This window comes from Cherax quadricarinatus, chromosome 89 (assembly GCF_038502225.1).
Source record: "Cherax quadricarinatus isolate ZL_2023a chromosome 89, ASM3850222v1, whole genome shotgun sequence".
In the NCBI taxonomy this organism is placed as follows: domain Eukaryota; kingdom Metazoa; phylum Arthropoda; class Malacostraca; order Decapoda; family Parastacidae; genus Cherax; species Cherax quadricarinatus.
In genome coordinates, this window is record NC_091380.1 from 10647586 (window position 1) to 10772492 (window position 124907).

The 124907-nt window shown below is 40.6% G+C and overlaps 2 protein-coding genes across 3 annotated transcripts in view; one reads left to right on the forward strand and one right to left on the reverse strand.

Annotated features, from left to right (window-relative positions):
- LOC128697247 (zinc finger protein 706) overlaps window positions 1-16666 on the forward strand; it is a 48156-nt gene extending 31490 nt beyond the window's left edge. For both annotated transcript variants that reach the window (XM_070104179.1, XM_070104178.1), the window contains exons 3-4: window positions 2726-2874; window positions 14394-16666. In XM_070104179.1, the coding sequence (XP_069960280.1) occupies window positions 2734-2874; window positions 14394-14483 (231 nt within the window). In that variant the 5' untranslated portion in view covers window positions 2726-2733 and the 3' untranslated portion in view covers window positions 14484-16666. The remainder of the gene's footprint in view (window positions 1-2725; window positions 2875-14393) is intronic.
- A 28950-nt stretch (window positions 16667-45616) lies between these two features.
- On the reverse strand, window positions 45617-98899 carry LOC138855325 (uncharacterized). Its single transcript, XM_070104180.1, has 2 exons — window positions 96857-98899; window positions 45617-45683 (listed from the first exon to the last, which is right to left on the reverse strand). The coding sequence occupies exon 1, from the start codon at window positions 98781-98783 to the stop codon at window positions 96903-96905; it is 1881 nt and encodes a 626-aa protein (XP_069960281.1). The 5' UTR covers window positions 98784-98899; the 3' UTR covers window positions 45617-45683; window positions 96857-96902.
- Window positions 98900-124907: the final 26008 nt, after the last annotated feature.

Genomic DNA, 124907 nt, shown 5'->3' on the forward strand with positions numbered 1-124907 from the left:
AAGCTGATAGGCCCACATGTGAGAGAATGGGTCTGTGTGGTCAGTGTGCACCATATAAAAAAAAATCCTGGAGCACGCAGTGCATAATGAGAAAGAAAAAACTCCGACCGTTTTTTTTTTTAATTAAAATGCCGACTTTGTGGTCTATTTTTGTATAGTATTTATGGTTGTATTCTCGTTTTCTTGGTCTCATTTGATAGAATGGAAAATATTTTATAGTAAAATCAATCAAAATCATCTCTATTTCTATAATATGTTTTCCATTCTATCAAATGAGACCAAGAAAACGAGACCTGGAAGTGGAGCTCAAAGTAGGGGAAATGTTTGATTTTTGCCCATGTTCAAAAGTAAACAAATGATGTCATTGTCCAATAAATGTCCAACTAGCCATTCTAATATGCTGTCATGAATGGGTTGATGTTATTTATACAATTATTACAGTATTGCAGTAGTCTGCATAATAGTAAGTCTTCTATTTTTTGTTTGAATAAAAATTCAAAATAGAAAGCAAGAGTAATATCAGAGGGGCCTGGAGACGTGACTGATGAACAAAGAAAATTTTATTTTAGAGCCAGGAATGTCTGCATTGTTCATTCTGGACCTTATTTTGAAATTGTCATATTTTTTAGTTTTTGTGAAATTGGCCAAATTGCAAATTTTTGACCTCATTATTAGGTAGTTGAAATCAGTAAATGGGCAGTTTCTTGTACTCAATCGATAGAAAAAAATAGAGTTCTAAAGAAATAGCTATGAGTTTGGGCGACTGGAACAATGGAATTAGCCGAAAATAGGGATCAAAGTGGGCGAAATCGCCGATTTGTAAACAGCGCCGAGGTCGCTAACTTCGCGAGAGCATGATTCCGTCAGTTTTCCATCAAATTTCGTTTTTTGGTGTCATTACAATTGGGAAAAGATTCTCTATCATTTCATAAGAAAAAATAATTTTTTTTTTTTAAATTTTGCGACACCAGGAGACACCTCAGGATTGGGGGTTGCGACAGTCAAAGGGTTAAAGTACTAACATCGCTGTGTCAACTTTTGCCAAAGTCATTTTGTTATTGGCATGTATTATTACCAAGGTCTTCTTGTCTGTGTATTTACAGTACACCTCTCCTCACTTAGCTACATAGTCGTTTACCGACACCTCGGACTTATGACCAGTATGCATACCTAAATAATGTATATTAGAGCTGATTTCCTCTATTCTGTTTATTACAATATACAGTAAAGTACAGTGGACCCCCGCATAACGATCACCTCCGAATGCAACCAATTATGTAAGTGTATTTATGTAAGTGCGTTTGTACGTGTATGTTTGGGGGTCTGAAATGGACTAATGTACTTCACAATATTCCTTATGGGAACAAATTCGGTCAGTACTGGTACCTGAACATACTTCTGGAGTGAAAAAATATCGTTAACCGGGAGTCCACTGTACTGTATAAACATTTAAGAATATATTAAAAATGTTATAAATGGTGCAAATGTGACATTAAAACAATATCAAAGATAGTCGACACAAACCCACTGTCATCATACTATGCTCCTCACTTACCGACGAATCCATTTACCAACGTGGTCTTAGGAACAGAATTCCATTGTTAAGTGAGGAGAGGCTGTATTCGCAAGGTCTACTTGTGTGTGTATTTACGGTACTTGATACAGAAGCAAGCAGAGGCAGGTGTTATTTTACGTATCGGTCAATCTTGCACCGCATACATTCCACTATCATCTCTGTTCAGAATAAAAATTTACAGTATCTTGGCCGAGGAGTCCACCAAATAGGAGAGGCACCTTATGATGATATTTTTTGTCTATTATGAACCACTGGCAAGTTACAGTGATCCAGGATGGACTGGAACATTTTCATAAGTTCCTCTCTAAGTGAGAGGTTTTTAGTGGGCTCTCTCTAAGCATTAAAGAGGAGAAGTACAGGTGATCGTTGACTTAAAATGGGGTTACATGCTGACAAACCCATCGTAAGTCCAGAACATATTTAGTTGACTATGTATGTGATATGCTAAGTAAATAACTTCACTCGATAAGTAAATAAATAATTACTGTAACTATGTAAATATTTCTTTTTAAAAGTAAATAAATATAAATTATGGACTTGCTGGGTAATTATCTTAAGTTTTAGTCTCCAAAGTAATTGCTTTTGTACCATCATAAGTCGAAATACTGTAAGTTGGACCATTGTAATGTTGAAAAGCACCTGTGTAAGTACAGTGGAACCTCAAAAATCGAACTGCTCCCAACACAACCAATTATGTAAGTGTATTTTTATAAGTGCTTTTATAAGTGTATTTTGAGGGTCTGAAATGGACTAATCTAATTTACATTATTCCTGATGGGAATAAATTCATTCAGTAAAGGCATTCGAACAGCCTTCTGGACCGAAAAAAGTTCGATATTTGAGGTTCCACTGTACCATATTTTGTGGCTTATAAGATGCGGCTTATAAGACTTGTTTTAGTTTCAATGGCTCGGCATCAGATGTAACTGGGAGAGCTACAGCCCATCCCACATCCCGAACTTATAGCTCCCGTCACTGACCTCCAGAGTATAGGACGCAGGCTGGTTTTTGAGGACTTTTAGGGGAAAAATGCGTCTAATAAGGCACGAAATACAGTATGTGACCTCCATCATATTGCCTTTATGGTCATGAATTGTTTTGGACATTCAAAAAATAGAAGGTGTATTTATTTTGTCATTTTCTCCACAGATTGAACCATGGCTCGGGGACATCAGAAAGCACAATCCCAAGAAAAGAATAAGCAGAGGCAAGCAGCAATGAAAAAGGCTGGACACAATGCCAATGAACAGAAAAAGGCTGCCATGAAGGCCCTGACATTTCAATGCCCTATATGTAGGGTAAGGGACCAGTTAGAACTGTAAGAGTAGAAGTAGTATATGGTACTAGTTAAGATGTGGGAGGTAATGTGGAAGTCACTGTACTGATAGTGTGGATAAGGTCAGGGGTCACACTGTCATCAGCTGGGTGTGGGAGGTAATGTGGAAGTCACTGTACTGATAGTGTGGATAAGGTCAGGGGTCACACTGTCATCAGCCGGGTGTGGCAGGTAATGTGGAAGATATTCCTGCACTGTTACAGTTTAAGTAAGGTTTGGTGTTGTTATTAAATATCTGCCATCCTCTTGTCCTCTACAGTACAGGCAGGCTCCACTTTACAGTGCTCCACTTTACAGTGCTCCACTTTACAGTGCTCCACTTTACAGTGCTCCACTTTACAGTGCTCCACTTTACAGTGCTCCACTTTACAGTGCTTCACTTTACAGTGCTCCACTTTACAGTGCTTCACTTTACAGTGCTCCACTTTACAGTGCTCCACTTTACAGTGCTCCACTTTACAGTGCTCCACTTTACAGTGCTCCACTTTACAGTGCTCCACTTTACAGTGCTTCACTTTACAGTGCTCCACTTTACAGTGCTCCACTTTACAGTGCTCCACTTTACAGTGCTCCACTTTACAGTGCTTCACTTTACAGTGCTTCACTTTACAGTGCTTCACTTTACAGTGCTCCACTTTACAGTGCTTCACTTTACAGTGCTCCACTTTACAGTGCTCCACTTTACAGTGCTCCACTTTACAGTGCTCCACTTTACAGTGCTCCACTTTACAGTGCTCCACTTTACAGTGCTTCACTTTACAGTGCTCCACTTTACAGCATTTTGCTAATACAGTGATTTTCAGTTATAACCATTCTTCATTTATTCAGACTTCCTACAATGAATATATTCACCAGTCACTATAAGCTAAGTATGAAAATATTTTAAGGTAAGTAATTTATGTTTATATACATTTTTTAGGTCTACCTCTATTGCTTATTTAATATGATAGTGTAAACTTGTTATCAGGCTTTTTTTTTTTTTTTTTTTTTTTTTTTTTTTCTCAGCAAGTTGGCCGTCTCCCACCGAGGCAGGGTGACCCAAAAAAGAAAGAAAATCCCCAAAAAGAAAATACTTTCATCATCATTCAACACTTTCACCACACTCACACATTATCACTGCTTTTGCAGAGGTGCTCAGAATACAACAGTTTAGAAGCATATACGTATAAAGATACACAACATATCAGGCTTTTATAATAATTTATAAAATACTGTTTCACTTTACAGCCATTTTTACTTTACAGCTGTAGCCCAGCTGTATAAGCAGGACCCGCCTGGATGATTAATTGCTTGTGTAGAGTTGGTAAATGATTGGTCTTTAATTGTCCATTTTTCTTGTGGGGGCAAGTGTTTGGATAAGTATCTTTACTAGGTGACAGATCAGCCAGGCTGTTATGTGGATTGGCAGACCACCAGCAGCAACAGCCTAGTTGACCAGACAAGCCTGGCCTATGGCCCAACTTGGACTGAAACAGTCATAAGCTTCTCACTCCTATGTGTGGGTTATTTGTGTCTAGTATAGTTTTTGGTAGAGGGGGCACTGTCGTGCTTCAGTCACCTCTGCTGATTTACACTTGTTGGCTACATTGGAGGTGACTGCTCCAACTTGTATTAAGCTATGCAATAAACTCATGATTTATATCAGGGAAACCGGTTATTTTCATATAGTCTGACTTGAGTCCTGGAAATGGGAAGTACAATGCCTGCACTTTAAAGGAGGGGTTTGGGATATTGGCAGTTTGGAGGGATATGTTGTGTATCTTTATATGTATATGCTTCTAAACTGTTGTATTCTGAGCACCTCTGCAAAAACAGTGATAATGTGTGAGTGAGGTGAAAGTGTTGAATGATGATGAAAGTATTTTCTTTTTGAGGATTTTCTTTCTGTTTTGGGTCACCCTGCCTCGGTGGGAGACGGCCAACTTGCTGAAAAAAAAAAAAATGAAGAACAATGTCTTTCCCTACACTGGGAAGAATGTGGAGAGCCTACAAGAGCCTTGGTATGTACCAGCATTTTGGGGAAATCTTTCACTGTCCGTCTTGTAGTACTGGAGCTTTGAGCTTGGGGTCCGACACGTTATGACCTTGGCTCACTTAGGTAAGCTGTGAGCAGAAAATTTTGGCCTAGATACGAGAGAATGGGTCTGTTCGGTGAGTGTGCCATACAAAAAAAAAAAAAAATCCTGCCCAATTCTGTCCAAGATGGGACAAACAGAATGTCACATTACTTGCACTTGTGTCCTTTTACCTAACATATTGTTGATAATTCCACCAATATTAATACAAAATGTGACCATTTGTATGGTTTAAAATACAGATTTTGTAGTGTATGTTTGAATGTTTTTTATGGTTTTATTGACAGTTTCTTGGAATCATTTGACAGAATGGAAGACATGTTACAGTAATAGAGATGATTTTAATTGGCTTCAAGACTGGAAGTAGCTTGAAATCGAACTCCAAGTTGTAGAAATATTAAATTTTTTGTCAGTATTTCAGAGGATGGGTAAGGCTCCCCCCCTGTGACCCCCCAGTCTGTTTTATAGGTTTTTAATAGATCTGATTCAGTTGGGATGCTGTAAACCATAAATAATCTTTACTTTTTTTTATTATTAACACATCAGCCATATCCCACCAAGGCAGGGTGACTTAAAAAGAAGAAACACTTTAACCCTTTCAGGGTCCGTGCCGTAGATCTATGGCTTTACGTCCAAACCGTAAATCTACGCCATGAGCTCAGCTCACTCTGATAAACTGAGAGTGGTAAATTTGGGCCTAGATATGAGAGAGTACATATATGTGGTATGTGTGCACCACATAAAACAAATCCTGCAGCACACAGTGTATAATAAGAGAAAAAAACTGAGACCGTGATTACCGATTAAAACAGCGACTTTGCAGTGTTTTTCGTATGTTTTTATAGTTGTATTTATGATTTCTTGGTCTCATTTGATAGAATGGAAGACATGTTATAGAAATAGAGATGATTATGATTGGTTTTAGTACTGGAAATGGCTTGAAACGGAGCTCAAAGTAGCGGAAATGTTAAATTTTTGCCAGTGTTCAAGAGTAAACAAACGACCTCACACGTCTAATACACGTCAGCTGGTGGGTCTAATATACATTCACAAATGTGGTGGTGATACTTATACAATTACATATTACAATATTGCATAACAGTAAATCTTCTATTTTTTGGTGTGATCGTGGGTTCTATACCCGCCCGTGGTATGGTTTGTTTAGCTCTGATATACATTCGTACTGCACCACAAACCTGAAACAAAAAAGCTATTTTCTGTATATAGATCATCACACATAGCAGCATGTGTGTAGAGAACCTAGGATAACCCAAAAAAGTCAGACAACGTGGCTTATTTTTAGTACCTGGCTTGGGTTAGCCATATATTATTTTTGGTAAATATTCGATTCCCAGCCAGGGTAGAAACATTGGGTGTGTTTCTTTACACCTGTTGTCTATGTTCACCCATCAGTAAATGGGTACCTGGGTGTTAGCCGACTAGTGTGGGTGTTATCCTGGGACACTGACCTAATTTGCTTGAAATACTCTGCATAACAAGCGGTTTTCTATATAGCCGTTTTTTTTTCTTTCTTTCTTTCTTTTTTTTTTATTCGCTGGTACTCTCCTGGCCCGGGTCTTTTCCAAATAATGGTGACCCAGCCTTGGCTCCCTACCTGGGGAGTGTCTCGAGACATAAGTCTCCCATGGGAGGAGGTACAAGTACCCCCTCGTCTTTGGGACCAAGTGTCCCCAGGCCTAGCCACAGTCCCTGCCCTCACGGGGCTCTTAGGGAGAAGCTAGGCCTCTGGTCTGTTATTATTATTATTATTTTCTCAATTATTTGTTGGGTTATCTTATTGAAACTTGGGCAATGTATGACGGAAAGATACTTCTTAATGTACACCAAAAATGAAAGAAATCAGACCATAAATAGCGGAGTTCACTTCTCAGCCATTAGTGGCCGCTTAGCGGTATATTCTTGTATGGTTTTTATGGTTATATTCTCATTTTCTCAGTCTCATTTGATAGAATGGAAGATACATTACAGAAATAGATGTGATTTTTTATTGCTTTCATGACGAAAAATACCTTGAAATTGTGCTCACAGTATCGGAAATGTTCTATTCTTTAGCGAAGCTCAAGAGTAAACAGATGACGTCACCGTCCAATACCTGTCCGCCTGCCAGTCTAAATTTCAATACGGCATCGAGAATGGGTTGACATTACAGTGGACCCCCGCATACCGTTGGCATCACATAACGTTAAATCCGCATACCGCTACATTTTATCGCCAAGATTTTGCCTCGCATACTGCTAAAAAACCCGCTCAACGCTGTTCGTCCAAGACTGGCCCTTAGCCAGCCTCACATGTTCCACCGGTGGCATTGTTTACCAGCCAGCCTCCGCGGTAACATCCAAGCATACAATCGGAACATTTCGTATTATTACAGTGTTTCTGGTGATTTTATCTGCAAAATAAGTGACCATGGGCCCCAAGAAAGCTTCTAGTGCCAACCCTACAGCAATAAGGGTGAGAATTACTATAGAGATGAAGAAAGAGATCATTGATAAGTATGAAAGTGGAGTGCGTGTCTCCGAGCTGGCCAGGTTGTATAGTAAACCCCAATCAACCATCGCTACTATTGTGGGCAACAAAAAGGCAATCAAGGAAGCTGTTCTTGCCAAAGGTTTAACTGTATTTTCGAAACAGAGATCGCAAGTGATGGAAGATGTTGAGAGAGACTTATTGGTGTGGATAAATGAGAAACAGATAGCAGGAGATAGCATCTCTCAAGTGATCATAAGTGAAAAGGCTAGGAAGTTGCATCAGGATTTAATTAAAAAAATGCCTGCAACTAGTGATGATGTGAGTGAATTTAAGGCCAGCAAAGGTTGGTTTGAGAGATTTAAAAGCGTAGTGGCATACATAGTGTGATAAGGCATGGTGAGGCTGCCAGTTCGGACCACAAAGCAGCTGAAAAATATGTGCAGGAATTCAAGGAGTACATAGACAGTGAAGGACTGAAACCTGAACAAGTGTTTAATTGTGATGAAACAGGCCTGTTTTGGAAGAAAATGCCAAGCAGGACCTACATTACTCAGGAGGAAAAGGCACTCCCAGGACATAAGCCTATGAAAGACAGGCTTACTCTGTTGATGTGTTCCAATGCTACTGGTGATTGCAAAGTGAAGCCTTTATTAGTGTATCACTCTGAAACTCCCAGACCGTTCAGGCAAAAGAATGTCCTCAAGGAAAATTTGTGTGTGCTGTGGAGGGCAAACAGTAAGGCATGGGTCACTAGGGACTTTTTCTATGACTGGTTACACCATGCATTTGCCCCCAATGTGAAAGATTACCTAACTGAAAAGAAATTAGAACTTAAGTGCCTCCTGGTGTTAGACAATGCCGCTGGTCATCCTACAGACGTGGCAGAGCGACTTTATGGGGACATGAAATTCATTAAGGTGAAGTTTTGCCTCCTAATACCACTCCTCTCCTGCAGCCCATGGACCAGCAGGTTATTGCAAACTTCAAAAAACTGTACACAAAAGCTCTATTTGAAAGGTGCTTTGTAGTGACCTCAGAAACTCAACTGACTCTAAGAGAGTTTTGGAGAGATCACTTCAATATCCTCAATTGTGTAAACCTTATAGGTAAGGCTTGGGAGGGAGTGACTAAGAGGACCTTGAACTCTGCTTGGAAGAAACCGTGGACAGAATGTGTAGACCAAAGGGATTTTGAAGGGTTTCAGGCTAATGCTGAGAATCCTATGCCAGTTGAGGAATCCATTATGGCATTGGGAAAGTCCTTGGGGTTGGAGGTTAGTGGGGATGATGTGGAAGAGTTGGTGGAGGAGGACAATGAAGAACTAACCACTGATGAGCTGATAGATCATCTTCATCAGCATGAGGCCACACCTGAGGAAACTTCTTCGGAGGAGGGGAGAGAGAAATTGAAGAAATTGCCTACTACAAAGATTAAGGAAATCTGTGCAAAGTGGCTTGAAGTGCAAACCTTCATGGATGAAAATCACCCTCACACAGCTATTGCAAGCCGTGCTGGTGACTATTACACTGACAATGTTGTGAAACACTTTAGGGAAGTCATAAAGGAACGAGAGGTACAGGCCACTATGGACAGATATGTTGTGCGACAGAACTCCAGTGACTCTGAAGCTGGTCCTAGTGGCATTAAAAGAAGAAGGGAAGTAACCCCAGAAAAGGACTTGACACCTCAAGTCTTAATGGAAGGGGATTCCCCTTCTAAACATTAAGACTCTCTCCTCCTCCCATCCCATCAATCATCACCAGATCTTCAATAAAAGTAAGTGTCATGTAATTGTGCATGCCTTTTTCAGTTTGTGTGTATTAAAATTAATATTTCATGTGGTAAAAATTTTTTTTTTCATACTTCGGGGTGTCTTGCACGGATTAATTTGATTTCCATTATTTCTTATGGGGAAAATTCATTCGCATAACGATAATTTCGCATAACAATGAGCTCTCTTGCACGGATTAATATCGCTATGCGGGGGTCCACTGTATTTGTACAATTATTACAATAATGCAGCAGTCTGCATAACAGTAAATCTTCTATTTTTTTGTGTGAATAAAAATTCCAAATGGTAAGCAAGAGTAATATAAGAGGGGCCTGGAGCCATGACTAATGAACAGAGAAAATGTTATTTTAGTGCCAGGAATGTCTGCATTGTTTATTCTGGACACTATTTTGAAATTGGCATCTATTAAAAATTTGTGTGAAATTGGTCAAATTGCCAATTTCTGACCACTTTATTGGGTAGTTGAAATAGGTGAATGGGCAGTTTCTTGTACTCAATTGACAGACTGAACATAAATAAGTTTATTCAGGTATACACAAATACAGTTACATAGATTATCATACATAGCAGTGTATGTATAGAGAACCTAGGATAACTCAGCAAAGTCAAAATGACTTATTTCCAGTACCTGGCTTGGGCTTGCCATATATGATTTTTGGTAAATATTTTTTTCTCAGTTGTTTGTTGGGCTGTCTTATTGAAACTTGGGCAATGTATGATGGAAAGATGCTTCTTAACGTACATCAAAAATAAAAAAGGCGGACAATAAATAAGGGAGTTCACTTTTCAGCCATTAGCCGCCTCTTTGCTGTATACAGTATTTTTGTGTGGTTTTTATGGTGGTATTCTCGTTTTTTTGGTTTCATTTGATAGAATGGAAGATATATTACAGAAATAGACATGACTTTGATTGCTTTCATGACGAAAAGTCCCTTGAAACTGAGCTCAAAGCAGCGGAAATGTTCGATTTTTTCCAATGTTCAATGAACTTTGTGTAAGTCAAGTTGGTTAATTTTATTAAGTGTATTCTAACCTAACCACTCTTTAATCCGGCAAACTCAGTAATCCGACACACTACAGGTCCCAATGATGCTGGATTTGTGATGGAGGACCTGTATATACACTCCTGTTACTGTGCCTGCTATATATGTATAGAACATTAAACTCCAATATAAACCACCCTCTCAAATTTTTCCTAGATAGCTACAACATAACACAGGCACAACACAAGGCACAAAATACTCTTCAACATTCCTTGTGTGTGTCACACTATGCAAAAAATGCAATGCACATAAAGGGCCTGAAGATCTGGAATTCACTACCTAACCATACCACGGACGGGGATAGAACCCGCGATCAGAGAGAGTCAAAACTCCAGACCATCGCGTTAGCCACTACCTAAACCAGCAAAAGGTCCCCTGTCTACCAGTCAATTTAGGGCTATACTTAAAAATCATCTCATCTCCCAAACTTAGCTAAACAAATACTATACTATGCCTAAAATCATAGTACCAGTTTGAAACTACTTAAATCCCAGTTAACTTGAGATTACTAAATCACTTTAAAATATTGATACTTAAAATTGCACTATTGTTAATTATACAAATTTTTTTTTTGCATCTCTCTGCTATAAATTTCATTAATTGTGATATTCTTGCCACCCCTCTTTTTGTAATAATGTATAATTAAAATTCACTACTCCATAACCTGCGTCTAGTTTTAAGTAGTGTGTCAGCATCAGTATTAGTCTGGCCAAAATGCTCAGGCATTTTAGTGACTTACTTTTATAACATGTAAACTACATGTTGTAAACTACATGTTGTAAACTACATGTTGTAAACTACATGTTGTAAACTACATGTTGTAAACTACATGTTGTAAACTACATGTTGTAAACTACATGTTGTAAACTACATGTTGTAAACTACATGTTGTAAACTACATGTTGTAAACTACATGTTGTAAACTACATGTTGTAAACTACATGTTGTAAACTATGCAAAGAAATAAGATTTTGAATTTGAAGAGTTTGGTCAGCTACAATGGAACTGGCCTAAAATAGGACTCAAAATGGGCGAAATTGCTGATTTTTGCACCAGTGTAATTCCGTAAGTTTTCCATGAAAGTTTGTATTTTTGTTGCCATTCTGAAGATTCTCTACATTTTTTTTTTTTTTTTGTGGGGGGGTTAACACAGAAAACAAACTGCAGGTCGGAGGTTTTAACCATGAAAAAGTTAAACATAACATTTCACATGGTAGGCGAAATGTCATATTTAATAAAATCTCTGCTTCTGCTATACTTTTTTCCCAACACTTCTCTGTGCACTGCCTCGTTCTAGCTACCTGGGGCTGGGTAGTACATACTGTCTCATACTTGTAAATGTTTGCAAAAGTAAAGTACCGTGTTTCGCGGCTTATTAGACGCATTTTTTTTTTCCATGGAATGTCTCCAAAAAACCAGCCTGCATCATATAAAGTGAAGTGAGTGACAGGAGCTATAAGTTTGGGGTGTGGGGTGGGCTGTAGCTCTCCTAGTTACATCCGATGCTGAGCCATTAAAACTAAAGTCTTAGAAGCCACAAAATACGGCACCCACCAGCGTATACCCTGTCCATTTGTCAGCTGGTCTGAAGGTTTGACTTCCCATAATCATCTCATCTACCATACTTCAGTCATACATATAGTTGCCTGTCACATTGCTACTTAATGTTTATAATCATAACCATGATATTTGAAGAGGTGGACTGGTAAGCCAGCATAAGTTCTCGATTAGATGACCAAAAGCTCCAGCGATGGGTCATCATATGACTGAAACCTGAGTCAGGAAGCACTTGTTCTGTTTCCTGCAAACCTTACCAAACCATAGTTGCCTATAAAAAATGTACAATGCAAAGAATTCTCTTTTTTTTTCTCTCTCTCTCCACCAAGGCAGGGTGATGCTGCCCCCCCCACCAAAAAAAAAAAAAAAACCCCAGTCATCTACTTAACAGCTGCCTTGCCAGAAGCACTTAAACATATTTCAGATAGTGCCCTGAGTTACAACATTCCCACCCACAATAAGGTAGCATTGTATCAACATTCATGACCCAAGATTATTGAAGATTATTCAACATCTTAACAGAAGACGTCATAAATTGAGGAGCATCTGTATACTCCTCGCACTCGAATGCATCCACGTATCTAAGGTTGACACTTCAATTGTAGCTGATTCTGTGTCATCCATAAATGCTCTCAACTCGTTAAGCATAAATTGTGGCATGCTTGTGTCAGAAGCCAGACACAGGTATGGTAAGATTGTGGACAGTGGAGTCAGAGTGCACATGCTGTGGATTCCATCTCACATTGGTCTTCAGATGCATGATAGAACTGATAAATTGGCTAAGTTACATCCTTTCAAAGAGTTTGAGAACAGTAATAAGAAAAGAACTTCTACTGAATTTTATTGACTTAAGACTCAGGGAGATTGGCACCAGTCAGTCTATCTATCATCATTCTATCATGTAAGAGGAGACATATCTATGGTGCATCTAACAAAATAAGCAGTCTTGGATGTCACTACCACCCAGCACCAGCTGGGTTACAGGTATCTTTGGCAGGTTAAATCACCACCACCAGAAGCAGACCAGATGAAATGTAAACTTTGGCAGATGGACTGTTGTCACACCCTGCATCATTATGTACTGGAGTGCGTCACACCCTGCGTCATTATGTACTGGGGTGCGTCACACCCTGCATCATTGTGTACTGGAGTGCGTCACACCCTGTCATTATGTACTGGAGTGCGTCACACCCTGTATCAAAACAAGGGAAACAATGCCGATGGTGACACTTCAAATCGCTAGTGCTCCCTCACTTAGAATATTGCTCAGTGCTGACAGCCCCGTTCAGGGCAGGAGAAATATCGGAGCTGAAACAAATACAGAGATCGTTTACGGCTTACATTGAGCCAGTAAAGCACCTAAACTACTAGGAACACCTCCAAGTCTTGAACATGTACTCATTGGAGCGGAGGAGAGAAAGGTACATGATAATATATACCTGGAAGGTACTCGAGGGCTTGGTCCTAAATCTGCACACTGCCATAACATGCTGGAGTGAGAGATATGGGAGGAAGTGTAAAATAAACCCAGTGAGGAGCAGGGGTGCGGTGGGGACAATAAGGGAACACTATCAACATCTGGGGTTCCAGACTTTTCAACATCTTACCAGAAGATACCAGAAACACTGCTGGAACAAGTGTTGAAGCCTTCAAGAGGAAACTAGACAAGTATCTTCACCAGGTGCCAGATCAACCAGGCTGTGATGGCTATGTGGGGCAGCAGGTCTCCAGCAGCAACAGCCTGGTTGACCAGGCGAGCACCAGACGAGCCTGGCCCATGGCCGGGCTCAGAGAGTAGATATACTCTCGAAATTCTTCAAAGGTACATCAAAGGTATTATGTACTGGAGTGCGTCACACCCTCCGTCATTATGTACTGGAGTGCGTCACACCCTCTCATTATGTACTGGAGTGCGTCACACCCTGCGTCATTATGTACTGGAGTGCAATAAAATGAATAAATTCAGAGACAACTCGCTCAGAAATGTTCAAGAAATGGTAAAGTATTTTATCCATAGTGGTATATTACAGACTATTCTGGAGAAATACCCTGACTTTGCTTACTATAAATGTGTGTGCTTGTGTGTGTGTGTGTGTGCTTGTGTGAGTGTGTGTGTGTTTGAGACCCGATTAATATTTGTACTTATAACTCGTTACAATTGTGACCGGGTGTGGACGTGTCAGTGGCTCATTACTTTGTAATTTGTTCATGATTGTAACCATGTATAGAAGTGTAGATGATTCATTACCTTTGTAACTTGCCATGATTGTGACCAAATCTGCCTGGAGTTCATTACCTTTGTAACTTGTTCAGCTATCAAAACTTTGGAGTCCAGTCCCTGGACCAATTATGTACCTCTGTAATCTTTTGACTACTGCCCACAGGATGGGTATGGGGTGCATAATAAACATATTAAACTAAAAACTAACGAACTCAATTTAGGTGGTTGGGTTTGTTACTGGGCTGCTGAGGGTGGAGGAGTGATTCCCAGAACCATTAACAGATATCAATTTTTATTTTCCAGGGGATGATGCCCGACCCTAAGACTTACAAACAACATTACGAGAACAAGCACCCGAAGGAAGAGCTGCCCGAGGAGCTGAAGGACATGTGATGTCACTACGACCCTACAAGCCGAGGCTGAAGCCGTGTGCGACCGTAGGGCACCCATGTACCCAGGCGTACACCACGTCCTGCACATGATCGAAAGAACGCAGTTTTTTCTACTTTTAATAGACCTCTGTTTATTTTGCAAGATGACCCCCACTGACTTTCTGGTTAAGAATGACGTGGCGGCCAGTGGCGATTCAGAGTTAAGTTGTAAAAATTTTGTTAAAATTAACAAGGTGATGCATTCATATGAAGTGACTTTGTTTGATAAATATACGTGTACTCAGGGTGAGGGTTTCTTCTTTCTGATTTGTCTTCATTGTGTTTTTAGATTTTTAGGGAATTTTTGTTTGTTTGTCATAGACTTTAGCATAAAAAAATCACATTTTGAATGTGATTGTGTGTTGAGGTAACGAATGCAGGACCAGAGTGGGTGAGGAGTTAGTAACTGATAGACACCAAACTTAACTAACTAGAAAACTAGCCCAAGACCAGAAGGCAGTTTTAATGATAAGTCTGTGATAAAGAAGCCAAAAGATGAATATTTATTACACCTGGTTACCTGGCTGCCCCACTATGGTGCCATGATCAGCCTGGCTAGCTCTTACCTTCCCTCCCTACCTACCTCCCTCTTGTAGCTTGTGCTTCTCTATTTCAACTTCTTGTCACTATATTATGTTCGTTCACTTGGATTCTCTTGGGGCTTTTAACTATAATTCTTCATAATTCTCCTAGTTAGTATAATTTTTTTTATATTAATGTATCTTCAAAGGGAGTCACCATTAACTATAGTGCACCTTGTTGGAAATATCTACTGTAGGGTCCTGACTTACGATGATCTGAACTTATGATATTGGCACTTTGGAACCAGTTATTTATAAATACACTTGCTTCTTCAAACAGAGGGACTAATATGTGTGGAAATATCACTACCAGTGACACAGGCAGTATCAGTATTTGATGTGAATACTGTATTGTATTTAAGCTTAATTTACATATATACAATAATACAATGTCTGATACTGTATGCAATTGAGAGGGAACAACATGGACTGTAAAATATTGGGTAGATATTCTTAGGTGATAAATGTATATATATAAAATTAGGTACAGAATATTACAGTTGAAGGTTGCATCTCCAGCTATGACATGGGCATCACTGGGTAACTACCTTCTCAATACCCAAGTTAAGAAAAATTTTCAGGAACATTAATGTCGTAAGTTGGGACCCTACTGGATATGTATATTAGAGCTGATCTTCATGTGTGACATTTTCAACCAATGTTTGAAGCCAAACATCTTCAGGTAATCTATGTTTCTTTGTTTTGGGAACATGGCAAGGTTTACTCTGACGTAACCTTGCAAGGACGTACCGTATTTTCTGGCATATAAGATGCACTTTTTTCCCCCCCACGGCCTTTGAAAATCACCCTGTGCCTTGTATACTCAAGGTCAGGGTCAAATGTAGGCTTTGGGTTACGCTTTAGCAGTTGTTTGCTGACGTTGTTACAACTGCTTGGAACCATCGTCTCATATGTCTCGTATGATCGTGCACCTTATATGCCGGGAAATACAGCAACTGTGGAGCTAAAGAAGTGAATCTTGACAACTGTGCTCTTAGCATTTGTACTGGTGTTGCCCATTCCACTGGTTAGCCAGTGTCGAGGGACAGTCTGCTGGTAATGCCAGGCCAAAGTGCTTACTGGGTTGTGTGCAAAATATTAACATGCTTCATTTTTTTTTTTCATAAGTTTGACAGTAATTTTATACCCCCTCGTGGTGCATCATTCATTCTGGTTCTTTGAGAAATTTTACACGATTGAATTTGCTTTGGCATCTTTGGTGTTATCAGTGGGTTCCTCAACCTGGAACTTACTTGAGGGCCCATCAATGCCTCTTTTTAGGTTAAGTAATAGTCATTCAGAATAGTTAAAGGCTTATTTTCCATTGAGTTGCAATAACTTAGGGGCCTCACTTGTAGGCACACACTACTTTGGGTGTTAGCGCTTTCATATATGCACTTGAGATATTTGTTTAGAGGGAGTCCCAATTAGTCTGGAGATCTTGCTATCATTGCCATTATCAGTGTCATCCCATACACCAGGAAAGACCATTATCAGCTCAAGGTTTTATTATATTTTATATACATACCATGGAAATCATGGGATAATAAAAAGTGCTACCACTGCCTATTCTTTTATTATAGTTTACCCCAAAAATACTGACATTTAATCCATTCCTCATCCCTCTTAAGGGTAAGGGAAGGGGGGTTTGGCCCAAGGAATTAGTTACACTTCCCTTGGAACAAATTGCTTGCATCCCATTCCCCACCCCATGTGGTAGTTCCTCTACTCACCTGGTGGGTGGGGGATTCTGATCTTCGTTATTATGGTGCTTCACCTCCCTCTGGGTGGCCATGACAGAGGCCTTGCACCAGACCAGCCTGGCCCAAGGCTTGTAATTTATACAGGAGAAGGGGTTACTAGCCCCTTGCTTCCAGCATTTCGGTCACCTCTTACGACACCCATTACTTAAGGAGGAACAGTTCTTTTCCACATTCCCATGGAGATTATTATTATTCATACCTCGCCTATGGCATTATTACTTGTGGTTCTACCTCGGTGATCCATCACTAGCCAATTATCATAAAAACCTCTTGAAGCTATCACAAACTCTTAAGTTTTAGATGCCGAACACTGACATTAAAATTCCTAAACTTAGTATAAATGACTACTCCATTCACACACATCCCCGTCCACCAGTGCTTCTGCCCTCCAGTGTAGCTTGTGATGTGTCACTGACTGTGGGCCACATTTGAACTGTTTGTCCACAGCTTAGGCATAGTCTCCCTAGTCACAGATTTCATAATTACCAAGATGCTTATAGGGACATTGGGGAACTTTCAGAAGTCTTTTGACATTAACCCCTTCAGGGTCCAAGGCCAAAATCTGAAGTGGTGCTCCAGTGTCCAAGAAATTTTGAAAAAAAAAAAAAAAAAAAAATTTCTTACAGAATTAAAGAGCATATTTTTGTGAAGGTAATAAGACAAAAAAAAAAAATTCTGATCAGTACTTACCGAGATACAGTGCCAAGAAGTTTGTCAAAAATGATGTGGTGGCGGCAACATCGACGAATTCCACATACGCGCATTACATTATTTTGTGGTTTTTACATTTTTTTCTTTTCTTTTCCAATTTTTTTCTATTCCTACTAACATTTGGGGTCTGAGAGACCAATACTGTATATAATGTATATATATAAACTCACTGTATTGAACACAATAACCGCACTAAAGTTATTATCATATTATTGTTTACCACTGTTGTTTATTACAATAAACATGCACAAATATTGTATAATACTAATGTTCTATCATATATTTACATATTTACAATCACTGGACATGGTTTTAGAACTGCTGGAGCTTGTGGAACTCCTTGAAACAAGGCACCATGCACAGAGGCACCTTACATTCCTCACACATAAACAGAGTGTCTTTGCGTCTTTGTTGCCGTCGTTTTGTTTGTGCACAGACGATGCATCTCTTCTGAGCAAATTTCTTCTGAATTGAAGGAAGTTGTATTATGAAATGATCACCTTCCCTCCTCAAACGCTTGGGTATATTCTGAGGAATTCAAGGACCTTGTTGTATAGCAGGTGTTGCTACCTGGTACTTCATTATGAGTTGTCTGACAACAAACAAAATTCACCATACGGTGGTCTGTTGCCAGTCTTTATTTGGTACATATTATATGCATTGAGCATTGAAATGTCCATGAGATGGAAGAAAAGTTTCATGTACCACTTGTAACTCTTACGAACACAGTCAACAAAACCAATCTGCATATCACATTTGTCAACCAAGGGCATGTTTTGTGTGTAATCAATCACTGTCACTGGTTTTCGAATACGTTCATTAGTCACTCGATCAACTTTGCCACTGTCTTGCATTTCATTACGGTGAATGGTTGTCAACAATGTGACATCTCGTTTGTCATGCCACCGTAATGCCATGATGTCATTGGCAGTAAACACCTGCACGTCATCACCACGAGCACCTGCGTTGAGCCTGGGCATATGTTTACGATTAGAACGCACTGTGCCACACACATCTGTCTTGTTCACTCGCATGAAATCACTGAGTAATGGGCTTGTGTACCAGTTATCGGTATATAATGTATGCCCCTTACCAAGATAAGGTGCCATCATGTTTCTCACTACGTCACCTGAGATACCCAATAACATCTTGGTATCTTTCAATGTTTTACTACCCGTGTATACAACAATATCCAACACCAGGCCACTGTCACAATCACAGAGTACAAACAGTTTTATACCAAAGCGGTTCCTCTTGCTCGGTATGTACTGCTTGAATGACAGTCTACCTTTGAACAAAATCAAAGACTCGTCAATTACAAGATTCTTGAATGGATAAAAGTATATGCTGAACTTTTGTTTGAGATACATGAAAACATTTCTAATCTTGTATAACCTGTCACTTCTGTCAGGCCTGGTTTTGTCAGAGAAGTGCAACATACGTAAGAGTAAGATAAACCTGTTCACTGGGATGATTTCACTGAAGACCGGGGTAGAAATTAGCCGATCTGTGGACCAGTATTCTTTTATATTATGCTTATAGACATGAGGCATAAGCATTATTGTTGCAAAAAGCAAATACATTTCTGCAACAGTCGTCTCTTTCCACCGGTGTAGTCTTGACTGTGGTGATATGATCGTATTTGCCATGGTGTACTCAAAATACTTATTACTTTCCCTGACAATAGTTTCCATCAATGGCTGGTCAAAGAATAATTCAAAGAATTCCAGTTCATTGGCCGTGGTTCCAAGGGGACAGGTAGGTAGAATTCCACTTTGAGAGTCATCAAAGTGGTGGGGCTTGGGAACAAAATTGGGATTTTGCTGCCAATCCCACATACGGTTTGCTGGTGGATACTGGACATCATAGGCTGGTTGTGCGGGTGGTTGTGGTTGTGGTGGGCTGTTGGCTGACGCTCCGCTTTGTTCTTGAACTGACGAGTCAGCAGCGTGGGTCCCAGCGTGGGCTGGCGAGTCACTCATAGCGGTGCCACTACCATCACCACTAACACCATCCACTGATGCCTGTGGTCTATCCATGCCAAGTGTAGCCACATCATCCTCACTATCACTACCTAAAACTGGTGTAGGGCCACGAGATGTACTCCGTCCCCTGGGCACAGCATAGGGTACACTACTCGAGCGCATACGGTGGCGAACATACCGACGCTTCACTGGTGAATATGATTCCTCACTATCACTACTCGAATGATCGTCGAGCGCAATAAAATCACAATCCACGTCACTATCATCATCATTACTGAAGTCAGAGGCCTGGCCACGCGAAAATATTAGTTTTCTCTTGCGTTGAGGAACAACCGACCGTGAGTCACGAGTGCCCACACCAGAGGTAGAAGGTTGAGGATCGTCAGGGTTTTCTGCACTATTATCAATATCCTGGTCATTCTTTTCGGTCACTAACTGATCAAAGCCGTAGAATTCGTCTTCATTTCCACTTCCATCACTGTCAGAACTATCAGATAGGAAGAGGAGAGTCCCAATTTTCCGGGGAGTGAGAGCTGACTTGCGACAAGGCATGGTGAACAAGGGTAACTGAGCCGGCGTTCCCACAATGCTATGCGGGCGCCTAGATTTTTTGTTTATGGCGCACACCCACCACGCAGACCCGTTCTCTCACATGTAGGCCTATGAGCGTTTTTGCGTTAAATTTGACGGCGCTAGAATTTTGGCATAGATCTACGGTTTGGACACTCAACGTGAAGCCGTAGATCTACGGGATGGACCCTGAAAGGGTTAATAGTCTAATGGGTTTGTTTTATTTGATACTGATTATTTTAACTGTGTAATAATGTTAGTGTTGTGAGTTTACTGCCTTTTTATTTTTTCCACCAATTTTACAGGCTAAGAGTTATCCTATCTCAGCTCTTATCAAAGCCCAGCCTTATCTAGGATACCACCCGCACTAGTCAACTAACACCCAGGTACCTATTTACTGCTAGGTGAACAGTGGTAACAGGTGTAAGGTAACATGGCCCAATATTTCCATCCGTGCTGGAGATTGAAACACGGACACTCGGCGTGTGAGTTGAGTGTGTTACCAACTGAGCCACAGGACTTGTCTGTGGATTTTAACCTTGTTTTTGTGTTTTATTTTTTCATGGCTGCAAGAGATGAATGACCTATGCAGTCAGTGCTCAGTAAATGTTACTACAGGTTGGCCATCATTAATCTGGCACTAATTTCGGCTAGTGTAATTTCAAATTTCCAGAGTCGCCACACCAATCTGCTGCTGCTGTTTGGTGGTGCTACTTGCTGCATAAGTCATTCCAATTTCTTTTTCTCCATTTATTGTTATAACCTGCTTGCTAGCCATGGCTCCAATGAATAAAACAAATGCTTCTCATTGTGTAAAGCACATACACCGTACATTGTCCATAAAAGAGAAGGTGGCTTCGAAGCCACTGTCGGTCACCATGAGCTCCGCTCACTCAGATAAGCCGTGACCTGTAAATTTGGGCTTGCATATGAGAAAATAGGTCTGTGGTAAATGTGCACTACATAAAAAATCCTGCAGCACGCAGTGTATAATGAAAAAAAAAAGGCAACTCTGCCTTTGGTGTAAAACAGACTTTTGCGGTGTATTTTCGTAGGGTTTGTGTGGTTGTATTCTCATTTTTTGTTTCATTTGATAGAATGGAAGATATATTACAGAAATAGATATAATTTTGATTGGTTTCACATTGGAAAATACTTTAAAATTGAGCTCAGAGTAACGTAAATGTTCAATTTGTGCCAGTGTTCAAGAGTAAACAAATGACATCACCGTCCAATACATGTCCAACTGGCCAGTCGAATACATGTCCAACCGGCCAGTCCAATACATGTCCTTCAGGCCAGTCTAATACACAGTTACGAATGGGTTGCCATTATTTATACAATTATTACAATAATGCAGTAGTCTGCATAGCAGTAAATCTATTTTTGGCATGAATAAAAATTCAACCAGGAAAGCAAGCATAATATAAGAGGAGTCTGGAGATGTGAATAATGAACAGAGAAAATTTTATTTTAGTACTAGTAATGTTTGCATTGTTTATTCTGGTCCCTATTTTGAAACTGGCATCTTTTGAAATTTGTGTGAAATTGGCCAAATTACCGATTTCTGACCATTTTTTTGGGTAGTTGAAATAGGTGAATGGGCATTTTTTTGTACTCGGTAGACAGAATAGAAGGAATACTAGTGAAATAGCTATGAGTTTGGTAGACTGGAACAGTGGAATGCGCCATAAATTGGGTGAAATCACCGCTGCATAAATATCGCAGTTGGGTTAAGTGCATTCTAACCTAGCCAGTCTGTAATCCGGCAAAATCACTAATCTGGCACCCTACAGGTCCTGAAGATGCCGGGTTAGTGATGGCCCACCTGTACTACTATTACGACCACCGCCACTACCACCAACTACGTACATAAATGTATACGTATGTTGGAGCCTGTAATATCCAGAGCATTTTGGTCAACTTAGACTAGGATCACAGCTTCTATACTTAATACTAAAAGCAAAACACACTTGTGTGATGCTTTAAGCTTGTGTCTAGTAGAGGATATCGACAGGTGGTGAAATTAATATTTAAAAAGCTTAATTATAAGAATACATTACAAATATACTTGTAAGTTAAGGAATCTGATAAGTACAATGTCTGCACCTTAAAAGAGAAGTTTGGATATTGGCTGTTTGGAGTGACATCTAAACTGTCATATCTGAGTGCCTCTGCAAAGACAGTGATTATGTGAATGATGGTGAAAGTGTTTCTTTTTTGGATCACTTTGCCTCTATGGCAGATGGCCAGCGTGCTGAAAAAAAAAGGCAAGGTGAGAACAGGGAAAGCAAATTTTTGTTATTTTTATTAACACATCGGCCAACTCCCACCAAGGCAGGGTGACCCGGAAAAGAAAAACTTTAATCATCATTCACTCCATCACTGTCTTGCCAGAGGCATGCTTATACTACAGTTATTAAACTCTAACATTAACACCCCTCCTTCAGAGTGCCGGCACTGTACTTCCCATCTCCAGGATTCAAGTCCAGCCTGCCGGTTTCCCTGAATCCCTTCATAAATGTTACCTTGCTTACACTCCAACAGCATGTCAAGTCCTAATCAAACACATATATGTTTGCTGGAAGTCGAAGCCCCAAAACCTCCTTTACCCCCTCCCTCCACCCTTTCCTAGGCCGACCCCTACCCCACCTTCCATCCAATGCAGATTTATACACACTCGAAGTCATTTTGTTTCATTCCACCCTCTCTACATGTCCAAACCATCTCAATAAGCCCTCCTCAGCCCTCTGGATAATAGTTTTGGTAATCCCGCACCTCCTAATCTCCAAACTACGACAGTAAATGTGTTCAGATACAGTGGACCCCCGCCTTATGATATTAATCCGTTCCTGAGAGCTCATCGTGAGCCGAAATTATCGTAAGGCGAATTAATTTTCCCCATAAGAAATGATGGAAATCAAATTATTTCGTGCAAGACATCCAAAAGTCTGAAAAAAAAAATATTTCCACATGAAATATTAATTTTAATACACACAAACTTAAAAAGACATGCACAATTAATACTCTACTAAGAATAGAATACATGACACTTACCTTTATTGAAGATCTGGTGATGATTGATGGGATGGGAGGAGGGGAGTGTGGAAGTTATTGTTTAGGACTTGAGGTATCAAGTCCTTTTCCGGGGTTGCTTCCTTAGGACCAGCTTGAGAGTCACTGGACCTCTGTTGCACAACAAATCTGTCCATAGAGGTCTGTACCTCCCATTCCTTTAAGGTTTGCCTAAAATGGGCCACAACATTGTCATTGTAATAGTCACCAGCACAGCTTGCAATAGCTGTGTTAGGGTGATTTTCATCCATAAAGGTTTGCAGTTCAGCCTACTTTGCACACACTTCCTTAATCTTAGAAGTAGGCACAATGGATTCCACAACTGGCATAGGACACACACATACATACATACATACATACATACATACATACATACATACATACATACACACATACACACATACACACACACACACACACACACACACACACACACACACACACACACACACACACACACACACACACACCGCAAGATACTGCGGGGAATAGACAAGGTGGACAGAGATAGGATGTTCCAGAGGGGACACAGGAACAAGGGGTCACAACTGGAAGTTGAAGACTCAGACGAGTCACAGGGACGTTAGGAAGTATTTCTTCAGTCATAGAGTCGTCAGGAAGTGGAATAGCCTAGCAAGTGAAGTAGTGGAGGCAGGAACCATACATAGCTTTAAGAAGAGGTATGATAAAGCTCAGGAAGCAGAGAGAGAGAGGACCTAGTAGTAATCAGTGAAGAGGCAGGGCCAGGAGCTGAGTCTCAACCCCTGCAACCACAATTAGGTGAGTACACACACACACACACACAAAAGAGAGGGGTGGGTTGATTGCATCTTCTGCGAGAAGGCCTTTGACACAGTTCCTCACAAGAGATTAGTGCAGAAGCTAGAGGATCAGGCTCATATAACAGGAAGGGCACGGCAATGGATCAGAGAATACCTGACGGGGAGGCAACAACGAGTCATGGTACGTAATGATGTATCACAATGGGCACCTGTGACGAGCGGGGTCCCATAGGGGTCGGTCCTAGGACCAGTGCTATTTTTGGTATATGTGAATGACATGATGGAAGGGTTAGATTCAGAAGTGTCCCTGTTCGCAGACGATGTGAAGTTAATGAGGAGAATTAAATCAGATGAGGACCAGGCAGGAGTTCAGAGAGACCTGGACAGACTGGACACCTGGTCCAGCAACTGGCTTCTCGAATTTAATCCCGCCAAATGCAAAGTCTTGAAGATAGGGGAAGGGCACAGAAGACCGCAGACAGAGTATAGGCTAGGTGGCCAAAGACTGCAAACCTCGCTCAAGGAGAAAGATCTTGGAGCGAGTATAACACCAAGCATGTCTCCAGAAGCACACATCAACCAGGTAACTGCTGCAGCATATGGGTGCCTAGCAAACCTGAGAACAGCATTCCGATACCTTAATAAGGAATCGTTCAAGACACTGTACACCATGTACGTCAGGCCCATACTGGAGTATGCAGCCCCTGTTTGGAACCTGCACTTGATAAAGCACATCAAGAAACTAGAGAAAGTGCAAAGGTTTGTGACAAGGTTAGTTCCAGAGCTAAGGGGAATGTCTTACGAAGAAAGGTTAAGGGAAATTGGCCTGACGACACTGGAGGACAGGAGGGTCAGGGGAGACATGATAACGACATATAAAATACTGCGCGGAATAGACAAGGTGGACAAAGACAGGAAGTTCCAGGGAGGGGACACAGAAACAAGAGGTCACAATTGGAAGTTGAAGACACAGATGAGTCAGAGAGATATTAGGAAGTATTTCTTCAGTCATAGAGTTGTCAGGCAGTGGAATAGCCTAGAAAGTGATGTAGTGGAGGCAGGAACCATACATAGTTTTAAGACGAGGTATGATAAAGCTCATGGAGCGGGAAGAGAGAGGACCCAGTAGCAACCGGTGAAGAGGTGGGGCCAGGAGCTAGGACTTGACCCCTGCAGCCACAAGTAGGCGAGTACAAATAGGTGAGTACGTACACACACACACACAAACAGGAAACTCACACACACACACACACACACACACACACACATGGACATGTAATATACACGCGATTCGTCCGGGACGTGTCCCGACAAATCGCGTGAGGTGTTTTTTAGCATGAGGCGAGGCAAAATTTTTGCGTTCAAATGTATCATATGGCGGATTTAACATAACACGATGCTGTCGTAAAGCGGGGCTCCACTGTATTTGGAAATGAACTTGTTGGCAGATGAGTATGAAAGTTGAGGTGAACCACAGAATAGATAAGGGGGGAAAAGTTGTTTTGTGCTGAGGCATCTGTGGAGACAATGTTTATCAGTGGAGGCAAAGAGGGGAGCGTACCAGAGTAGAGCAGTACCAACACTGTTATATAACATGCTTGAGGGGATGTGTGTTGTGAATAATACATAGAGAATTTGTGGTGTAGAGATTAGGTGTGGACTTACTAAAAATATAATTGAGGGTTTTTTGAGGTGATTTTAGCATTTAGAGAGAATGAAATAGAATTACCAGTAGGTTATATACTGTAAATTGGGGATAAAAGGAAGGAGGAATAAGAGTTATTCCCTTGAAGATTGGAGGGACCAAGGTTTTGAATGTTAGGGGCTTGAACGTCAAATAGGTTTGTGAATATGCGCGTTAAAGCGGACTAAATTGAGCCAAGTGGTTTTTATGAATTGACATGATGTTAGAGAGTGAGAGTGTGTTAGCATTTAAGAAGGGATTCAGGGGAGACTAGTTAGCTGGAGTTAGGAAATCCAATGCCTGCACTCCAAAGGAAGACTGAGGCTGTTGCAATACACAAATAACTCGCACATAGGAGAGAGGAGCTATGACGATGTTGCAGTCCAACTTGGACCATTTACAAAGTAATACTAACAAAAAGGAGAGGAGGGAGTATATATAGGCCAGCAGACAGGGACAGGACAAGAGAGGTAGTAGGAAAGGAAAAAAAGTAGTGGTAGTAGTAGTGATGGAGTCAGACTAAGAAAGGAGCACTGCAAGGAAGCAAGGGGCCCAGAAAGGGTAGGAACAAGAACACAGAGGGGAAAAAAATAATAGACCAAATACCCAAGGCAGAAGAAACAAAACATAAAGGAGACAGAGGAAAGGGGAAGCGGGAGAAGGGGAAAAAAGAAGAAAGAATCAGGTTAAGTCACGGGTGTTCTGAGCATTTTACAATGTAATGGGAAAGGAAGGCATCTACAAAGACAGGTCTAGACTTCATACAAGGAAAGTTGTGCATAAGGGAAGATTCAACCAGACAGCGACTGAAAGTTAGAAGTAGGGTAGACAGTTTTAGCAGAAGACCAATTACCGCTTTCCCATAGCCAGGTTGTGCATGTGGACTCCTTGCCTCGTTTTGTTGGGATCTCCAGTGTCGTAAAAACAGCCTTGTGGTCAATATCTTACATACCCGAGGGGTTGACAAGTGACTATACTGTCTGCCAGATCACTCGCTACAAGGTCAAGGGAGGAGCCAGAGATGCGAGTAGGGAAATCATCAAAGTTTCTCATGTCAAACACTGCAAGAAGGTCATCAAAGTCCCTCTGTATATTATGTTGGTTGAGGTCACCAACAATTATATGTTGACAGTTGTGTTGTAGCAGAAGGGAGTCCACATTTTCCATTAGGAAGTTGACGGGGTCTGAATGTTGCTACTGAGGTCTGTACATTGCACATACTAGTACAGAGGTACTAATGTTTGTGCATAGCTTGAACATTATTTCAAGATGAGAAGGGATGGCAACATCAATGTGCTGTGGGCATGCACAGTTTTAGAGAAGCACACAGCAACACCTCCTCCTTGCCCTTGCCTGTCTCTTCTCATCCATGAGGTGTAGCCAGCAAGTCTTGCAAAATTTTATGGAGTCCTGTCATCCAAAAATGTTTCAACAACAGCTATCATGTCGGGACGTTGAGTGTTTGCAAAACTGTGTGAGAGCTCTCCAACATTAGTAATGAAACCTCTAATGTTGACCAACAGATGTTGATAGACTGGCTCCTCATGATGTGTTCACCTTGATGTAGTGGGTGTGTAAGGTGTGTAAGATGCCTGCCCTTGAGACAGGTAGGGCACTGAAGCAGCTGCTGGGATGTATGTCTGTGGTCTTGCAAAAGGCACAAAACCACCTGCTGGGCTGAGATAGGAGTAGCTGAGTGGGTGACATGTGAGTGTGTTCACCAATTCAGAGATTCTACTGGTTTATTCTGGGAACAGGTTTGTATCACATACAGTATTTTGTATGCTCTGATTGCACTTGCCGAAGGCTTTCACAAAATCTGTGTATACCGTGAACCCCGAGTTTCATGAGCCCCGCGCTTCGTGAATTTCGACCTTCGGCAACTTTTTTTTTTGTCAAAGGCTCGCGGTTCATGATTTACCTCTCAATTCGTCTGTCATATGGAATGCGCCCATGCGGCAGGGAGCAGCCAGGCATACACAAAGGCTCCCACAAAACAATCAGAGCGTCAGTGTGGATTGTCTCTGCATGAGTGACCATCACCCCAGGCATTCATACAATACATTTCGTAGTAGGCCATTGTTTTTGGTGTTTGAAACTGCTAAATAAGCCACCATGGGCCCAAAGCAAGCTTCTAGTGCCAGCCCTTTGGTAAAGAAGGTGAGGAACCCAATAGAACTCAAGAAAAAACTCATAGCAAAGTACCAAAGTGGAGGAGGAAGAGAGAGGGGAGATTGTGCCTTCTTCAGTAATTCTACAATATGTACGATACTAAAAAACAGGAGTTGATAAAGGCTATAGCGCCAGCCAGTGATAAAGTGTAGCATTAACAGTGTAGCAAATAAGTTCAGCGATAGAAAAAGGACGACACGAAACTGACTCCTCCATTGTTGTTTGAGGTACGTATATAGGGCACTGGCAAACATATGCCGCCATGCCTATCTTCCACCACCCTAAACCAATGCCAGCATCTCCAAGGTACAGTAAGTGTAATTTTTTTTTTTTTCAACAAGTTGGCCGTCTCCCACCGAGGCAGATCCCACCCAAAAAAGAAAGAAAATCCCCAAAAAGAAAATGCTTTCATCATCATTCAACACTTTCACCACACTCACACATAATCACTGTTTTTGCAGAGGTGCTCAGAATACAACAGTTTAGAAGCGTATACGCATAAAGATACACAACATATTCCTCCAAACTGCCAATATCCCAAACCCCTCCTTTAAAGTGCAGGCATTGTACTTCCCATTTCCAGGACTCAAGTCCGACTATATGAAAATAACCGGTTTCCCTGAATCCCTTCACTAAATATTACCCTGCTCACACTCCAACAGATTGTCAGGTCCCAAGTACCATTCGTTTCCATTCACTCATATCTAACACGCTCACGCACGTTTGCTGGAAGTCCAAGCCCCTTGCCCACAAAACCTCCTTTACCCCCTCTCTCCAACCCTTTCGAGGACGACCCCTACCTCGCCTTTCTTCCCCTATAGATTTATATGCTTTCCATGTCATTCTACTTTGATCCATTCTCTCTAAATGACCAAACCACCTCAACAACCCCTCTTCTGCCCTCTGACTAATACTTTTATTAACTCCACACCTTTTCCTAATTTTCACACTCCGAATTTTCTGCATAATATTTACACCACACATTGCCCTTAGACAGGACATCTCCACTGCCTCCAACCGTCTCCTCGCTGCTGCATTTACCACCCAAGCTTCACACCCATATAAGAGTGTTGGTACTACTATACTTTCATACATTCCCTTCTTTGCCTCCATAGATAACATTTTTTGACTCCACATATACCTCAATGCACCACTCACCTTTTTTCCCTCATCAATTCTATGATTAACCTCATCCTTCATAAATCCATCCGCCGACACGTCAACTCCCAAGTATCTGAAAACATTTACTTCTTCCATACTCCTCCTCCCCAATTTGATATCCAATTTTTCTTTATCTAAATCATTTGATACCCTCATCACCTTACTCTTTTCTATGTTCACTTTCAACTTTCTACCTTTACATACATTCCCAAACTCATCCACTAACCTTTGCAATTTTTCTTTAGAATCTCCCATTAGCACAGTATCATCAGCAAAAAGTAACTGTGTTAATTCCCATTTTGAATTTGATTCCCATAATTTAATCCCACCCCTCTCCCAAACACCCTAGCATTTACTTCTTTTACAACCCCATCTATAAATATATGTATTAAACAACCATGGTGACATTACACATCCCTGTCTAAGACCTACTTTTACCGGGAAGTAGTCTCCCTCTCTTCTACACACCCTAACCTGAGCCTCACTATCCTCATAAAAACTCTTTACAGCATTTAGTAACTTACCACCTATTCCATATACTTGCAACATCTGCCACATTGCTCCCCTATCCACTCTATCATATGCCTTTTCTAAATCCATAAATGCAATAAAAACTTCCCTACCTTTATCTAAATACTGTTCACATATATGCTTCAATGTAAACACTTGATCTACACATCCCCTACCCACTCTCAAACCTCCTTGCTCATCCGCAATCCTACATTCTGTCTTACCTCTAATTCTTTCAATTATAACCCTACCATACACTTTTCCTGGTATACTCAATAAACTTATTCCTCTATAATTTTTACAATCTCTTTTGTCCCCTTTCCCTTTATATAAAGGGACTATACATGCTCTCCGCCAATCCCTAGGTACCTTCCCCTCTTTCATACATTTATTAAACAAAAGTACCAACCACTCCAACACTATATCCCCCCCTGCTTTTAACATTTCTGTCATGATCCCATCAGTTCCAGCTGCTTTACCCCCTTTCATTCTACGTAATGCCTCACGTACCTCCCCCACACTTACATTCTGCTCTTATTCACTCCTAAAAGATGGTATACCTCCCTGGCCAGTGCATGAAATTACCACCTCCCTTTCTTCCTCAACATTTAAAAGTTCCTCAAAATATTCCCGCCATCTACCTAATACCTCCCTCTCCCCATCTACTAACTCCCCTACTCTGTTTTTAACTGACAAATCCATACTTTCCCTAGGCTTTCTTAACTTGTTTAACTCACTCCAAATTTTTTTCTTATTTTCATTAAAATTTCTTGACAGTGCCTCTCCCACTCTATCATCTGCTCTCCTTTTGCACTCTCTCACCACTCTCTTCACCTTTCTTTTACTGTCCATATACTCTGCTTTTCTTATAACACTTCTGCTTTGTAAAAACCTCTCATAAGCTAACTTTTTCTCTTTTATCACACCCTTTACTTCATCATTCCACCAATCACTCCTCTTTCCACCTGCCCCCACCCTCCTATAACCATTCTTATTTATAAATTATGTACATTGTGTGAACCACCAATACCACCAGTCCGATGACATTCTTCTTTGCAAATATACAGGGTCTAAAGCCAGCAACGAACAACAAAATACCTTTCATCCGTGGACTGCTTGCAGAGGCAAATGCAATGTTCGCGGCTTTCACAGAGACCCATATAAAGGATCACTTGGACAATGAAATGTGGATCCCAGGTTACAACCTATACAGATATGACAGTGAACAGGCAAAAGGGGGGGGGGGGGTTGGCCTGTATATCAGTCACTTGTTTGCACAGAACTGCTTAATGCCTCAAACAATGTAGTGGAAGTTTTAGCAGTAAAGATCGAAAACCAAAACCTAGTCATTGTGGTAGTTTGGAAATATAAACACATATGCAGTATAATGTGATCCTTTACTGACTACGTTTCGCCCACACAGTGGGCTTTTTCAAGTCACAAACAGATCTACCTGGGGTGGAAGGGACGCAAACAGATCTACCCCAGGTAGATCTGTTTGTGACTTGAAAAAGGCCACTGTGTGGGCGAAACGTAGTCAATAAAGGATCACATTATACTGCATATGTGTTTATATTTCCATTGTGTCAGTATTTTATGCCATTTATTTCCATTGTAGTCTACAAGTCTCCGGATGCAACGTCCCAGCAATTCCAGGAACAACTGTTAAAAATTGACCACTGTCTGGAAAATCTGCCAGCTCCTGCCCCCAACATTTTGCTCGTGGGGGATTTCAACTTAAGGCACCTAAAATGGAGGAATATAGCAAATAATGTTGTTGCAGTGATAACACCAGGTGGCAGCTCTGACGAGAACTCAAACACACGAGCTTTTAAATCTCTGCACAAAATTCAACTTAAACCAGCAAATAATAGAGCCTACTAGACTGGAGAATACACTAGACCTCATCTTCACTAACAATGATGATCTGATAAGAAATGTCACCATATCAAAAACAATATACTCAGATCACAACATAATCGAGGTTCAGACATGTATGCGCAGAGCCCCAGATTGACAAAATGAGATTAGTCACGAGGGAGCCTTCACCAAATTCAATTTCAATAACTAGAACAAAGTGGGATCAAGTAAACCAAATCCGAAACGATATAAGCTGGGAAGATAGACTAAGCAACACAGACCCCAACTTATGCCTAGAACAGATTAACTCGGTGGCACTCGATGTATGCTCAAGGCTTATTCCTCTAAGAAAAAGGAGGAGTAGATGTAAAATAGAAAGAGACAGGCGAAGGAAAAGAATAACAGGGCGGCTAAAAGAGGCCAATATATATGAAATGCGTAGGGAGTCACTGGTCACAGAAATAGCAAACATCGAACGTAAGCTAAAGGAATCTTATAGGAGTCAGGAATCGCTGGAAGAACTAAAAGCCATAAATGAAATCGAAAGAAACCCAAAGCATTTCTTTTTTTATGAAAAATCAAAGTCGAGAACAACATCCAGTATTGGGCCCCTACTTAAACAAGATGGGTCCTACACAGATGACAGCAAGGAAATGAGTGAGCTACTCAAGTCCCAATATGACTCAGTTTTTAGCAAGCCGCTAACCAGACTGAGAGTCGAAGATCAAAATGAATTTTTTATGAGAAAGCCACAGAATTTGGTTAACACAAGCCTATTTGATATTATCCTGACGCCAAATGACTTCAAACAGGCGATAAATGACATGCCCATGCACTCTGCCCCAGGGCCAGACTCGTGGAACTCCGTGTTAATCAAGAACTGCAAGAAGCCCCTATCACGAGCTTTTACCATCCTATGGAGAGGGAGCATGGACACGGGGGTCGTCCCACAGTTATTAAAAACAACAGACATAGCCCCACTCCACAAAGGAGGCAGTAAAGCAATAGCAAAGAACTACAGACCGATAGCACTAACATCCCATATCATAAAAATCTTTGAAAGAGTCCTGCTGTATAGCCCTTGTGGCTTAGCGCTTCTTTTTGATTATAATAATAATAATTGAAAGAGTCCTAAGAAGCAAGATCGCCACCCATCTAGATACCCATCAATTACACAACCCAGGGCAACATGGGTTTAGAGCAGGTCGCTCATGTCTGTCTCAGCTACTGGATTACCACGACAAGGTCCTAGATGCACTAGAAGACAAAAAGAATGCAGATGTAATATATACAGACTTTGCAAAAGCCTTTGACAAGTGTGACCATGGCGTAATAGCGCACAAAATGCATGCTAAAGGAATAACAGGAAAAGTTGGTAGATGGATCTATAATTTCCTCACAAACAGAACACAAAGAGTAGTAGTCAACAGAGTAAAGTCTGAGGCGGCTACGGTGAAAAGTTCTGTTCCACAAGGCACAGTACTCGCTCCCATCTTGTTTCTCATCCTCATAACTGACATAGACTAGGATGTCAGCCACAGCACCGTGTCTTCCTTTGCAGATGACACCCGAATCTGCATGACAGTGTCTTCCATTGCAGACATTGCAAGGCTCCAGGCGGACATCAACCAAATCTTTCAATGGGCTGCAGAAAACAATATGAAGTTCAACGATGAGAAATTTCAATTACTGATATGGTAAACATGAGGAAATTAAAACTTCATCAGAGTACAAAACAAATTCCTTCCACAAAATAGAACGAAAAACCAACGTCAAAGACCTGGGAGTGATCATGTCGGAGGAACTCACCTTCAAGGACCATAACATTGTATCAATCGCATCTGCTAGAAAAATGACAGGATGGATAATGAGAACCTTCAAAACTAGGGATGCCAAGCCCATGATGACACTCTTCAGGTTGCTTGTTCTATCTAGGCTGGAATATTGCTGCACACTAACAGCACCATTCAAGGCAGGTGAAATTGCTGACCTAGAAAATGCACAGAGAACCTTCATGGCACGCATAACGGAGATAAAACACCTCAATTACTGGGAGCGCTTGAAGTTCCTGAACCTGTACTCCCTGGAATGCAGGCGGGAGATACATGATTATATACACCTGGAAAATCCTAGAGGGACTAGTACCGAACTTGCACACAAAAATCACTCACAATGAGAGCAAAAGACTCGGCAGACGATGCAACATCCCCCCAGTGAAAAGCAGGGGTGTCACTAGCACGTTAAGAGACAATACAATAAGTGTCAGGGGCCCGAGACTGTTCAACTTCCTCCCAGCATACATAAAGGGGATTACCAATAGACCCCTGGCTGTCTTCAAGCAGGCACTAGACAAGCACCTGAAGTCGGTACCTGACTAGCCAGGAGGTCACGTCCTAACGACTACATTCTTACCTCTACTAGTGGTCTACATCTCGCCTCCTTGCGGTACATAAGGCTCCATCCTGTCACTTCATCTCTATATTGTTTCAGACTATGGAACAATACTCTTCTCCAGACTGAGGGACTGACCACCTCAAAACTTCAAGAGTGATGGACTGATTACATCATCTTCACGTCTCTTCTATCAACTTTTCTGTACTCAACTGAAGAAGCCTACTGTGTAGGCGAAACGTTTCGAAATAAAGATACCTAACTGTTGCATATGTGTCTTACCTAACAATACGTAGGTACCTGAGTGTTAGTTACCTTACACTGCCTGTCTGTTCACCTAGCAATAAGCAGGTACCTGGGTGTTAGTTACCTTACACCTGCTCTGTTCACCTAGCAGTAAGTAGGTACCTGGGTGTTATTGGACTGGTGTGGGTGGCATTCTGGGAACAATATTAACCCAAATTGTCAGAAATGTTCTGCATAACCAGGGCCTTTCTATATAGTATGTCATTGATGTCAGCTATGATCTGGATAAGTTGCATCATGTACTTGTTGAAATAAAGATTATTATTATTACTATCATTATTTTATTTTTATTATCACACTGGCCGATTCCCACCAAGGCAGGGTGGCCCGAAAAAGAAAAACTTTCACCATCATTCACTCCATCACTGTCTTGCCAGAAGGGTGCTTTACACTACAGTTTTTAAACTGCAACATTAACACCCCTCCTTCAGAGTGCAGGCACTGTACTTCCCATCTCCAGGACTCAAGTCCGGCCTGCCGGTTTCCCTGAATCCCTTCATAAATGTTACTTTTCTCACACTCCAACAGCACGTCAAGTATTAAAAACCATTTGTCTCCATTCACTCCTATCAAACACGCTCACGCATGCCTGCTGGAAGTCCAAGCCCCTCGCACACAAAACCTCCTTTACCCCCTCCCTCCAACCCTTCCTAGGCCGACCCCTACCCCGCCTTCCTTCCACTACAGACTGATACACTCTTGAAGTTATTCTGTTTCGCTCCATTCTCTCTACATGTCCGAACCACCTCAACAACCCTTCCTCAGCCCTCTGGACAACAGTTTTGGTAATCCCGCACCTCCTCCTAACTTCCAAACTACGAATTCTCTGCATTATATTCACACCACACATTGCCCTCAGACATGACATCTCCACTGCCTCCAGCCTTCTCCTCGCTGCAACATTCATCACCCAAGCTTCACACCCATATAAGAGCGTTGGTAAAACTATACTCTCATACATTCCCCTCTTTGCCTCCAAGGACAAAGTTCTCTGTCTCCACAGACTCCTAAGTGCACCACTCACTCTTTTTCCCTCATCAATTCTATGATTCACCTCATCTTTCATAGACCCATCCGCTGACACGTCCACTCCCAAATATCTGAATACGTTCACCTCCTCCATACTCTCTCCCTCCAATCTGATATTCAATCTTTCATCACCTAATCTTTTTGTTATCCTCATAACCTTACTCTTTCCTGTATTCACCTTTAATTTTCTTCTTTTGCACACCCTACCAAATTCATCCACCAATCTCTGCAGCTTCTCTTCAGAATCTCCCAAGAGCACAGTGTCATCAGCAAAGAGCAGCTGTGACAACTCCCACCCTGTGTGTGATTCTTTATCTTTTAACTCCACTATCATTATTATTATTATTAATCCTTTGACTGTCGCAGGCCCCTTTCTGAAACTGTCATTCTATGTCGATAATTATTTTGAAAAAAAAAAATTATGAAATGATAGAGAATCTTTTCTTGGTGGTAATGACACCAAAAGTACGAAATTTGGTCGAAAACTCGTGGAATTACGCTCCCGCGAAGTTATTGGTCTCGGCGACATATACGCATCGGTGATTTTGCCGACTTTGAGTCCGGTTTTTGGCCAATTCAGTTGTTCCAGTTGACCAAACTCAGCTATTTCTTTAGAACTCCATTTTTTCTATCAGTTGAGTACAAGAAACTGCCCATTTACTAATTTGAACTACCCAATCAAGTGGTCAGAAATTGGTAATTTGGCCAATTTCAAACAAATTAAAAAGATGCCAATTTCAAAATAGGGTCCAGAATAAACAATGTAGACATTCTTGGCACTAAAATAACATATCCCCTGTTCATTAGTCACGTCTCTAGGCCCCTCTTCCCCTCAAGGAAGGCTCCTTGACGCTGGTGAGGGGCTCTTGATCTAGGGAATTGGATCTGTGCTCCAGTTGGATCTGTGCTCCAGTTCCCTGAATTAAGCCTGAATGCCTTCCATCCCCCCATAGGCGCTGTATAATCCTACGGGTTTAGTGCTTCCCCCTTGATTATAATAATAATCTAGGCCCCTCTTACATTACTATTGCTTTCTATTTTGATTTTTTATTCATACAAAAAATACAAAATTTACTGCTATGCAGACTACTGCATTATTGTAAAAATGGTATAAATAATATCAGTGCACTAGTGAAAGAATATTAGACTCCTCAGTTGACGTGTATTGGACGTGTGGTGTGATCTGTTTACTCTTGAACATTGGTAAAAATTGAACATTTCCGCTACTTTGAGCTCAATTTCAAGGTTGTTTTCATCGTGAAAGTAATCAAAATCATCTCTATTTCTGTAATATGTTTTCCATTTTATCGTGTGAGACCATGAAAACAGGAATACAACGATAAATGCTGTATGAAAATACACCTGAAAGTCAGCATTTTAATCCAAAAAACGGTTAGCTTTTTTTTTCTCATTACGCACTGCGTGCTGCAGGATATTTTTTGTGGTGCACAGTGACCACACACACCCATTCTCTCACATGTGGGTCTACCAGCTTTCTCCTGCTTGATTTGAAGATGCTAGAATTTATGTGTATAAATACATCAGGTGATGAAAGATTGGATATCAGATTGGAGGGAGAGAGTATGGAGGAGGTGAATGTATTCAGATATTTGGGAGTTGACGTGTCAGCGGATGGGTCTATGAAAGATGAGGTGAATCATAGAATTGATGAGGGGAAAAGGGTGAGTGGTGCACTTAGGAGTCTGTGGAGACAAAGAACTTTGTCCTTGGAGGCAAAGAGGGGAATGTATGAGAGTATAGTTTTACCAACGCTCTTATATGGGTGTGAAGCATGGGTGATGAATGTTGCAGCGAGGAGAAGGCTGGAGGCAGTGGAGATGTCATGTCTGAGGGCAATGTGTGGTGTGAATATATAATGCAGAGAATTCGTAGTTTGGAAGTTAGGAGGAGGTGCGGGATTACCAAAACTGTTGTCCAGAGGGCTGAGGAAGGGTTGTTGAGGTGGTTCGGACATGTAGAGAGAATGGAGCGAAACAGAGTGACTTGAGAGAATGGAGCGAAACAGAGTGACTTCAAGAGTGTATCAGTCTGTAGTGGAAGGAAGGCGGGGTAGGGGTCGGCCTAGGAAAGGTTGGAGGGAGGGGGTAAAGGAGGTTTTGTGTGCATGGGGCTTGGACTTCTAGCAGGCATGCGTGAGCGTGTTTGATAGGAGTGAATGGAGACAAATGGTTTTTAATACTTGAGGTGCTGTTGGAGTGTGAGCAAAGTAACATTTATGAAGGGATTCAGGGAAACCAGCAGGCCGGACTTGAGTCCTGGAGATGGGAAGTACAGTGCCTGCACTCTGAAGGAGGGGTGTTAATGTTACAGTTTAAAAACTGTAGTGTAAAGCACCCTTCTGGCAAGACAGTGATGGAGTGAATGATGGTGAAAGTTTTTCTTTTTCGGGCCACCCTGCCTTGGTGGGAATTGGCCAGTGTGATAATAAAAAAAAAAATAATAAATACATCAGAAACAGTGGCGCGTAAGACGTATATATATGACCGAAACAGTCAGAGGGTTAAAGAATCCATAAGTAGCTTTGAAAGCAAGCTAAACACTAGCATTTTTTTTTTTTTTGAAAGCTAGTCATTAATTTTTTTTTTTTTTTGATCTGGACATCAGCATTTTGGGCAGACCGAACAATCTATCCTTGTCCTTTTTAGTCTACCTCAGATTTGTTCAGTTTTTCTAATTGTAGATCTAGTTTATTCACAAAAATTGTAAAGATATTTTTTCTACATTGAATAAGTTTATTGACGAAGCTCAGCACTCGACCAAATAAATACGAGCTGCCAGAACTTCACTGTAAACTATTTTGTGTTTTTTTTGCATTTTTTTTTTGTGTATTGTATAAATAAGTCACCATGAAGCCTATGGAGATTAGTGATAACAGCCAATCAAACATAAAACTGATTGGGAAGAACTTGTTCGATACTCAAACGGAGCGGCACTAACAGCCTTCTGGAAAGAATTAAGTTCGCATACCTAGGTTCCATTGTATATTGCTTTATAAGGTCAATGAGTACCATGAGGTCAAGCTCAGAGAAATGCCACATTAGATCATGAAACTGCTATAGTGTACTGGTGAGTAGGGGGTGGGTAAGGGGACAGAGTTGTACTGGTGAGTAGGGGAAAGGGTATGGTAACAAAGTTATATAGGTGAGGTCATGTATTGGTGAGTAGTGGGTGAGTAACAAGGTGACAAAGTTTATCAGAAGAATCACAAAATTGTGGGCAATAAATTCAGCCAACCTAGAGAGTATACAAAGAACTTTTATGGCACACACAAGTATGGTAAGGCACCTAAATTACTGGGAACAGTTAAGGTCCTTAATGTGTACTCCCTGGAATGCAGGCGAGAGAGATGCATGATAATATGCACTTGGAAAATCCTAGAGGGATTAGTACCAAACTTACACACGAAAAATCACTCCCTATGAAAGCAAAAGACTCGGCAGGAGATGCAACATTCCCCCAATGAAAAGCAGGGGCGCCATGAGTACACAGAGAAAACACAATAAGCATCAGGGGCCCACAACTGTTTAACTGCCTCCCAGCATACTTAAGGGGATTACCAATAGACCCCTGGCTGTCTTCAAGAAGGCACTGGGCAGGCACTTAAAGTCAATACCTGACCAGCTGGGCTGTGGTTCATACATCAGTGTGCATGCAGCCAGCAATAACAGCCTGGTTGATCAGACCCTGATCCACCACGAGGCCTGGTCTCAGGCCGCTGGGGCGTTGACCCCGAAACCCTTTCCAGGTATACTCCAGGTAACAATTGCAGTCACCTAAGTAACTGTATGTACAAAATTACTCATATTGTTATTGCCTTGTTAGTCTTAAGTTTGCCTGAAATGCTCTACATATAAAGACGAAGAGAGAGGTGAAGGTTTATAAACTAAAAGAGGAGGCAGTTAGGGTAAGATATAAACAGCTATTGGAGGATAGATGGGCTAATGAGAGCATAGGCAATGGGGTCGAAGAGGTATGGGGTAGGTTTAAAAATGTAGTGTTAGAGTGTTCAGCAGAAGTTTGTGGTTACAGGAAAGTGGGTGCAGGAGGGAAGAGGAGCGATTGGTGGAATGATGATGTAAAGAGAGTAGTAAGGGAGAAAAAGTTAGCATATGAGAAGTTTTTACAAAGTAGAAGTGATGCAAGGAGGGAAGAGTATATGGAGAAAAAGAGAGAGGTTAAGAGAGTGGTGAAGCAATGTAAAAAGAGAGCAAATGAGAGAGTGGGTGAGATGTTATCAACAAATTTTGTTGAAAATAAGAAAAAGTTTTGGAGTGAGATTAACAAGTTAAGAAAGCCTAGAGAACAAATGGATTTGTCAGTTAAAAATAGGAGAGGAGAGTTATTAAATGGAGAGTTAGAGGTATTGGGAAGATGGAAGGAATATTTTGAGGAATTGTTAAATGTTGATGAAGATAGGGAAGCTGTGATTTCGTGTATAGGGCAAGGAGGAATAACATCTTGTAGGAGTGAGGAAGAGCCAGTTGTGAGTGTGGGGGAAGTTCGTGAGGCAGTAGGTAAAATGAAAGGGGGTAAGGCAGCCGGGATTGATGGGATAAAGATAGAAATGTTAAAAGCAGGTGGGGATATAGTTTTGGAGTGGTTGGTGCAATTGTTTAATAAATGTATGGAAGAGGGTAAGGTACCTAGGGATTGGCAGAGAGCATGCATAGTTCCTTTGTATAAAGGCAAAGGGGATAAAAGAGAGTGCAAAAATTATAGGGGGATAAGTCTGTTGAGTGTACCTGGTAAAGTGTATGGTAGAGTTATAATTGAAAGAATTAAGAGTAAGACGGAGAATAGGATAGCAGATGAACAAGGAGGCTTTAGGAAAGGTAGGGGGTGTGTGGACCAGGTGTTTACAGTGAAACATATAAGTGAACAGTATTTAGATAAGGCTAAAGAGGTCTTTGTGGCATTTATGGATTTGGAAAAGGCGTATGACAGGGTGGATAGGGGGGCAATGTGGCAGATGTTGCAAGTGTATGGTGTAGGAGGTAGGTTACTGAAAGCAGTGAAGAGTTTTTACGAGGATAGTGAGGCTCAAGTTAGAGTATGTAGGAAAGAGGGAAATTTTTTCCCAGTAAAAGTAGGCCTTAGACAAGGATGTGTGATGTCACCGTGGTTGTTTAATATATTTATAGATGGGGTTGTAAGAGAAGTAAATGCGAGGGTCTTGGCAAGAGGCGTGGAGTTAAAAGATAAAGAATCACACACAAAGTGGGAGTTGTCACAGCTGCTCTTTGCTGATGACACTGTGCTCTTGGGAGATTCTGAAGAGAAGTTTGCAGAGATTGGTGGATGAATTTGGTAGGGTGTGCAAAAGAAGAAAATTAAAGGTGAATACAGGAAAGAGTAAGGTTATGAGGATAACAAAAAGATTAGGTGATGAAAGATTGAATATCAGATTGGAGGGAGAGAGTATGGAGGAGGTGAACGTATTCAGATATTTGGGAGTGGACGTGTCAGCGGATGGGTCTATGAAAGATGAGGTGAATCATAGAATTGATGAGGGAAAAAGAGTGAGTGGTGCACTTAGGAGTCTGTGGAGACAAAGAACTTTGTCCTTGGAGGCAAAGAGGGGAATGTATGAGAGTATAGTTTTACCAACGCTCTTATATGGGTGTGAAGCGTGGGTGATGAATGTTGCAGCGAGGAGAAGGCTGGAGGCAGTGGAGATGTCATGTCTGAGGGCAATGTGTGGTGTGAATATAATGCAGAGAATTCGTAGTTTGGAAGTTAGGAGGAGGTGCGGGATTACCAAAACTGTTGTCCAGAGGGCTGAGGAAGGGTTGTTGAGGTGGTTCGGACATGTAGAGAGAATGGAGCGAAACAGAATGACTTCAAGAGTGTATCAGTCTGTAGTGGAAGGAAGGCGGGGTAGGGGTCGGCCTAGGAAGGGTTGGAGGGAGGGGGTAAAGGAGGTTTTGTGTGCGAGGGGCTTGGACTTCCAGCAGGCATGCTTGAGCGTGTTTGATAGGAGTGAATGGAGACAAATGGTTTTTAATACTTGACGTGCTGTTGGAGTGTGAGCAAAGTAACATTTATGAAGGGATTCAGGGAAACCGGCAGGCCGGACTTGAGTCCTGGAGATGGGAAGTACAGTGCCTGCACTCTGAAGGAGGGGTGTTAATGTTGCAGTTTAAAAACTGTAGTGTAAAGCACCCTTCTGGCAAGACAGTGATGGAGTGAATGATGGTGAAAGTTTTTCTTTTTCGGGCCACCCTGCCTTGGTGGGAATCGGCCGGTGTGATAATAAAAAAATAATAATAAAGACTTTCTGCATGTATACCCAAATATCATTCTCCTTTGTACAAACATTGTAACATTTTTTATTATTATCACACTGGCTGATTCCCACCAAGGCAGGGTGGCCCGAAAAAGAAAAACCCTCTGACTGTTTCGGTCGTATATATACGTCTTACGCGCCACTGTTTCTGATGTATTTATTATTATTTTTTTTTTATTATCACACTGGCCGATTCCCACCAAGGCAGGGTGGCCCGAAAAAGAAAAACTTTCACCATCATTCACTCCATCACTGTCTTGCCAGAAGGGTGCTTTACACTACAGTTTTTAAACTGCAACATTAACACCCCTCCTTCAGAGTGCAGGCACTGTACTTCCCATCTCCAGGACTCAAGTCCGGCCTGCCGGTTTCCCTGAATCCCTTCATAAATGTTACTTTGCTCACACTCCAACAGCACGTCAAGTATTAAAAACCATTTGTATCCATTCACTCCTATCAAACATGCTCAACGCATGCCTGCTGGAAGTCCAAGCCCCTCGCACACAAAACCTCCTTTACCCCCTCCCTCCAACCTTTCCTAGGCCGACCCCTACCCCGCCTTCCTTCCACTACAGACTGATACACTCTTGAAGTCACTCTGTTTCGCTCCATTCTCTCTACATGTCTGAACCACCTCAACAACCCTTCCTTGTAACATGTTGAGATAAAGTGATCATTATCATTGTGTTCAGTGGTGCTGGTGAGGATCAGCACTGCTACTTCTATTATTATTACAATCAAAGCTAAGTACTAAACCCACAAGGGAGTACTGCTTCTAAAATTTCATACCTGAGCTCTGTTGTTTTCAGTGTACCAGTTAAAGTAAATGGTATGACGATACCAGCAAGATGTGCAAAAAGACATTTTTGTATAGTTTGGGACATTTATTGTTTTGGTACTCGGCAAAGCTGTATATTAGTGTGTTTCTACAACACTGTTTCTTGTTATAACAATAATAAAAAATTTACTTCTTTACTAAGGTTACAATGTGTGTTTAGGTATCATAATCTGATTGGATTATTAGTCAGAGGGCTGAAGAGGGGTTGTTGAGGTGGTTTGGTCATTTAGAAAGAATGGATCAAAGTAGAATGACTTGGAGAGCGTATAAATCTGTAGGGGTAAGAACGCAGGGTAGGGGTCATCCTTGAAAAGGTTGGAGGGAGCAGGGAAGGGGGGGGTTAAAGGAGGTTTTGCGGGTGAAGGGCTTGGAATTCCAGCAAACATGTGTGAGCGTGTTAAATAGGAGTGAATGGAGACGGTTTTTGGGACCTGACGAGTTGTTGGAGTGTGAGCAGGGTAATATTTAATGAAGGGATTCAGGGAAACCGGTTATTTTTATATAGACGGACTTGAGTACTGGAAATGGGAAGTACAATGCCTGCACTTTAAAGGAGGGGTTTGGGATATTGGCAGTTTGGAGGGATATGTTATATATCTTTATATATGGTTCTAAACTGTTATATCTAGGTGCCCCTGCAAAGACAGTGATTATGTACAAGTGAGGTGAAAGTGATGAATGGTGATGAAAGTATGTTCTCTCTGGGGATTTTTTCTTTCTTTTTGGGTCACCCTGCCTTGGTGGGAGACGGCCAACTTGTTGGAAAAAAAAAGTCACATTAGTAGCATCTGTGGCCATTTATCTAAAATTTTGTCATTAAATATACCATTATTGCCACTTGTTCTCTTCTCCAGTCCATGACTTCTTTACAGTGGTCAACATTCAAGTCAAGGGAAGAAGTATAATGAATCTTGTTCATGACCGACTGTGTACGATGACCATGACACAGCCTCATATATCAGAGCCGTGACACAGCCTCATATCTCAGAGCCGTGACACAGCCTCATATATCAGAGCCGTGACACAGCCTCATATATCAGAGCCGTGACACAGCCTCATATATCAGAGCCGTGACACAGCCTCATATATCAGAGCCGTGACACAGCCTCATATATCAGAGCCGTGACACAGCCTCATATATCAGAGCCGTGACACAGCCTCATATATCAGAGCCGTGACACAGCCTCATATATCAGAGCCGTGACACAGCCTCATATATCAGAGCCGTGACACAGCCTCATATCTCAGAGCCGTGACACAGTCTCATATCTCAGAGCCGTGACACAGCCTCATATATCAGAGCCGTGACACAGCCTCATATATCAGAGCCGTGACACAGCCTCATATATCAGAGCCGTGACACAGCCTCATATATCAGAGCCGTGACACAGCCTCATATCTCAGAGCCGTGACACAGCCTCATATCTCAGAGCCGTGACACAGCCTCATATCTCAGAGCTGTGACACAGCCTCATATATCAGAGCCGTGACACAGCCTCATATATCAGAGCCGTGACACAGCCTCATATATCAGAGCCGTGACACAGCCTCATATATCAGAGCCGTGACACAGCCTCATATCTCAGAGCCGTGACACAGCCTCATATATCAGAGCCGTGACACAGCCTCATATCTCAGAGCCGTGACACAGCCTCATATATCAGAGCCGTGACACAGCCTCATATCTCAGAGCCGTGAAACAGCCTCATATATCAGAGCCGTGACACAGCCTCATATCTCAGAGCCGTGACACAGCCTCATATCTCAGAGCCGTGACACAGCCTCATATCTCAGAGCCGTGACACAGCCTCATATATCAGAGCCGTGACACAGCCTCATATCTCAGAGCCGTGACACAGCCTCATATCTCAGAGCCGTGACACAGCCTCATATCTCAGAGCCGTGACACAGCCTCATATATCAGAGCCGTGACACAGCCTCATATATCAGAGCCGTGACACAGCCTCATATCTCAGAGCTGTGACACAGCCTCATATATCAGAGCCGTGACACAGCCTCATATCTCAGAGCCGTGAAACAGCCTCATATCTCAGAGCCGTGACACAGCCTCATATCTCAGAGCCGTGACACAGCCTCATATATCAGAGCCGTGACAGCCTCATATCTCAGAGCCGTGACACAGCCTCATATCTCAGAGCCGTGACACAGCCTCATATCTCAGAGCCGTGACACAGCCTCATATATCAGAGCCGTGACACAGCCTCATATATCAGAGCCGTGACACAGCCTCATATATCAGAGCCGTGACACAGCCTCATATCTCAGAGCCGTGACACAGCTTGTGATGGACTACATTTTGCTGGCACTTTATTTACTTATACCTGTATACTTTATAAAGCTCAGTCTTGGGTAAAACATATTAAAAGGCTTCTCCATTAAAGGTAATTTTATTTCCACTCAGTGGCTTTTACTACCTAGTCTTTTTTTTTTTTTTAGGTGTTGACCTTAGTTTATTAACAATGGTTCTTCTTCCAGACTTCCTTCAACTCCGAAAGAAAATTGGTATCACATCTTGTCCCATTGTATTTCTATTGTAACTAAGTAACTTGTATCTTTTCTATTCACTCACTCCACAACACTGAAGTTCATTGAATCAGTTTGAAATAAGTCATTATTTTCTAATTGTACCATTTGTTCATTAGATAACTTTCTTATTGTACATGTGATAGTAGTTAACTGCATAAGAAATCCTACTAATAGTCTGTCTAATTCTAATTGACTTTGTCAATGGTCCAAGTCGGACCGAAACGTCGTCGTAAGCTTCTCTCTTTTATGTGCGGGTTATTTATGTATCGTTCCAGTCACGGTATTGTGCCTTTTTGTTATTTATTTATTTATTTAACATTTAAGATTCAGGTTTGATCCAAAGAAGGGAAGGGTCAGTTCAGTTCATAGGATTAGGAGCTCTTATCTGTTTATTATGTTCTGATCTTGGGTCAAAACATGATGCTGTATGTAGATTATACAGCCTCTCCTCACTTAGCGGCGTTTACCGACGCCTCGGACTTACGACAGGCTCTCTGACTAGTATTTATACCTAAATAATGTATATTAGAGCTGATTTCCTCAATTCTATTTATTACAATATACAGTACACTGCAGTATAAATATTTAAAAATATACCAGAAATGTTAAAAATGGTGTAAAGGCGACATTAAAACAATATCAAAGATGGTTGACATATATAAATCCACTACCGTTATAGTATGCTCCTCGTTTAGTGACGAATTTGTTTACCGACAGGGTCTTTGGTCCCTACCTCCGTCGTTAAGTGAGGCGAGGCTGTACTATTACTACTACAATTAGTATTACTACTAGTTCAATGTAAAGTTGGAAATAATAGTCAAAATTATCTGAAATTTTTATTGAAAAAGTTCTGGTGTAAAATGCTGCTCCTGAAGTTCCATGAAGCTTAACTGAAAAAAAAAGAAAAAAAATTATAAAGCATTTTTTGGTATATGGTAAAGTTTATTTAGGCACAGGTACAAAAATGTACAATTATCATATATAATTTAACATGTGTAAGTCAAAATGACTTACTTCCACTGAGGAAAGAGGGCTGTTGCACTGCAATTATCATCTGCATGACTGCAATTAAGGATGTGTCAAATTATTGATATTGGTAGGTACTGGATAATTCTGATGGTATCAACTAATTAGGTATCCCCAAAGAAATTCCTTCAGGAGGTGAAGTAAGATACGATTTCTTCAGATTTTTAACCTGGAGGGTTAGCCACCCAGGATAACCCAAGAAAGCCAGTGCATCATCAATGACTGCTTTATTTTCATTGGGGTCCTTTGATCTTGTTCCCCAGGATGCAACACACCAGTAGACAGGTACCTACTTACTCCTAAGTGAACAGGGACAGCAGGTGTAAAGTGACATGACCAACATTTCCACCAGCACTTTCCCGACATTACTCAAGATAGCAAGGGCTACACCAATACACGAAGGTAGCGACCCCACAGATGTAAACAACTATAGGCCAATATCAAACTTACTGTTGCTATCCAAAATCTTCAAGAAACTTGTGCACAAGAGACTATATTCAACCCCTGCCAATTTGGCTTCGGGAAAAGCAAAAGCACAAACGATGCAATTGTAAAAATGCTAGACCTGCTTTACACAGCACATGAAAAAATGAATATCCATTAGGACTCTTTATGGACTTCAGGAAAGCTCTTGATACAGTTGACCGCCACATTCTACTCTACAAACTTAATTAATCATTACAGTACAAGATGCCAAGTACTTACATATTTCAAATCCTACCTTACTAACAGACACTGATACATCTCTATTAAGGACATAACCTCATTACCAAGCCCACTGGACACTGGAGTACCACAATGAGGGGTCCTTGGTCCCCTGCTCTTCCTCTTATACATCAATGATCTTCCTAATGTACCTCAACACCTTAAACCTATTCTCTTTGCTGACGACACGACTTATGTCATCTACCACCATAATCTTGCCTCGCTCAATAAACTTACACTTAACACTGACAAAACCTTCTACATTATGTTCGGAAGCAGAACAGGTGATGCCCAGCTGAACATAACGATTGACAACACTCTTATTGCTAAACATAATGAGGGCAAATTCCTAGGTCTGCACCTTGACATCAACCTGAAATTCAACACCCATATCCAACACGTAGCAAAAAAAGTATCCAAAACAATTGGGATCCTCTCAAAGATACACTACTACTTACCACAATCAGCCCTGCTCACACTATATTATTCACTCATCTATCCTTACTTCACCTATGCTATTTGTGCCTGGGGATCAACAGCAGCAACTCGCCTAAAGCCAATAATAATCCAACAAAAAGCTGCAGTAAGAAGAGGCTCTGGTGGCTAAAGCTCTCGCTTCACACGGTGAGTGTCTGGGTTCGATTCCCAGTCTGGGTAGAAACATTGGGCATGTTTCTTTACACCTACTGTCTATATTCACCTATCAGTAAATGGGTACCTGGGTGTTAGTTGACTGGTGTGGGTCACATCCTGGGACACTGACCTAATTTGTCCGAAATGCTCGGCATAACAAGGGGTTTTCTATATAGTAGTATGCCATTGATGTCAGCTAGGTCTGTATACCATGTACATGTACTTGTAAATAAAGATACGTATTATTATTATTATTAATGCGAACACCACCTTTTCTCTTTTTGTATCGTGAACACATCCGAAACAAAACAGACTTACTCTCGTTACCTGTAATTCCCCTTAATCTACACTTACACTCACCCAAATGACAGTAAACATAAAATTGCTAATATAGCTACTGCCTAATAAAATTTTAAGATAGTCCTAAGTTTGCCTGAGATACTCCAATATAGGAGCTTAATGGAAACTCTTTTTCATGCCAGCTCAAAACGATTCCCATTACTAAATTTACTAACTGTTATGTTTTGTACTACCTCACTATTATAAATCTAATTAATGACTGCAGTTACTTAACTTTTATATCAGTATGCAAAAAGGTATATTAAAATGTACTGCTCCATAACCTGTGTCAACACAGTAAGAATTAGTATTGGTCTGCCCGAAATGCCTCGGCATGCTAGTGACCACCTTTGTTATTAATATTTTATAATACGTAAACCGCACGTTGTAAGCTTTGCCAGGAAATAAACATTTTCACTCTCATGCCGAGGATTGAACCCAGGACACAGTGTGAGGCTCGAAAATTGCCTACCAAGCCTCAACTGTTTTTTCTTTTAACTTTTTCAGTTTGATTTTGCTCCTGTGTATGACCCTAGGTGACTCATGAAATCGTAATGACACGATTGCAAACAAACCATACTTAGGTGGTTTAGCATTTAGTTATGACTGTAATATAATTGATTTTGCTCCAAACTTGAGAATGCTTCGACTACGGCTTAAAATCTTCAGTGCTGTACGTACTTGTGTATGGTAATAAATACAGTGGACCCTCGACCAACGATATTAATCCGTTCCTGAGAGCTCATTGTTAATCGAAATTATCGTTAATTGAGTTAATTTTCCCCATAAGAAATAATGGAAATCAAATTAATCCGTGCAAGACATCCAAAAGTATTGAAAAAAAAAATTTACCACATGAAATATTAATTTTAATACACACAATCTGAAGAAGACATGTACAGTGGACCCCCGGTATTCGAGGGCATCGGTATTTGATAAATTCGGTATTCGATGCATATCGTAAAAAATTTTCCTTGGTATTCGATTGAAAACCCGGTATTCGATATGATTCGTACGAGACCTGTCCACATGTGGCCTGAACTGCCCCTTGTGTGCCAGTGTTTACAAGCCAGCCAGTGTGCGCGCATCTAAGGATACATTCGGTACATTCAATATTATCCATATTATCACTGTGTTTGGTGCGTGTTTCTGCAAAATAAGTCACCATGGGCCCCAAGAAAGCTTCTAGTGCCAACCCTGTGGTAAAAAGGGTGAGAATTAGTATGGAAATTAAGAAAGATTTTGAAGGGTTTGGGGCTAACCCTGAGAAGCCTATACCAGTTGTGGAATACATTGTGCCTACTTCAAAAATTAAGGAAATGTGTGCACAGTGGGTTGAAGTGCAAACCTTTATGGATGAAAATCACCCTAACACAGCTATTACAATGACAATGTTGTGGCCCATTTTAGACAAATTGTAAAGGAACGGGAGGTCCAGAGCTCTATGGACAGATTTGTTGTGCGACAGAGGTCCAGTGACTCTCAAGCTGGTCCTAGTGGCATTAAAAGAAGAAGGGAAGTAACCCTGGAAAAGGACTTGCTACATTAAATCCTAATGGAAGGGGATTCCCCTTCTAAACACTAACACCTCTCCCCTCCTTCCATCCCATCAATCATCGCCAGATCTTCATTAAAGGTAAGTGTCAATTATTTTATTGTTATTGTAATTATTCTATTGCATTAAACTTAATATTTCATGTAGTAAATTTTTTTTTTTCATACTTTTGGGTGTCTTGCACGGATTAATTTGATTTTCATTATTTCTTATGAGGAAAATTGATTCGGTTTTCGATATTATCGGTATTCGATGAGCTCTCAGGAACGGATTAATATCGAATACCGGGGATCCACTGTACAATTACATGACACTTACCTTTATTGAAGATCTGGTGATGATTGATGTGATGGATAAAATGTGGCAAAAAATTTGATGGTGGAGAGTGAAATTCAAATGTAAAAATGCAAATCTAACAATTTTTCCTGTAAACTAGAGAGACATTTTTATTCCCATTAAATAATGTTAACTAAGTTTACCTCTTTTCAACGGCTTGAATATTTAATGGCTGGTGCCCCTCAAGGGAGGTTACGTGATGCTGGTGAGGGGCTCTTGATCTAAGGAATAGGATCTGTGCTACAGTTCCCTGAATTGAACCTAAATGCCTTCCACCCCCCTCCCTCCCAGGCACTGTATAATCCCTATGGGTTTAGCACTCCCCCATAATAATAATGGCTGGTGCATCTTAACACCAGGATAGTACCTATTAAGTTTAGTTTATGTACGGCCAAATTTGTTAATGTAGTAAAATAATGAAAAACTTGGAATTAAAATCCATGCCATAACTGGATCATTTTTATTATGATCAAAACCAAGTGCTAAACCCACTAGGGTCACCAAAACTGGAGAATGAAGATTCTCTCTCTCAAAAGCAGTCTGTTATTGAAGAAAGCAAACATTAGAAGAAAGCTTGTTTTTATGAATTAGAAATTGACGATGTCTGAGAATTGCTGAATTTTCCCTCTGTGCGTTTTGTGATATGTGATCCATTTATCATTATGTTAAGAGACACATCTGTAGCTCTTACCAAACTGAATGAAGTAAGTTTTGTCAATGTTTAGAGTTAAGTGTGTTGGTCCTCATCCAGGCTGATATTTTCTGTAATTCGGTATTTACAGTATTGGCTAGCGTGACTGGGCTCGGGTGAGAGAAGACGTATGTAGTGTCATCTGCAAATAGTGTGGGTTTGAGTAGTTGCGATGCATTTGGTAGGTCATTTATGTATATGAGAAAGAGAAGAGGGCCTAGGACACTTCCCTGTGGGACACCAACTGTAATTGGCTGTGCGGAAGAGTTTGCCCCATTTGTGTACACATATTGGCTTCTGTTGCTGAGGTATGACTTTAGGTAGTTGAGGGAGTGCCCTCTTATACCATAGTGCGACAATTTTATGTGGAGCAAGTCATGGTCAACTGTATCGAAAGCTTTACGTAAGTCAATGAAGATCCCCAGTGGGACTTCTTTTTTCTCTATTGCAGTATAAATATGTTCTAGCATGTGGATAATAGCATCATTAGTATTTTTATTAGGCCTGAACCCAAATTGACAGGGGTTGAGTATGTTGTGGGAGATGAGGTAGGAATAGATACGCTTATGGATTAATTTTTCGAAGATTTTAGAGAGAGGGTGTAAGTTGGATATTGGCCTATAGTTATTCAAGTCTGTGTGGTCTCCTCCTTTATTTGAAGACATCTTTCTAGCTGTAAAAGTCACGAAGGATAAAATTATGAACACTGACCCTAACATCGATTGAAGCATTCAAATTTGCCGAGACATGGATAAAGGTGTGGCTTAGACGGAAGCTCACATACTGAATGTCTGGGGTTCGATCACTGGTACGCGTGCTCTCACTGTTCACCTAGCAGTAAGTAGGTACCTGGGTGTTAGATGATTGGTGTGGGTTGCACCTTGGAGGTGGTAATATACTTTAAGGCTGGGTTTTGAAATAACCTGAGACAAGATAACAGTGTGTGATTTACAGGGCCCCAAATCTTGATAGGGAGTGCAGTAAACTTCTATGGGACGAAATTCGTAAGGCATCTACATACGAAAATGTTGTGCTAATGGGAGATTTCAACTATAGACAGATTGACTGGAGCAATTTGACAGGAAATTTAGAGTCGGGTGACTTTCTTGATACGATCCAGGATTGTTTTTTAAAACAGTTTGTGACAGAGCCAACTAGGGGAAATAACCTCCTTGACTTGGTTCTTGCCAGTAGGGAAACACTAATTAATAATCTTGAGGTTAATGATGAGCTTGGGGAGAGTGATCACAAATCACTCAGTTTTAATATATCATGGAATTCCCCTAATAATGGCAATCAAGTCTCCGTCCCTGACTTTCGCTTGGCTGATTTCATAGGACTGAAAAATTACTTAGGTGGGCTGAACTGGAATGACCTGACTAAGGGTCAGGTAGGTGGTGATGGTTGCCGATATGATGCTTTCCAGGGCATAGTTCTAGCTGCTCAGTCAAATTATGTTCCAAATAGGGAAATCAGATCAAACAAAAATGATCCTAAATGGATGAACAATAGATTAAAATATCTGATTGGTCAAAAGAGAGGCATATATAGGCAAATCAAAAGAGGAGAGGGGCAATTAAGAAATCGATATATTCAGTTAAAGAGAGAAATAAAAAAGGGAATTAGAAAAGCAAAAAGAGATTATGAGGTTAAAGTTGCAAAAGAATCGAAGACTAACCCAAAAGGATTCTTTCAGGTATACAGAAGTAAGATCAGGGACAAGATAGGCCCACTCAAAAGTTCCTCGGGTCAGCTCACTGACAGTGATAAGGAAATGTGTAGAATTTTTAACACATACTTCCTCTCAGTTTTTACACAGGAGGATACCAGCGATATTCCAGTAATGATAAATTATGTAGAACAGGACGATAATAAACTGTGCACTATTAGGGTCACAAGTGACATGGTCCTTAGGCAAATAGATAAATTAAAACCTAACAAATCCCCAGGCCCTGATGAACTGTATGCAAGGGTTCTAAAGGAATGTAAAGAGGAGCTTAGCACACCTTTGGCTAATCTTTTCAACATATCACTACAAACTGGCATGGTGCCAGATAAGTGGAAAATGGCAAATGTGATACCTATTTTCAAAACAGGTGACAGGTCCTTAGCTTCGAACTATAGACCAATAAGCCTAACCTCCATAGTGGGAAAATTTATGGAATCAATAATTGCCGAGGCAGTTCGTAGCCATCTTGAAAAGCATAAATTAATCAACGAATCTCAGCATGGTTTTACAAAGGGGCGTTCCTGCCTTACGAATTTATTAACTTTTTTCACTAAGGTATTTGATGAGGTAGATCATGGTAATGAATATGATATTGTGTATATGGACTTCAGTAAGGCTTTTGACAGGGTCCCACATCAGAGACTATTGAGGAAAATTAAAGCACATGGAATAGGAGGAGAAATTTTTTCCTGGATAGAGGCATGGTTGACAAATAGGCAGCAGAGAGTTTGCATAAATGGGGAGAAATGAGAGTGGGGAAGCGTCACGAGCGGTGTTCCACAGGGGTCAGTGTTGGGCCCCCTGCTGTTCACAATCTACATAAACGACATAGATGAGGGCATAAAGAGCGACATCGGCAAGTTTGCCGATGACACCAAAATAGGCCGTCGAATTCATTCTGACGAGGACATTCGAGCACTCCAGGAAGATTTGAATAGACTGATGCAGTGGTCGGAGAAGTGGCAGATGCAGTTTAATATAGACAAATGCAAAGTTCTAAATGTTGGACAGGACAATAACCATGCCACATATAAACTAAATAATGTAGATCTTAATATTACGGATTGCGAAAAAGATTTAGGAGTTCTGGTTAGCAGTAATCTGAAACCAAGACAACAGTGCATAAGTGTTCGCAATAAAGCTAATAGAATCCTTGGCTTCATATCAAGAAGCATAAATAATAGGAGTCCTCAGGTTGTTCTTCAACTCTATACATCCTTGGTTAGGCCTCATTTAGATTATGCTGCACAGTTTTGGTCACCGTATTACAGAATGGATATAAATTCTCTGGAAAATGTACAAAGGAGGATGACAAAGATGATCCCATGTATCAGAAACCTTCCCTATGAGGATAGACTAAGGGCCCTGAAACTGCACTCTCTAGAAAGACGTAGAATTAGGGGGGATATGATTGAGGTGTATAAATGGAAGACAGGAATAAATAAAGGGGATGTAAATAGTGTGCTGAAAATATCTAGCCTAGACAGGACTCGCAGCAATGGTTTTAAGTTGGAAAAATTCAGATTCAGGAAGGATATAGGAAAGTACTGGTTTGGTAATAGAGTTGTGGATGAGTGGAACAAACTCCCGAGTACAGTTATAGAGGCCAGAACGTTGTGTAGCTTTAAAAATAGGTTGGATAAATACATGAGTAGATGTGGGTGGGTGTGAGTTAGACCTGATAGCTTGTGCTAACAGGTTGGTTGCCGTGTTCCTCCCTTAAGTCAATGTGACCTGACCTGACTAGGTTGGGTGCATTGGCTTAAGCCGGTAGGAGACTTGGACCTGCCTCGCATGGGCCAGTAGGCCTGCTGCAGTGTTCCTTCGTTCTTATGTTCTTATATGTATGAAGATTTAAAGAAAGTGAAGATTCTTCAGCCTACACTCATAAAATATTTTAAACAACAATAATGACACTTACATCATATTGTCAGGTATGATAGTCAATCATTTTTTTTTAATTTTTTTAAATTTTTAAAAAAAATTTAAATTTATTTTTTTTAAAATTTGTTTTCTATAATTCCTCTATTTTACTTTTTGGGTTTAGTGCTTCTTTTTGATTATAATAATAATCTGTTTTACTTTGTAATAAACCTGAATCAGAAATACATTTTATCCTTTGCTGTTTTTTTTTTTTTCAACAAGTTGGCCATCTCCCACCGAGGCAGGGTGACCCACCGAGGCAGGGTGACCCACCGAGGCAGGGTGACCCACCGAGGCAGGGTGACCCACCGAGGCAGGGTGACCCAAAAAAAGAAAGAAAATCCCCAAAAAGAAAATACTTTCATCATCATTCAACACTTTTACCACACTCACACATTATCACTGTTTTTGCAGAGGTGCTCGGAATACAACAGTTTAGAAGCATACACATATAAAGATACACAACATATCCCTCCAAACTGCCAATATCCCAAACCCCTCCTTTAAAGTGCAGGCATTGTACTTCCCATTTCCAGGACTCAAGTCCGACTGTATGAAAATAACCGGTTTCCCTGAATCCCTTCACTAAATATTACCCTGCTCACACTCCAACAGATCGTCAGGTCCCAAGTACCATTCGTCTCCATTCACTCCTATCTAACACGCTCACGCACGCTTGCTGGAAGTCCAAGCCCCTTGCCCACAAAACCTCCTTTACCCCCTCTCTCCAACCCTTTCGAGGACGGCCCCTACCCCGCCTTCCTTCCCCTATAGATTTATATGCTTTCCATGTCATTCTACTTTGATCCATTCTCTCTAAATGACCAAACCACCTCAACAACCCCTCTTCTGCCCTCTGACTAATACTTTTATTAACTCCACACCTTTTCCTAATTTCCACACTCCGAATTTTCTGCCTAATATTTACACCACACATTGCCCTTAGACAGGACATCTCCACTGCCTCCAAATGTCTCCTCGCTACTGCATTTACCACCCAAGCTTCACACCCATATAAGAGTGTTGGTACTACTATACTTTCATACATTCCATTCTTTGCCTCCATAGATAATGTTTTTTGACTCCACATATACCTCAATGCACCACTCACCTTTTTTCCCTCATCAATTCTATGATTAATCTCATCCTTCACAATCCATCCGCCAACACGTCAACTCCCAAGTACAGTGGACCCCCGCAAAACGATATTAATCCGTTCCTGAGAGCTCATTGTTATGCGAAATTGTCGTTATGCGAATGAATTTTCCCCGTAAGAAATAATGGAAATCAAATTAATCCGTGCAAGACACCCCAAAGTATGAAAAAAAAAATTTTAACCACATGAAATATTAATTTTAACCCTTTCAGGGTCCGTCCCATAGATCTACGGCTTTACGTTCAGGGTCCAAACCGTAGATCTACGCCATGAGCTCAGCTCACTCTGATAAACTGTGAGTGGTACATTTGGGCCTAGATATGAGAGAATACATCTATGTGGTATGTGTGCACCACATAAAACAGATCCTGCAGCACACTGTGTATAATGAGAGAAAAAAAATTAAATCATGATTTTTCGATTAAAACAGCAACTTTGCAGTGTTTTTTCGTATGTTTTTTATAGTTGTATTTGCGATTTCTTGGTCTCATTTGATAGAATGGAAGACATATTACAGAAATAGAGATGATTTTGATTGGTTTTAGCACTGGAAATGGCTTGAAACTGAGCTCAAAGTAGCAGAAATGTTAAATTTTTGCCCATATTCAAGAGTAAACAAACGACCTCACACGTCTAATACACGTCAGCTGGTGGGTCTAATATACATTCACAAATATGGTGATGATATTTATACAATTATTACAGTATTGCATAACAGTAAATCTTCTATTTTTTGGTGTGAATAAAAATTCATTATGTGAATGAAAAATCAAAATAGAATTTATTTGTAAAGCCTCAAAACATAACTAATGAACAGAGGAAATGTTAGTTTAGTGCCAGGAATGTCTGCATTGTTTATTCTGGACCCTATTTTGAAATTGGAATATTTTGAACTTTATGTTAAATTGGCCAAATTAACAATTTCCGATCACTTTATTTTGTAGTTGAAACAGTTGACTTGGCGATTTCTTGTGCTCAATCGATAGAATAGAAGTAATACTAGTGAAATAGCTAAGAATTTGGTTGATTGGAATAATGTAATTGGCCTAAAATGGGAGTCAAAGTCGGCAAAATCGCCGATTCGTAAATATCGCTGACACATCAAAATTCGCGAGAGCATAATTTCGTCAATTTTCCACCAAATTTCGTACTTTTTGTTTTATTACCTTCACAAAAAGATTCTCTACGATTTCATAAGAAAAAATAACAAATTTTTTTTTTGAAAATTCTTGGACACTGGTGCGTGACTCCAGATTTGGGCCTTGGACCCTGAAAGGGTTAATACACACAAACTGAAAAAGGCATGCACAATTACATGACACTTACCTTTATTGAAGATCTGGTGATGATTGATGGGATGGGAGGAGGAGAGTCTTAGTGTTTAGAAGGGGAATCCCCTTCCATTAAGACTTGAGGTGTCAAGTCCTTTTCTGGGGTTACTTCCCTTCTTCTTTTAATGCCACTAGGACCAGCTTCAAAGTCACTGGACTTCTGTCGCACAAAGTATCTGTCCATAGTGGCCTGTACCTCTCGTTCTTTTATGACTTTCCTAAAGTGTTTCACAACAGTGTCAGTGTAATAGTCACCAGCACGGCTTGCAATAGCTGTGTTAGGCTGATTGCCATCAAAAAAGGTTTGCACTTTAAGCCACATTGCACACATTTCCTTAACCCTTTCAGGGTCCAAGGCCCAAATCTGGAGTCACGCACCAGTGTCCAAGAATTTTCAAAAAAAAAATTTGTTATTTTTTCTTATGAAATCGTAGAGAATCTTTTTGTGAAGGTAATAAAACAAAAAGTACGAAATTTGGTGGAAAATTGACGAAATTATGCTCTCGCGAATTTTGATGTGTCAGCGATATTTACGAATCGGCGATTTTGCCGACTTTGACTCCCATTTTAGGCCAATTACATTATTCCAAACAACCAAATTCTTAGCTATTTCACTAGTATTACTTCTATTCTATCGATTGAGCACAAGAAATCGCCAAGTCAACTGTTTCAACTACAAAATAAAGTGATCGGAAATTGTTAATTTGGCCAATTTAACACAAAGTTCAAAATATTCCAATTTCAAAATAGGGTCCAGAATGAACAATGTAGGCATTCCTGGCACTAAACTAACATTTCCTCTGTTCATTAGTTATGTTTTGAGGCTTTACAAATAAATTCCATTTTGATTTTTTATTCACATAATGAATTTTTATTCACACCAAAAAATAGAAGATTTACTGTTATGCAATACTGTAATAATTGTATAAATATCATCACCACATTTGTGAATGTATATTAGACCCACCAGCTGATGTGTATTAGACGTGTGAGGTCGTTTGTTTACTCTTGAATATCGGCAAAAATTTAACATTTCCGCTACTTTGAGCTCAGTTTCAAGCCATTTCCAGTGCTAAAACCAATCAAAATCATCTCTATTTCTGTAATATGTCTTCCATTCTATCAAATGAGACCAAGAAATCGCAAATACAACTATAAAAAACATACGAAAAAACACTGCAAAGTTGCTGTTTTAATCGAAAAATCATGATTTAATTTTTTTTCTCTCATTATACACAGTGTGCTGCAGGATCTGTTTTATGTGGTGCACACATACCACATAGATGTATTCTCTCATATCTAGGCCCAAATGTACCACTCACAGTTTATCAGAGTGAGCTGAGCTCATGGCGTAGATCTACGGTTTGGACCCTGAACGTAAAGCCGTAGATCTACGGGACGGACCCTGAAAGGGTTAATCTTTGAAGTAGGCAACTTCTTCAATTTCTCTCTCCCCTCCTCCGAAGCAGTTTCCTCAGGTCTGGCCTCTTGCTGTTGAAGTTGATCTAGCAGCTCATCAGTGGTTAGTTCTTCATTGTCCTCCTCCACCAACTCTTCCACATCATCCCCACTAACCTCCAACCCCAAGGACTTTCCCAATGCCACACTGGATTCCTCAACTGGCATAGGATTCCCAGGGTTGGCCTCAAACCCTTCAAAATCCCTTTGGTCTACACATTCTGGCCAGTTTCTTCCAAGCAGAGTTCAAGGTCCTCTTAGTCACTCCCTCCCAAGCCTTACCTATACGGTTTACACAATTGAGGATATTAAAGTGATCTCTCCAAAGCACCTTTCAAACAGAGCTTTTGTGTACAGTTTTTTGAAGTTTGCAATAACCTGCTGGTCCATGGGCTGCAGGAGAGGAGTGGTATTAGGAGGCAAAAACTTCACCTTAATGAAGCTCATGTCCCCATAAAGTCGCTCTGCCACGTCTGTAGGATGACCAGGGGCACTGTCTAACACCAGGAGGCACTTAAGTTCTAATTTCTTTTCAGTTAGGTAATCTTTCACATTGGGGGCAAATGCTTGCTGTAACCAGTCATAGAAAAAGTCCCTAGTGACCCATGCCTTACTGTTTGCCCTCCACAGCACACACAAATTAGACTTGAGGATATTCTTTTGCCTGAATGCTCTGGGAGTTTCTGAGTGATACACTGATAAAGGCTTCACTTTGCAATCACCACTAGCATTGGAACACATCAACAGAGTAAACCTGTCTTTCATAGGCTTATGTCCTGGGAGTGCCTTTTCCTCCTGAGTAATGTAGGTCCTGCTTGGCATTTTCTTCCAAAACAGGCCTGTTTCATCACAATTAAACACTTGTTCAGGTTTCAGTCCTTCACTGTCTATGTACTCCTTGAATTCCTGCACATATTTTTCAGCTGCTTTGTGGTCTGAACTGGCAGCCTCACCATGACTTATCACACTATGTATGCCACTACACTTCTTAAATCTCTCAAACCAACCTTTGCTGGCCTTAAATTCACTCACATCACTAGTTGCAGGCATTTTTTTAATTAAATCCTCATGCAACTTCCTAGCCTTTTCACTTATGATCACTTGAGAGATGCTATCTCCTGCTATCTGTTTTTCATTTATCCATACCAATAAGAGTCTCTCAACATCTTCCATCACTTGCGATCTCTGTTTCGAAAACACAGTTGAACCTTTGGCAAGAACAGCTTCCTTAATTGCCGTTTTCTTGGACACAATAGTAGCGATGGTTGATTGGGGTTTACTATACAACCTGGCCAGCTCGGAGACACGCACTCCACTTTCATACTTAGCAATGATCTTTCTTCATCTCTATAGTAATTCTCACCCTTATTGCTGTAGGGTTGGCACTAGAAGCTCTCTTGGGGCCCATGGTCACTTATTTTGCAGATAAAATCACCAAAAACACTGTAATAATACGAAATGTTCCGATTGTATGCTTGGATGTTACCGCGGAGGCTGGCTAGTAAACAATGCCACCGGCGGAACATGTGAGGCTGGCTCCTGCCGCACATTAGACGCGTCTCGGACGAATAGCGTTGAGCGGGTTTTTTAGTGGTATGCGAGGCAAAATCTTAGCGATAAAATGTATCGGTATGCGGATTTAACGTTATGTGATGCCAACAGTATGCAGGGGTCCACTGTATCTGAAAACATTCACTTCTTCCATACTCCTCCTCCCCAATTTGATATCCAATTTTTCTTTATCTAAATCATTTGATGCCCTCATCACCTTACTCTTTTCTATGTTCACTTTCAACTTTCTACCTTTATACACATTCCCAAACTCATCCACTAACCTTTGCAATTTTTCTTTAGAATCTCCCATAAGCACAGTATCATCAGCAAAAAGTAACTGTGTCAATTCCCATTTTGAATTTGATTCCCCAAAATTTAATCCCACCCCTCTCCCGAACACCCTAGTATTTACTTCCTTTACAACCCCATCTATAAATATATTAAACAACCATGGTGACATTACACATCCCTGTCTAAGACCTACTTTTACCGGGAAGTAGTCTCCCTCTCTTCTACACACCCTAACCTGAGCCTCACTATCCTCAAATTCAAATTCAAACTTTATTCTCTATAAGTATTACAATGCTGAGTTTACAGAATTTGGTTATTGTGTGGTTTACATGTAGTAAAATAATAATTACAGAGTGTACCACTAGAACACCTAGCATGGCTAGGCATTTTGGGCAGACTTATATTAAATCTTAGGTTTAAAATGTTACAAAATTATGAGGTAAGTTGGTATTATGGCTAAGTGACTAAATACTAGTTGTGAGTTTAGCAATGTGAATGCTTTTGTTTTGGCACTATACATAGTTTCAGTACTGGAGTATCACAGGCCAACTTATGACTAGTTAAGATTCAATATTTTGAGATTGAGATTGATATTTCTGTTTATGGTCAAATGGGTGAGTGAGTGTAAGTGTGAACCACCAGGTGGTATTCGTATTATTAGTTGACAGGGTGTATCAGGGAGATAAGATGTTTTCTGATGGTAGTTTTGAAGGTGATGAATGTGTCTGCAGTTTTAGAATTTTCAGGTAGGGTGTTCCAGATTTTAGGGCCTTTGACATACATTGAATTTTTGTAAAGGTTTAGTCGGACACGGGGAATGTCATAGAGATGTTTGTGTCTGGTGTTGTGCCTGTGGGTTCTGTCACAACTATCAAGAAAGCATTTTAGGTCAAGGTTAATATTGGAATTTAAGGTCCTGTAGATGTAGATTTCACAGTAGTAAGTGTGGATGTACTGAACAGGGAGTAAGTTTAGATCTATGAAGAGTGGGGGGGTGTGTTGCCAGGGATGGGATTTGGTGATTATTCTTACTGCGGCTTTTTGTTGGGTTATTATTGGCTTTAGGTGTGTTGCTGCAGTTGAACCCCAAGCACAGATAGCATAGGTGAGGTATGGATATATAAGTGAATGGTATAGTGTGAGAAGGGCAGTTTGCGGCACGTAGTATCGTATCTTGGAGAGGATCCCAACCGTTTTGGATACTTTTTTGGTTATGTGTTGGATATGGGTGCTGAAGTTCAGGTTACAGCATTTAATAACTTACCACCTATTCCATATACTTGCAACATCTGCCACATTGCTCCTCTATCCACTCTATCATATGCCTTTTCTAAATCCATAAATGCAATAAAAACTTCCCTACCTTTATCTAAATACTGTTCACATATATGCTTCAATGTAAACACTTGATCTACACATCCCCTACCCACTCTGAAACCTCCTTGCTCATCCACAATCCTACATTCTGTCTTACCTCTAAGTCTTTCAATTATAACCCTACCATACACTTTTCCTGGTATACTCGGCAAACATATTCCTCTATAATTTTTACAGTCTCTTTTGTCCCCTTTTCCTTTATATAAAGGGACTACACATGCTCTCCACCAATCCCTAGGTACATTCCCCTCTTTCATACATTTATTAAACAAAAGTACCAACCACTCCAACACTATATCCCCCCTGCTTTTAACATTTCTGTCATGATCCCATCAGTTCCAGCTGCTTTACCCCCTTTCATTCTACGTAATGCCTCACGTACCTCCCCCACACTTACATTCTGCTCTTCTTCACTCCTAAAAGATGGTATACCTCCCTGACCAGTGCATGAAATTACTGCCTCTCTTTCTTCCTTAACATTTAGAAGTTCCTCAAAATATTCTCGCCATCTACCTAATACCTCCGTCTCCCCATCTACTAACTCCCCTACTCCGTTTTTAACTGACAAATCCATACTTTCCCTAGGCTTTCTTAACTTGTTTAACTCACTCCAAAATTTTTTCTTATTTTCATTAAAATTTCTTGACAGTGTCTCTCCCACTCTATCATCTGCTCTCCTTTTGCACTCTCTCACCACTCTCTTTACCTTTCTTTTACTCTCCATATACTCTGCTCTTCTTATAACACTTCTGCTTTGTAAAAACCTCTCATAGGCTACCTTTTTCTCTTTTATCACACCCTTTACTTCATCATTCTACCAATCACTCCTCTTTCCTCCTGCCCCCACCCTCCTATAACCACAAACTTCTGCCCCACATTCTAATACTGCATTTTTAAAACTATTCCAACCCTCTTCAACCCCCCCACTACTCATCTTTGCACTAGCCCACCTTTCTGCCAATAGTCGCTTATATCTCACCCGAACTTCCTTGTCCCTTAGTTTATACACTTTCACCTCCGTCTTACTTGTTGTTGCCACCTTCCTCTTTTCCCATCTACCTCTTACTCTAACTGTAGCTACAACTAAATAATGATCCGATATATCAGTTGCCCCTCTATAAACATGTACATCCTGGAGCCTACCCATCAACCTTTTATCCACCAATACATAATCTAATAAACTACTTTCATTACGTGCTACATCATACCTTGTATATTTATTTATCCTCTTTTTCATAAAATATGTATTACTTATTACCAAATCTCTTTCTACACATAGCTCAATTAAAGGCTCCCCATTTACATTTACCCCTGGCACCCCAAATTTACCTACTACTCCCTCTATAACATTTTTACCCACTTTAGCATTGAAATCCCCAACCACCATTACTCTCACACTTGATTGAAAACTCCCCACGCATTCACTCAACATTTCCCAAAATCTTTCTCTCTCCTCTACACTTCTCTCTTCTCCAGGTGCATACACGCTTATTATAACCCACTTTTCACATCCAATCTTTATTTTACTCCACATAATCCTTGAATTAATACATTTATAGTCCCTCTTTTCCTGCCATAGCTTATCCTTCAACATTATTGCTACTCCTTCTTTAGCTCTAACTCTATTTGAAACCCCTGACCTAATCCCATTTATTCCTCTCCATTGAAACTCTCCCACCCCCTTCAGCTTTGTTTCACTTAAAGCCAATACATCCAGCTTCTTCTCATTCATAACATCCACAATCATCTCTTTCTTATCATTTGCACAACATCCACGCACATTCAGACTTCCCACTTTGACAATTTTCTTCTTCTTATTCTTTTTAGTAATCTTTACAGGAAAAGGGGTTACTAGCCCATTGTTCCCGGCATTTTAGTTGACTTTTACAACACGCATGGGTTACGGAGGAAAGATTCTTATTCCACTTCCCCATGGATATAAAAGGAAAAGTAATAAGACCAAGAACTATTAAGATAAAATCAAAGAAAACTCAGATGAGTGTGTATAAATAAATGTGTACATGTATGTGTAGTGTGACCTAAGTGTAAGTAGAAGTAGCAAGACATACCTGTAATCTTGCATATTTATGAGACAGACAAAAGACATCAGCAATCCTACCATCATGTAAAATAATTACAGGCTTTCGTTTTACACTCACTTGGCAGGACGGTAGTACCGCCCTGGGTGGTTGCTGTCTACCAACCTACTACCATACTACTACCTACTACCCTTTGCTGTTATAGAACCTTAATAAATAATAAAAAAATTTCACTACATATTTCCACTGGGATGGACTAATTATCGTAACTTCAAATGGTGCAAATTCCAATAATGTGTCTACTGCACGGGATTCATTACTTGCACTAATCAAGACACAGCTGGAATTAACCCCTTGACTGTCACAACCCCAAATCCTGAGGTGTCTCCTGGTGCCAACCCCCCCCCCAAAAAAAATCACGAAATGGCAAAGAATTTTTTTCCCGATTGTAATGACACCAAAAGAATTAAATTTGATGGAAAACTGAAGAAATTACGCTCTCGCGAAGTTAGCAACCTCGGCGATATTTTCTAGCTGGCAATTTTGCCCACTTTGAGCCCTATTTTTGGCTAATTACATTGTTCCAGTCGACCAAACTCATAGCTATTTCTTTAGAACTCCATTTTTTCTATTGATTGAGTACAAGAAACTGCCCATTTACTGATTTCAACTACCCAATGACGTAGTCAGAAATTTGCAATTTGGCCAATATCACGAAAAGTAAAAAAATATGACAATTTCAAAATAGGGCCCAGGATGAACAATGCAGACATTCCTGGCTCTAAAATAACATTTCCTTTGTTCGTCAGTCGCGTCTCCAGGCCCCTCTGATATTACTCTTGCTTTCTAGTTTGAATTTTTATTCAAACAAAAAATAAAAGATTTACTGTTATGCAGACTACTGCAATATTGTAATAATTGTATAAATAATGTCAACCCATTCATGACAGCATATTAGAATGGCTAGTTGGACATTTATTGGACAATGACATCATTTGTTTACTTTTGAACATCGGCAAAAATCAAACATTTCCCCTACTTTGAGCTCCATTTCCAGGTTCTTTTCATAGTAAAACCAATCAAAATCACCTCTATTTCTGTAATGTGTTTTCCATTCTATCAAATGAGACCAAGAAAACGAGAATACAACCATAAAAATAGACCACAAAGTCAGCATTTTAATTAAAAAAAAAAGGGCGGAGTTTTTTTTTTCTCATTATGCACTGCGTGTTCCAGGATTTTTTTTTATGTGGCGCACACTGACCACACAGACTCATTCTCTCATATGTGGGCCTACAAGCTTTCTCCTGCTTGATTTGAACCCGCTAGAATTTATGAGTACAGTGGAACCTCAAATATCGAACTTTCTTCGGTCCAGAAGGCTGTTCGAGTGCCTTTACCGAATTAATTTATTCCCATGAGGAATAATGTAAATTAGATTAGTCCATTTCAGACTCTCAAAAATACACTTATAAAAGCACTTACAAAAATACACTTACATAATTGGTCATGTTGGGAGCAGTTCGATTTTTGAGGTTCCACTGTATATATACGTCCAAAACGGTGGCTCGTAAGACGTATATATATGATCAAAACAGTCAACGGGTTAAAAAAATTAAATGCTGGAATCAGATCAATTACTGAGGAATGCCTTTTTCTGATCTTTATTTTTTTTTTTTTACCAGTGGCAGACTTGACTAAAATCCACTGCACTGTGTAAAATTCAAGTTGCCAGAGATACATTTAATAACACCTACTTAATAATCTGCATCTAGCTCTTAAGTAGTATTTAAGCATTAGTATTATTAGTCTGCCAGAAATGCACCACATGATAGTGGCTTTGTACCCAACAATATTTTATTACAAGTAAATAGCATAAAATAAAATATTTGTAATTAAGTTTATTTAGGTATAGGTACACATAAATACAGTTACACAACTTATCATACATGATAACAATAATACAATGTTATTTCTACAGGTATGATGTATATAGACCATAGCTGACATCAATGATATACTAAATAGAAAGCCCCTTGTTATGAAGAGCATTTTGGGCAAATTAGGTCAGTTTTGTCCCAGGAGGTGACTCATACCAGTCCACTAACACCCAGGTACCTATTTACTGCTAGGTGAACGGTGACAGCAGGTGTCTTAACCCTTTAACCCTTTCAGGGTCCGTCCCGTAGATCTATGGGTTTACGTTCAGGGTCCAAACCGTAGATCTACACCATGAACTCAGCTCACTCTGATAAATTGTGAGTGGTAAATTTGGGCCTAGATATGAGAGAATACATCTATGTGGTATGTGTGCACCATATAAAACAAATCCTGCAGCACAGTGTATAATGAGAAAAAAAAAAAAATGAGACCGTGATTTTTTATTAAAACAGCGACTTTGAAGTGTTTTTTCGTATGTTTTTTTATAGTTGTATTTGAGATTTCTTGGTCTCATTTGATAAAATGGAAGACATATTACAGAAATAGAGATGATTTTGATTGGTTTTAGCACTGGAAATGGCTTGAAACTGAGCTCAAAGTAGCGGAAATGTTAAATTTTTGCCGATGTTCAAGAGTAAACAAACAACCTCACACGTCTAATACACGCCAGCTGGTGGGTCTAATATACATTCACAAATATGGTGATGATATTTATTCAATTATTACAATATTGCGTAACAGTAAATCTTCTATTTTTTTGGTTTGAATAAAAATTCATTATGTGAATAAAATATCAAAATGGAATTCATTTGTAAAGCCTCAAAACGTAACTAATGAACAGAGGAAATGTTAGTTTAGTGTCAGGAATACCTACATTGTTTATTCTGGACCCTATTTTGAAATTGGAATATTTTGAACTTTGTGTTAAATTGGCCAAATTAACAATTTCCGATCACTTTATTTTGTAGTTGAAACAGTTGACTTGGCGATTTCTTGTGCTCAATCGATAGAATAGAAGTAATACTAGTGAAATAGCTAAGAATTTGGTCGACTGGAATAATGTAATTGGCCTAAAATGGGAGTCAAAGTCGGCAAAATCGCCGACACATCAAAATTCGCGAGAGTATAATTTCATCAATTTTCCGTCAAATTTTGTACTTTTTGTTTTATAACCTTCAGAAAAAGATTCTCTACCATTTCATAAGAAAAAATAACAAAAAAAAATTTCTTTTTAAATTCTTGGAAACTGGTGCACCCTTTGAAATTTGGCCTCTGGACCCTGAAAGGGTTAACTGTTGTAATTCCAAATCCTGACGTGTCTCCTGGTGTTGCAAAATATTTGAAAAAAAAAAAAAAAAAAAAAAAAAAAAATTATGAAGTAATAGAGAATCTTTTCCGATGGTAATAACACTAAAAGTACGAAATTTGATGGAAAACTTACGGAATTACACTCTCGTGAAGTTAGTGACCTCTGCGATATTTATGAATTGGCGATTTCGCCCACTTTGAGCCCTATTTTCGGCTACTTTCATTGTTCCAGTCGACCAAACTCATAATTATTTCTTTAGAACTCCATTTGTTCTATCGATCGAGTACAAGAAACTGCCCATTTACTGATTTCAGCTACCTAATAAAGTGGTCAAAAATTGGCAATTTGGCCAATTTCACACAAAAAAATATGCCAAGTTCAAAATAGGGCCCAGAATAAACACTGCAGACATTCCTGGCTCTAAAATAACACTTTCTTTGTTCATCAGTCATGTCTCCAGGCCCCTCTGATATTACTCTTGCTTTCTATTTGGAATTTTTATTCAAACAAAAAATAGAAGATTTACTGTTATGCAGACTACTACAATATTGTAATAATTGTATAAATAATGTCAACCCATTCATGACAGCATATTAGAATGGCTAGTTGGACATTTATTGGACAATGACATCATTTGTTTACTCTTGAACATCGGCAAAAAATCAAACATTTCCGTTCCCCTACTTTGAGCTCCATTTCAAGGTCCGTTTCATAGTAAAACCAATCACAATCACCTCTATTTCTATAATATGTTTTCCATTCTATCAAATGTGACTACGAAAACGAGAATATAACCATAAAAACTATATGAAAATACACCTCAAAGTCAGCATTTTAATCCAAAAACACGGTCGGAGTTTTTTTTTCCTCATTATGCACTGCGTGCTGCAGGATTTTTTTCTTTATACAGTGCACACTGACCACACAGACCCATTCTCTCACATGTGGGCCTACCAGCTTTCTTCTGCTTGATGTGAAGCTGTTAGAATTTTTGAGTATACAGTGGACCCCCGCATACCGGACACATCGCATACCGTACAATCCGCATACTGGACGCTTTGATCGCAAAAATTTTGCCTCACATACCGCCCAAAAACCCGCTCACCGCCCTTCGTCCAAGACGCGTCCAGTGTGCGGCCTGAGCCACGCTCACATGTTCCGCCGGTGGCATTGTTTACCAGCCAGCCTCCGTGGTAACATCCAAGCATACAATCGGAACATTTCGTATTATTACAGTGTTTCTGGTGATTTTTTCTGGAAAATAAGTGACCATGGGCCCCAAGAAAGCTTCTAGTGCCAACCCTACAGCAATAAGGGTGAGAATTACTATGGAGATGAAGAAAAAGATCATTGATAAGTATGAAAATGGAGTGCGTGTCTCCGAGCTGGCCAGGTTGTATAATAAACCCCAATCAACCATCGCTACTATTGGTGGTACAGCTGCTGCTGCTGCTGTACCACCGTCAGCTGCTGCTGCACTGTCAGCTGCTGCTGCTGTACCACCGTCAGCTGCTGCTGCTGCTGTAGTACCGTCTGCTGCTGCTGTAGCATCGTCTGCTGCTGCTGTAGCATCGTCTGCTGCTGCTGTAGCATCGTCTGTTGCTGCTGTAGCATCGTCTGTTGCTGCTGTACCACCGTCAGCTGCTGCTGCTGCTGTAGCATCGACTGCTGCTGCTGCTGCTGTAGCATCGTCTGCTGCTGCTGTAACATCGTCAGTTGCTGCTGTAGCATCGTCTGCTGCTGCTGTAGCATCGTCTGCTGCTGCTGTAGCATCGTCTGTTGCTGCTGTAGCATCGTCTGTTGCTGCTGTACCACCGTCAGCTGCTGCTGCTGCTGTAGCATCGTCTGCTGCTGCTGTAGCATCGTCTGTTGCTGCTGTAGCATCGTCTGTTGCTGCTGTACCACCGTCAGCTGCTGCTGTACCACCGTCAGCTGCTGCTGCTGCTGTAGCATCGTCTGCTGCTGCTGTAGCATCGTCTGCTGCTGCTGTAACATCGTCTGTTGCTGCTGTACCACCGTCAGCTGCTGCTGCTGCTGTACCACCGTTGTTGGTGTGGCTTATTGAGAATACCAAGAAACAATTAACCCCAGAGGATTTGCCACCCAGGATAACCCAAAAAAGTCAGTGTCATCGAAGACTGTCTAACTTATTTCCATTGGGGTCCTTAATCTTGTCTCCCAGGATGCAACCCACACCAGTCGACTAACACCCAGGTGAACAGGGAAAAATGCCTGGAACTAGTGCTCATATTGGTGAATTTAAAGCCAGCAAAGGTTGGTTTGAGAGATTTAAGAATCGTAGTGGCATACACAGTGTGATAAGGCCTGTTCTGGAAGAAAATGCCAAACAGGACCTACAGTACTCAGGAGGAAAAGGCACTCCCAGGACACAGTGTCTCATCAGTCATTGCTGCATCTTCAATAAAGGTAAGTGTCATTTATTCTTCATTTAGTAGAGTAGTACATGCACAATATATACTGTGCATGTACTACTATACTATTGTGCACGTATCCTTCTCTTTGTGTGTAGGAAAATGTATATTTCATGTGGTAAAATTTTTTTTTTCATACTTTTGGGTGTCTTGCACGGATTAATTTGATTTCCATTATTTCTTATGGGGAAAATTCATTCGCATACCGAACATTTCGCATAACAGCCAGCCCTCTTGCACGGATTAAGGTCGCTATGCAGGGGTCCACTGTACAGTGGAACCTCGCCTAACGAACGCATCACATAACGTTAAATCTGCCTAGCGCTAAAAAACTCGCTCAACGCGGTTCGTTCGAGACGCGTCCACATGTGGCCTGAGCCCGCCTCACTTGTTCCATGGGTGCCAGTGTTTACAAGCCAGCCACCGCGGTCGCTTCCATGCATACAATCGGAACATTTCATATTATCACAGCCTTTTTAGTGATTGCACCTGCAAAATAAAGTCACCATGGGCCCCAAGAAAGCTTCTAGTGCCAACCCTACAGCAAAAAGTGAGAATTACTATGGATATGAAGAAAGAGATCATTGCTAGTGAGAATTACTATGGATATGAAGAAAGAGATCATTGCTAAGTATGAAAGTGGAGTGCGTGTATCCGAGCTGGCCAGGTTGTACACAAAACCCCAATCAACCATCGCTACTATTATGGCCAAGAAAACGGCAATCAAGGAAGCTGTTCTTGCCAAAGGTGCAACTATGTTTTCGAAACAGAGATCGCAAGTGATAGAAGATGTTGAGAGACTGTTATTGGTGTGGATAAACGAAAAAGAGATAGCAGGAGATAGCATCTCTCAAGCGATCATATGTGAAAAGGCTAGGAAGTTGCATGACGATTTAATTAGAAAAATGCCTGCAACTAGTGATGATGTGAGTGAATTTAAGGCCAGCAAAGGTTGGTTTGAGAGATTTAAGAATCGTAGTGGCATACATAGTGTGATAAGGCATGGTGAGGCTGCCAGTTCGGACCACAAAGCGGATGAAAAATATGTGCAGGAATTCAAGGAGTACATAGACAGTGAAGGACTTGAAACCTGAACAAGTGTTTAATTATGGTGAAACAGGCCTGTTTTGGAAGAAAATGCCAAACAGGACGTACATTACTCAGGAGGAAAAGGCACTCCCAGGACATAAGCCTATGAAAGACAGGCTTACTCTGATAAATTAGACACATGTGCAACTCTTGGGTATCTTTATTGAGGAAACGTTTCGCCACTCAGTGGCTTCATCAGTCCTACGTATGGACTGATCAAGCCAGAGTGGCGAAACGTTTCCTCAATAAAGATACCCAAGCGATGCACATGTGTCTAATTTATCAACATGTCGGTTCTCTGAACCATTCATCTACAAGGCTTACTCTGCTGATGTGTGCCAATGCTAGTGGTGATTGCAAAGTGAAGCCTTTATTGGTGTATCACTCTGAAACTCCCAGAGTGTTCAGGAAAAACAATGTCCTCAAGACTAATTTGTGTGTGCTGTGGAGGGCAAACAGTAAGGCATGGGTCACTAGGGACTTTTTCTATGACTGGTTACACCATGCATTTTCCCCCACTGTGAAAAATCACCTAAGTGAAAAGAAATTATACCTTAAGTGCCTCCTGGTATTAGACAATGCTCCTGGTCATCCTTCAGACGTGGCAGAGCGACTTTCTGCGGAAATGAGCTTAATTAAGGTCAAGTTTTTGCTTCCTAATACCACTCCTCTCCTGCAGCCCATGGACCAGCAGGTCATTTCCAACTTCAAGAAACTGTACACAAAAGCTATGTTTGAAAGGTGCTTTGTAGTGACCTCAGAAACTCAATTGACTCTAAGAGAGTTTTGGAGAGATCACTTTAGCATCCTCAATTGTGTAAACATTATAGGTAAGGCTTGGGAGGGAGTGACTAAGAGGACCTTGAACTCTGCTTGGAAGAAACTGTGGCTAGAATGTGTAGACAAAAGGGATTTTGAAGGGTTTGAGGCTAACCCTGGGAATCCTATGCCAGTTGAGTAATCCATTGTGGCATTGGGGAAGTCCTTGAGGTTGGAGGTTAGTGGGGAGGATGTGGAAGAGTTGGTGGAGGAGGACAATGAAGAACTAACCACTGATGAGCTGCTAGATCATTTTCAACAGCAAGAGGCCACACCTGAGGAAACTGCTTCGGAGGAGGGGAGAGAGAAATTGAGGAAGTTGCCTACTTCAAAGATTAAGGAAATGTGTGCAATGTGGCTTAAAGTGCAAACCTTTTTTGATGAAAATCACCCTCACACAGCTATTGCAAGCCGTGTTGGCAACCTGTACACTGACAATGTGAAACACTTAAGGAATGTCAAAGGAACGGGAGGTACAGGCCTCTATGGACAGATATGACTCAAGAAATCGTAATGACACGATTGCAAATAAACCATACCCCCAGCCGGGATTGAACCCACGGTCATAGAGTCTCTAGTGGCTAACGCGACGGGCTGGAGTTTTGAGACTATGACCGCGGGTTCAATCCCGGCTGGGGGTATGGTTTGGACAGATATGTTGTGCGACAGAGGTCCAGTTACTCTCAAGCTGGTCCTAGTGGCATTAATTAAAAGAAGAAGGGAAGTAACCCCAGAAAAGGACTTGCCACCTCAAGTCCTAATGGAAGGGGATTCCCCTTCTAAACACTAACACTATCCACACTCTTCCCTCCTCCCATCCCATCAATCATCACCAGATCTTCAATAAAGGTAAGTGTCATGTAACTGTGCATGTCTTCTTCAGTTTGTGTGTATTAAAATTAATATTTCATGTGGTAAAAAAATTTTTTTGTTCATACTTTGGGGTGTCTTGCACGGATTAATTTTTTATTTTATTTTATTATCACACTGGCCGATTCCCACCAAGGCAGGGTGGCCCGAAAAAGAAAAACTTTCACCATCATTCACTCCATCACTGTCTTGCCAGAAGGGTGCTTTACACTACAGTTTTTAAATTGCAACATTAACATCCATTAATTCTTATGGGGAAAATTAATTCGCCTAACGATAATTTCGCCTAACGTTGAGCTCTCAGGAACAGATTAATAGCGTTAGGCGAGGGTCCACTGTATATACGACCGAAACAGTCAAAGGGTTAAGGAAACACATCGTAATGTTTCCACTCGTACTGGGGATTGAACCATGGACATCAGTGTGTGAGCTGAATGCATTACCAACCCAGCTACAGGACACCTCAATAGTAACATGTGTGTAAATTACCCACCAGAATAACCCAAAAAAAGTCAAAATAAATTGTTTTGAATTTCATAACCAGCCCACCTCTTCTGCTCACTGTTAAGCCCTAGATACCTGGTATATCTTAATTGGAAATGTTTTGTATTAATTTGGGCTGTAAAGGTGCCAATTTGCTATGTATTGCCAATTTTATCAAACTAATTTTTTAAAAATTCAAAATAAATTTTTTTTTCTTATAAGACATCCTAAATACCAATGGATCTTTGGTTTTGCAACATTCTCATAAGAATTTTCATAGGCTTTCTCACAAATATTTATTATTGAACAATGGTTTATTTGATTGGCTTTAAATTTTCAGCACCTGTGTAATACATCTTGGTCAAAATTCATGGGTCTCTTGACATGTGTGGGTGATCTATCCACAATGTTACATAGGTCATTATTACAAATTTAATTTGTGTGATTAACCCTCTGACTGTCGCAACCCCAAATCCTGAGGTGTCTCCTGGTGTCGCAAAATCCTCCCCCCCCCCCCAATTTTTTTTTCTTATGAAATGATAGAAAATCTTTTTCCGATTGTAATGACACCAAAAGAACGAAATTTGATGGAAAACTGATGGAGTTACGCTCTCACGAAGTTAGCAACCTCAACGATATTTACGAATTGGCAATTTCGCCCACTTTGAGCCCTATTTTTGGCTAATTACATTGTTCCAGTCGACCAAACTCAGCTATTTCTTTAGAACTCCATTTTTTCTATCGAGTGAGTACAAGAAATTGCCCATTTACTGATTTCAACTACCCAATGACGTGGTCAGAAATTTGCAATTTGGCTAATTTCATGAAAATTAAAAAATATGCCAATTTCGAAATAGGGTCCAGAATAAACACTGCAGACATTCCTGGCTCTAAAATAACATTTTCTTTGTTCATCAGTCGTGTCTCCAGGCCCCTCTGATATTACTCTTGCTTTCTATTTTGAATTTTTATTCAAACAAAAAATAGAAGATTTACTGTTACGCAGACTACTACAATATTGTAATAATTGTATAAATAATGTCAACCCATTCATGACAGCATATTAGAATGGCTAGTTGGACATTTATTGGACAATGACATCATTTGTTTACTTTTGAACATCGGCAAAAATCAAACATTTCCCCTAATTTGAGCTCCATTTCCAGGTTCTTTTTATAGTAAAACCAATCAAAATCACCTCTATTTCTGTAATGTGTTTTCCATTCTATCAAATGAGACCAAGAAATGAGAATACAATCATAAATACTATACAAATAGACCACAAAATCAGCATTTTAATTAAAAAAAAAAGGTCAGTTTTTTTTTTCCTCATTATGCACTGTGTGCTCCAGGATTTTTTTATGTGGTGCACACTGACCACACAGACCCATTCTCTCACATGTGGGCCTACCAGCTTTCTCCTGCTTGATTTGAACCCGCTAGAATTTATGAGTACAGTGGATCCCCGGTTCGCGATATTAATCCGTTCCTGAGAGCTCATCGTAAACCAAAAATATCGGAAAGTGAATGAATTTTCCCCATAAGAAATAATGGAAATCAAATTAATCCGTGCAAGACTCCCAAAAGTATGAAAAAAAAAAAACTTTTACCACATGAAATATTAAGTTTAATGCACACAAACTGAAGAAGACATGCGCAGTTTGTAGTACTCTACTAACAATAGAATACATGACACTTACCTTTAATGAAGATCTGGTGATGATTGATGGGATGGGAGGGGAGAGTGTTGAACTTATTGTTTAGAAGGGGAATCCCCCTCCATTAGGACTTGAGGTAGCAAGTCCTTTTCCAGGGTTACTTCCCTTCTTCTTTTAATGCCACTAGGACCAGCTTGAGAGTCACTGGACTCCTGTCGCACAACATATCTGTCCATAGAGGCCTGTACCTCCCGTTCCTTTATGACTTTCCTAAAGTGGTTCACAACAGTGTCAGTGTCTGAGGGTGATTTTCATCAAAAAAGCTTTGCACTTCAAGCCACTTTGCACACATTTCCTTAATTTTTGAATTAGGCACAATGGATTCCACAACTGGCATAGGCTTCTCAGGGTTAGCCCCAAACCCTTCAAAATCTTTCTTAATTTCCATACTAATTCTCACCCCTTTTACCACAGGGTTGGCACAAGAAGCTTTCTTGGGACCCATGGTGACTTATTTTGCAAAAACAAGCACCAAAAACACTGTGATAATATGGAATGTATCCTTAGATGCGAGCACACTGGCTGGCTTGTAAACACTGGCACACATGGGGCAGTTCAGGCCACATGTGGACACGTCTCAGACGAATCGCATATACCGGGTTTTGTAACGGGAACCGAGGCAAATTTTTTGCGATATAATGCATTGCTTACCGGATTTATTGGATAGCGATGGCATTGCGAACCAGGGGTCCACTGTATATATACGTCAAAAATGGTGGCTCGTAAGACGTATATATACAACCAAAACAGTCAAAGGGTTAATAATAATAACAATATATTTCTAAAAGTAAATGACACAACTTATACAAATCATAGCTGATATCAATGACATACTTATAGAAAGACCTTGGTTATGCAGAGCATTTCAGTCAACTTAGGTTAATTTTGTCCCCAGGATGCCACTCACACTGGTCCACTAACACCCAGATACAGTGGAACCTCTGGTCACGTATGCTTCCTAACATGAACAAATCGGTTCATGACCAAAAAATTTGCCAAATTTTTGCATCTGGCCATGAACACATAGTCGGGTACTGAACAAACACAGCTGCGCCAATTTTCACATGCCACGCCACTTTTTTCACACGCACCAATTTTCCCCACTGCCTGTTGTGTTACACCTCGCCTTGTAGTCGATCTCGGTCAGGTGTGCATTCATTCGATGTGAACTCCTTATGTTGTATTTTGTGTGTTTTTTTAATTCATTTTGCAATTAACCATGGCCTCTAAGCAAGTGAAGAGTGGTAATGTGCATAAAAAGAAGGGTTCCCTGGAGTTTACCTGGAGAGGGTTTCGGAGGTCAATGCCCCCCGTGGCCTGGTCTGAGACCAGGCCTCATGGTGGATCAGGGTCTGATCAACCAGGCTGTTACTGCTGGCCGCACGCAAGCTGATGTACGAACCACAGCCCGGTTGGTCAGGAACTGACTTTAGGTGCCTGTCCAGTGCCTTCTTGAAGACAGCCAGGGGTGTATTGGTAATCCCCCTTATGTATGCTGGGAGGCAATTGAAGTCTTGGGCCCTGGACACTTATTGTGTTGTCTCTCAGTGTATGAAGAAAACTGAAATAGAAGTGAAGAAGGAAAGTAGTGAAAAGTCTGAGCACGGTGTGTGTGTTACCGATCTTGCTGTGGAGTTCAAGAAGCCGAAGTCTACGATCTCGACTATTCTGAAGCTGAGACCGGCTATTAAAGCAGCTAATGTTGCTACGGGAGTTACGATGTTAACCAAGCAAAAGCCTCAAGTGCTGGAAGAGGTGGAAAAACTGTTGCTAGTGTGGTTGATCGAGAAGCATCTTTCAGGTGATAGCATAAGTGAGGCAATCATATGCAAGAAAGCCAGGAAGATATGCAGTGATCTGCGGCAGAATCACCCTTCTACGAGTGCAGAAAGTGATGAATTTAAAGCCAGTAGAGGATGGTGTGAAAAGTTTCGTCAGAGAAGTTGCATTCATAGTGTGGTAAGGCATAGAGAGGCTGCTAGTTCTGGCGCTGCTGCTGTGGAAGCATTTGTGAAAGATTCTGCTGAATTTGTGAAGGCCGAAGGACACGTCCCACAACAAGTGTTTAACTGCGACAAGACCAGCTTGTTTTGGAAGATGCTGAGGAGGACCGACATCACCCAGGAAGAGAAGGCTGTGCTCAGCCACAAGCCAATGAAAGACAGATTAATCCTTTTGCTGTGCGCGAACGCAAGTGGCGATCTAAAAATTAAACCGCTAGTCGTCTATCAGTTCGAGAATCCTTGTGCGTTCAAGCAGCACAATGTGAACAAGGCCAGACTGCCCGTGATGTGGAGGGCGAATACGAAGGGTTGGGTCACAAGGAGCTTGTTTGTAGAATGGCTGCACGAGTCCTTTGTTCCCGCTGCCGACAATCATCTGCCTGAAAGGTGCCTTCTTCTGATAGACAATGCACCGGCACACACTCCAAGTTTGGTTGACGATATGGGCATTGAGTACGACTTCACTAAGGCCAAGTTCCTCCCCCCAACACGACTCCTCTTCTGCAGCCCATGGACCAGCAAGTGATCTCCAACAATTTCCAAGACAACTTTGAACAACAACAACAAGTATGTGACTCAGTTGTAGTAAATAGCAACCTTCTACCTACAACTATAACCCAAGAAACATGCAAACAAACCACCTTAAAACTTATCCAAGGCCATCTTTGACTCAGCATACCTAGTGATAACTTAAGGGAATGTAAAGTGATAGGTCATCAAACTGGGAAGAAAACAGTACTACTGAAGTTTCACTTTAGCTCACAATGAACTGTTAAGAACAACTATTAATATGAAAACGTGTTTATGTCAACGAGTGCCTGACAAAAATGAGACAAAATCTCCTTTACAGACTAAGAAAACTATGATATGACCACAAAATTTACCAGTGCTTTGCAAGGGATGGTAAAATTGCAGTCAAGAAGGAATCAACAGGCAAGAGATACTTCATTTCTACTGCACATGAGCTAAAAAAATACCTAAGTAAAGCTGGCCTGAGTCAGAATAAAAATGCAGTTTGTACCCACTTCCACAACTAGTGTTTTGAAACCCTAAATTTTTTTCATCCAGTTATTTTCAATAAAACCTAATTCTCATTCCCATATTGTCAATCTGACAGCAGTGATTCTAAGTTGTCCAATCACGACCTCATATTTTATATTCTTGTAAACACCTCAAGATCACCATCTTGTTTGCCTACAAAGATATACATTTCTATTTTTTTATATATATTTGTAACTATCTTTTGCAGTCCTCCATTAGTTAACTGCTATATTTTTTTACTGTCTAGTGTGTGCAGTCTATAATAGTGCAATACAATCCAAAGTTAAGTAGTGGTACCTTGGGATATGAACTTAATTCGTTGCAGAAGGCTGTTTGAGTGCTGATACCGAACGAATTTGTTCCCATGAGGAATAATGTAAATTATATTAGTCCGTTTCAAACCCCCAAAAATACACTTACAAAAGCACTTACATAAATTCACTTACACAATTGCTTGAGTTTTGAGGTGTTTGTATCCCAAGGTACCACTGTACTACTGTTTTGAAACTCCCCTTTTTGTTTACTGTCTAGCATTAGTGCAAAAACTTGTTAGGTTCTATTGATATACCTAGTCTTAATAGTTCATTATATTTTATTACTAATCATGCAATTCGTTTATGGTGTTATTACTTGCCTAAATTTTTATGATTTAAGTCAAATCTTACTATTTTAAATTCTTATTTAAGACCTTTTTTACTGTCTTTTCACTTTATATTTTTTGTGTTGTTATTACTTGTTTAGTATGTGTGTAATCTAAAGAACAGTTCTTTGCTACCTATACTTCGTACTGCCTTGTATAAGTTCTCATATCACCTCCAGTGCAATATTGATTCACTACTTGTCATAGGCATTATATTAACAGGTAATAGTATCTTTATACCATTTATACATTGTTAATCTTGCATTAGTCATATGATTGCAAACATCGATTCTGACATTAACCTTTTATTAAATGACACACACGTTCCTCACAACAGTTGCCTTTATTACACTGCTAGTCAGGCTAAGACACTACTCAGTGCCAACAATAACATAACTGTCAACAATAACATAATGTCAGATCACTAAGCAAGCACTATGATGGCCTCCAAACACTACTCAATTCTCTAAATGTCAGTATGTCTATCATTACTCTCACTGAAACAAGTGTAAAACGTGATATTACAAACATCTATTCAAAAAAAAAACGTCAGAACCTCCTGTATAGAGTCAGAAAACTTAAGCGGGAGAATAATGACACAATACACCAATGCTTCACACGGGATGGGAAAATTCTAGTTAGGAAAACAAATGTAGGTCAACTGTACACAATCACGAACGAGAATGATCTATCACGATTTCTCAGGGATACTAATCTTACAGAGAATAACTAAACAATGTCCAACTTAAAAGTCTACATAGTGTAGTGTATGTTTTGCTCCATTATTGTTCAAATTTCATTGTACAATCTCTTAGTATTTAAATAATCAACTACCTCATTTTGTGATTTTACTAGTAAGCATAAATCACCTTATGTGATTTTCTTATTTACTATTGTTCGCTTGAACATTAGCTGAATTGATACTTTCTCTGTCCATATTACTACCTCATATTTTTTTTAAATACTATCAATTGATATTACTTACTAAAATTAATAAATATCATTTTTACTAAAATTTCAATTTACTCTTAACATTTTTGACATTTAATAACCATTACTTGACTAATTACCTTTACCTGTTTTAATACCACATTTACTATCCTAGATTACTCTTAATTACCTTGTACTGCTATATAACCTCAAGTATAACTACCAGTGCAATATTGAATGAAATAAACATTACTATTTCACTTTTTTGTAATCATTATTACTTACTAAAATTTTATTAAACACCATATTTACTACCAGTCAATTTTACTTTTGTACATTAAACATTATTTTATACTTCCCATAACATTTTGTTGCCAAATTTTCAAGTTTTTATATTCAACCCCAACCTTGTATTATCCTTTGTACCTGTGTACCTGGGTACCTGTCTACCATCTTACTATCATATTATAACCAAGACATTACCATTGTGATTTTTTACTATTATTCTTTTGGTACTTTAATTGTGAATTTTATTTTGTCAATTTAAATCTATAGTTATAACCTTGATCTTGTCAACAACCCATACCAGACTCTAGTGCAATTGCAAGTACCATTTCAAATTGTATTTTTATATTATAAGTTTATATTATAATTCCTACCATCTGTCCATTTAACTTTGCTTACCATTACTTAATTTTAGTCCCTTTTATATTTTCTCCTTTATTTTAGCTTTATATAACTATCCTAGTTTATATATCCACAACTGTTAAAATAATCAAGGTGCTATTCTCAGGTGCTAAAGTAGAATAAGCTCACAATCTTGCCATTATATTCCAAAGCTCATTTATTCACAACCTATATTAGTCCCTTTTTATTATAATTTTAAACTATAATTATAACTTTAAAAAATTACCTTTATAGTACTACCTACTATCATATTCCCAAGCACTATTATATGATCATCACTTTATTTGTATTAGTCCCTTAGCTCATTATTTTACATTTGTTAAATAATTCAGGTGCTATTTTTTAGCTTAAGACTATTTACTTTGTTTTATACTTAATTCTAACTATAGATTCACTACAAATCTTATGATTACAAGCATTGATCCTGATACCAACCTCTTATTTAATGACTTAAATGAATCAAACAGTTACTGTAATTACTACACTGCAGAACAATCAAAGGCACTTCTCAGTGCCAACAACAACATAACTATCTTTAACTACAATATCAGATCTTTAAGCAAGCATTACGATGACCTCATAGCATTACTAAATTCCTTACATGCCAATATGTCCATCATTACACTAACTGAAACCTGGCTAAAGCCTGATAGTACAGATGTCTATGCCATTCCTGGTTACACAGCCATACACAACTGTAGGCCAGACCAACAAGGGGGTGGCACAGCCATATACTACTCAGACCAACTAGAATGTATCACTAATACTTGCACAAGGGATGAACATGGGGAATATATAATAGCTAAATTCAAATCCAAATACCTACAAAAACCTCTCACATTGATAAACATCTACAGAGTTCCACAGTCAAACATTAGCCAATTTAGTCAAAATCTAGGAAGTATGATAACTGATGCACGCATGAACAAAGATCACTTACTACTCTCAGGTGACTTCAATATAAATCTCCTGCAAGACCAGGACCCACACGTTACTGAATTCACAAACACAATGAGTAACTGTATGTTACTACCAACAGTAACAAAACCTACAAGAGTTACAGAGACTAGTGTTTCCCTACTTGACCACATCTGGACCAACACCATATCCCCTTTAAAATCAGGCATAATTACAGATAATACCACAGACCACTACCCTACTTTCCTCATAACAACTCTTGGTAAACTACCCCAAGACACTACTAAAGTCACCTTCAGACTTCACAATGAGGCAGCCATTAATAACTTCGCAACAGCATTAGCAAACATTGACTGGCACACTGAGCTAGAAATCTATACAGATATTGACGAATGTATTAATAATTTTCTAAAAAAGACCCAATACCTCTATAACAAGCACTGCCCTAAAAAAACTAAACAGATGACAGCAAAGAGACTGAACAGTCCCTGGCTAACACCCAGCATTCTCAAATCCATAAATACAAAACACCAATATGAAAAACAGTACAGAATGGGTCACATAACCAGAGACCAAACAAAACGTTACTCGTCAATCCTAACCAGCCTGATAAGAAGGGCAAAAAAATTGTATTATGAGAACAGATTATCCAACTTACGAGGTGATATAAAAAAGACCTGGAAAACACTATCTGAAATTCTGGGAACAAAAAAGATATCACGAAATAGCGAAATAAAATTAGCAAAATCAGATGAACCCCAACTCCCACCAACAGAAACAGCAAACAGACTCAATGATTTCTTCTCCACTATAGGACAAAACCTTGCCCATAAAATCCCAAGCTCAGATACCCCACCAAATAACTACCTCACCGGCAACTACCCGAACACACTGTTCCTAGCTCCGACTAACCCATACGAAGTCTCCCTTATTATCAATGCACTAAAAAACAAGGCAGGAGATTTAAGTACCTTACCACCCTTTATATATAAAAAAGTGTCACAAGTGCTATCTCCAATCATTGCAACACTCTTTAACAAATCCATTGAATCCTCCACCTTCCCTACAGTACTCAAAATAGCAAGGGTCACCCCGATCCACAAAGGAGGAGACCAAACAGAGTTGAATAACTATAGGCCAATATCCAACTTACACCCTCTCTCAAAAATCTTTGAAAAACTAATTCATAAACGAATCTACTCCTACCTTATCTCCCAAAACATACTCAACCCCTGCCAATTTGGATTCAGGCCTAATAAAAATACTAATGATGCTATTATACACATGCTAGAACATATATACACTGCAATAGAGAAAAAAGAAGTCCCACTGGGGATCTTCATTGACTTACGTAAAGCTTTTGATACAGTTGACCATGACTTGCTCCACGTAAAATTGTCACACTATGGTATAAGAGGGCACTCCCTCAATTACCTCAAGTCATACCTCAGCAACAGAAGCCAATATGTGTACGCAAATGGGGCAAACTCTTCTGCGCAACCAATTACAGTTGGTGTCCCACAGGGAAGTGTCCTTGGCCCTCTTCTCTTTCTCCTATACATAAATGACCTTCCAAATGCTTCGCAATTACTCAAACCCACACTATTTGCAGATGACACTACATACGTCTTCTCTCACCCGAGCCCAGTCACACTAGCCAATACTGTAAATACCGAATTACAGAAAATATCTACCTGGATGAGGACTAACAAACTTACACTAAACATTGACAAAACCTACTTCATTCAGTTTGGTAACAGAGCTACAGATGTCCCTCTTAACATAATGATAAACGGATCACCTATCACAAAGCTAACAGAGGGAAAATTCTTAGGAATCCACCTTGATAATAGACTCAAATTTCATACACATATACAACAAATTTCTAAGAAAATTTCCAAGACTGTAGGCATACTATCGAAGATACGGTACTATGTTCCACAGTCAGCCCTCCTGGCCCTATATCACTCTCTTATTTACCCCTATCTCACCTATGGAATTTGTGCATGGGGCTCAACAACAGTTAACCATCTCAGACCACTAATTACCCAACAAAAGGCTGCAGTTAGAATGATAACAAATTCTCACTACAGGCAGCACACTCCACCAATATTCAATACACTAAACCTACTCACCATACAAAACATCCATACTTATTACTGCACCTATTACATACATAGAACACTTAACTCTGATATTAACCCTCCCCTCAAACATCTCCTTGCCAACCTCAACAGAACACATGACCATAACACAAGGCACAGATCACTCTTTGATGTTCCTCGTGTTCATCTCACACTATGCAAAAACTCAATGCACATAAAAGGCCCTAAAATCTGGAATTCATTACCTGTAAATATAAAAGAAACACTACCTGTTTATAAATTCAAGTCTCTACTCAAAGATCACTTACTCACCCAAAACCAAATAAATACTGAATAACTGAACCTTATAAATTGTATATCTTAAATGTTTCTCACAATTATATCACATAAATGTTAAACCTAAAACCCAATCTAACTTTATTATTTTTTAAATACACTACCTAACAGAATCCTTCATATGACCTGTCTTTGTAATACTCACTTGTGCTTTATAGTAATCTGTTTACATTAATGTTTTATCACTGACTTCATCATTGCTTAGTTAATCTTAAGTTAATTTTAAGCCAGCCCGTAATGCTATGCATAGTATAAGTGGCTTTGGCATACTGCTCTTATCTGTATTTTTTTGTACCTCTATGTGTGCACAAATTTATAATAATAATAATAAAAAAAAAAAAAAAAAAAAAAAATAACTGGCTACACAGCCATACACAATTATAGGCCAGATCAATTAGGAGGTGGAACAGCTATATACTACTCTGATGAACTAGAATGTATAAATTCTACTTGCACAAGGGATGAACATTGTGAATATACATTTGGTAAATTTAAATCCAACGACCTTACAAAATCTCTAACAGTTGGATCAATTTATAGAGTTCCTCACTCCAATATTTACTCTCTTAGTGAAAACTAAGAAACATAATAACTAGCGCTGAAATGAACAAACACCACCTAATACTTACAGGGGACTTCAACATAAATCTCATCCATGACCATGACCCACAAGTGACTGAATTCACAAACACTAAGAACAGCTGCTTACCTCTACCAACAATAACAAAACCTACAAGAATCACTGACACAAATGCCTCATTACTAGACCATATCTGGACAAATACTATATCCTCATTAAAAGCAGGTATAATCACTGATAACACCACTGACCACTATCCCATCTTTCTCATAACCAACTTGTGTGAGGCGCCCCAGAACACAACTAAGATCACATTCCGACTACACGACGCGTCATCTGTTAATAACTTTATTTCAGCATTAAGTGACACTGACTGGCAAAATGAGCTAGCAGACAACTTTGATATCAATGAATGTGTTAATATGTTCTTACAAAAAAACCCAAAACCTTTACAACATGCACTGCCCAATAAAAACTAAGCAGATCACAGCAAAGACACTAAACACCCCCTGGCTTACAAACAGTATCCTCAAATCTATTGACAAAACAAACATCTATACAAAAAAAGTACAGAATGGGTCTAATAACAAAGGATCTTAAAAAACTTTACTCATCAATACTAACCAATCTAATAAGGTGGTTGAAAAAACTGTATTATGAAAACCGATTTTATGACATAAAAGGTGATATGTAAAAGACCTGGAAAACCTTATCTGAAATTCTAGGATCTAAAAAGCTTTGTAGATGAATGGTTCAGAGATCCGACATGTTGATAAATTAGACACATGTGCAACTCTTGGGTATCTTTATTGAGGAAACGTTTTGCCACACAGTGGCTTCATCAGTCCATACAAAGGAGAATCTTGAAGAACAGGAGGAGAATGAGGTAATCAGTCCCTCAACCTTGAGTCAATGTGGTCAGTCCATCAATCTTGAATAGAATACGGCATACGTGCTGAGAAGGAGCTTATAAACCGTTGGCAGGAGAGGTGCAGCAGTCATAGGTGGTGTAACATTTGTTCAATGTTGAAGTAGGTCGTGCCCAAGAATTAGGCAAGCGAAGAATTCCCAACGGTTTATAAGCTCCTTCTCAGCACGTATGCCGTATTCTATTCAAGATTGATGGACTGACCACATCGACTCAAGGTTGAGGGACTGATTACCTCATTCTCCTCCTGTTCTTCAAGATTCTCCTTTGTATGGACTGATGAAGCCACTGTGTGGCGAAACGTTTCCTCAATAAAGATACCCAAGAGTTGCACATGTGTCTAATTTATCATCTAAAAAGCTCTCACAGAACAGAATGATTAACTTAATTAACCCAAAAGACCCTCTCCTTCAGCCAACCGATACTGCCAACAAACTTAGTCTTTTTCTCTACCGTAGGAACAAAACTAGCAAGTAAAATCCCAAGCTCAAACATTCAACCATAAGACTACCTCACTGGCAACTACCCAAATACTCTATTTCTAGCCTCAACAAACCCTACTGAAATCTTGCTTATCATCAAAACACTAAAGAACAAGACAGGAAACCTAAATAACTTACCACCACTCGTGTATAAAACAGCTTCTCATGTGTTGTCACCAATTATTGCAACTCTTTTTAACAAATCCATTGAATCTTCCACCTTTCCATCCATACTCAAGACGGCAAGAGTCACCCCGATCCTCAAAAGAGGTGACCCAACTGAATTGAACAACTATAAACCTATATCAAATCTGCCCCTACTATCTAAAATCTTCAAAAAATTAATTCACAAACAAGTCTACTCCTACTTTGTATCCCACAACATACTCAACCCTTGTCATTTTGGGTTCAGATCGAAAACAAGCACGTACTAATGATGCTATTATACATATACTTGAACTAATATATTCTGCACTCGAGAAAAATTAATTTCCCCTGGGACTTTTCATAGACTTAAGAAAACCTTTTGATACAGATGACCATGACCTTTTGCACCAAAAACTCGAACATTACGGGGTCAGAGGACACTCTCTTGATTACCTAAAATCTTATCTTAGCAACAGAACTCAGTATGTACATACAAATGGAGCCAGCTCCACTACACAACCTGTTCCTGTTGGAGTCCCACAGGGGAGTGTCTTTGGCCTACTTCTCTTTCTCATTTACATCAATGACCTACCAAACGCATCTAATCTCCTTAAACCCATTTTATTTGCAGATGACACAACTTAAGTCTTCTTTCACCCAAACTCAACCATACTAACAGACACAGTAAATGCTGAACTGCTAAAATATCTACCTGGATGATTACCAACAAATTTACTCTCAATATAGACAAAACCTACTTCATGCTTTTTGGAAACAGCTTCAAATGTACAGCTAAACATGTTGATAAATGGTTCACCTATTTCTAGACAGACAGAGGGCAAATTACTAGATCTCCGCCTTGACTGCAGTCTCAAATTTCAGACACACAACAAATTTCCAAGTCTCCAAAACAGTAGGCATCCTTTCAGGAATGTGGTACTATGTACCCCAATCAGCTCTAATAGCTTTGTACCATTCTCTCATTTACCCTTACCTCACCTATGATATTTGTGCATGGGGCTCAACCACAGCAAATCACCTTCAGCCTTTAACCCTTTGGGGGTTTCGGCCGTACTAGTACGGCTTACGACCCAGGGTTTTTGACGTACTAGTACGCCTAAATTCTAGTGCCCTCAAATCTAGTGGGAGAAAGCTGGTAGGCCTACATATGAAAGAATGGGTCTATGTGGTCAGTGTGCACAGTATAAAAAAAAATCCTGCAGCACACAGTGCATAATGAGAAAAAAAAAACTTTTACCGTTTTTTTTTTTTGGAATAAAACAGCAACTTTGCACTGTATTTTCGTATGGTATTTATTGTTGTATTCTAGTTTTCTTGATCTCATTTTATAGAATGGAAGACATATTACAGAAACTGAGATGATTTTTGACTGGTTTTACAATGAGAAGTACCTTGAAATTGAGCTCAAAGTAGCAGAAATGTTTGATTTTTACCCAAGTTCAAAAGTAAACAAATCATGCCAAGCGTCCAATACACGTCAACTAGTGAGTCTAATATTCTTTTGCAAGTGCGCCAATATTATTTATACCATTTTTTGCACTAATGCAGTAATCTGCATAACAGTAAATCTTCTATTTTTTGTGAGAATAAAAATTCAAAGTGGAAAGCAAAAGAATGTAAGAGGGGCCTTGAGACGTAACTAATGAACAGAGGAAATGTCATTTTAGTGCCAGGAATGTCTTTCTTGTTTATTCTGGACCCTATTCGGAAATTGGCATCTTTTGAAATTTGTGTGAAATTGGCAAAATTGCTAAATTCTGACCACTGTACTGGATAGTTGAAATTGGTAAATGCGTTTTTTCTTGCACTCATTCGATAGAAAAAATGGAGTTCTAGCGAAATATTCATGTTTTTTTGTCAACTAGTACAGTGGAATTGGCCGAAAATAGGGCTTAAATTGGGCAAAATCACCAATGCGTAAACATCGCCGAGACTGCTAACTTCGCGAGAGCATAACTCCGTAAGTTTTCCATCAAATTTCATACTTTTGGTGTCATTATGATCGGGAAAAGATTCTCTATCTTTTTATAAGATTTTTTTTTTTTTTTAAATTTGGCCGACCCTGAGAACAAGTCTCTGAGAGGGCCTGTCGACCCTGAAAGGGTTAAGCAGTTTCAAAAGTTAACCACTCTTATTTTGTCTAGACTTAATTAGTTATTATATACAGTGGTCCCTCGCTTTTCATAGTTCCCGGAAATTGTAAATTTCGCCAATCATAGGGTTATTTTCGTATAAACATGGACTCGCTTTTCATAAGTTGACTCGCGAGTCGTAATTCGTGCCAGACGCATACCCATGGCGTGAGCCGTGGCGGCAGCCAGTCTGGCATTGTTTACCAGTGAGCGAATGTCCCCTCACATGCTCCAGCGAAATATTTCACAATATCCCATTTATTTTAGTGCTTGCAAGTACTAAATAAGCTACCATGGCTCTAAAGAAAGCTCCTAGTGCCAAGCCTGTGGTAAAGAAAACCATCATTGAACAATATGAAAGTGGTACAAGTGTGGCCAAACTGTCCATGTATAAGAAACCCTACTCAACCTTATGTTCCATAGTGGCCAAGAAAAAGGAAATCAAGGACGCTGTTTTTGCAAAGGGGGTAACTATGCTGACAAAAATGAGATCACCAGTACTCGAAGAGGTTGAGAAATTATTATTGGTGTGGATAAATGAGAAACAATTAGCAGGAGATACTCTTATGACTTCGATTATTTGTGAAAGGGTTAGGCAGTTGCACAATGATCTGGTAAAGAAATTGCCTGAAAATAGTGGTGATGTGAGTGAATTTAAGGCCAGCAAAGGCTGGTTTGAAAGATTTAAGAACCGTACTGGCATACACAGTGTGGTAAGGCATGGTGAGGCTGCCAGTTCAGACCACAAAGCGGCTGAAAAATATGTGCATGAATTCCAGGAGTACATAGAGGCTGAAGGACTGAAACCTGAACAAGTGTTCAATTGTGACGAAACAGGCCTCTTTTGGAAGAAAATGCCAAAGAGGACCTTCATTACACAAGAGGAAAAGGCAATGCCAGGACACAAGCCTATGAAAGACAGGCTGACGCTAATGTTCTGTGCTAATGCTAGTGGGGATTTCAAAGTGAAGCCATTACTAGTGTACCATTCTGAAAATCCCAGAGTGTTCAGGAAAAACAATGTTATGAAGAGTAAATTGTGTGTTTTGGAAATCTAATAGTAAGGCATGGGTCATGAGGGAAATTTTCGTCGAGTGGTTCAATGAAGTGTTTGGCCCTAGTGTGAAGGAGTAACTCCTGGAAAAGAAATTGGATCTCAAGTGTGTGCTAGTAATGGACAATGCACCTGCTCATCCTCCAAACTTGGATGACCTAATTTTCGAGGAGTTTGGGTTCATCACAGTAAAGTTCTTGCCCCCGAATACCACTCCTCTCCTCCAGCCCATGGACCAGCAGGTCATTGCAAACTTTAAAAAACTCTACACAAAAGCAATGTTTCACAGGTGCTTGACTGTGACCACAGACACTCACTTGACCCTAAGGGAATTTTGGAGAGAACACTTCAGTATGGCTTGGGAGGGAGTGACTACCAGGACTTTGAACTCTGCCTGGAGAAAATTGTGGCCAGATTGTGTCGACAAGAGGGATTTTGAAGGGTTTGGGACTGACCCTGATGAGCCAATGTCTGTTGTAAAATCAATTGTGGCACTGGGGAGTTCCATGGGGTTGGATGTGAGTTTGGAGGATGTGGAAGAATTGGTGGAAGACCACAATGAAGAGCTCACCACTGAGGAGCTGCAAGAGCTTCAGCAGGAAGAGGAACACATTGCAGCTCAGAATCTTGCTGCAGAGGAGGAGGAAGAGAGATGGAAGAAGGTGCCTTCTTCAGAAATTAAAGAGATTTTTACTATGTGGGGTAAGATGGAAAGCTTTATGGAGAAACATCACCCTAACAAGGTTGTTGCAAGCCATGTTGGCAATATGTACAGTGACGAAGTCTTGGGCCATTTTAGGGAAGTGTTAAAGAGACGCCAGAAACAGAGCTCTCTCCACAGTTATTTTGTGAGACAGGACTCCAGTGACTCTCAAGGTGGTCCTAGTGGCATTAAGAAACAGAGAAGAGAAGCAACCCCAGAAAAGCAATTGGTACCTGAGGTGTTGATGGAAGGGGATTCCCCTTCCAAACTGTAAACAATCCAATCTCTCTCCTCCTCCAGTCTCCCATACACTAAGAAGAATCTCCAATAAAGGTAAGTGTTATGCTGTTAATGTTTCATTCATCATGTGCCATTGTATTGTTTATGTACTACATCTATATTTCATGTTAAAAAATTTTTTGTTTTAATACTTCTGGGTGTCAGGAATGGATTAATTGTATTTACATTATCTCTTATGGGGAAAATTGATTCGTAAATCGTAAATTTCGTTTATAGTAACGGCTCCAGGAATGGATTAATTACGAAAAACGAGGGACCACTGTACTAAGATTAGTCTGCCTGAAATGCCCTGGCATGATAGTGACTTTCTTTATACTTAACAAATCAAAACTGTAATTACACATTGTAACCTTTACAAAGAAATAAAATCTTTATTCTTTAGTTTATGGGATGATTGAAAGAGATAAAGTACAGGAAATTTGTTTCAGTAGGAATATAATGGAACAGAAAAGGAGGAGTGAATATTAAAATGGTATAAAATATCGACAGGTTGTTAGGTAAGACTTTGTAAATGGTCCAAGTCGGATCGAAACATCATCGTAAGCTCTTCCGAGCTCCGTACTTTTCTCCAACTATCAGAGCTACCAATGCTCCTATGATGACCTAGTTACATGCAAAACTGCACTACCCAACATAGCACCCAGAATGACCAAAGATTACCAACAGTGAAACCTACAAATCGAACATAATAGAGATCAAAGGAAGACTGCACACAAACCGAAAGCAACACCCCGCTGCCAGCCGAACAACGTAACCCTAAACTTTGTATAACTACAATTTCTTCTTAACTACAACAATTCCTGTAGTATTATGAGGCGCAATCTAAGAGGAAACAGCACCAAGGCCAGCAAGAAAACGCCGAAAAATCAACTATTCAACAAGTGTAGCCAGGAGGATGCCGGCCCAGCAACCACCCCACTCACCACCACTCAAGGCCACACCACAACAATAACAACAAACATGGCTGCCACCAGCCCATCCTCCCCTCTCTTCCCCGGATTCAACCTACCAAGTAGTCTCTCAGGTATGACCAACGATCCAGATACCCTTAAGTCATGCATCTCCAACTTAGTTATTGAAAATATGAATCTTCGAGAGACACTAACAAAACAAGACACCATGATAACACAACTCGAGAACAAAATCCTCAGTCTTGAACAAAAGTTATCAACACCAGGAATGACTAACTGTGACAAGACCATCCAAACAGTCATAGATAGCCATACCCAACAAATAATATCTCTTAATACAAAGGTTGAAGAAGCAGTAAAAGAATGGAAGAACAACTTAGATAACCAGTTCAGTGACTACTTTGCTCTCCAAGAAGATAAAACTGAGCAAGATAAACTATCGGACGCAGTAATAGTTAACAGTCCACTTTTTCCCAGTGATATGAACCAAACAAACAGTAAAGAAATTACTCTGCAGATCATAAAGGACCAAACAAGTGTTATTGTACCAGAGTCAGAAATAAAAGAAGCCAGGTTACTAGGATCCCATGGTAGAAAAAGTGTTATGCTTAGATTCCACTCACATGACAGGAAAAAAGACTTAATAATTGCATCTATTAAAGTAAAGAAAGAGGTATACATAAACGAGTGTCTTACCAAAAAACGTCAGAACCTCCTGTATAGAGTAAGAAAACTTAAGCGGGAGAATAACGACACAATACACCAATGCTTCACACGGGATGGGAAAATTCTTGTTAGGAAAACAAATGTAGGTCAACTGTACACAATCACGAACGAGAATGATCTATCACGATTTCTCAGGGATACTAATCTTACAGAGAATAACTAAACAATGTCCAACTTAAAAGCCTACGTAGCGTAGTGTATGTTTTGCTCCATTATTGTTCAAATTTCATTGTACAATCTCTTAGTATTTAAATAATCAACTACCTCATTTTGTGATTTTACTAGTAAGCATAAGTCACCTTATGTAATTTTCTTATTTACTATTGTTTGCTTAAACATTAGCTGAATTGATACTTTCTCTGTCCATATTACTACCTCATATTTTTTTTTTTAAATACTATCAATTGATATTACTTACTAAAATTAATAATTATCATTTTAACTATAATTTCAATTTACTCTTAACATTTTTGACATTTAATAACCATTACTTGTCTAATTACCTTTACCTGTTTTATACCACATTTACTATCTTAGAGTACTCTTAATTACCTTGTGCTGCCATATAACCTCTAGTATAACTACCAGTGCAATATTGAATGAAATAAACATTACTTTTTCACTTTTTTTGTAATCATTATTACTTACTAAAATTTTATTAAACACCATTTTTACTACCAGTCAATTTTACTTTTGTACATTAAACATTATTTTATACTTCCCATAACATTTTGTTGCCAAATTTTCAAGTTTGCATATTCAACTCCAACCTTTATATTATCCTTTGTACCTGTCTACCATCTTACTATCATATTATAACCAAGACATTACCATTATTCATTGTTCTTACCTGTCCATTTAATTTTGTTTACCACTACTTGTTTTTTTAGTCACTTTTTATTGTGTGTGCAATTAGTGTATATTCCAATTACTTTTTTGCAAGTACCAAAACTATCTTTTGCTAGCTAGTACCAACTACCTAATTTTTTTTTTTTTTTTTTTTTTACTTTTTATTGTGCAATAAACTGCTCAACTTATTTAATATTACAAATCAGATCTTACTCCTAAACCAATATTATTTCATAGTGACTATCTGTCCATTTAACTTGTTTACCATTACTCAATTGTAGTCCCTTATATATTTTTTTGTCCTTTATTTTAGCTCTATATAACTACCTTAGATCATATATTCGCAATTGTTAAACTAATCAAGGTGCTATTCTCAGGTGCTAAAGTTAATAAGTTCACTATTTTGCCATTATACTCCAAAGCTCATTTATTTGATTACCACTTTATTGTTCACCACAACTTATATTAGTCCCTTTTATATTATAATTTTATATTATAATTCTAACTTTAAAGAATTACCTTTAAAGTACTACCTACTATCATATTCCCAAGCTCCATTATTTGATCATCACTTTATTTGTTCACCACAAATTATTTTAGTCCCTTTTATATTGTCTCCTTTATTTTAGCTTTAAAAAACTACCTTAGCTCATTATTTTTTACATTTGTTAAATAATTCAGGTGCTATTTTTTTTAGCTTTAGAATATTTACTTTATTTTTTACTTAATTCTAACTATAGATTCACTACAAATCTTATGATTACAAGCATTGATCCTGATACCAACCTCTTATTTAATGACTTAAATGATTCAAACAGTTACTGTAATTACTACACAGCAGAACAATCAAAGGCACTTCTCAGAGCCAACAACAACATAACTATCTTTAACTACAATATCAGATCTTTAAGCAAGCATTATGATGACCTCCTAGCATTACTAAATTCCTTGCATGCCAATATGTCCATTATTACACTAACTGAAACCTGGCTAAAGCCTGATACTACAGATGTCTATGCCATTCCTGGTTACACAGCCATACACAACTGTAGGCCAGACCAACAAGGGGGTGGCACAGCTATATACTACTCAGACCAACTAGAATGTATCACTAATACTTGCACAAGGGATGAACATGGGGAATATATAATAGCTAAATTCAAATCCAAATACCTACAAAAACCTCTCACAGTGATAAACATCTACAGAATTCCACAATCAAACATTAGCCAATTTAGTCAAAACCTAGGAAGTATGATAACTGATGCACGCATGAACAAAGATCACTTACTACTCTCAGGTGACTTCAATATAAATCTCCTGCAAGACCAGGACCCACACGTTACTGAATTCACAAACACAATGAGTAACTGCATGTTGCTACCAACAGTAACAAAACCTACAAGAGTTACAGAGACTAGTGTTTCCCTACTTGACCACATCTGGACCAACACCATATCCCCTTTAAAATCAGGCATAATTACAGATAATACCACAGACCACTACCCTACTTTCCTCATAACAACTCTTGGTAAAATACCCCAAGACACTACTAAAGTCACCTTCAGACTTCACAATGAGGCAGCCATTAATAACTTCACAACAGCAGTAACAAACATTGACTGGCACACTGAGCTAGAAATCTATACAGATATTGACGAATGTTTTAATAATTTTCTAAAAAAGACCCAATACCTTTATAACAAGCACTGCCCTAAAAAAACTAAACAGATGACAGCTAAGAGACTGAACAGTCCCTGGCTAACACCCAGCATTCTCAAATCCATAAATACAAAACACCGATATGAAAAACAGTACAGAATGGGTCACATAACCAGAGACCAAACAAAACGTTACTCGTCAATCCTAACCAGCCTGATAAGAAGGGCAAAAAAATTGTATTATGAGAACAGATTATCCAACTTACGAGGTGATATAAAAAAGACCTGGAAGACCCTATCAGAAATTCTGGGAACAAAAAAGATATCACGACATAGCGAAATAAAATTAGCAAAATCAGATGAACCCCAACTCCCACCAACAGAAACAGCAAACAGACTCAATGATTTCTTCTCCACTATAGGTCAAAACCTTGCCAATAATATCCCAAGCTCAGATACCCCACCAAATGACTACCTCACTGGCAACTACCCGAACACACTGTTCCTAGCTCCGACTAACCCATACGAAGTCTCCCTTATTATCAACGCACTGAAAAACAAGGCAGGAGATTTAAATACCTTACCACCCTTTATATACAAAAAAGCGTCACAAGTACTATCACCAATCATTGCAACACTCTTTAACAAATCCATTGAATCCTCCACCTTCCCTACAGTTCTCAAAATAGCAAGGGTCACCCCGATCCATAAAGGAGGAGACCAAACAGAGTTGAATAACTATAGGCCAATATCCAATTTACACCCTCTCTCAAAAATCTTCGAAAAATTAATTCATAAACGAATCCACTCCTACCTCATCTCCCATAACATTCTCAACCCCTGCCAATTTGGATTCAGGCCTAATAAAAATACTAATGATGCTATTATACACATGCTAGAACATATATACACTGCAATAGAGAAAAAAGAAGTCCCACTGGGGATCTTCATTGACTTACGTAAAGCTTTTGATACAGTTGACCATGACTTGCTCCATGTAAAATTGTCACACTATGGTATTAGAGGGCACTCCCTCAACTACCTCAAGTCTTACCTCAGCAACAGAAGCCAATATGTGTACGCAAATGGGGCAAGCTCTTCCGCACAACCAATTACAGTTGGTGTCCCACAGGGAAGTGTCCTTGGCCCTCTTCTCTTTCTCCTATACATAAATGACCTACCAAATGCTTCGCAATTACTCAAACCCACACTTTTTGCAGATGACACCACATACGTCTTCTCTCACCCGAGCCCAGTCACGCTAGCCAATACTGTAAACACCGAATTACAGAAAATATCTACCTGGATGAGGACTAACAAACTTACACTAAACATTGACAAAACCTACTTCATTCAGTTTGGTAGCAGAGCTACAGATGTCCCTCTTAACATAATGATAAACGGATCACCTATCACAAAGCTAACAGAGGGAAAATTCTTAGGAATCCACCTCGATAATAGACTCAAATTTCATACACATATACAACAAATTTCTAAGAAAATTTCCAAGACTGTAGGCATACTATCGAAGATACGGTACTATGTTCCACAGTCAGCCCTCCTGGCCCTTTATCACTCTCTTATTTACCCCTATCTCACCTATGGAATTTGTGCATGGGGCTCAACAACAACTAACCATCTCAGACCACTAATTACCCAACAAAAGGCTGCAGTTAGAATGATAACAAATTCTCACTACAGGCAGCACACTCCACCAATATTCAAAACACTCAACCTACTCACCATACAAAACATCCATACTTATTATTGCACTTATTACATACATAGAACACTTAACTCTGATATTAACCCTCCCCTCAAACATCTCCTTGCCAACCTCAACAGAACACATGACCATAACACAAGGCACAGATCACTCTTTGATGTTCCTCGTGTCCATCTCACACTATGCAAAAACTCAATGCACATAAAAGGCCCTAAAATCTGGAATTCATTACCTGTAAATATAAAAGAAACACTACCTGTTTATAAATTCAAGTCTCTTCTCAAAGTTCACTTACTCACTCAAAACCAAATAAATACTGAATAACTGAACCTTATAAATTGTATATCCTAAATGTTACTCACAATTATATCACACAAATGTTAAACCTAACTTTGTTATTTTTTAAATACACTACCTAACAGAATACTCCATTCGACTGAATGTACAACAATGCAAGCAACCACATGACCTGTCTTTGTAATACTCATTTGTATTTTATAGTTATCTGTTTACAATAATGTCTTATCACTGATTTCATCATTGCTTAGTTAATCTTAAGTTAATTTTAAGTCAGCCCGTAATGCTATGTATATAAGTGGCTTTGGCATGCTGCTCTTACCTGTAGTTTTTGTACCTCTGTTTGTATGCTAAAATTTATAAATAAATAAATAAATAAATAAATGTGTGGGTTATTTGTGTATCGCTCCAGTCACGGTATTGTGCCTTTTTTTGTTATTTATGCAACAGTTAAGTACAGTGGTACGTTGAGTTTCGGCCATAATTTGTTCCAGAAGGCTTTTCGAGTGCCGTTACCAAATGAACTTGTTCCCATAAGTGATAATGTAAATTAGAATAGCCTGTTTGAGACCCCAAAAATACACTTACAAAAGCACTTACAAAAATACACTTACATAATTGTTAGAGCCAGGAAGTGTTCAAAACTCGAGGTACCACTGTACCTGTTTTGTGAAGACGATGTAATGAGTCCATCATCCTTGAAGACAGTTTTGAGGTGGTCAAAACTGTCTTCTCTGCTCAAAACTCTTCTCCAGGCTGAGGGACTGACCACCTCAAAACTAAGTCTTCAAGGGTGATTACATCATCTTTACATCTCTTCTGCTTCTGCCAACTTTTCTGTACTTGACTGAAGAAGCCTGTGTAGGCGAAAAATTTCGAAATAAAAGATACCTAACTGTTGCATGTGTGTCTTACCTAACAACAGAAAGGGAGAATTTTTTTTTTTAGCTAACACACACTTGTAGATATAAATAATTCATTTTACCTTATTCCTAGTATATATTCTTTATAATATAATAATAATATTATCCCCTTTATAGTATAATAATATGGTATTAAAAGGACTCCAATGGAAATAAGTCACATTGTGTAATTTTAAAAATGCGTTAGATAAATACATGAGTGAGTGCTCCTTCCTTAGGTGAATGTGACCTGACCTGACTAGGCTGGGTCACTGACTTAAGCCAGTAGGAGACTTGGACTTACCTTGCATGGGCCAGTAGGCCTGCTGCAGTGTTCCTTCTTATGGTCCTTACAGTATGTGTAATTATATCATAAAGGAAGATAATTTACTCTTGATAAAAATGATGAGAACCTCATAAAACAATTTTATATAAAGGAAAATAACGTGAAAAAAAAGAAAACTTCAGTTTTATATAAAGGAAAATAACGTGAAAAAAAACGAAAACTTCAGTTTTATATAAAGGAAAATAACGTGAAAAAAAAAATTTCAGTTTTATATAAAGGAAAATAACGTGAAAAAAACGAAAATTTCATTGCATTGTTACAAGAGAATGCAGTCACAATACAAGGCATAAGTCACTTTTGAACATCCCTGGAGTAAAACTCACTATGCACATAAAAGATCTGGAACTGCTACAGGAACAAGTCAAGGATCCCCAGACAACTTATAAATTTAGGACTCGGCTAAAACATCATCTTATCTCACAATATTAACCAAACATCTACTGGCTAGTTTAATCACGTGACTTCCTGGCTTTTAATTCTGCCATTCCATAAAATATTACCACCTGCACCATTCCTTGTAAATTAGATTTTGTACTAAGTATACATAAGATTTATTAAGTCCAAATAAGATTGTAAAACAGCTAACCACTATTCTATGTTGAGTTTTAAGTAATAATTACTATGTACTATTATCTAGTTTTAATTAGTTACTATGTATTAGGATTAGTTTGGCCAAAATGCCTGGGCATGATAGTGGGTATCTTGGTACTTTGCAAATCAAAATTATAATTACACACTGTAACCTTTACAAAGAAATAAACATTATTATTATTATTATTATTAAAAAAATGAAAACTTCCTAATTCAATTTTATATGACAGAAAAACAACTTACCAGAGAAAATTGATGAAAAACTTAAGAGTTGAATTTGTAGATTCATTTACTGCCAAGTACTGGTCATGTAGCTGTATAGTGAATCATCATCCTTCTTTGATTGTTGCTCCTTCATGTTGTGTTTGACACCATCCTTTATCATCAGGAATGACTGATGAGCCCGGTCACGTGGGAGGCCCAGAGCAACGTCCAGGAATGCCCGCTGATACCCACAGTTGTATTCTGCTACTGCCTGGGCCACTCCAAAGTTCAGACCTTCATTTAGCGTGTAAAAGAAATATGGACAATGACGCCAGATTTTTCTATGGAAACTTTTAGAGAGTTCTTTAATTTCTGCGTATATGGCAGAGTCTTTATCATGTGTCAGCCTCTCGTATACCATTTTGTAGTTCACTGATCTTCCCAACAATGTTTCTATCTCCTTAGATTCCTTAGCACCAGAAATATCTTTGCAGTTAACTGCACAACGAGGCCGGTGCTTCTCGATGTATTTGTCAAACTTTGCTTGATTTATTTTCTTCAAGTTGAGCCTCTTCCTCAAGGCTGAACAACGTGTACAATAAACCAACATTGCACTATAATCAATGATAAGTCCAGTTTCGGCTTCAAAAATAGCACCAATACCGAAGCTTGGGTGATGTCTGTTATTGGTTCTTATCCCATTAATGTGATGCTTATCAAAAAACACACTGACATCAAGCACTCCATTATCATCAGGCAATTTTCCTCTCTTAGCGTACTCATCAAAGACAATTTGACGACTTTCATGCAGAATTTCCTGACAATCCTTGACTGCTACCTCCATAATTTTATTTGCGTACTTCCTGTATTTTCCTTTGGGCATAGAAGGAGCATCCCCAAAACCCACACAGTCAAAAGTCTCATAAGTACCAGCTTCCAACATGTGAGAATATATCTGCAAACGTGTGGCTGGATTGAGCTGCGCCATCTTGTGGGGTTTCTGAAGAAACTCAGCATCGCAGGAGTCACACTGCTGAATCAAGCTCATTTGCATATCACGGACAGTAACTTTATTATTAAGCTCATCACTGCCGCACTCCTGACATGACCCGACAAATATTCCACCATTATTCACCGTTATCTTTCCTCTTTGTAGATAACCAATGCTAGGTATAACAGTCTTGAAATATGCCATGCGCTTTTGTGCGCTGGATGTGCTAGGTTCCTGCGCAGCTGAGGCTCCTGAAGCCTCATCTCTCCTTGGAACACGTGCCCTAGTTGCTCCTAATTCTTCCGCTTCGTCACTGTAGTCGCTGCTGTCCTCGTCAGTACCTAGCAGCTCTCCTAGCAGCTCCTCGTCGCTGTTTACGAAATCCTTATCGCATTCTAGTTCCCCGTCACTAGCTAGGAGCTCCTCGTCACTAGTTATGTTATCAACGTCACTGCTAACTACCTCGTCGTCACTAGCTGGGTGTTCATCGTCACTAGCCACGTGCTCGTCACTAGCCACGTGCTCGTCACCAGCCACGTGCTCCTCGTCACCAGCCACGTGCTCCTCGTCACTAGTTACGTGCTCCTCGTCACTAGCTAGGTTCTCAGCTGCTGAAGTACTGGAAACAACAGTCACAGGAGCACATGGAGTACTGGTAGTAATGGTGGTGGTAGTGCTGGTACTCATGGTGTTTCCCATGGTGGTAGTGCTGGTACCCACGCTGTTTCCCATGGTGGTAGTGCTGGTAGCAGCACCAGTGGTGCCTCCCATGGTGGTAGCAGCAGCAGTGGCGTCTTCCATGGTACCTATGGTGCTTGCCATGGTGGTAGTGCTGGTATTAATGGCGCTATTGTGTCCCATTGTTGTAGTGCTCGCCATGGAAGTTCCACATTTCTTATCATTTTCTCTACGTAACTGAGCTCGGCGAGCGTTGAGCTTCTTCACCAGCATCTGTCGGCGACTTCGACGAGGCATCGTTAATAATGTACTTCAAAATAAGTAATTAAATTAAGGCCACGAGGCAGGAATCACAAGGAGAGAGAATGACACACTCCCAACACGAAGGTCTGTGTCGCACTAAGGATTATCTTAACGGTTGCGCTATATTTAAGCCGTCTTAGTAGCACAAGTAGCAGTAACAGCTAAAAGTAGCGGCACTCATCACCCTGTCTGTATATGTATATAAGTTTATTTAGGTACAAACACGTATAAATACAATTACATAAATTATCATATATAGTAATTTATCTGTAAACCATATAGTAGCACAAGTAGCAGTAGCTGCTAAAAGTAGCGACGCTCATCACCCTGTGTAATAATAATAATAATAATGTCTTTATTTCTACCAGTACATGTACAAGGTATAACAGTACATGTACAAGGTATAACAGTACATGTACAAGGTATACAAGTACATGTACAAGGTATACAAGTACATGTACAAGGTATACCAGTACATGTACAAGGTATACCAGTACATGTACAAGGTATACTAGTACATGTACAAGGTATACCAGTACATGTACAAGGTATAACAGTACATGTACAAGGTATAACAGTACATGTACAAGGTATACAAGTACATGTACAAGGTATACCAGTACATGTACAAGGTATACCAGTACATGTACAAGGTATACTAGTACATGTACAAGGTATACCAGTACATGTACAAGGTATAACAGTACATGTACAAGGTATAACAGTACATGTACAAGGTATACAAGTACATGTACAAGGTATACCAGTACATGTACAAGGTATACCAGTACATGTACAAGGTATACTAGTACATGTACAAGGTATACCAGTACATGTACAAGGTATACCAGTACATGCACAAGGTATACAAGTACATGTACAAGGTATACCAGTACATGTACAAGGTATACCAGTACATGTACAAGGTATACCAGTACATGTACAAGGTATACCAGTACATGTACAAGGTATACCAGTACATGTACAAGGTATACAAGTACATGTACAAGGTATACCAGTACATGTACAAGGTATACCAGTACATGCACAAGGTATACAAGTACATGTACAAGGTATACCAGTACATGTACAAGGTATACCAGTACATGTACAAGGTATACAAGTACATGTACAAGGTATACAAGTACATGTACAAGTTATACCAGTACATGTACAAGGTATACCAGTACATGTACAAGGTATACAAGTACTTGTATAAGGTATACCAGTACATGTACAAGGTATACCAATGCATGTACAAGGTATGCCAGTACATGCACAAGGTATACAAGTAAATGTAGAAGGTATACCAGCACATTACAAGGTATACAAGTACATGTACAAGGTATACCAGTACATGTACAAGGTATACCAGTATATGTACAAGGTATACCAGTACATGTACAAGGTATACAAGTACATGTACAAGTTATACAAGTACATGTACAAGGTATACCGGTACATGTACAAGGTATACCAGTACATGTACAAAGTATACCAGTACATGTACAAGGTATACCAGTACATGTACAAGGTATACCAGTACATGTACAAGGTATACCAGTACATGTACAAGGTATACCAGTACATGTACAAGGTATACCAGTACATGTACAAGGTATACCAGTACATGTACAAAGTATACCAGTACATGTACAAGGTATACCAGTACATGTACAAGGTATACAAGTACATGTACAAGGTATACCAGTACATGTACAAGGTATACCAGTACATGTACAAGGTATACAAGTACATGTACAAGGTATACCAGTACATGTACAAGGTACACAAGTACATGTACAAGGTATACCAGTACATGTACAAGGTATACCAGTACATGTACAAGGTATACAAGTACATGTACAAGGTATACCAGTACATGTACAAGGTATAGCAGTACATGTACAAGGTATACCAGTACATGTACAAGGTATACCAGTACATGTACAAGGTACACAAGTACATGTACAAGGTATACAAGTACATGTACAAGGTATACAAGTACATGTACAAGGTATACCAGTACATGTACAAGGTATACCAGTACATGTACAAGATATACAAGTACATGTACAAGGTATACAAGTACATGTACAAGGTATACAAGTACATGTACAAGGTATACAAGTACATGTACAAGGTATACAAGTACATGTACAAGGTATACAAGTACATGTACAAGGTATACAAGTACATGTACAAAGTATACCAGTACATGTACAAGGTATACCAGTACATGTACAAGGTATACAAGTACATATACAAGGTAAACAAGTACATGCACAAGGTATACAAGTACATGTACAAGGTATACAAGTACATGTACAAGGTATGCCAGTACATGTACAAGATATACCAGTACATGTACAAGGTATACAAGTACATGTACAAGGTATACCAGTACATGTACAAGGTATACCAGTACATGTACAAGGTTTACCAGTACATGTACAAGGTATACCAGTACATGTACAAGGTATACAAGTACATGTACAAGGTATACCAGTACATGTACAAGGTATACCAGTATATGTACAAGGTATACCAGTACATGTACAAGGTATACCAGTACATGTACAAGGTACACAAGTACATGTACAAGGTATACCAGTACATGTACAAGGTATACCAGTACATGTACAAGGTATACCAGTACATGTACAAGGTATACAAGTACATGTACAAGGTATACCCGTACATGTGCAAGGTATACCAGTACATGTACAAGGTATACCAGTACATGTACAAGGTACACAAGTACATGTACAAGGTATACAAGTACATGTACAAGGTATACAAGTACATGTACAAGGTATACCAGTACATGTACAAAGTATACAAGTAAATGTACAAGGTATACAAGTACATGTACAAGGTATACAAGTAAATGTACAAAGTATACCAGTACATGTACAAGGTATACCAGTGCATGTACAAGGTATACAAGTACATGTACAAGGTATACAAGTACATGTACAAAGTATACAAGTACATGTACAAGGTATACAAGTACATGTACAAGGTATGCCAGTACATGTACAAGGTATACCAGTACATGTACAAGGTATAAAAGTATATGTACAAGGTATACAAGTACATGTACAAGGTATACCAGTACATGTACAAGGTATACAAGTACATGTACAAGGTATGCAAGTACATGTACAAGGTATACCAGTACATGTACAAGGTATACCAGTACATGTACAAGGTATACCAGTACATGTACAAGGTATACAAGTACATGTACAAGGTATACCAGTACATGTACAAGGTATACAAGTACATGTACAAGGTATGCAAGTACATGTACAAGGTATACCAGTACATGTACAAGGTATACCAGTACATGTACAAGGTATACAAGTACATGTACAAGGTATACAAGTACATGTACAAGGTATACAAGTACATGTACAAGGTATACAAGTACATGTACAAGGTATACCAGTACATGTACAAGGTATACCAGTGCATGTACAAGGTATACCAGTACATGTACAAGGTATACAAGTACATGTACAAGGTATACAAGTACATGTACAAGGTATACAAGTACATGTACAAGGTATACAAGTACATGTACAAGGTATACAAGTACATGTACAAGGTATACCAGTACATGTACAAGGTATACAGACCGTAGCTGACATCAGTGACATACTACTATATAGAAAGTCCCTTGTTATGCTGAGCATTTCCCGCAAATTATGTCAGTTTTGTCCCAGGATGCGACCCACACCAGTCCACTAACACCCAGGATGTGACCCACACCAGTCCATTAACACCCAGGATGTGACTCACACTAGTCCACTAACACCCAGGATGTGACCCACACCAGTCCACTAACACTCAGGATGTGACCCACACCAGTCCACTAACACCCAGGATGTGACTCACACCAGTCCACTAACAAGCAGGATGTGACCCACACCAGTCCACTAACACCCAGGATGTGACCCACACCAGTCCACTAACACCCAGGATGTGACCCACACCAGTCCACTAACACCCAGGATGCGACCCACACCAGTCTACTAACAACCAGGATATGACCTACACCAGTCCACTAACACCCAGGATGTGACCCACACCAGTCCACTAACACCCAGGATGCCACCCACGCCAGTCCACTAACACCCAGGATGCGACCCACACCAATCCACTAACATAAGAACATAAGAAAGAAGGAACACTGCAACAGTCCTACTGACCCATGCGGAGCAGGTTCATGTCTCCCCCCGGATTAGACCAATGACCCACCCAGTCTGATCATCTCCACTCAAGGATGGAGCACTGCACCAGACCCAGCAGCACAGCTAGTCAGGTCTAACTCACACCCACCCACACCCACTCATGTATTTATCTAACCTATTTTTAAAACTACACAACGTTTTAGCCTGAATAACTGTACTTTGGAGTTTGTTCCACTCATCCACAACTCTATTACCAAACCAGTGCTTTCCTATATCCTTTCTGAATCTGAATTTTTCCAACTTGAAACCACTGCTGCGAGTCCTGTCTTGGCTGGAAATTTTCAGCACGCTATTTACATCCCCTTTATTTATTCCTGTTTTCCATTTATACACCTCGATCATATCCCCCCTAATTCTACGTCTTTCGAGAGAGTGCAGATTCAGGGCCCTCAGTCTATCCTCATAGGGAAGATTTCTGATACATGGGATCATCTTTGTCATCCTCCTCTGTACGTTTTCCAGAGCATTTATATCCCAGGATGTGACCCACACCAGTCCACTAACACCCAGGATTGCCACCCACACCAGTCCACTAACACCCAGGATGCCACCCACACCAGTCCACTAACACCCAGGATGCCACCCACACCAGTCCACTAACACCCAGGATGCCACCCACACCAGTCCACTAACACCCAGGATGCCACCCACACCAGTCCACTAACACCCAGAATGCCACCCACACCAGTCCACTAACACCCAGGATTGCCACCCACACCAGTCCACTAACACCCAGGATGCCACCCACACCAGTCCACAAACGCCCAGGTACCCATTATTACTACCTCACCTTTTTTGTACATTTAAAAACTCCTACTTAATAACCTGTCTGGTTCTTCAGCATTAAGTCTGCCAGAAATGCATCATATTAAGAGACTTTCTTCTGTGCATATCAATATTTGATTATTTTCCGCTCTACGGTTTTATTGAGAGTTGTTAGTTAGTTTAATATGTTTATTATGCACCCCATACCCATCCTGTGGGCGGTAGTCACCCCATACCCATCCTGTGGGTGGTAGTTACCCCATACCCATCCTGTGGGTGGTAGTCACCCCATACCCATCCTGTGGGTGGTAGTCACCACATACCCATCCTGTGGGTGGTAGTCACCCCATACCCATCCTGTGGGCGGTAGTCACCCCATACCCATCCTGTGGGCGGTAGTCACCCCATACCCATCCTGTGGGCGGTAGTCACCCCATACCCATCCTGTGGGCGGTAGTCACCACATACCCATCCTGTGGGTGGTAGTTACCCCATACCCATCCTGTGGGTGGTAGTCACCCCATACCCATCCTGTGGGTGGTAGTCACCACATACCCATCCTGTGGGCGGTAGTCACCCCATACCCATCCTGTGGGCGGTAGTCAAAAGATTACAGAGGTACATAATTGGTCCAGGGACTGGACTCCAAAGTTTTGATAGCTGAGCAAGTTACAAAGGTAATGAACTCACAATTTACAAAGGTAATGAACTCACAATTTACAAAGGTAATGAACTCACAATTTACAAAGGTAATGAACTCACAATTTACAAAGGTAATGAACTCACAATTTACAAAGGTAATGAACTCCAGGTAGGTCTAGTCACAATCATGACAAGTTACAAAGGTATTTACAGATTACAGAGGTACATAATGGGTCCAGGGACTGGGCCCCCAAAGTTTTGATGGCTGAACTAGGTACAAAGGTAATGAACTCACAAGTTACAAAGGTAATGAATTCATATATATTGAGAGGCCGGTCGCTTACCTCAAGTGTAAGTTGATTAAGTAAGTAAGTAAGTAAGGTTATTCAGATATACACAAATACAGTTACATAGAATTATCACACATAGCAGCATATGTGTAGACAACCTGGGATAACCCAAAAAAGTCAGACACAGTAAGATAAGATAAGATTTCGTTCGGATTTTTAACCCCGGAGGGTTAGCCACCCAGGATAACCCAAGAAAGTCAGTGCGTCATCGAGGACTGTCTAACTTATTTCCATTGTGGTCCTTAATCTTGTCCCCCAGGATGCGACCCACACCAGTCGACTAACACCCAGGTACCTATTTGCTGCTAGGTGAACAGGACAACAGGTGTAAGGGAACGTGTCGAAATGTTTCCACCCGCCGGGAATCGAACCCGGGCCCTCCGTGTGTGAAGCGGGAGCTTTGGCCACCAGGCCACCGGGCCACTTATTTCCATTGGGAAAAAGGTATAAATAAACAAAAAAAGGCACAATACCGTGACTGGAACAGTACACAAATAACCTACACATAGATGAGCCTACGACGACGTGTGTGTGACATTGTAAATGGTCCCCCCTCAAGGGAGGTTCCTTGACGCTGGTGAGGGGCTCTTGATCTAGGGAATTGGATTTGTGCTCCGGTTCCCTGAATTGAGCCTGAATACCTTCTATCCCCCCCCCCACATGCGCTGTATAATCCTACGGGTTTAGCGCTCCCCCATGATTATAATAATAATAATGTAAATGGTCCATGTGAGTTCATTACCTTTGTAAATTGTGAGTTCATTACCTTTGTAAATTGTGAGTTCATTACCTTTGTAAATTGTGAGTTCATTACCTCTGTAACTTGCTCAGCTATCAAAACTTTGGAGTCCAGTCCCTGGACCAATTATGTACCTCTGTAATCTTTTGACTACCACCCACAGGATGGGTATGTGGTGACTACCGCCCACAGGATGGGTATGTGGTGACTACCGCCCACAGGATGGGTATGTGGTGACTACCGCCCACAGGATGGGTATGTGGTGACTACCACCCACAGGATGGGTATGTGGTGACTACCGCCCACAGGATGGGTATGTGGTGACTACCGCCCACAGGATGGGTATGTGGTGACTACCGCCCACAGGATGGGTATGTGGTGACTACCGCCCACAGGATGGGTATGTGGTGACTACCGCCCACAGGATGGGTATGGGGTGACTACCGCCCACAGGATGGGTATGGGGTGACTACCGCCCACAGGATGGGTATGGGGTGACTACCGTCCACAGGATGGGTATGTGGTGACTACCGCCCACAGGATGGGTATGGGGTGACTACCGTCCACAGGATGGGTATGTGGTGACTACCACCCACAGGATGGGTATGGGGTGACTACCGTTCACAGGATGGGTATGTGGTGACTACCACCCACAGGATGGGTATGGGGTGACTACCGCCCACAGGATGGGTATGGGGTGACTACCGCCCACAGGATGGGTATGGGGTGACTACCGCCCACAGGATGGGTATGGGGTGACTACCGCCCACAGGATGGGTATGGGGTGACTACCGCCCACAGGATGGGTATGGGGTGACTACCGCCCACAGGATGGGTATGGGGTGACTACCGCCCACAGGATGGGTATGGGGTGACTACCGTCCACAGGATGGGTATGTGGTGACTACCGCCCACAGGATGGGTATGGGGTGACTACCGTCCACAGGATGGGTATGTGGTGACTACCACCCACAGGATGGGTATGGGGTGACTACCGCCCACAGGATGGGTATGTGGTGACTACCGCCCACAGGATGGGTATGGGGTGACTACCGCCCACAGGATGGGTATGTGGTGACTACCGCCCACAGGATGGGTATGGGGTGACTACCGCCCACAGGATGGGTATGGGGTGCATAATAAACATATTAAACTAACTAAACAACTCCAAGTCGGGCCGAAACGTCGTCGTAAGCTCCTCCCTTCTATGTGCGGGTTGTGCAAAGGCATACATAAATACAGCTACATAAATTATCATACATGTTTTTATTTCCACAGGTACATTTATAAGGTATACAGGCCATAGCTGAAATCAATGAAATATTACTATATAAAAAACTCCTTGTTGACTCACATAATGACTCCAACAACATGATGGATCTAAACAGAAGTCTTCTGGCAGGGCTGCATCTGCTCTTGTTAAGATAAGATTTCGTTCGGATTTTTAACCCCGGAGGGTTAGCCACTCAGGATAACCCAAGAAAGTCAGTGCGTCATCGAGGACTGTCTAACTTATTTCCATTGGGGTCCTTAATCTTGTCCCCCAGGATGCGACCCACACCAGTCGACTAACACCCAGGTACCTATTTGCTGCTAGGTGAACAGGACAACAGGTGTAAGGAAACGTGTCGAAATGTTTCCACCCGCCGGGAATCGAACCCGGGCCCTCCGTGCGTGAAGCGGGAGCTTTAGCCACCAGGCCACCGGGCCACCTCCCTAGTCAAGAACGATAATAAATTTGTTGAGTTAGGCATAAGAATTAACAACTGGGCGTCTACACTGCAAACTGAATTGTTTGCAATCCTAATGGCGCTAGTTAGTTTAATATGTTTATTATGCACCCCATACCCATCCTGTGGGCGGTAGTCAAAAGATTACAGAGGTACATAATGGGTCCAGGGACTGGGCCTCAAAGTTTTGATAGCTGAGCAAGCCACAGAGGCAATGAACTCACAATTTACAAAGGTAATGAACTCACAATTTACAAAGGTAATGAACTCCAGGTAGGTCTAGTCACAATCATTACAAGTTACAAAGGTATTTACAGATTACAGAGGTACACAATGGGTCCAGGGACCGGGCTCCAAAGTTTTGATGGCTGAACTAGGTACAAGGCAATGAACTCACAAGTTACAAAGGTAATGAACTCACAAGTTACAAAGGTAATGAATACTGTAAGAATGGTTACTTACGTTTATACATGGCTGCAATCATGAACAAATTTTAGAGTAATGAGCAATTCACACTTCCACACCCGGTCACAACTGTAGTGAGTTATTGGTGCAAATGTTGATTGCTGAGTCTCTCTCTCTCTCACACACACACACACACACACACACACACATACAAATTCATACACACACACACATAAACACACACACACACACACACACACAAACTCATACACACACGCACACACACTCATACTCACACACACTCATACACACACTCACACTCATACACACACACACTCATACTCACACACACACACACACACACACACACACACACACACACACACACACACACACACACACATGCACACATGTGGTAATGCTTTATTTACAGCTAGCAAAGTCAGGGTATTTCTCCAGAATGGTCTGTAATATACCACTGTGGATAAAATACTTAGCCATTTCTTGAACACTTCTGAGTGAGTTGTTTCTAAATTCATTAATTTTATCGCACTCCAGTACATAATGACGCAGGGTGTGACAATAATCCATCTGGCAAAGTTTACATTTCGTTTGGTCTACATCTGGTGGTGGTGATTTAACCTGCCAAAGATACTTGTAACCCAGCCGGAGCCGGGCGGTAGTGACATCCAAGAGTCTGCTTATTTTGTTGGATGCACCATAGACATGTGGCTCCTCCTGCATGATAGAATGATGATAGATGGACTCACTGGTGTCAATCTCCCTGAGCCTTAAGTCCATAAAATTCAGCTGAAGTTCTTTTCGTATTATTGTTCTCAAACTACTACCTGACAAGCCAAGATTGTAATCTACTCCCTCTTTGAAAGCATACAGCTTAGCCAATTTATCAGTTCTATCATGCATCTGAAGACCAATGTGAGATGGAATCCACAGCATGTGCACTCTGACTCCACTGTCCACAATCCTACCATACCTGTGTCTGGCTTCTGACACAAGCATGCCACAATTTATGCTTAATGAGTTGAGAGCATTTATGGATGACAGAGAATCAGTTACAATTAAACTGTCAATCTTTGATACATAGATGCATTTCAGTGCAAGGAGTATGGCAAACAGTTCTGTCTGAAGGGTAGAGGCCCAATTATTGATGCGTGCTCCAATTTCTTTAAGAGAGCCATCACTCTGTACGACAACAGCAGCACTACCAGCTGCACCAGTGGATTGGTGAACAGAACCATCAACGTAAATAATTTGCGAGAGTGTGTGCTGTGTGACTAAGTTATCAATACAGCTTAAGGCCTCATGTTTGGCTTCAAGGCGAAGTTTTGGTTGTGATTTAAGAAGTAGTTTGGGGGGAAATGGAGGAATGGTAGTTTGGAATGGGGTAATATTCCATGGAGCGGAGAAGTGCCGCTGTTGCCTTACTTGACATAGATCATGTATCTGATTCATGCGGAGGTCGGTTCCAGTCTTTTCGATCCATCTGGAGGAGTGTTCACCAGTGCTGAGGAAAGTTTGGAGGGCTTCTGTGCAGGGGTTTGAATGAGCTTGCCTGAGCATATTAACCCCAATTAGGATATTTCTTTCAGTAACACGATCTCTGATGCTTGGAATATCAAGTTCTTTTTGCATATTTAAAATTTTGGCAGTACGAGGGCATCCTAGGATGATCCTCATTGCTTCGTTCTGCAGTTTTTCCAGCCCTCCAAGCTTCCAGTCAGACACAAGAGCAAGTAGTGGCGCAGCATAATCAACCAATGATCTAATATAAGCAAGATACATCATTTTCACAATTTTAACATTAGCACCATACCTGGGGTGAAGCCCTGCCACAACTCTAAGTGCTCTTAGTCGTTCTTTGTATTGGCAACAAAGTCTTGTTACAACAGGTCCAAGTAGTGGAACCTCAAAGCCTAGATACCTGTATCTGCTTACATATTCTAGAAGAGACCCATCATGCAATTGGATCTGACGAACTGTGCCTCTCTGTCGAGGAGGACGCCTATTGAGTATCTTTGTTTTATCAGTAGAGATTATCAACCCCAGGTCCTGACACGAGGCTAGTACATGATTAAGAATGTTTTGGGTGTTGGAGAATCCGGTGGTGTGAATCATTATATCATCAGCAAAACTAATCACATAATTATGGGGCTGACTAGGCATAGCATTAAGTAATGCATTAATTAGAATATTGAACAGTGTGGGACTGAGCACACCTCCCTGTGGGGTTCCTAATTCAAAGTCTTTAGTTACACTTCTATGTCCCTGGAACAACACAGACGATTTTCTGTTGGACAGGTAGCCTTTAATCCAGCGGAGAAGCCATCCTCCAACATCCATTCTGGCAAGTTCACTAATTATTACATGTCGGTTGGCTACATCGAAAGCGGATTTAAGGTCAAGGAAGGTAGTGTAGGAACTGTCAGTGTGCAGGGTGAGAAAGGTGGCTATGCAATGATGCACGCTCCTTCCATGCATGAAACCATGTAACCGGGGAGACAAAAATTGTTTGATTCTGTACATGAGACGATTAAGAATCATTCTCTCAAATGTTTTACACAAGCAGCTAGTAAGAGATATTGGGCGAAATGCATTTTGTTGATTGGGCTTAGGAATTGGAATGATGAGGCTGTTGGTCCAAGATTGAGGGAGCTCCCCAGTTACATAGCTCATGTTATATAATTCAAGTAATGGATTACCTGGTACTCGACACAGCAATCTGAGTATGTTGTAAGTAATACCATCCTCACCAGGCGACGTGGAGTTGCCCTTAGTTAGCGCTGCATCAAGTTCATAATTAGTGAAAGGAATGTTGCAATCATCTGCCTTACTGAGCATAAAGCAAACAAGTCTCTCCCTTGCATCATATTTATCATTTAATTTTGCCTGTGTGGTACTGGGAAGATTGTCATAGCTAGATGTAGCAGCCCAAGCACTGACTAACTCATTCGCCCTATGCAAGGGATGAGCTAAAGCTAACCTATGACACTGAGCTTGACTCTATCATCATTACTGATTCTATGTCATCATTGAAGGCTCTTGACTCATATAATGACTCCAACAACATGCTCATTGGGGAAGCCAGGTATAGATACTCAAAAATTAGGGACAAAGGAATTAATGTACAATTGCTATGGATCCCATCACACATTGGATTACTCCTTCATGATAAAGTTGATATGTTAGCCAAGAAGAGTACCCAGAAGGAGAATGTAGAATATAACTTTGGTATAACTGTGTCTAGCATTAGGAATAATATTAGGAGAGAAGTAAATAATGAAAATGATTGTTATAGGAATGCACTTAGAAGCCTGAGTAGATCTATAACCCACTATGATAACATGAACGTAGATAAGTATGTTTATGGAGCAACTTGCAATGTGAACACTGACTGATGTTGTAGTGGCCAGGCTTAGGCTTGGTTACAAGTACTGACTGATGTTGTAGTGGCCAGGCTTAGGCTTGGTTACAAGTACTGACTGATGTTGTAGTGGCCAGACTTAGGCTTGGTTACAAGTACTGACTGATGTTGTAGTGGCCAGACTTAGGCTTGGTTACAAGTACTGACTGATGTTGTAGTGGCGAGGCTTAGGCTTGGTTACAAGTACTGACTGATGTTGTAGTGGCCAGCCTTAGGCTTGGTTACAAGTACTGACTGATGTTGTAGTGGCCAGGCTTAGGCTTGGTTACAAGTACTGACTGATGTTGTAGTGGCCAGGCTTAGGCTTGGTTACAAGTACTGACTGATGTTGTAGTGGCGAGGCTTAGGCTTGGTTACAAGTACTGACTGATGTTGTAGTGGCCAGGCTTAGGCTTGGTTACAAGTACTGACTGATGTTGTAGTGGCCAGGCTTAGGCTTGGTTACAAGTACTGACTGATGTTGCAGTGGCCAGACTTAGGCTTGGTTACAAGTACTGACTGATGTTGTAGTGGCCAGACTTAGGCTTGGTTACAAGTACTGACTGATGTTGTAGTGGCCAGACTTAGGCTTGGTTACAAGTACTGACTGATGTTGTAGTGGCCAGACTTAGGCTTGGTTACAAGTACTGACTGATGTTGTAGTGGCCAGGCTTAGGCTTGGTTACAAGTACTGACTGATGTTGTATTGGCCAGACTTAGGCTTGGTTACAAGTACTGACTGATGTTGTAGTGGCCAGACTTAGGCTTGGTTACAAGTACTGACTGATGTTGTAGTGGCCAGACTTAGGCTTGGTTACAAGTACTGACTGATGTTGTAGTGGCCAGGCTTAGGCTTGGTTACAAGTACTGACTGATGTTGTAGTGGCCAGGCTTAGGCTTGGTTACAAGTACTGACTGATGTTGTAGTGGCCAGGCTTAGGCTTGGTTACAAGTACTGACTGATGCTGTAGTGGCCAGGCTTAGGCTTAGTTACAAGTACTGACTGATGTTGTAGTGGCCAGGCTTAGGCTTGGTTACAAGTACTGACTGATGCTGTAGTGACCAGGCTTAGGCTTGGTTACAAGTTTACCTGGAGTTTACCTGAAGAGAGTTCCGGGGGTCAACGCCCCCGTGGCCCGGTCTGTGACCAGGCCTCCTGGTGGATCAGAGCCTGATCAACCAGGCTGTTGCTGCTGGCTGCACGCAAACCAACGTACGAGCCACAGCCCGGCTGATCAGGAACTGACTTTAGGTGCTTGTCCAGTGCCAGCTTGAAGACTGCCAGGGGTCTGTTGGTAATCCCCCTTATGTGTGCTGGGAGGCAGTTGAACAGTCTCGGGCCCCTGACACTTATTGTATGGTCTCTTAACGTGCTAGTGACACCCCTGCTTTTCATTGGGGGGATGGTGCATCGTCTGCCAAGTCTTTTGCTTTCGTAGTGAGTGATTTTCGTGTGCAAGTTCGGTACTAGTCCCTCTAGGATTTTCCAGGTGTATATAATCATGTATCTCTCCCTCCTGCGTTCCAGGGAATACAGGTTTAGGAACCTCAAGCGCTCCCAATAATTGAGGTGTTTTATCTCCGTTATGCGCGCCGTGAAGATTCTCTGTACATTTTCTAGGTCGGCAATTTCACCTGCCTTGAAAGGTGCTGTTAGTGTGCAGCAATATTCCAGCCTATATAGAACAAGTGACCTGAAGAGTGTCATCATGGGCTTGGCCTCCCTAGTTTTGAAGGTTCTCATTATCCATCCTGTCATTTTTCTAGCAGATGCGATTGATACAATGTTATGGTCCTTGAAGGTGAGATCCTCCGACATGATCACTCCCAGGTCTTTGACGTTGGTGTTTCGCTCTATTTTGTGGCCAGAATTTGTTTTGTACTCTGATGAAGATTTAATTTCCTCATGTTTACCATATCTGAGTAATTGAAATTTCTCATCGTTGAACTTCATATTGTTTTCTGCAGCCCACTGAAAGATTTGGTTGATGTCCGCCTGGAGCCTTGCAGTGTCTGCAATGGAAGACACTGTCATGCAGATTCGGGTGTCATCTGCAAAGGAAGACACGGTGCTGTGGCTGACATCCTTGTCTATGTCGGATATGAGGATGAGGAACAAGATGGGAGCCAGTACTGTGCCTTGTGGAACAGAGCTTTTCACCGTAGCTGCCTCGGACTTTACTCTGTTGACCACTACTCTCTGTGTTCTGTTAGTGAGGAAATTATAGATCCATCGACCAACTTTTCCTGTTATTCCTTTAGCGCGCATTTTGTGCGCTATTACGCCATGGTCACACTTGTCGAAGGCTTTTGCAAAGTCTGTATATATTACATCTGCATTCTTTTTGTCTTCTAGTGCATTTAGGACCTTGTCGTAGTGATCCAATAGTTGAGACAGACAGGAGCGACCTGTTCTAAACCCATGTTGCCCTGGGTTGTGTAACTGATGGGTTTCTAGATGGGTGGTGATCTTGCTTCTTAGGACCCTTTCAAAGATTTTTATGATATGGGATGTTAGTGCTATTGGTCTGTAGTTCTTTGCTGTTGCTTTACTGCCCCCTTTGTGGAGTGGGGCTATGTCTGTTGTTTTTAGTAACTGTGGGACGACCCCCGTGTCCATGCTCCCTCTCCATAGGATGGAAAAGGCTCGTGATAGGGGCTTCTTGCAGTTCTTGATGAACACAGAGTTCCATGAGTCTGGCCCTGGGGCAGAGTGCATGGGCATGTCATTTATCGCCTGTTCGAAGTCATTTGGCGTCAGGATAACATCGGATAGGCTTGTGTTAATCAAATTTTGTGGCTCTTTCATAAAAAATTCATTTTGATCTTCGACTCTCAGTCCGGTTAGCGGCTTGCTAAAAACTGAGTCATATTGGGACTTGAGTAGCTCACTCATTTCCTTGCTATCATCTATGTAGGACCCATCTTGTTTAAGTAGGGGCCCAATACTGGACGTTGTTCTCGATTTTGATTTGGCATAGGAGAAGAAATATGGCTTTTAGTTCTTCCCGCGATTCCTGACTCCTAAAGAACATAAGAACATAAGAACATAAGAAAGGAGGAACACTGCAGCAGGCCTGTTGGCCCATACTAGGCAGGTCCTTTACAATTCATCCCACTAACAAACATTTGACCAACCCAATTTTCAATGCTACCCAAGAAATAAGCTCTGATGTGCAAGTCCCACTCAAATCCAACCCCTCCCACTCATGTACTTATCCAACCTAAATTTGAAACTACCCAAAGTCCTAGCCTCAATAACCCAACTAGGTAGACTGTTCCACTCATCAACTACCCTATTTCCAAACCAATACTTTCCTATGTCCTTTCTAAATCTAAACTTATCTAATTTAAATCCATTACTGCGGGTTCTCTCTTGGAGAGATATCCTCAAGACCTTGTTAATATCCCCTTTATTAATACCTATCTTCCACTTATACACTTCGATCAGGTCTCCCCTCATTCTTCGTCTAACAAGTGAATGTAACTTAAGAGTCTTCAATCTTTCTTCATAAGGAAGATTTCTAATGCTATGTATTAATTTAGTCATCCTACGCTGAATGTTTTCTAACGAATTTATGTCCATTCTGTAATATGGAGACCAGAATTGAGCTGCATAATCTAGGTGAGGCCTTACTAATGATGTATAAAGCTGCAGTATGACCTCTGGACTTCTGTTGCTTACACTTCTTGATATAAATCCCAGTAATCTATTTGCCTTATTACGTACGCTTAGGCATTGCTGTCTTGGTTTAAGGTTGCTGCTTACCATAACCCCCAAGTCCTTTTCGCAATCTGTATGGCTAAGTTCTACATTATTTAACTTATAAGTGCTAGGGTTATGGACACTTCCGAGCTTCAGAACCTTGCATTTATCTACATTGAACTGCATCTGCCACTTTTCTGACCAAGAGTAGAGTTTGTCTAAATCCTCCTGAAGTTCCCTAACATCTACGTTTGAATCAATTATCCTACCTATCTTCGTGTCATCGGCGAATTTGCTCATATCACTAGTAATTCCTTCATCAAGATCATTGATATATATTATAAACAACAACGGGCCCAAGACTGATCCCTGTGGAACGCCACTTGTTACTGATCCCCACTCGGATTTAACCCCATTTATGGACACTCTCTGCTTCCTGTCTGTGAGCCATGATTCGATCCACGAGAGCACTCTTCCCCCAATGCCATGAGCTGCTACTTTCATCAACAGTCTTTGGTGCGGAACTCTATCAAATGCCTTACTAAAATCTAAGTAAATAATATCAAATTCTTTATCGTGGTCAACAGCCTCAAAAGCTTTACTGAAAAAAGTTAATAAATTAGTTAGGGTTAGGGTTCTTTTAGCTTAAGTTCGATGCTTGCTATTTCTCTGACCAGTGTCTCCCTATGCATTTCAGATATATTGACCTCTTTTAGCCGCTCTGTTATTCTTTTCCGTCGCCTGTAAAGGGAGCGCCTGTCTCTTTCTGTTTTACATCTACTTCTCCTTTTTCTTAGAGGAATAAGCCTTGTGCATACATCGAGTGCCACCGAGTTAATCTGTTCTAGGCATAAGTTGGGGTCTGTGTTGCTTAGTATATCTTCCCAGCTTATATCGGTTAGGACTTGGTTTACTTGGTCCCACTTTATGTTTTTGTTATTGAAGTTGAATTTGGTGAATGCTCCCTCGTGACTAATCTCATTATGTCGGTCTGGGGCTCCGCGCATACATGACTGAACCTCAATTATGTTGTGATCTGAGTATATATTGTTTTTGATATGGTGACATTTCTTATCAGATCATCATTGTTAGTGAAGATGAGGTCTAGTGTATTCTCCAGTCTAGTAGGCTCTATTATTTGCTGGTTTAAATTGAATTTTGTGCAGAGATTTAAAAGCTCGCGTGAGTGTGAGTTTTCATCAGAGCTGCCTCCTGGTGTTATTACTGCAACAATATTATTTGCTATATTCCTCCATTTTAGGTGCCTTAAGTTGAAATCCCCCAGGAGCAAGATGTTGGGTGCAGGAGCTGGAAGGTTTTCCAGACAGTGGTCAATTTTTAACAGCTGTTCCTGGAATTGCTGGGATGTTGCATCTGGAGGCTTGTAAAGTAAAAGGACACAAGTGCAACTAATGTGACATTTATTGTGGCAACGTTTCGCTCTCCAGGAGCTTTATCAAGCTCCTGGAGAGCGAAACGTTGCCACAATAAATGTCACATTAGTTGCACTTGTGTCCTTTTACTTTACATATTGTCGGTAATTCTACCAACTTTATTACAATCTGGAGGCTTGTAGACTACCACAATGACTAGGTTTTGGTTCTCGACCTTTACTGCTTAAACTTCCACTACATCATTTGAGGCATTTAGCAGTTCTGTGCAAACAAGTGACTCTGCAATGTACAGGCCAACCCCCCCCTTTTGCCTGTTCACTCTGTCACATCTGTATAGGTTGTAACCTGGGATCCATATTTCGTTGTCCAAGTGATCCTTTATGTGGGTCTCAGTGAAAGCCGCGAACATTGCCTTTGCCTCTGCAAGCAGTCCACGGATGAAAGGTATTTTGTTGTTTGTTGCTGGCTTTAGACCCTGTATATTTGCAAAGAAGAATGTTATCGGACTGGTGGTATTGTTGGTACTGGGGGAGGATTTTTTTTTCCGGCATTAGTATCTGTATCTGTTGGTTTGGAGTGGAGGCCATCGACTGTGGTTCCACTCCAGGAATGACTGGATTTGGTGTACGATTTCTGCCATTTCCTGCCAGTTTTTTTTTCCTTCCTGGCACTTAAAAACCTCTCCCTCTTGAGTGGCTGTGGCTACCCAGGTATTCCCATGGCCTGGATGTTTTGTATCTTTTTGTCCCCTTTAGATGGTATGCCTGGCAATTTAAGTTATAGCACAGTCTTTCCTGTACTGAAGAGGTACACAGTTCAGGGTGAAAAAGCTTACAGGAAGGGAGTTTGCATTTTCCTGTTGTCATATGGGCATGGCATATTCTAGGGTGGTCATAGTTGCACGTCCCATCTGTTTTTCCAGATTTCCCATGCCAGCAGATACCGAGTGCATAGTATGTGCACAGGCTTGCTTTCCGTTTGCCTTGGGTTTCTGTGACTGTATTCCCTGTTGGTGCATGTTTCCCTGTCTTACTTCTATCCTCCCTAGCACCAACAATGGAGCTCCCACCAGTTGTTTTTGGTAATATATCCTCACTATTGCTAGTGGAGTCCTCTTGTTTGCTATTTCCTGCGGTATTTCTAGTTTGCAATATTGGTTTTATCTTATCTGTGACTACACTTGTTTCCCTACTATGGATCCTGTCCCCTATGAGGTCATTTATATGTATTCCTTCCTGCGTATAATTCCCGACTACCTGGACAAAATCTCCAGCTTCACCATTACTGTCTCCCAGGACAGCATCTCCAGCTTCACCATTACTGTCTCCCAGGACAGCACCTCCAGCTTCACCATTACTGTCTCCCAGGGCAGCACCTCCAGCTTCACCATTACTGTCTCCCAGGACAGCACTATCAGCCCCACATTTACTGACTACCAGGACTTCATCTCCAGCCTTACAGTTTCTGACTACATGGCCAGTATCAAGGGCAGTACCATTCAGCCCAGACTTTTTATGTTCCCATCTGTTGTAGAAAGCTTCCAGGTTTTCTATGAAAGCAGCTTTGATGTTGTCCTCTTTTAATACCCTTGTGATTTTAGTCCACAGATTTATCTCATTTGGGCATACCAAAAAACACTTCCCTGTTTTAATACTGCTTGTAGCTAGTTCTTGGATACTGGAAAGGGGCGTGACACCAATTTCCACAAAAATGACAATTTATGCATGTGGAAGCCCGTTTGTTTGACTGACCACAGACACACACAGCTTCATAATGATTTGAATGGCTGATTTACTGACTGATGTTGTAGTGGCCAGGCTTAGGCTTGGTTACAATTACTGACTGATGTTGTAGTGGCCAGGCTTAGGCTTGGTTACAAGTACTGATTGATGTTGCAGTGGCCAGGCTTAGGCTTGGTTACAAGTACTTACTGATGTTGTAGTGGCCAGACTTAGGCTTGCTTACAAGTACCTGGAGTTTACCTGGAGAGAGTTTCGGGGGTCAACGCCCCCGCGGCCCGGTCTGTGACCAGGCCTCCTGGTGGATCAGCGCCTGATCAACCAGTCTGTTGCTGCTGGCTGCACGCAAACCAACGTACGAGCCACAGCCCGGCTGATCAGGAACTGACTTTAGGTGCTTGTCCAGTGCCAGCTTGAAGACTGCCAGGGGTCTGTTGGTAATCCCCCTTATGTGTGCTGGGAGGCAGTTGAACAGTCTCGGGCCCCTGACACTTATTGTATGGTCTCTTAACGTGCTAGTGACACCCCTGCTTTTCATTGGGGGGATGGTGCATCGTCTGCCAAGTCTTTTGCTTTCGTAGTGAGTGATTTTCGTGTGCAAGTTCGGTACTAGTCCCTCTAGGATTTTCCAGGTGTATATAATCATGTATCTCTCCCTCCTGCGTTCCAGGGAATACAGGTTTAGGAACCTCAAGCACTCCCAGTAATTGAGGTGTTTTATCTCCGTTATGCGCGCCGTGAAGGTTCTCTGCACATTTTCTAGGTCAGCAATTTCACCTGCCTCGAAAGGTGTTGTTAGTGTGCAACAATATTCCAGCCTAGATAGAACAAGTGACCTGAAGAGTGTCATCATGGTCTTGGCCTCCCTAGTTTTGAAGGTTCTCATTATCCATCCTGTCATTTTTCTAGCAGATGCAATTGATACAATGTTATGGTCCTTGAAGGTGAGATCCTCCGACATGATCACTCCCAGGTCTTTGACGTTGGTGTTTCGCTCTATTTTGTGGCCAGCATTTGTTGACTCCTAAAGGATTCTTTTAGCTTAAGTTCAATGCTTGCTATTTCTCTGACCAGTGTCTCCCTGCGCATTTCAGATATATTGACCTCTTTTAGCCGCTCTGTTATTCTTTTCCGTCGCCTGTAAAGGGAGCGCCTGTCTCTTTCTATTTTACATCTACTCCTCCTTTTTCTTAGAGGAATAAGCCTTGTGCATACATCGAGTGCCACCGAGTTAATCTGTTCTAGGCATAAGTTTGGGTCTGTGTTGCTTAGTATATCTTCCCAGCTTATATCGGTTAGGACTTGGTTTACTTGGTCCCACTTTATGTTTTTGTTATTGAAGTTGAATTTGGTGAATGCTCCCTCGTGACTAGTCTCATTTTGTCGGTCTGGGGCTCCACGCATACATGTCTGAACCTCAATTATGTTGTGATCTGAGTATATTGTTTTTGATATGGTGACATTTCTTATCAGATCATCATTGTTAGTGAATATGAGGTCTAGTGTATTCTCCAGTCTAGTAGGCTCTATTATTTGCTGGTTTAAATTGAATTTTGTGCAGAGATTTAAAAGCTCGTGTGAGTGTGAGTTTTCATCAGAGCTGCCTCCTGGTGTTATTACTGCAACAATATTATTTGCTATATTCCTCCATTTTAGGTGCCTTAAGTTGAAATCCCCCAGGAGCAAGATGTTGGGTGCAGGAGCTGGAAGATTTTCCAGACAGTGGTCAATTTTTAACAGCTGTTCCTGGAATTGCTGGGATGTTGCATCCGGAGGCTTGTAGACTACCACAATGACTAGGTTTTGGTTCTCGACCTTTACTGCTAAAACTTCCACTACGTCATTTGAGGCATTAAGCAGTTCTGTGCAAACAAGTGACTCTGCAATGTACAGGCCAACCCCCCCCCTTTTGCCTGTTCACTCTGTCACATCTGTATAGGTTGTAACCTGGGTTGTAACCTGACTGATGTTGTAGTGGCCAGGCTTAGGCTTGGTTACAAGTACTGACTGATGTTGTAGTGGCCAGGCTTAGGCTTGGTTACAAGTACTGACTGATGTTGTAGTGGTCAGGCTTAGGCTTGGTTACAAGTACTGACTGATGTTGTAGTGGCCAGGCTTAGGCTTACCTGGAGACCTGGAGAGAGTTTCGGGGGTCAACGCCCCCGCGGCCCGGTCTGTGACCAGGCCTCCTGGTGGATCAGCGCCTGATCAACCAGGCTGTTGCTGCTGGCTGCACGCAAACCAACATACGAGCCACAGCCCGGCTGATCAGGAACTGACTTTAGGTGCTTGTCCAGTGCCAGCTTGAAGACTGCCAGGGGTCTGTTGGTAATCCCCCTTATGTGTGCTGGGAGGCAGTTGAACAGTCTCGGGCCCCTGACACTTATTGTATGGTCTCTTAACGTGCTAGTGACACCCCTGCTTTTCATTGGGGGGATGGTGCATCGTCTGCCAAGTCTTTTGCTTTCGTAGTGAGTGATTTTCGTGTGCAAGTTCGGTACTAGTCCCTCTAGGATTTTCCAGGTGTATATAATCATGTATCTCTCCCTCCTGCGTTCCAGGGAATACAGGTTTAGAAACCTCAAGCGCTCCCAGTAATTGAGGTGTTTTATCTCCGTTATGCGCGCCGTGAAAGTTCTCTGTACATTTTCTAGGTCGGCAATTTCACCTGCCTTGAAAGGTGCTGTTAGAGTGCAGCAATATTCCAGCCTAGATAGAACAAGTGACCTGAAGAGTGTCATCATGGGCTTGGCCTCCCTAGTTTTGAAGGTTCTCATTATCCATCCTGTCATTTTTCTAGCAGATGCGATTGATACAATGTTATGGTCCTTGAAGGTGAGATCCTCCGACATAATCACTCCCAGGTCTTTGACGTTGGTGTTTCGCTCTATTTCGTGGCCAGAATTTGTTTTGTACTCTGATGAAGATTTAATTTCCTCATGTTTACCATATCTGAGTAATTGAAATTTCTCATCGTTGAACTTCATATTGTTTTCTGCAGCCCACTGAAAGATTTGGTTGATGTCCGCCTGGAGCCTTGCAGTGTCTGCAATGGAAGACACTGTCATGCAGATTCGGGTGTCATCTGCAAAGGAAGACACGGTGCTGTGGCTGACATCCTTGTCTATGTCGGATATGAGGATGAGGAACAAGATGGGAGCTAGTCCTGTGCCTTGTGGAACAGAGCTTTTCACCGTAGCTGCCTCGGACTTTACTCTGTTGACGACTACTCTCTGTGTTCTGTTAGTGAGGAAATTATAGATCCATCGACCAACTTTTCCTGTTATTCCTTTAGCGCGCATTTTGTGCGCTATTACGCCATGGTCACACTTGTCGAAGGCTTTTGCAAAGTCTGTATATATTACATCTGCATTCTTTTTGTCTTCTAGTGCATTTAGGACCTTGTCGTAGTGATCCAGTAGCTGAGACAGACAGGAGCGACCTGTTCTAAACCCATGTTGCCCTGGGTTGTGTAACTGATGGGTTTCTAGATGGGTGGTGATCTTGCTTCTTAGGACCCTTTCAAAGATTTTTATGATATGGGATGTTAGTGCTATTGGTCTGTAGTTCTTTGCTGTTGCTTTACTGCCCCCTTTGTGGAGTGGGGCTATGTCTGTTGTTTTTAGTAACTGTGGGACGACCCCCGTGTCCATGCTCCCTCTCCATAGGATGGAAAAGGCTCGTGATAGGGGCTTCTTGCAGTTCTTGATGAACACAGAGTTCCATGAGTCTGGCCCTGGGGCAGAGTGCATGGGCATGTCATTTATCGCCTGTTCGAAGTCATTTGGCGTCAGGATAACATCGGATAGGCTTGTGTTAATCAAATTTTGTGGCTCTCTCATAAAAAATTCATTTTGATCTTCGACTCTCAGTCTGGTTAGCGGCTTGCTAAAAACTGAGTCATATTGGGACTTGAGTAGCTCACTCATTTCCTTGCTGTCATCTGTGTAGGACCCATCTTGTGTAAGTAGGGGCCCAATACTGGGCGTTGTTCTCGATTTTGATTTGGCATAGGAGAAGAAATACTTTGGGTTTCTTTCGATTTCATTTATAGCTTTTAGTTCTTCCCGCGATTCCTGACTCCTAAAGGATTCTTTTAGCTTAAGTTCGATGCTTGCTATTTCTCTGACCAATGTCTCCCTGCGCATTTCAGATATATTGACCTCTTTTAGCCGCTCTGTTATTCTTTTCCGTCGCCTGTAAAGGGAGCGCCTGTCTCTTTCTATTTTACATCTACTCCTCCTTTTTCTTAGAGGAATAAGCCTTGTGCATACATCGAGTGCCACCGAGTTAATCTGTTCTAGGCATAAGTTTGGGTCTGTGTTGCTTAGTATATCTTCCCAGCTTATATCGGTTAGGACTTGGTTTACTTGGTCCCACTTTATGTTTTTGTTATTGAAGTTGAATTTGGTGAATGCTCCCTCGTGACTAGTCTCATTTTGTCGGTCTGGGGCTCCTCGCATACATGTCTGAACCTCAATTATGTTGTGATCTGAGTATATTGTTTTTGATATGGTGACATTTCTTATCAGATCATCATTGTTAGTGAATATGAGGTCTAGTGTATTCTCCAGTCTAGTAGGCTCTATTATTTGCTGGTTTAAATTGAATTTTGTGCAGAGATTTAAAAGCTCGTGTGAGTGTGAGTTTTCATCAGAGCTGCCTCCTGGTGTTATTACTGCAACAATATTATTTGCTATATTCCTCCATTTTAGGTGCCTTAAGTTGAAATCCCCCAGGAGCAAGATGTTGGGTGCAGGAGCTGGAAGATTTTCCAGACAGTGGTCAATTTTTAACAGCTGTTCCTGGAATTGCTGGGATGTTGCATCCGGAGGCTTGTAGACTACCACAATGACTAGGTTTTGGTTCTCGACCTTTACTGCTAAAACTTCCACTACGTCATTTGAGGCATTAAGCAGTTCTGTGCAAACAAGTGACTCTGCAATGTACAGGCCAACCCCCCCCTTTTGCCTGTTCACTCTGTCACATCTGTATAGGTTGTAACCTGGGATCCATATTTCATTGTCCAAGTGATCCTTTATGTGGGTCTTAGTGAAAGCCGCGAACATTGCCTTTGCCTCTGCAAGCAGTCCACGGATGAAAGGTATTTTGTTGTTTGTTGCTGGCTTTAGACCCTGTATATTTGCAAAGAAGAATGTTATCGGACTGGTGGTATTGTTGGTACTGGGGGGGATTTTTTTTCCGGCATTAGTATCTGTATCTGTTGGTTTGGAGTGGAGGCCATCGACTGTGGTTCCACTCCAGGAATGACTGGATTTGGTGTACGATTTCTGCCATTTCCTGCAAGTTTTTTTTCCTTCCTGGCACTAAAAAACCTCTCCCTCTTGAGTGGCTGTGGCTACCCAGGTTTTCCCATGGCCTGGATGTTTTGTATCTTTTTGTCCCCTTTAGATGGTATGCCTGGCAATTTAAGTTATAGCACAGTCTTTCCTGTACTGAAGAGGTACACATTTCAGGGTGAAAAAGCTTACAGGAAGGGAGTTTGCATTTTCCTGTTGTCATATGGGCATGGCATTTTCTAGGGTGGTCATAGTTGCACGTCCCATCTGTTTTTCCAGATTTCCCATGCCAGCAGATACCAAGTGCATAGTATGTGCAGAGGCTTGGTTTCCGCTTGCCTTGGGTTTCTGTGACTGTATTCCCTGTTGGTGCATGTTTCCCTGTCTTACTTCTATCCTCCCTAGCACCAACAATGGAGCTCCCACCAGTTGTTTTTGGTAATTTATCCTCACTATTGCTATTGGAGTCCTCTTGTTTGCTATTTCCTGCGGTATTTCTAGTTTGCAATATTGGTTTTATCTTATTTTTGACTACACTTGTTTCCCTACTATGGCTCCTATCCCCTATGTGGTCATTTATATGTATTCCTTCCTGCGTATAATTCCCGACTACCTGGACAAAATCTCCAGCTTCATCATTACTGTCTCCCAGGACAGTATCTCCAGCTTCACCATTTCTGTCTCCCAGGACAGCACCTCCAGCTTCACCATTACTGTCTCCCAGGACAGCACCTCCAGCTTTACTATTACTGTCTCCCAGGACATCACCTCCAGCCTTACAGTTTCTGACTACATGGCCAGTATCAAGGGCAGTACCATTCAGCCCAGACTTTTTATGTTCCCATCTGTTGTAGAAAGCTTCCAGGTTTTCTATGAAAGCAGCTTTGATGTTGTCCTCTTTTAATACCCTTGTGATTTTAGTCCACAGATTTTCCTCATTTGGGCATACCCAGAAATACTTCTCTGTTTTAATACTGCTTGTAGCTAGTTCTTGGATATCTGCACAAGGAGCGTGACACCAATTTCCACAAAAATGACAATTTATCCATGTGGAGGCCCGTTTGTTTGACTGACCACAGACTACACACAGCTTCATAATGATTTGAATGGTTGATTTACTGCAATTCTACTAGCAACCTCTTGAATATTATAATAACCTTAAATGAAGCTCTAGCTATTTGTATTTCTGTTTCTAACTCTTTTTGTATATTGGACAGCTTACCGTCACGTTCCTGATTTTTAATGTTTGTGTTTATAGGGCGCCTACAACCCCATCCGTTTACAGTCTGCTTTATTGTCCAACGAAACTGTTTGAAACCAGTCCCGGGTTCGGACCAGTCAAGGGTTCGGACCAGTCAAGGGTTCGGACCAGTCAAGGGTTCGGACCAGTCAAGGGTTTGGACCAGTCGATCTGCTCTGATCAGTGGGTCACTTATTTAAAACATACTGGTCGGTGATTTGAGCTAACACATGAAGGATCTACTGGAAATTATCTACCCGAGTAATATGTGATTTGACTGATACAAAAGTATAACTTGCGTGTTGAAGAGCCGGTGATATCTGGCAGCTCCTACAATGACGAACGGTCACCTCCTTGTTTATCAATCGCTGTATCTGGCTTTTCTATTTTTTTTTTTTTCCGTCTCCACCGCAATAAATGCTATATTA

What these genes read in the sequence shown, in the direction of transcription:
- LOC138855325 (XM_070104180.1), bottom strand. Translation starts at nt 98,783, where the DNA reads ATGCCTCGTCGAAGTCGCCGACAGATGCTGGTGAAGAAGCTCAACGCT.